The 107,814-nt window shown below is 44.9% G+C and overlaps 2 protein-coding genes across 5 annotated transcripts; both read left to right on the forward strand.

Moving 5' to 3' along the window:
* Positions 1–28,001: 28,001 nt before the first annotated feature.
* Positions 28,002–46,404, forward strand: PSEN2 (presenilin 2). Of its 4 annotated transcripts, none has more exons than XM_080341697.1 (11): positions 28,002–28,068; positions 33,478–33,674; positions 34,341–34,570; positions 35,565–35,706; positions 36,574–36,641; positions 37,439–37,659; positions 38,477–38,575; positions 40,379–40,456; positions 42,078–42,197; positions 42,511–42,629; positions 44,071–46,404. In XM_080341697.1, the coding sequence occupies exons 2-11, from the start codon at positions 33,531–33,533 to the stop codon at positions 44,224–44,226; spliced, it is 1,377 nt and encodes a 458-aa protein (XP_080197823.1). In that variant the 5' UTR covers positions 28,002–28,068; positions 33,478–33,530; the 3' UTR covers positions 44,227–46,404. The 4 variants fall into 4 exon arrangements, with proteins under 4 accessions (XP_080197823.1, XP_080197826.1, XP_080197824.1 ...); XM_080341700.1 differs by having other exon boundaries at positions 34,344–34,570; XM_080341698.1 differs by lacking the exon at positions 28,002–28,068 and adding an exon at positions 28,161–28,244.
* Positions 46,405–59,535: 13,131 nt separating this feature from the next.
* On the forward strand, positions 59,536–106,684 carry COQ8A (coenzyme Q8A). The gene is made up of 15 exons (XM_080342164.1): positions 59,536–59,645; positions 71,390–71,584; positions 73,984–74,394; positions 75,606–75,672; positions 84,750–84,824; positions 92,088–92,210; positions 96,675–96,760; positions 97,818–97,958; positions 99,193–99,274; positions 100,610–100,703; positions 100,939–101,080; positions 102,980–103,087; positions 103,856–103,921; positions 104,696–104,782; positions 105,263–106,684. Exons 2-15 carry the CDS (start codon positions 71,408–71,410, stop codon positions 105,554–105,556), a joined length of 1,953 nt encoding a protein of 650 aa, XP_080198290.1. The 5' UTR covers positions 59,536–59,645; positions 71,390–71,407; the 3' UTR covers positions 105,557–106,684.
* Positions 106,685–107,814: the final 1,130 nt, after the last annotated feature.

Consider the following 107,814-nt stretch of genomic DNA (forward strand, 5'->3'; position numbering starts at 1 on the left):
GGGCTTGTTTATGCATACCTGTGCTAGATCTGGCTGTGGTGTATGTGTCTTTGGAAGCACTTGAGTGTGATACTGTCAGGGGTACCCCTGTGCATCCCTGTGAGGCTCCTGGCAGGTAAATGCCCACAAGTCTAAGCACAGTCCCCAGCGACGGGGTCTCCAAAAGGCTCACCATCCCTCCACGCACTGCTTGGAGGCAGCGTGAGGCTCAGCAGAGCCCAGGCAGTGCGGGCATCCTTTCTGTGCAGGGATCCCCAGCACCCATGCTCTCCCAGTCTGGCCTGGCTGTGAAAGCCAGCACTGGCACAAGGTGCTTGGCCAAATTTTGGGTGCGGGACAGCCTGCCTGAGGCCAGGGCAGGGTGCGGGACAGCCCGCCCTGCCCCAGGGCAGCACCCTGCCCCTCTAGCCGCCCTCCTCCCCGTGGGGCCCGCCTGGCATCGCGCACCACCCGCGGCTGCCCCCAGCGCGGCCGCTCGGGGGTTACCGCCGCTTACCTGGGAGCAGGATCCGCGCCCGCCCTCAGTGCGCGCCGCCCGGCAGCGCCCGCCGGCGCCCGCGGGCGCAGGGCGCTGCAGGAACCATCCCCGCAGGCACGGAGCTCGGCCGGCAGTCCCGCTGTCTCCGCGGATTCAAACGGCTTTCCTCGCCCCGCGGTGGGAGGCGGGGAGCGGAGGGCGCCGGGCTCTTCCCGTCCGCGCTCCGGCGGCGGAGGCTGCGCGGCCGCGGGCGGCTCCGCGCTCCGGGCAGGTCCGCGGCGCGGTCACGGCGCCCGCTCCCGGTGCGGCTGTAACGGCGGAGAGAGGAGGAGGAGAGGGAGCGGAGCGGCGAGGAGGAGGAGGAGGAGGCGAGCGGAGGGAGGGGGTAGGAGAGCAGGAAGGAAGTTGTGAGCCCGTCTGGGGTTGAACTCAGCGGAACAAGTTTATTTTTTTTTTTCGCTCGGCGCTGCTCGGCTGGAGGGAAACACTGAAAAAAAAAGTTTCCATTGTTAACTAAGAAAAAAAAAAAAAACCGCCGCCACCAGCACCGCCGCGTTTTGGCCGCTGTGGGTTAAAGACACACGAGCCATTTTCCACCCGCGGCCGGAGTGTGCGGGGCAGGTCCCGGGACAGCCACATCCCGGCCTCCCCACGCCTGCCGGCCTTCGTGTTCCTGCCCTGGGCACAGCGGGCAAGGCAAGGGGTTGTGCCCGCGCCGCTAGGAACGCGGAGCGAAAGGCCACCCGTGTCCCCATGTGCCCAGCTCGCAGGCACGGGCTACCACGGCCGTTTTGTGCAGCATCCCCTGGCCCCCAGGCTCGGCAGCTCAGGCTTTCTCAGCACATTGGTCACCCACAACAGACCAGCGTTGGTGTGAAACCCACCCTGCCAAGCTGTGTGGCTTTGGGTGAGCGCGTACAATGTGGGGATGTGGCCCCCAGATGCCAAACGCAAGGGCTGTAAACTGTGGCAAGCACGTCCACTTGCGGTGGCACTGCCCCAGCTTTAGGCAGGGCTGTAGCTAACCTGTCCAGGACAACATCTGACCTTCCTGATCCAGGGTTGGCCACAGACAACACCTTCTCCGCTCCTGCAGCCCCCAGGCACGGGTCCTGCTTGGCAGAGGGAGCAGGCTCTTGGCTGTGAGACAGCATGATTTCTGTATCAAGATAACTCATTGGAAATAGTTGTCTGTATGTCAGCACTTCAGGAGAGCAGGCTCTGCGATTCGCTCTCAGAGTAGCAGTCAAGGTCAAACCCAGATGGCAGTTTTGGGGTTGGTCTGGACTGGCCAAGGGAAAAATAAAATAACAGCAATTTGTCTCTGGTAGGATTTTGCAGCTAGGAGTTTCCCCCAGAGAGGGAAATTGATGTCACAGCAGATCAGCTTTTTCTAATTAAAGCATAACCTCTAGAGCGTAAACAGGGGCAGAGAGGTCTCTGAATCTGCAGGAGGTGTGGATTGCCAATCCCACAGGCAGACAGACAGAGACACCCAAAATGAGCTTATGTTTGTTTTTCCAGTAAGAGAAATGCTATTTTGAATTCAGCGCAGGAAAAGAGATTTTTAGACTCTTTCCACTCCAAGCTGTTTCCTCAGTGTCTGTGCTTGGTCAGGAACTGGTATTTCAAGAAATAAAGTATGTGATCAATCTGTCTCAGAAAAGTGACCCCACGGAGTATAATGGCACTATTCATGGGCATAAGCTTCCCCCTGTCTGCAAATATCTGCAGATTCTGGTCATCTGTTTGCTCCAATTCCCTCATGTCTGCATACACACATCAAAAAGTAGGAACTTTGGAAAGAAAGAATAAATTCAGGAATACATGCAGATAAACAGGTATCTTCTCCTTTTAAAACAGCTGCACTACGCTATGCTAACAGCATCTGCATGTGCCTGCAAGCACCACTGCATATCCATGCATGTTTCGACTGTTCTTTGGGGTTGTTTAAGAGTATTTACAACAGCGTAACCACAACGGGTGCTTAAAAGCCCGTTCTTAAAGTCACACAATTTCAAGCACCATCAGATATTCATCCTATCAGAACCACAGAAATGAGCAGGGAATTCACTATGGGACATTTACTGATAAAGAACTCCCTAAAGGAGACCTGGCATTAAAACATGGCAGCATTTTTGTCATGTAACAGAAATACGTGACGTCCAGAGCTAGAGCTGTTCCATGGGCACTTTATACAACAACAAGCTTTTCTTTATGAAGGAAGCAGCTAATAAAAGTGGAAAGAGGAAAAAACAGTCTAGGGATAAATCCTTTTTCAGAATGGGTAGGTACAGGAGGGAAATAATTGTTTCCAGATTGGAGCCAGGCAGCAGTCCACATTGTATAGAGCAGAAAGAGCAGACAGCTCTCAGCACGCTTGTTTCCAGTCAAGTGGAAACTGAGCGTCTGAGGTTAGCCTAAATGGAAAGCACAAACTCAAACAGGTTGCTAGTCCAGTCCAGGGATAAGGATGGAGGCAATAAAGGAGACGAGTTTCTTTCACAGACACAGACAGACGCCTCCAGGTGCCAGCACTGCTGTAGTTGCTTGATGCTGCCGAGGAGCTTTCTCCGTGGCTTTGTGTTAGGTGCTACACAAAGAGAACAAAAAGATGGTCCTGCACCTACTCGCTTGCAAACTCAGTGTACATTCTTCAAGTAGAAGTCCAATGTTTGGTCTCAAAAGATCTTGGTTCTGCTTAAGCCACGTTCCTCATTTGAATTTATACCTCCTGCTTCCAAAGAAAATCATTGCAGTGCTTGAAGATACTGAAGTAGGCCAGGTTACGACAAGCAGTTGATCCGGCCAAATTTTGTGGGGGCAACTTGTCCTTATTCAAGAGAATGAGGCCATTAAAATGAACAAGATCTTCTTAAGAAGGGCATAAATCCACTGCACGATGTATTTAGCCCTGAAACAAGCCAGGACAGGCACCTACAGAAGGGCATGGAACTGTCCTAGCTGTTTAACATCCTTCACTGACGCACTGGCTATAAGCATTTGGCAAAAGAAATACCACAGCTGTCAAAATGAATGCCCTCGCAGCACCTCTGTGCACTTGAAGGGAGATGTACATTAATTATCACATCAGTTAAAAATGGTTGCTCCAAATGTGCTCGCTGTGCCCTGTGAAGGAGCGTGTATGGCTCAGTTGGGCTGTGGCTGCTGCCCACTGTGTGGTGGCTGTTTGGAGGGGCAGCAAGACGGGCCCCATCATGTGTGGATTTGTGGGGGGAAGAGGAGGTTTGGCTGCTGGTGGGAGCCCCAAGACTGAGATGCATTGCAAGTCTCAGCACTTTCCACTCTAAGTGTGTGATATATTCCTTACCCTGACCTGCTTTCCTTAGGGAAAACCAAGAGCAATATGTACTGATTTGAAGAAGAACCCTGTCCCCAATCCAAACCATGATAACAAACAAAAAACCCAAAACACCTTACCAAAATAAGGTCCTCTACTGCAGAAATACCTCCTTCCATGCAGAGGGAAGAACAATTGCACAATAGATAATGGTCATCCTATTCACTTAAAGCTTTGGAGATGTTCAGTTAATATGATGGAGGCAGCATTATAAAGCTAGAAAAGGATAGAATGGACCACAATCTACTTAGTATCAGTTCAATTGTAAAAACAAGATAGGAAAAATCATAACAAGCTAATCATAAAATGACTACAATCCTAAAGTACCCTTGTTCTTCCATTCTTCCTTTATTGTAAGATTCATTTTTTAAATCACTACTCTCAGTCATGTTTTGGATTGGTTGGACAAGACAGCCTTCATTGTGTTTCCAAGATGAATTGTTCAAACTGTCACTGTTAATCCAGTTCAGCATCAGAAGGACGCTCAGCATCTTTGCAGTGGAAGACAGTATTTTATGGCATTTCTTCACCAGTGAGTTGAAACTGACAATAATGTAAAATACAGAAGCAAATGGATAAATGCAGAGTAATTTTATAGTCAGCAGACTATGTTTATGCCAGCATGACAGAGTATAAATCTGGCTAATATTTTACAAGAAAAAGAAACACAGAAGACTTGAGAGGCAACACAACACTGAATTACGTGCTGAGAATTGTGTAGGTTCATGCAGGTGACTGTCACAGGTATGGCACACTTGTGATGTGGCTGGGCTGGCAGGGGAAGCAGAGGCCTGAGAAAAGGGCTCAGGGTGTTTATCTTGCACCAGCCCTTTGACATTGCTTCAGTGGCAAAACAGGCCAGAAAGCTGCTGGTTTTCCCTGTTCTCAGTGACCTCTGAGATGGGTTATCTGGTCGTTTGCTCCCCTCCCGTTATCCCACATATCAAGGCAGAATTAAGCAGTAAGTGATTAATACTTTCTTGTGCAAACTCCTGTTCATGGAGCGAGAACACAGGGCTCTGCAGAGACACCGCTAGCAAGTCTGTGTACTGCACCCGGGTCTGCCTGAGCTCCTACATCCACCCAGAGCACAAAGGAACCAGTTCTGTTCTCTGGGAGCCTCCTCCACACATTCCTGCCTGCACCTCGCCCCGTGCTGCACCAAGTCATACGGCTCAGCGCAGCCAAGAAAGGCAGCCAGAGATCTCGGCGGCCCATTCCTGGCTCTGCCCTGCCGCGCTGCGGGCTGTTTGCCATGCGGCTAATTGCCTCTCTGCCTTGGTCCACCCGCCTGTGAAACAGGCAGTACGTACTGAGATGTCCTTTGTCTCCCACGGTACCGGTGGCTGTCACCTGCCTGAAGGTTCATGTACGCTTGGGGTCCTTGGAGGAAGGGATGCATATATGCTACATACATCCATGCACAGCACACATATGCAGAGCATTAGCTCTGGGCTAAGGATATCAGGTTGGCTCACAGGCTCCAGGTTTTGCAGCAGGACTTCGGAGAACTGTTACAGAGCTCAAGAGATTAAAATGCACGTATGGAAAGTATTATGCATAGAAAAGTACTCTGAAGAGGAATTTTATACGCACCCGACAAGCAAGAAAGTTTAGGAACCCTAGAACAAGCAGAAGATATTACATTCCCTCTTGACGCAATACATATATGCCAGGAGTACCGTTACTTTTCCCTCAGCTGGTGAACTGCCCATGATGAAGATGTGAAGGTCTGATGTGAATGCTCACTGGTTTTATGTCTGGATATGCCCTGCCGTTTCAGTGCCTGGCACCGAAGAGCCCAGCTCTGCAGCAGATGTGTGCCTCAGCGGTGGTGCCCTGACCCGCAGCAGGGCTTTGCATTGGCACGTTGGCCCACGGTTGCTGTTTAATGATAATAAGAATATAAACACTTGTGCCTGTTTGGAGAGAAACCCTTGATTCAGCATTAATGTTTCATATTATTTTTTGGACAGACTGAACTAGAAGCACAAGAAATATGTATTGTTGAGTTTTACTAACGTTCAGTAAAAATAAAATGATAAAGGGAAATCCCTCCTTGTTGGACCTTGAGGCTGCTAAAAGTTGTGCCCAGTTCTGTGTTTGAGGGGATAAAACAATGAGGATCCAAATACTGCTTCATTGTCTGAAGAGGTTTTTCCTATTCATGGGTCACAGTTATTCCACTAGACTGTGACCACATAACCATAATTGGGCAGCTTTGCATTTGTGTGAGACAGATACGATCACGGCGGGAACACAACAAGCTATTTTTTAAGTGTGCAGTGTGTCACATAGACTGTTTTGGGTTTGGTACTATACAATGGGGATATTCAGCCTCCAGAGCTGTGAGATTCCACTGCACCTTTTAGGGAAGAGATTAACGAGGAATCACAAGAAATGCCGTCCAAGTTTCCATTCTGCAATGAGTGATCTCTGTGTTTTGAAAAACTGGAAGAGAGAGGGCACTGAAGAGGACATGATTAATAATTTTAAAGTTCATAGTGGCCTGTGGGCATCTAATTTAAAATAAAGCACATTGGTTCTCTCCAATAATCTGTTTTGGCCTGTGGTATAATAATATATTTTAAGGATTTACCATAGTGTTTCTATGATGGTCAAATATTTACCTTTGTCTGTTCCTATCTGTGAAAGGAAAAAAGCTGAGCTTGGAACGAGTGCAGGACAGTTTATTAAACTGGCAGATCTAGGCTGATTCTTCATAATTTTGAATAGCTAAAGCAATAGAGCTATGAAAATATTCCTAAGTGATGTTGCCAGACAACAGTGTATTATCTGTGCTATTTTCTGTATGTAGCACTGTTCATTGCCATGCAACAAATTGCAGAGGTCAGCAGACCCTGACCCTGACAAGCAGCTGTATTATGGCAGTCACTGGAAAACACCAGTCCTTGCACATAAAATTTTTTTAAGCAAGAACATCATTCCCAGACAGATTGAGATCCACGCACTGGGTCATGCTTTGAACAACTGGCGGTAAGTAAAGCCCTTATGGAAAGAACAGCATACATGTCCACCTAGGAACATTTTCAGCCCTATCACAATTTACATACGTACATATGTGCATTATAAGGGTGCATTTTAATACCTACAGCAGCTTCTCCATCCCCAACTAGCACTAGTCAGAGCCTTATCTGCCTGCTGCCCCCTGCTCTGGAGACATTCACCCTTGGAGCTGTGAACTTCTCTCCGAGCTGCCTCCCCAGTGCGGGATTTGAGCAGCAAATTTGGCAATGCAGAACAGCTTTCCTTGCTGTGCCCTGGACAAGGCTCCCTCTTGCGCTGCCTTTCCTCCTCCCCACGTTCCGAGGTTGCTTCTGGACCAGCAGAGTTATTTATCTCTGAGAGGGCACATGTGTAAGATTTTTAAGCCACCGCTGCAGACTGCAGAGTTTCACACCATTGACATTTCCCACTCTGCTACCATGCGCTGCCTAACCCTGAGCAAGTTCCTACAGCTGGAGTTTTCACCTCTGTGTAACTAAATTGAAGCATTTAAACCCACATTTAGGTGCCCGAGAAATAGGACAGATTTCACAACTCTCTGTGCTCCATGGAAGGGGCTCCCCATTCTTCCTTTGGTTTGGAAAAGGTGAGTGCTATTTCATGGTTTGCCAGGTACTAACAGCTGCTTGAAATTAGGAATCTTAAAAGCCATTACAGCTAGACAAGGTGAAGATCTGGCCCGGAGAGGGGACATTATCCATCCATTTCTAAGCTTGCTGAATGAGAGCTGATGAGCTAGACTGCAGCTCTAATGGGTTCCTAAATGTTATGTGTTTGCTCCCTGCTTCCTGCCGGATGGGGATGGATACCACACAGCTCCAGCTGGCTGCTCTCGTCTTCCCAGGGGAATTCACCTAATTGTCTAAGTAACTTAATGAGATACAAAAGTGAGGGCAGAAGAGGTGTGGGGCCTGCAGGTCCTCAGCAGAATTCCTGTGTTTATTTCCCACTCGCTCTTCAATCCTTTTCCATCCTTTGCACTCCCCGTCTCTGGCTAGTGGAGATGTTGCCTCTTCACCCCTTGTGAGCACAGCCTGCACCCCCAGCTGAAGGCACTGGACAAGTTGTGGTCTCCTCTCCACAGAGAAAAGATTGAAACTGGTTTTCTTCAGGGCTGTTTTAGGATGAGCAGGAAGAGGGCACCCAGACAGAGCGCTAAGGATTAACTTTACACGCACGTCTTCCTTTGACAAAATGTTTGAGGTTTGACAGTTCTCTTACGTTCTTTCCCAGTGGCCGAGGACAGCCTTGTCCCAGATCGGAGAACAGGAACGGTGCAAAAGCTCAGCAATCTGACATCTTCCTGTCTTCTGGCTCAGGGAGAGGTGGATTAATAGAAGCTGCCAGAGAAATGCTTTGCAGTGACCCTGGTCTGATAGGAGAGACAGTATCCTGGAAAAACCCATCATTTGTTGGCAGAGATACTCACTTCATTCTTTAGCTACACAACCAAATTTCTTTTAACTCTCCTCAGGGTCATTTATGAACTAGATTGCAAGTGTGTTTTACATAACATAAATAGGTAGATAGATAACAACAACAAAACACAAACAAAAAAAACCCCACCAACCACTTTGTTTCCTTCTGGTTTACATTTCTGACATTTCCTAAAAGGAAGAAAATATTGGAACAATGAAATATTTTTCTTTATTACAGCCCTATCCGTCATCAAGAGACAGTTTGCTCAACATCTCTTCTTCCCTGTGGAGGTGATGGATGGGGCTGCATAAGGCTTACAGGGTCCAGTAAGTGAGGTGCCATTTGCGTCATCAGGGAACCATCTACCATTTTTATTGTTTCAAAAAGAGATGTGGAGGAAGAATGGAGCAGGCTGAGATTTATTACAGCTGGTGGAACAGACTTTAGACAAATAGAAACTTGGATTCTTTGCAGGAACAGACCCTAGGTGAAGCTGTTGAGATAGGCAGGGCCCTGTTTTTGCAGGGAACAGCACATGAGCATACTCAAGACTTGAAACCTCCAAGAAAGACTCTTGTAAGCTGCCTTAGCAACCAAGAAGGGGGTGCGTCAGTGATGAACCAAGGAATGGAGCTCATCACAGCTGTCCGGCTCAGCAAGTTGGGCCCAGGTGTCCCCTGGATGTCATCCCATTAGAGTTGCCTTAGAGACGCTGGAAGGGACTTCAGAATAACCGGTGAAACTCTGGTCTTCTACAAATCAGCATCCGTTTTGCTGCAGCAAGGTTTCCTTTGTGCACTTGGGACCACTGGAGACTAGGAGATGGACCCTAACAACCAACAAAACACCAGCCATCAGATTTACTGTCTAGCCAGTGATCCCACCTGCAGAGTATTTTAAGCAGCATTTTATACTTTCCAGTCCCTGACACGAAAGCCCCGGAGTTCCTGCACTGCCAAGGAATCAGCTTGGATGGGAGGTGACAAGTATACACAGGTTTTATGAACTCTTAGCAAGACTTCTGAAAGCTGAGATGAGGAGAATGAGAGAGCCACAATGCCCATGTTACCATGAGTGGTAAGTGCCCTAAGAAGCCTCCTCAAAGTTGCTGAGACCCATGCCAGGGACTCTTTCACTGCTCAGCCTCGCTGAAATTCCTAAATTGTCAGTGGTTTTATTTTGCCTCCACACCATTTTCTCACCTCCTCTCCATCAAGCGGATGGGCCAGCTCTGCTCATGGGGAAACCTGCAGTAATTCTATGGGAGCCAAAAGACTGAATCATATAGGAGTGCAATCAGCCCATGAGGATTTAGTAATTACTCTGACAGGGACAGAGAGAATCGTGGACTAGGGCTGTTCTAAAATAAATTATTTAATTTGACCAAACACTTGATAAATTCTTTCCCCCTACTTCCTTTCTGTATGCAGTTATTTGTCCCAGTAGTTAGATTCACACTCTTCCATGTCCAAATTCATTTCTTTCACATGATTAATCAGCAGCCGGACACAGGTGATGTCATGCACTCTGACATTAAATTGTCATCGAATATTACATTTCTCATATTTTTTTTTAACTAAACAACTGCAGCAATGGCTTTGCTGGCAGGTGGCCAGCTGAGTCTCTGCACAGAAATGTAACACTCCTTGCCTGTGTTTTCCCATATTCCCCAGCTTGCTTGCTCTCTGATGGAACCATTGGCTTCCATGGCAAGACTCTGAGTAGCAACTACAGTTGTAGCATATCCGAGAAAAACATATTGCAAGGACCAGGGGAGTTCTTACAGCCCTGGCAAACCAGAGGCTCGTCCCTTTTCCTCCTTCAGAGGAAAAGTAGTGCTGGGGCAGCTTCAGTGTCCCAAGGTGATGTGACAAACAGATTTTCATTCCAGATGAAAGATGGAGTCCCTCAAATGCAAGCTGTCAATATGAACAGCCCTTACAATTGCATGCAGATGGAAACAAAATGTGTCTCAGCTTTTGGCCACTTCGGAAAAAGAAGGATGATGATCTTTGCAGAAACGGTGCAGGACACTTTACTGTTGATGAAATTTGCCTGGTGGTTGTTAACAGAGAACATCTTGTAGGCTGACCAGAAACGGGTAATGAAGTCAATATTGCACTTCATTTTCTGTTAAAAACCCGATTAGTGGCTCTTATCATCTTCTCTGTCAAAACTATGCTCTCCCGTTCTTAATTCTTAAATTATTATCAGAGTATTTTTTCCTCAAATTTGGGATGAATTGGAGGCATTTGCCTGGTACAGTAAGTTGTAAAAGGGGAAGGTGGGGCCTTGCATTCTCTCAAAACTGTGGGGTTTGTCAAGTTCTATCTCCAACAACACATCACTTTAAAAAGCCCACATCTGATCTAACGTGTTCTCAAAGATAAATGCTGTATTTGAGAAGGCAGTCTAGATGGGCTGATTTTGGAATAACTCTGATGGTTTCTTTTCCATTTTAATTTTCAAACATTCCAAAGTGTATATAACACACTGTGAGCATAAATGTTGATGAGTTTTGCTTGATTTTGTTTAGTTGCGACATTGGCTGTGTTGCCAGCAAACAGAATTAGAATAGCTGTTACAGTACTTGATTTTCCAAATCATTACAGAAGGATGAGATGACAGTAAAATATTTTCTGTTACTATGCTTAAGCATTTATAATTATTGAAGCTTCTTCATAAATAAATGTAAAATTTTTTGCAGTGCTTCTGAGTATCAGCAGGGTTTGAAAGCCTTTAATTAGTTTTGGTGACATTTGAAATAACCATAATAATTTGAGAATAAAAAAACCAGATTGGTCCCTGGGAAGACTCCCATAAAGAGGATTACATCACACCTGAAATAAGTTTTGGCTCTTTCTCTGGCATTTAGATAATCCATGAAAAATCCCCAAAAGGCTAACAACTGCAGCAGGAAACAAAAGTTATAGTCTACATATGTTACCCAGTCATGTCCAAAGAAAATTACCCACCAATTCAAATGGGCTATGGACCCAGGCTTTTACTGTACACCTAAATTAGAAATTCAGCTGTTTCTGGGATAGGAACTGATCAGGTTCTCTCTTTCAGAATTGAGTTCAAAATCCCTTCAAGCTCCATCTCTCCAAGGAAATACGTTTTCTCACATTTCCTATTTTCACCTGTACTATTCAAAAATTGAAAGCTAGGATTTACATACAGGATACTAAATCGTCTACTGAATTCAAATCAGTTTCCACTGTTTGGATGTGTTTTTTCCATCCACATTCAAGCTAAGCATACCAGACAGCCTGGGTTTTTCACAAGCTGATGTGATGTAAACAGGATGAATGAATAGGTAACTCTGCAGCTACAAGTGAAAGAGCTCTGAGAATTTTGGCAGCACAAGTCAGAAAATGCCGAGCAACAGCGGCGACAGTGTGGTGCCCAAGACAGTGCAGGGATGCTGTAGCAGAGAGCGATAAGGACTCTCTTGCCCACCTGTCCACACCAGAACCATCCTTAGGTCTCGGGACTGCACTGACAGCCGAGGCTCTGTATTTACAGAGAGGGACGGAGCTAAATAGCTAATAATAGCTAAAGCCTTTTTCCTCATTCCTGTTTTCATATGGTCACGTTTGCATGATGAACTTTAGTAAAGCCAAAACACCAGGTGTGTTACTTGCAGTAGTTCCTGCGAGTAGCTGCTCTTTTGGCACAGTTATTGCAGTGGCTCTTGTTGTAGCTGTTAAAAGCTTGTCTGCAGCTGTCTCTGCTCGGCTTGGCCCAGCCACAGTTTCTCACCCCACGTGGACAGCCCTTGTTTTCCATCGTATCCTCTTGCTGCAGGTCAGTAGCAAAGTCCAGCTGATCTGCTCCGAGTGTCTGTCTGGCCCAGGCCTCCAGTGGTGCTCAGGCAGCTCGATGAGACCCTTCTCGCTCTGCACAAACTCCCAGATTTTATTAGCTCTGCCTTTGTGACTCCGGTGCTTCACAGAATCACGGAATGTCAGGGATTGGAAGTGACCTCAAAAGATCATCCAGTCCAATCCCCCCGCCGGAGCAGGAACACCCAGATGAGGTTACACAGGAAGGTGTCCAGGTGGGTTTTGAATGTCTCCAGAGAAGGAGACTCCACAACCCCCCCGGGCAGCCTGTTTCCAGTGTTCCACCCTCATCGTGAAGAAGTTTCTTCTCAAATTTAAGTGGAACCTCTTGTGTTCCAGTTTGTATCCATTGCCCCTTGTCCTATCACTGGTTGTCACCGAGAGGAGCCTGGCTCCATCCTCGTGACACTCATCCTTTACATATTTATAAGCATTAATGAGGTCACCCCTCAGTCTCCTCCAAGCTAAAGAGACCCAGCTCCCAGTGCTTCTCAGGCTCACACCTATTGTCCTCGTGTTTATTGTCCTCACACTTCTGCTGGTGTTTCATAAAACTCCCAGGACTGGATCCAAATGCTCAAGGGAAGAGAATCACTGACTCCTACAGGCACTCAATCAAATCTTCCCTTTACTGACAAACATGCGGTCCTACAAATAGGGTTGAATTTAAAAGCTCGTTAGACCATCATTGGTTTTGCTGGTTTGCTTTCTGAAGGGTAAATATCAAATAAAGGCATAGGAAGCCAATCCAAGAAAGGGCTGGGATGTGTAGCTCCTGTTCATTTAATTTGAAAATTGTACTTAGGTAGCATTTTACTTACAGTTTATCTTACACAGCAGCCACTGAGACACTATTGAAAGCTGAGAGCATCACCTCAGTACATGGACAGCCCATCACAGAAGCAGTGCTGCTGAAACCACAGAGCATGGGTTATTTTACAGAAGAAATGGGGAGGCACTGGGAACAGATTTCTGTTTTCTTTTAGCAGCACCGCTCAGCCGGAGAACCCCCAGCTAACTACAGGAGGCCAGAAGTGAACTAGTTGGGGCACTGCCTGGAGCAGGGGAAGCCAAGCCCAGAGGAGGAGCAGCCCCATGAGCACAGCAGTTGGGCAACGGCTGCAGCCCCAGCCCTGCTGATCAAAATGCTGTGCCCAGGCATTGAAGCAGGAGCTTCGCATTAAGAACAAGGAGGGCACAGACATTTCTGTATGGGTGAAAGGTGCCCAACTATAAAACTTCAGGTTTGGGCCATTGCTACTCCTAACACTGCAGCCTTCCCTCTTCCTCCTGGGGGACCAACTCCCAGAGTCAACTGGACACAGCACTGACCTTTTAGGACTTACAAAATGTAAATAATTTAATTTGCTGCCTGACCCTGGCCTCAAAACATCTGCAGCTCTACAACTGAAAAGCAACCACTGCTATTTAGCAGCTTCTTCCCCTGTCTCATTCTGCCAGGAGATGGAGGCCATGCTGTGATGTGGCCGTGATGCACCACTGGTGTCATGGAGATGTTTGAGAACTTCTGGTTGTCATCCCCAGGCAGCTGGTGCCATTGCCCTTCGTCTTGCATCTGCTCTAGCAGGACAAAGCCTGGCTGGTCAGGTAAACGGCTACAGCTTGGAAATTGTAGTCAAACCAAGAAAAAATAAATCGCAAATGTAGCCTTCTTCATCAGAAACATCTTAGGTTTCTGTTCCGGATGAGACAGTTGAGTTGGCATTCTCAACTGCTCCCATCTCTCCAGTGTGTGATAGACAAGCCACTGGTGATGCTCCCTTTGCATCTCCACTAGATGAAAAAGCTAATCAAGTTTTGCCTGATGAGCCCTAGGCCATGAGTGTAGGTGCTAATCTTTTTGATTGCTCTGGCAAAGCTTTTCATCTCTCTTCTTCCCAAACAAACTCTGGAAAACTGGTGGAAGCAATTAGTTTCAGTCAATTTAGTGGGCCAATGCTGGAAACTGCACAGTGATTGCTGAAAGATCCTTCAAAAAGGAAGTGCTGGGAAGGAGAGGACCTCTGCAAATCTTTGAAACTGAGTTCATGAAAATGTTGATTCATCAGCTTATTCTTCATAGATTCAGCAAAACAGAAGGGGATTCTCCAGTATCTGCTTCAACCTGACAAACTTCAGGCAGAAGCAGCAGCAGGTTCTGCTTTTGGCCAGGTATGTCAGTCCCTCTGCACACAAAGTAGCTCTCAGGATATTCTGGTGGGATGGATTTATGTTCATATACAGGAAGCCTTTACAAGGTATGAGACAAGGATGGTAGAAAGAATGTCCTGGTTTTTTTCTCAACAATTCTTGACATGGTATTTTTGAGGAGCAGAAATGCTGAAAAAATAGGGTTTGGTCTTTCTGGCTACTTTGAGCCCAGGAAATGGAAAGATAGTCTCATCATATTGTGCTTTTTATTTTTTTTTTTTTTTGTACTTGCTGCATATCTTGCTGTACCAAAAAATTAAATTTTCTTGTGGCATCTGCTGAATGTGGACAAGATATGTGTCAGCATCATGTCATTACCTATATATCCATTCCACACTGAAGTGGCTGAAAACCAGTGAAATTTGGGTTTCTGCATCCATTTTTACGACGTGGAAAATTCTGCGCTTCTCTGCTCCCAAGTGACAAAAACATCCTCATGACCTAACAGAACAGTATTGTAACACTTTATTCACCCTCAACTTGAGGTTTAAAATGCCCCTAAAAGGCCTTTTTAATATCCTTCTTTGTGTTTTTTGCATTATATGATTAGCCATCATAGCTTTGCCTTTCTTGATCTGGAAATGATGGCAACTAACTCCCCTCCTTCAAATTGTTTAGTTTCTCTCCTATTATAACCCCTGTTTCAAGAGAGATTACCCCCATCTGCTACAACCCTGTAAACAAAGTGCTGGTGTAAATAACACAGCACCAGCTGCATTGTCGCTGGACCCAGATTTGAAGGAAGGCTGCCTGAGGAGAAGCCCAGATGTTCAGCCAGCAGCAGGAGCTACTTCTGCAGAGGAGAATGATCCCTTTGAGCAGCTCCACAGATGACACCCAGACATCCGCCCCCAGCACCTCCACACCTACCGAGGCACATGCTGAAGCAACAGCAGTGATCAGAAGTGCCCGTACATCGCTGTCACCACAACTCAACAGCCACACCCTGGTTGGTGTCCAGGATGCAGCTTCTGCTGCATCTGATACTTCACCACACCCCATTCTACCTCATGTACCAATCAGTCCTTTTACCCCAGCACTGGGGTGTCCCACCTTTCCATTTGGGCATCCATACCCAGCGGCTGTGCAGGGTCCCTGGGCTGGCTTGTGTCCCCTGTGGGACCCCTGGGTTTCGATGTCCGTGCTGGCAGCAGCTGCTGTTGCTGTGCCAAGGCCACCTCCCAGCCCAGCTCCAGCGGCCCCTCACTGCCCGGCTTGAACCCGCCACCCAAATTGTGCAGCTGCAGGCAACGGGGTTGGACCCCAGCACAAGAGACAGCACAGACACCAGCTACCAAGTAAACAGAGCTTCATGCGGATAGAAGTAGATTACCATAGAAATAAATAACAGTGAAGTATTTCTTGTTCTCAGTAATAAATCTTTTGCAGTTGTCCTGTCTCTGCAGTCCCACAGTTACTGTCTCTATACCCCGGGGGTTGCCTGCAGGGACATGAACTGGTTTGCTGCAGCCCAGGGAAGCCAAAGGCTCCAGGCACTGATGGTGCACCCAGCAAAACCCAGCTAAAGGGCAGGACATGGGTAAACCAGGAGCTGCACCAGCAGCAAGGACTACTCACACAAAACCAGTCACTCATAGGTCTTGGTGAGTCAATGCCCCTTTCTCCCTTCAGGTTTACTGAGGCGAGAGGGGCTGCAGGGAACAGATTTGGGTTCCCCTGCCCACGCTACATTAGATCTGGGCGTAACAGCAGCACTGCAGCTGGCAAAGTTGCACAGGAGTCACACACTGTCCTTTCTGCCTCCATCATGAGTGAATATGCTTTTATGGCACAATGGAAATGACGCAGTAGAGCCAAGTGCTCAGTGACCACTGGATGCTCAGCGCTGGCATTGACTGGTAACCGTGGGATTCACAAGAAAGAGTACTGTTAGCAAGCAATTCCTTTTCCTTCCCTCCTTCCTTCACTCCTGCCCTCCTTCCCTCCCTCCTCTTTTTCTCTCTCCCTTTGCAGAACAGCTCATGTTACTGTTTATCGCCATATAACATTGCTGACCATCAGGAAGCATTTGGAAAACAAGGAAAACAGAGACCTTGCACAAAACTCAAGTGAACAAGCCTGATGCAAGATGCATCAGGACTCCAAAGGCTTCAAAGACACTCAGTAGCATGAGCGCCAGAGTGAGCACAGCATCGGGCAGGACGGAGCCCGAGTTAGGATGACAAGGAGAAGCAGAAGCACAGAAGAACATTAGAAAAATGTCAAGAAAGAGACATTCATTTCTGGAATGAGATGGGCAATGCAACTGTGCAGTTATTTGATTAGAGCTCCAACTTGCAATATGATCCCTATTCAGAAGTCTGATGTCTTTTATCAGGACTTCTGGCACAAACTGGACTACAGACCTCCAAAACACTCCTGGTTTTGAAGGAGGCAGCGTTAAAGGTTTTTGGATTATCCATTCTTCCTCCCATCTGCTGTTCTTTCTTTCTCTTTTTAGCACTCCTTTCTACTTTGGTGGTGATTGGTCATCTCATGCGGTGTTTAGAGTCAATTTCACAATTTGCAGACACTAATGGAGGTGTTTGAGTTCATTGCTGTGTATGTTCAAGTAGCAATTCTTTATGATTCAGTTTTTCTTCCATGAGTCAACTTATGCTTGTTTCAGACTTCACAAGAAATATTTTACAGCAAAAAGCTTCCCAACACTATAAGGTAAAATTTAGATCAAAGTATTTGGTACATCCCTCAAACATAAGTTTTATTTCATATTTCTTTATGTATGATAAGATGATATATAATAAAGAACGGAGAAGTCCTTCCAGAAAAGTCGCCGGGAGACTGGTATATTTTGTATACTTTTTCCACTCTCTTACGTAATTCAATAAAGATTATATCTTATTTATAGGAGTCCATTGGATAGTTCAAATAAACCAACAAAGAACAATAAGAGTTGCCTCTTTCAGCACATGCTTAGAATGATTAACCTAAGATGCTTAGAATTATTCTAACCATCAATCAACTTTGCAGTATAGTTTGTCTGAACCAAAAATGACATTAATGTAGTTAACATCGAAAGGCACTATTTCAGCATGTCAGAAATGTATTGGCTTTTCAACAAGATCAAAGCCCAAGACAAAACAGATCATGACATCAGGCAAGGTTCCTCCCACTGGCTAAATCTAGTGGATGTAGAACAGCTTTGAGAAGACACTTCTGTGAGAAAGGGGTGATGTGGGTCAGATCCTCTCAGATGGAGAAGGTACTCAGATCTGGGTTTTACACTGCCTACATGAGTGCTGGCATTTGCAGAAAGGTAGCCACTACCATCAGCAATTTTATAAGGTTACCCTGCTGTTGAACTTTTTTCACTATAAGTATTTTAAGAAGGAAAGATCTAATTTTGGCTTGAATAATGTATGTTCCACAACTCAGAGCAACATTTTAGTTTTTCTTGTGAATGCAAATAAAAACCAGATATCTCTACTATGGATTAGTTCAAACTAACTCTGATTTATTTGGCTCAGTCACTAAATGGAAAATTTCTTCAAATGACCTTAAGAGTCAGAATCTCATTGACATAAGTGAAAAACACAAGTATATAATAAGCAGGAGTCATTCTGTCCAAGAGTTTACTCTCTAAAGAACAAGTCAGGCCTCAGAAATGTCCCTGTCTCTGTGTTGTATGAACATTTAGGAAGCTTGTGCAGGAAGCCAGCCTGAAACACCAGTATCTTAAATCAGTGTCCAAGGCACAGGCTCTCTTTCCTTGCTGCTCAAATCTCCCACTTCCTTTCCACAGCAAAACTGCTGTGGTTCTAGCAGTGAAAGGGTCTCCTCACTATCAGGAGAGCCCTTAGTGTGCACAGGGTAATTATTCAGAGACCCTTAGACACATTGGCTCAGCACTGAGATGAGAATCAACAGACGTTCTGTGTTCAGATCCGGGTGCTGTGTCCCTCTACAGTGGAAGCAAGTTCGTTTTTTTAAGGTCTAGGAAAGTTCACCTGTCGAGTGCATTTGCTGGAGCAGACTGTTTTAACCACATATCAGGATGTGAAGGCTAGACTTGATTCAGCTCACAGGGAATCTGCCCTGAATGGGCGGAGTAGGCTTTGAGCTTATAAAAAGTGTCACGCTGCTTGTCTGAGACAAGAAACTACTTTGAGAGGTGAAATGATTTAACTGGCTTTAAAGATAGCTGCACTGTGTGGAAGAATGAAATGAATCTGATGTTGTTATGGAAGCTTCTATGTAAATGTTGAAATAAACAGGAGTGTGAAAAGCTCTGAGAAAGACACAGGAGACAGAAATGTGGTTTAGCGAGGAAAGCAGAGGTGGGTGAGAAATGATCTAAGCGTTGGCATTGTGTGCAGTACAGTGGGCATTGCTCATCCTCATTAACCACACGGCACTTTTCTACCCCCTCCCTGGAGGGAAAGCCTCAAGACTCTTCTCACTTGGGGTAATTATCCTCTTTCCCATGCAGATAGGAAAACTAAGGCAGGGAGAGGTAAAGACCAACATGTTCAAAACTAGCCAGTGAATTTTGGTGGCTCTGTTTTCGTATGTCTAAGAGGAAACCAGCCTGCACTGAGCCACGACTTTCAGGAACCTCATGATTTTCATGAAGAGCGGAATACTGTCTGCTCAGCATGTATAAAATGAGGCCCAAAGTGTCTCATATTCAGCATTTGAAATGAGTACACGCAAAATGTTGGTCTCTTATCTGCTACTCTTGCTCATACAGAAAGTCATCACCATTATTGTTTCCTTTTCTAAAATACAGTGAAGGCATCTTTCTTCTTATTAAATAATATACCTGATTTTGACATTACTTACCACAGCTTTTGTATTCGCATTTGAATACAAGCTGTAAGTCATCCACAAATAACAAGGAGGTATCTGTGGAGTTGCATTTGCTTTTTCCTGACATTTGCATGGGTAGGGAAGATGAGGAAACTGCATCTTCCCTACATGTCATGAAGAACTGTAAATTTTTCTTTTGGATATGGGTATTGCAGCTCTTCTGACAGCACTACACCCACCCTCTGTCTTGCCGAGTTTCATGCTGCCTTCAGTGACAGCACAGATGCTGGAATTGAACCGCTTGGTGACTGTCAGGCAATGTGTCCACAGAGCGGTGGCATTCTTTTACCAAGGGTTTCAAGCATAGAAAAGCTCCTGACCGAACCAAGCAGAAACCAAGCTAACTGCCTGCCCCAGGTCTGGATTGTCACAGGGCTGCTTTGCATATGTGCAGTGTCAAGGAATTCAGACTGCATCCCTGAGCACCGATCCAAATGCTGGTGCAATGCCTCTCTTTGCTCAGGTGCTTGCATTGGCTCTATTACAGTGCACTGTCTTTTCCCTTCCTCCTATTTCTATTTTTCCAAATATCCAGATCCTCATGTGGATTTAGGAAAAAGCAAGTAGACCTCCGCAGATACCACAGATACTTTGGATAACCTGTAGCTTGTATTACAATGAATGTTTGTGATTTTTATTTACTTGCAACATCCTCTCTGTAATTCTCTGTTGAGTAATAACTTTCTGCCAGGCTAACTTCACCTTGACCACATCAGCGCTACATGATGTTCTCTTCCACTTCTCTCTCCTTGACTATTGTATATCGTTATGTGAGCTGTTAAATAGCTGCTGTACTTCAACACAGCATGACTGAAATGATGTTCAGGCTGTGGGAGATAAATACAGGCAGACTCAAATGGATACGAGTTTACGTGCCACCAACAGTCAACTCGGGCCATCTATGAGAGTTGCAGTATGACTGTGTTTCGTGAAGACAGTTTTTGACCAAGGATGAGTGTCACCCGTAAAGCCTGCGAAGTTTTGCTGCTCTGGAAACACATATTACTGTTATGTGAAAACATCTGTGAGATGCATGGGAAAACCAAGGTGATTTGGGTGAAATGTGGCAAAGGAATGGAAAAAGGCAAGCTTAACTGTACTGATGAAAAATTACAGATGAGGAGTATGATTCATTAGCAAAGTGCAAGACCTTACATAATTTAAAAACAATTAACTTCTTGAGTTCTTGAAGCAATTGATGTCTGTCAGATGTGGAAGGGAGACGGGAAATTATAAAGAACATGAGAAAGTACTAGTTACTGTTATTCCCTTAATTTGAGATCTATGCTTGAGCAACCATGATACATAAAAGAAATATCTTTTTTTTTTCTTCAACTTACTTACAGTTTCATTATACAAGAAGAAAAATAAAGCCTGAAGGTTTTGAAAAGCCACAGTGGTTTAACTGCAGACTTGACTTAAACCTGCTTTGTTTGATCTGTAGAAAATCTCTGTATGAACTCTCTTATTTATCTTAACATATAATAAACTCTTCGGTTACTGCCTGATTGAAAATCAAACTGGCCTGAACCAGTTTAACTAAATTGGTTCAAAACCTAATTTAAGGCTTGATTAAATGGTGTTAACACAAAGTTAAATAAACTAAATGCCAGTAAAGGCTATTTTAGGAATGGCCACTCATGCTGAAGGGGAAGGAGTTTAAGAAAAACTTATTTAATTTACTTTAAAAGTTAGTAAGATAAACTATTCTAAGTGCTCCTGTGCAGAGAAGCTTGCAGAAATATGACAATGGATTCTTTGGAAGACTGCTGCTTAATGTGAGTACGAGTGAAGTTCAGAAACAGAAAGTGATAAAACCTTGCTTTAAAAACAAAACAAAACAAAAATCAAAATAGGATGCTTTCACCCTTACCACTTCGGAAAGTGAAAAATATATTTTTGCCTACTTTGACTCAGTTTTCTGGCCATTGCTGTTACAGTTGCAGCTCCAAGAATAGGAACAGTGGTCGTGATACAACCGCGCCAGCAGAGACAAGCTGAGCTGAATCCGAGTGCCTGATCAGTGTTGTGGAATCCAGCAAACAACGTGGCTTTGAAACAATTGCTCTGGTGGTGTCAGGAGCTTTGCAACACAAGCCATTGCCCAAATAAATTCTCCACAGAGGGCCATAGGAGCACCTAATGTATTTTGCAGGAATCTGATTACAATAGAATCCACTCAAAAGAGTATCACACAGTGTAACTGAGCTGAGACTGCAGGTGTATCTCTGTCAAACAGTGAATCCAGGCGCCACGATGTCCACGCATAGAAGGCCTCTGCCCTCTAGTGTATACAGCGAGACTTTATTTTATAGGTTGTGGAGGAGGGAACCTCCTTGAAATGTAAATAGTGAAGAATTTATTTGAATATTAAACAATGTGGTATTTTTGGATTTCAGCACAGCCTTTGATACCGTCTCTCACAGTATCCTCCTGGACAAGATGTCCAGCACACAGCTGGGTAAACACACAATGCAGTGGGTGAGCAATTGACTCACAGGCTGGGCTCAAAGGGTTCTAGTAAATAGGGTTATGTCGGCCTGGTGACCAGTCACTAGTGGGGTTCCGCAGGGATCCATCTTAGGGCTAGCACTCTTCAATGTCTTTATAAATTACTTAGACTCAGGAATTGAGGGGTTGCTTAGTAAGTTTGCCAATGACACAAAACTGGGGGCAGCTGTTGACACTCACGGGGGCAAAGAGGCCCTACAGAGGGATCTGAACAAATTGGAGAACGGGGCAATCACCAACCGCATGAAGTTCAACAAGGGCAAGTGCTGGATTTTGCACCTGTGACGTGGCAACCCTGGCTGTACATACAGACTGGGGGACGAGAGGCTGGAAAGCAGCTCTGTGGAGAAGGATCTGGGGGTTCTGGTCAACGGCAAGTTGAACATGAGCCAACAGTGTCCCTGGCAGCCAAGAGGGCAACTGTGTCCTGGGTGCATCCAGCACAGCATGGCCAGCCGGGCAGGGAGGTGATTGTCCCACTCTGCTCTGCACGGGTGTGGCCTCACCTGGAGCACTGGGTGCAGTTCTGGGTGACACAGGATAAAAAGGATAAAAAGCTACTGGAGAGTGTCCAGGAGAGGGCTACAAAGTTGGTGAAGGGTTTGGAGGGGAAGCTGTATGAGTGGCTATAGTCACTGGGTTTGTTCAGCTTGGAGGAGACATCATCATGGCTACAGCTTCCTCACAAGGGGAGGAGGAAGGGCAGGTGCCAAACTTTTCTCTTTAGTGACCTAATGACAGAACCTAAGGAAATGTCAGGAAGATGTGCCAGGGGAGGTTCAGGTTGGACATTAGGAAAAGGTTCTTCACCCAGAGGGTGCTGGAGCACTGGAACAGGCTCCCCAGGGAGGTGTCACAGCCCCAAGCCTGACAGTGTTCAAAAAGAGACTGGACAACGCCCTCAGACACATGATGTGAACTGTGGGGTTGTCATATGCCAGGATAGGAGTTGGACTTGATGATCCTTGTGGGTCCCTTCCAACTCAGAACATTCTATGATTCTAATGAATAACTGAAATTCTTTACCCATGTCCTACCTATGAGGACTACCAGCAGAGGGCCCAAATAAATGACAGAGGTCGTAGTTACAGGGAACATCTTGTTTTGTCTCTCGTGTGCATTTATAAAAGATGTTAGGCACCTATTTCCCTTTTTCCCAGGATTGACCTCATTTCAGTTAAAGTAATTAATGATTTATCATTTACTTCAGGCAGAGCAGATCAGTGTTAACTCACAGTTTTCCAAGTCACGTGAACAGGTCTGCTGATTATCTGGGATTGTCTGAAGGATTTGTCTCAAGATCTGGAAAGCCAAAGAGATACCAACAACCTCAAAGGCATAATACAGCTTTTCAGGCAGGTGCATTTGTCTCCTAAAGACACGTTTGATTCTTTAGCAAAACTGTACAAAACATGTCATAAGGAGGAAGAAGAAACTGAACACAGTGGTCCAGAGGGCACCATGGCAGCAGCAGCTCTCCTCCTTCTCCCAGGCTGGCACAGGGCACTCCCGTTGGAGCAGTCCTGCTCTGGCCTGATGGGCCTGCAAAGGACCTGTGCCTAAAAGCAAGACTTTGGGGTCATTGCATTGATTTGGATGCATCACTGATTGCCTTATGGTTGCACGCTTAACCAGATTTAATTTCTGCTCCCATCCCACCACCATGCGCTTATCTGTTTGATTTGGGTCTTGTGTTTAGCTCATTTCTACATACATTAGAAAGCAGTCATCTGCACAACAGCTGTGATGCTATAGACCCTGTAATGAATGGACCATGAGATGATATGAAATCTATGCAACACCATGGGAGACGTACTGAATGAACATTCACAGCAGAGCTGGTTGGTATCACCTTACAATGGAGATGTGCTTCCAAGAGTCACATCAGTAGTCTGCAGTTTTGATCCTTATTTTGACTCTGTTTTAGATAGAAGGATATGCCACGCTCCTCAGTGCTGGAGCAGAAGTCTGAACTGTCTGGTTGCATCTGAGGTTTCATGGATACATCAATGTGGGATCACTCTTAAAATGAACACATAAGTGTGACACCAATATATGCTACCCATCCATAGGTGGTACTCAATCATGAGCCCTGGCTGCATCCTAAGTAATCTCACAAATGAGCAAATCTCCTTCAATTATGAGAAAAGGTGTTTACTTTGGTATTGAGTAATTACCTTTCTTTGAGGGACTGCAGATTTACAGATTGCAAAAAACTGAACAAGAATGTTGGGAACCCTAAACCCTATTCTAGCATAAAACCTCAGCTATGTTGGGCCTGACCCTATTCTTATCTTCTGTGTAAGCATAAGAAGTTTTCATATTATTTTGACAGGTGGTGGTGTGTCTGTTTCCATTTGAAAGCCAAGGGAGCATCTCAGTGTTTGAATTTGTGTCAGTAGCCCTATTTCCGGGTATTATTTATACCTCCTGAAATAAAACAGCCACGTTTCCTTGGATATATTTGGAAGATTGTAACAGTTTATGACCAAAATCTCCCTGAGATTTCCTACTGCAAATGTCCAAGTACTAAAATGAAGGACATTAGGGCAATCCCACAGAATGTACCTGTAACAACTACCAGCCTGGTAACAATTGTTTCTGGTGAGAAACACTCATGTCCCCAAAAGCTGCAATGTGGTTTGTCACATGGTTTTCCTACGAACCAGCATACATTACATTATCTCTGAGAGATCCTTCAAGGAAATGACTTCACAGATCTGTTTAAAGAGAAAAAAAGAAGGCAGAAATATTTTTGATGGCCAAAGGAATACAGTGCGAGGCTTTGATCAAAATGTCTTTTAATGTGCTCTCAGGTCAAATGCTTCTCATGTGATGCAGCTATGAAAAAAATATTTGTGAAGGGACATTCTGACTGAAAGCTGTGTGGTAGTAACTCTCAAGGAAGGAGGTACTGAAACAACTCTTTGTCTTCCTATTACCCACTTTAGGGTACAGAGTGGAACATCCAGAGTTAAGATGGATTTTTGCCTCTGAAAACTACAAAGGACGCAAGCAGAATACCAATTCTCAGAAAGACAGCTGGGTTTCACATACCCATAGCCCCAGTGCCACCAGTTCTTGTGCTTTCATGAAGGTTGCAGTACATGTAATTTTTCCTTAAACACTTTTTTAGGTTGCACAAGACCTATATCTCTTTGCACTTGTCCAACAGCATGAGAGCAAAAAGGAAGATTCAGTGTGAATGTGGGAAGCAAGAAGGAATTAATTTGTCTCTAAATTTCAGACCAGAGACCTGAATAGACACCTGTGTAGTTCTATGTTAATGTAATCTTCTCCCAGAGCCCTTCATACTCAAGAGCAGTATTTCTAAGAGAGAAAAAAAGCTGCAAGTTTAGCTTCTAAAGGTGCTGAGAAAAGTCTACTGGGCTTGTAAAACCAGTTCCCGTCCCTTCAGCCCCTAGAAGGAGACAAAGCCCACCCAGCAGTTAAGGAAGAAGGCTTTTAATACAGATGGGACAAGGCCTGACTCATCTCTTTTGTCTTGCAGCCTGAAGATGAGCATGGTTTTCAGTCAACCTTTAAGTGGTATTTACAGCCTCTAAAATCCACACGGCCATGCTGAATGGGTTATCTGTCAGCTGCTGTTGAACCAGAGAGATCTTGTTTAGTAAGAGGCTGCCCAGCTCTGGTGAACATGCCTTGATTTCAGGAGGCTTGGGATTGCAAGGAAGTTTCAGCTTTCATTTGAAAAGGAAATGGAGAACAAACCACTTATCTCTTTGATATTTGAGGGAAAAAATTAGCAAAATAGGTGTTAACAATTCAAATGTCCTAAGAGATTAAAAAAGCAGAAAGCAAATGAAAACCACTCAGTATTATTATTTAAAATGTAATGATTTGGAGGAAAAGGGGAACGTGCATCAGAATTCTGAGGTATGTGGCCTTGGTAATAGAACCAAATTGCTTCCAAGTCCTATGCATCCACCAAGACAAAGGTAAAAACAGATATGATGCTGACTGGAACTAGCCAGAGGAAGGGCAGTGAAATGAACCTAGAATTTGGAAAAACAGTGTAAAAAGGGAAAACGAAGAGTGGACAAGAAAAAGCATTAACTACCAAAGACTGCTGTGCCCATTATATGGTAGAAACAGAGGGAGGTGAGGGAGAAAAGAATAAGGGAGACACTGACAGGTGTTAGTGAAAAATGAAGAAAATTCATCTGTAAAAAAAAAAATTCGCTCCTAACTCAAATCACTCCGTATGGATGAAATCTGCACACAGCCCTGGGGACTTTAATGGGCCTAAGAACAACTTACCTGTTATTGCATAGATTTATGGCAGGCCAGGGTGTTCACTGGAACATGCCTGTTGCCGGCTCCGTGAGAACTCTGGGCAGGCTCAGAGGGACTGGCAGACTGCCAGCGAGGTGAAGAGCCGTGCAGTTCAGACTGTCAATGCTTTGGGTTTGAAGATGTATAATGTTTTAAAACAGATACATATTTTTACCGTTATCCCAAATCTGTGTCAGATACATAAGCTCTACATAAACTAAAGGGGTATGAAACTACTCTCGGTTGTGGAAAACCTAAGTGCAACCAAAATTGATCCTTCTCCTAATATTAAACAAACTTAACAAGCAGCTGAGCGTACAATGTGCAAAGGATTCAATTAATCAGAGAAATTCCCATTTATAATAAACTCCAGCTGGAACAAGAGTCCAGTGAAAAGAAACTCAACAGCTTAGCACACAAAGGACAGACACAGCCTTTGAGAGAAGCCTGTTACACAGAGCTCTGATGCTCTGCTAGTGATGAACACAGCCAAACACACAGTTTATCTGTTTTCCTAGACTGACTTTACGTTGGCAAAAGACAGCTGGCCATGCTTTGATAGGCAGCTGTCTGGGTCTCTGAAGAATTTTACATGTAACTTACCTCTGTGTGCAAAGTGGCTCAAAATAAAGACTACAGGCATAAGGGAGGTGTATCACTTGTCACCAATATTGCACAGAACATTCAAGGAAAATCATGTGATGGCCAACCTGGATTTGGAATCTGCAGAATATTCCATTTTTTCCAATGATATACAGTGGAGAAATTAACTTATTTTGCCTTGCATCTCCTTCATTGCTGTCTTACCCTTCACTTCTTCTGTACGCAAGACCATCACAGATGGCACAAAGCAACAAGGAAGGTAAATCTTTGCTGCCAATACTCCCTGTGTCTGTGCCCGAGATTTTTCTGAAGCAGCAGCAGAGTTTTTACCATGACTGCAGTTTGTGCCTCTGCCCCCACAGATGATGAGCAAGTGCTACAGAGCTGCAAAAACTTAATTTCACTTGACCGTTGCCTGATAAAGCAATGGGAACAACAGAGGCACGGCAACAGTTTGTGTGCTGACTGAAAAACAGTTTCACTTGTCTACAGAATTCTCGTTTACTGTCTTGCTAGATTCTTTTAATTTTAAACAAAAAGACACCTAGAAAATACAAATTTCCCACACTCGTAGCAAATAATGTGAAAATGTTTGTAATTTTCCTTTATTCATCCTTCTGATCCATAAACTGGGCAGAGGTCGGGCGCAACTCCAAAAGAACCATTCTTCGGCCATCTCCTCTGGTTTCCCTGTTTACTCCTCCACTCTTCTCCCTTACCTTTTTATTTCAGTCAGGATTTGCACACTCTCATAGCCTTCCCATTACTGAAGGACGTAGATAAGCATTTAAATGCCTTAAAAAACGCCGGTGGCTTGGCTAGCTACAGGGTCTGTAAGAACGTAAGTCACAGGTGTAAAGCCAGACATCTTCAAGCAATTAGTCTAAAACTGCCTTTTACCGGCATCCTAAGTGTCCCGCGTCCAGCTGTGAGGCCGCAGCCATTAAGCTCTAGGGGAAGCTGTGGTGTTTTACCAGCTCCCTCCTGTCACCGGGCCCCGCACAGCCCGTCCCGCAGCGCCCAGACACTTAACGGCACCCGGCAGGACGGGCCCGCGGCCGAGCGGAGCCGCCCTTCCCTCGCTGAGGGAGAAGCCCACACCTGACACCGCCGCCCAGCTCCGGGAGCCACGGCTCCTCCCAGGCGCTGCTGCTGCCTGCGGCTGGCCCGCCTGCCCCCGGGGCCCAGTGACCCGCCGCTCACACTCGCCCCACTATGGCGGCGCAGCCACCGCCTCACAGGCCGCCTCACAGGCCGCCTCACCGCCGGAGAGAGGCGGCGACGAGAACCGCCTTCCTATTGGCCCTCCTTCTTCTCACCGTTCTCTCCCATTGGAGAAGAGTGGCCAGTAGGCGGAGACACCCATCGAGCGACACCCGCTGTGGCGAATCGGTGGGCGTGCTCGTTTCCCCCGGCCAGCATTGGGGCCAGAGCGTGCCGGAGCCAATGGGCACGGCGAGGAGCCTGTGCGGAGCCGGGAGCAGGTAAACACCGGCGGCCGCGCAGGGTGTCCCGGCCTGGGCTCCGTCCGTGCCGCTGCCGGGCTGCGGGCTCTGGCTGCCCTCCGCACGGGACGGGGCCTGACCGGCGGGGTCCCGGGGCGCCGCGCTGCTGGAGCCGTGCGAAGCCCTTCCGCTGCACGCTGGGGCCCGGGACGGAGGTGGGGGAGGAAGGAGGTCCGGCAGCCTTGCGGGCGCGTTCCGGTGAAACTTTACATCGAGATATATATATATATATATATATATATACAGACGTATAGCTAGCTAGACATAGATATGCGAATATACAAATATATTTCTATATAGGTGCATATTACGTGTATATATAACATATATTTTGTATGTGTACGTATAGGTAAAACACACGTCTATGTGTCTCTCCTGGGCAGTGGTTCCTGCCTGCAGCCCAGGATTTCATTTGCAAACGCTGCCGGCGATTCCGTGGAACCCCGACTTTTGAGGCTGGGGCAGCTGGGGAGAACGCGTGCATGGGCGCAAGGTCTCCTCTGGCCTCCTGAAAAGTCTCTGGCAGGCAGGATTCTTGGGGTTTTTGTTTTTTTTTTCCTTAGTGCCTGTTGTCTGTCTTTCTGTCTGCCAGCTGCTGTGCATGTGGCCGGGCTGGGTGTGCGCTTGGACAGGCAGGGAAGGTGACCTGGCCCCCGTGTGTACACCTGTGTCCTGCTGGGAGCGGGGACAGCGGGGCTCCATGGCTCCGCATGCCCCTGGCTGGCTGCCCCAGGTGCTCGGGTAGGAGATGGGAACCCAGCCCTGACACAGGTGTCCTTGGGTGTCCCTGGTGTGTCACCTCCAGCCCCTGTTGGTGCAGATGCTCCTGGCAGTGTTAGGACCACTGCAAGCAGCTGCTCCTGTGCGTGGGGTCTGACCCTAGCTTTGAGGTTTCCCTGGTGTAAGTAGGTCTGCAGGGCTGTGGTGCCTTTATGCTGTGATAAGGAGTTGGCTGCTAGAGTATTTGATAAGGAGTTGGCTGCTAGAGTATTTGGGCTTAATGCTGGCAAAATAATCCTTCTGATGCTTTTGGGGGGGTTGGACTTCAGCTCTGCCAGCAAAATAACCCTTTGGGGCTCTGTGTTGTGCCTTTCTTGTGGGACAGAAGAAAGCAGTGCTAGTTCAGCTGTGTTGGTGTGCCCTAAAACGGAGAAAGAGAACTACAAAACTCTACAAATTCCTGTAGTATCTTGTATTTCGTTATTTTTGTGTTTTGGGGCTGAAAGCGAATGGCATTTGCAAATTCCTTTTTGACTGCTGAGATGGTGTGTTCCAAGTCCTCTGTCATTTTAGCAGCATGCACATTTTGGCTTTATTGGCAAGAACCTGGAAGTCTTTTTGGCTCCATCACTTAGAATTTCCTAAAGTTTTTTCCTTGTCTCTGTATTTACCAACAGCAGTGATTGTTACAGCTGAAACTTAGGAGAACATCAGGCTGTCAGTGTCAGCCCAAAGCTTTTTCTTGGTCTAAATATAGAAAAGGAAGACAGATTGTCTTCATCTAATTGCCATCTAAGAGAACAGTATGTATGAGCGGGAATTCTAACTCTTAAGTGGATTATTAAGTATTCTGCCAGCCTATAGCAGCTGTTCTATACTGTATATTTTACTGGTATTATTTGTGATGGATGAAATGCAAAGCAAAGGATTTAGCTTTGTTTGTAGCACAGTGATGTTGCAGCATGAAATTAAAAGGCAAACCAAGGCTAGATCCTAGTGTTAGTGTGAAATGGCCCAGTTTTATAAAAATCCATTAATCTGCTGAGGAAAGAGGTCACTTGCACGAAGGTCATCTGGACATCTGCTCTCCTGTGGCCTTCGTAAGACTGATATAAAGCAGGAGTTGTATTCCCACCTCGGCTGCCCCACTATAAGCATTTACTACTGACCTAGATTTGTCTCCTTTCATTTTTGCTGTACAGTTTTGAGAGTTTGGTCTTTTGGCTCTTACCTTGTATGATTTTTGAATGAGACCTAATGGTTTGAATCCATCCATGGGCGAAGAGAACTTTTCCTGATACCCTGCAAGCCTACTGGGTCAGTTTGATAATGGTCTGACACATTTTTTCCATTTCTTTGTTTACTGTATTTGCTAGACCATGCTTTATAACTTTCTGTGAATATAGACAGAGCTTATGTTTCCTTCCAGCCCAAAAGCTCCTCCTGTTGCTATAGCCAGAAAGGAAGCATGCTCATCTCAGCTCTCTGTGCTTTTATCTTCTGAACTGTCCTTCCCCTTTTCAGCCCAGCCTAGGAAAACACAATCAGTATGCATTGATATATTTGGTGTTGTGCACAAGTAGGAAAGAAGGTTCCTGTGCTTTCTGTTATGGGGTATCCAGTGTCCTTGGGAGGCAGAAATCATCTCTGCAAGGCCCCTTCCTTTAGTTTAAGCAGTGAAATGATATCAGAAGACAGTGTGGCTTTATAACACCTCCATCTTGCTTGCCTGGTGCTGTGTGGCTTCCTCTGTGTTCAGCATGCAAGCACCCAGTGCAGAGGCTTTCTCTTCTTTACCCCTGCTCAGCCCAAAGGCTGATGTACTGGGTACGTGGGCATGAGTGACCAGGCTGGTCCTTCCTCCCCTGAAGGACAGGCTGCTTAAACCAAAGCTCCCTCTGGCAGCCAGCTCAGCCTTGGTGACAGTTCAAAGTGCAGCTCTGATCAGTCAATAGTGGCATTAGACGAACTCCCTGGTGGGCCCACTGTGGGGCATAGAGAGGGGACCAGTGGTCCTGCCTCTGTAAACTGTATGTCAAAGACCCCTGCCTGGCTCAGACCCGCACCGTTGCAGATCTGAGGTGAGGGAGGTCTTGTCTGGGAGCGAGCAGGGGGCTTGCCACCATAGGGCTTGACCCTTCTGGAAGGGGGATGGCCCAGCACTCCCCTTCCCTCCTTGTGGACACTGGGGCTGCTCGCATAGCCAGCCTGGGAGCTGGTCCTGCTGGAACCTGGCTCTGTGACAGCAAAGGAAAACAAGTGCCTGTTGTCTTTTCAAAAGAGCTAGGCAGCTGATGAGCACCTGGTGTTGGCTTCAGAGAGGCTGGGGGTGGTGGGACAAGCCCTTTGGCAGGACCACACTTTTAGGTCAGTTTAAGGCAGCTGCAAGTATAATGTCTGTGGATTTGTTGAAGGTTGGTTGCCACAGGAGCTCCTGTAGAATCCCAGATATGCTGGGGCCTGTTTGTGTCAGACTTCAGTGAAACCAAAGCCTTGTAAACAAGGGACAGTAAAGCTGTGTTCAGGTTCGAGTCTGCTTGCTGACCAGAAGTATTGTCGCATCTTTGCATTTGTCCATATCCATTTTGAAGGAGAATAGCAGAAAATGTCCAGCTTAAAACCAGATGTATTACAACGTGGAATTCTTTTTCCATGTAATCGTGGAGGTTAGTAACTAGCACTGTGTTTTTGCTGTTGGTTTAACTCCTCCAGTGGGCACAACTAGGGTGTTCAAAGTAGGCTAATTGGCTGTTCCCTCTAAATCCTCTGCAGAACTGCTCTGTTCATGCACCAAAAATTGTGTGGCAGTTTCTTGAATACTGGGAGAAAAAGTTCTTTAATATTTTAATTGGTTTGTTAAAACCTAAAATATTAGTGCCAAACTATTAGAGAGTAGATATTTATTTCTCGAGCTATTTAACCCATTGGGTCACAGATCCTGTGGCATGCATAATTTAGCCTGTTCACAGATCCAGAAGTATGTCATGAATGAATGACTTTATGTATCTGACTTCTTTAAATGCCTAAATCCTATAACTGAACCAGAATCTAGGCTCCCAGCTGTAAATTGTGAGCTCTTACATGCCCAGTTGGAAGATTGTGTTAAGTACCCAGAGTGGAGATTTTAGGCTCTGTAAGAAATAAGCACACAGGTGCAGGTGTTAGGAAACTCACGCAGTAAGAACACAGTATTACTGTGAAGCTGACAGGCCCAGCTTGAGGGCTGTCCATGCATTTTCTTCCTGTCACTGTACCACTTTTATCACAAAAAGAGGAACAAAATGATATGAAAAAGCTTGAAGAAAAGGCAGGGGAGGAGCAGTCATCTGAAAAATGTTTAGCTTGAATTGACATTTTAAAATTTCTTGAAGGTGCTAGATGTGTTGAGGAGGTTGTGAAAGAAAGGAGAATCTTTCACTCCTCCCTCTTTCCTTCCTCCAGTAAGAATTTCAGTTTCTTTAGTGAGAATCAAGAATATCTGACAGATCTTTGAAGTACCCACTCTGAGCTCTCAAGCTGGTTGGTGGACAGCACAGTGTACTAGTTGGGCTGCCAATGCATGACTCAGATTGAAGTGACTGTGTCCAAGTCACATGGCTTCTTCTGCTTCCTCTTCTGAGATGGATTTATTTCCTGAGACACACTGACTTGGGTAAAATACTGCAGAGGAGAGGTGTTCTTGTAGATATTACAGCTTTACAGTGCATTAGAGATCTTGTTTTGCTTATGGACAGGTGGCTGAAAATCAGAAGGTGACTGAATTATCCTTATTTACTCCAGTTGCTTTTTTAAGCAGACTTAAATGCTAAAAGGAATTTTCCTATTACCTGCTTTTAGACCTTTCTGAAATCCTGGCTTTAAGGCTATTCTATGGTATCCAGGGCAGTGTACCTTGCTTCTCTGGTGTCTAGGAACAAGAGCTGTTCCTTTCCTTTCTGCATTGTGCTTGCTTTGCTGCACAGAAGTAGGTGGAAAGAGGCCAAATGTTTCTAGCCCCCACTTTTATATTCTGAGTTTTTTGCCCATCCAAGTAGTTTTGCTTTTAATCACAAGGCAACATAAGGAAAAGATAAAAGTAGCTCACCTGAGAAGACAGGTCTTTCCCTTTCTACATAAACCTCTCCCTGTCCATGGGCAAATAGAAGAACTGCTAATAAAATTCATCTGGTTAATAAGCAGTTGTAACAGGGAAGACAGCACGTAATGCCTGGTTAGCGGCCTATTTAAGCCAAGGCTCTGGGTTACTAAGAAACTTCTGCTAACTGCTGATGCTTGCAGGGGTTTTTTGTAAGAGCTGCGCTGTCTTAGCTTTCTAGCAGCCAGCATTTGAGGTGAAGCTTAGTTTGGCCTGTGCAAAACAAAAATTACGCACTGAGAAACCTGCTTTGTGAAAGTCAAGGTGTACTAATGGGAGAGGGAAAATAGAAGCAGAAAAGAAAAAGGATTAAATTGCTTCAGTGCTGCATTTTGCTGTTCTCCCTGATGGCAAAAGTCACAGTGAGTTTAACTGAACGGATTGTCATTCCTAAATCAGCTGTTAGGAGGAGACAGAGTTATATAGTGTGCTGTAGCCTTTCTGTTGAAATTGTGCCTCCTCTTCAGACTTCCAGTTGTTTGCATTGTGATGTTTGCTGTTTCTCTTTCCTCTCGCTCTGCTTGTCCCCGCAGCCTTCAGTAGTGCTTGGTGGTGCCCTTCCCGAGTGCTCCCTAGGACAGCCACGATGATCACATTCATGAACAACTCGGACAGCGAGGAGGAGCCCTGCAATGAGAGAACATCCCTGATGTCTGCAGAGAGCCCTCCAGTCCCCTCCTACCAGGATGGCCTGCAAGCCTCACAGGCAGGGGAAGCGCAGGCACACAGGGTAGGTGTGCGTCCTTCCCGGAGAGTGACGAAATGGGATGTGGTGACAGATGTAATCCTGCTGCCCTTCCATTCCTTCCAGCAGACTGGCTTCTATGACTGGCTTTGGCTAGTGCTGTTACTCTGGTGTCAGTCTCTCTGCCAGCAGCAGCAGTGCCTATTCCTATTTCTTCCACTGTTACTGTTCCCTCCTTTTTATCTCCATCTGTACTCCTCCCTTTTCCTTCCTTTTGGTAAAGAGACAGGCTTTGAATCAGCACCTGATGCATGTATGACTCTTGCAGGATATCCTTTTCAGCCTTCTTGTCTTGCCAGAAACCCTTTGTCTGCTCTGGTCAAATGCAAAGCAGTGGGGTAAAGCAAGAATAGCATTGCTGTGGGAGGAGAAACTGATCAAGCTTATGCCATCTCAGATAATATTTCTTCTATCTCAGTTCTGTGCAGCTTGCCCTTTGTGTGCATGTGTCCATCTGTATATTTGCTCTTGAAGAGGCCCTTAAATATTCATGGCTTTGGTTTAAAAGCTTGATTGCGACCTGTTTGTAATGGAATTTCAAATTGTCGTGTTCATTTGGTATCTTCCAATTAGGAACAAGTTGAAGTATGATGGAATGAAGTTTTGAACACAAAGAAGTGTCTTCATATGCTTGCTAATATTTTTTTTCAGAAGAGGCGAACAGGTAGCAGCCGTAGCCCTAACAATATCGCTGATGGGGAAACGTCTGACTCGGGTGTTCCTGTGAGAGAAGGCATCTTGGAAAATGAAGAGGAGGAACTGACTCTGAAATATGGAGCAAAGCATGTAATCATGCTCTTTGTGCCTGTCACCCTTTGTATGATTGTTGTCGTCGCCACCATAAAGTCAGTGCGCTTCTATACGGAGAAAAACGGGCAGCTGTAAGTGAGGTCTTCAAACCAGCCTCTGAGTACGTGGGCTCCCTAGCTTTACACATACGTTCCACGCACGCGTGTCTGTGTACACAGAGTGCTCCCTTGGCAGGTTGGGAGAACCTTTGCACTGCTGAAGGTGGCCATGTAAACATACAGAGATCTTTCTAAATTATGCTGTGCCTATCTGTGTAAGTCTTTCCATACCTGCATTATACTGCTTTGTTAGCACCACTGTCATTAAGGTGCTCCAAGCAAAGCCTGTGAGCAGCATATAATGAATTTGCTTCATACTGCAGCATAAAAGGCTCAGGCTGAACTCCTGATCTGTTCTCTCACTCGCTTGCGGCAGTCAGGGAATAGCATGTTCATTTGGATGAGTGTTTCATTTCCTGATGGCGTTTCTGGTTCCTAAAGACTCATGGTAAAGATACATAATTCCATCCAGCTCTTGCTGACTGTGCCAGAGAGCACTGTTGTGGCTCTAACTGTCCTTTGCACATCGGGAGGAGAAATAGAGACTCTGGTCTCTTGAATGGAACCAAAAGCAGGACCTGGGGGAGGATGTGAATGCTGATGAGAAGGGATAAAAAAGTCCAAGACTCTCCTACCAAGTGTGGAAAGAAAGGAGCCCCTTTGCAGGACAGCACCTGTGATGTATCCTCATAATTATCATGGAGATGATCCAGAGCATGCAGTAAAAATTCATGGCCTGGAGAGAAGTTACTAAACTTAGATGAAGTCATTTATACTGTTGGTCTTTTTGTTTACAGCTCTGCCAGCCACAGCTTCTCTGTAGAAATGTGCTTTTGATAGAGAGCCCTAATCTTTAGTTGATAACTAACTGAAGCCCAGCCTCTTCAGAGGCTACATCTCATGTTTGCTGTCCTTGGCAGTCATACCTTCCTTTCTTTCCCCCACACACAGAGGTCTGGTTTTATCTTGGAGCAGTTAGTTATAAGATAATATATATACTTTATATGGCTTTTGCTTTATGCTGCAGGATCTACACCCCTTTCACTGAGGATACTCCGTCTGTGGGCCAGCGTCTCTTGAACTCTGTGTTGAACACCATCATAATGATCAGTGTCATCGTTGTAATGACAGTGTTCCTAGTCTTGCTCTATAAATACCGCTGCTACAAGGTAAAGTGTTCATGCCAGAGCTTTTTCTACTATGTGTGGTGAACTTGAGATCAGGTGGGGCTGATGTGTCAGTGAGAAATATGGGCACTGCACTGGCTAGTCCACACCTTAGTCACAGCAAGAATCACAATGTACAGAACCTTTGTCGGTGATGGCAGAGCTATGCCCCTGAATGTGCTTTGCTGTTATTTTGTCCGTAGTGGCAGGCTCTTAAAAACAAGGCCTGCTACTTTGTGTTAGTCAGGTCTGAGTCTTCTCCATCTGATCAAAAAGTCTTGCTGTTTGTACTTATGGACTAAGTTGTACCGTTTACTGCAAGTGCCTTCTCTTAAGTTTCAGACAAGCTCTGTGGAAACTGGTGATGTTCTGCTTGTGGAGGCTCTGGCTGAAGGGGACAAGGCTTGGAGGGAAAGGCACATTCACGTTTTGTGGTGCCCAGGGAGTTTTTATATGTGGTACCAGCCCAGCATTTGAACACTGGCCAGTGCTGCTTTTTAAACTTAGCCCTGAGATGGATTTATTGTACAGCCTTGGGCAAAGCCTTCCTCCTCTCCACCAAGCCAAGAAGCTAGGAGTCAGAATGGATACGCATGGAAATGGAAATAGACTGAAAAAACAAAACAAGCCAACACAAACAAACACCAAGAGATCCAATATAAAACTAAAGGGTTTTGGAGAGCTAGGACCACCTGGCTGTTTCTTCCTCCCTTACCAGTAGTGGGGAGGGCAGCATCTTTGCAAACTGGAGGAGGAGTGCAGAAGAAGGCTGTTGGACAATAGGAAGCTCTGTCAGTAGTGCACGCAGCACTGTGACCTGTGTGAGGGGGAACAGCCCCTTCAATCACTGTCTTTTCTTGCCCTTGATAGTTCATCCATGGCTGGCTGATCCTGTCCTCTTTGATGCTGCTCTTCCTTTTTACCTACATATATCTTGGGTAAGTGGGAATGGTGCAGGTAACCTGGCGGTTCAGGGCTCCTTCACCTCTTCACAGAAAATTCCCAACTTGAACAAGGAAAGGAATGTCTCCCTTTCTACAAATGGAGGTTTAAGAATTCTTAGAATGAGAGAGGTTTTTTTTTTTTAATAAAAATGAAAATAAGGTCTTTAATAGGCAATGACCAATTTTACAGTGCCTAGTCTACAAAAATCACCGCGATGTGATAAACAGGCAGAACCTTGTGGTACGTAGGCCCTGAATTATATGTTGAGAAGCAAGTAGAAAGACAGTTTATGTGCTGAGTTGGTTGTCTGATTTGTCTTCCTCTTTCTCAGACTACATTGCTTCAAGCTCATTCCCTTAGCTCCCAGCTCAGGTAGAACCAAGCTTTTAACTTGCAGGTGATCTTGTTAAAACTTTGCATTATTAACTGTGAGCATCCTGCACCTGGTGGGATGACTCTTAGATGACGTCTTTGCTGCAGATGGTCATGTAGCCGCAGGCCTGTGTTAAGACTTGAAATCCTGCCTGCTCAAACCCTGGGCATTGCTGTTGACCTCAGGACTCTGGCAGCGTGGTGACTGTACATACAGAGCAGGTCCAGCTCCTGCAGAAGGAACAGAGAGCTAAGAGCAGCAATTTGGCCACAAGGCAGGTTCTGTTTTCATGATGGGAGCTGCTCCTGTCCTGCTTTCTCCTGGTGTAGTAGGAGGCTTGCTTGTTTAACTACAGCTAGTGGGATGCTTTGCGTGTCAGTTGCTTTTATTGCTCAGCTAAGTTTTCTTGTATTCTAGTGAAGTATTGAAGACATACAACGTGGCCATGGATTACCCCACTCTAATCTTAGTCATCTGGAATTTTGGAGCTGTTGGAATGATTTGCATCCACTGGAAAGGTCCCTTGCAGCTCCAGCAAGCATATCTCATTATGATCAGTGCTCTGATGGCACTGGTCTTCATTAAATATCTACCTGAATGGTCAGCATGGGTGATTCTAGGTGCAATCTCCATCTATGGTAAGTCTGGGTTGTGACTCCCAAGGTGTGGCTGATGGAGAGGCAATCTCAGGACTGCGTATGCTATTCAAAAAATGACTTCATGGTGCTGACAGCTTTAGAAAGAGGCAGATGGGCGATTAAGTGGAATTCCTGGCTTGTCTCTTGCTAACTTGTTCATGTACTCCTACCATATCTTTTGTAGTGGAACACCAAGTCAGGGAAGTACTGAACCACATGTAACTGCATGGTAGGGGTGGTTGGATTTTTATCAGTAGCAACCTGATAGTCTTGCAGGTTTCGTTTATGGTTATCAGGAGATCATGGATTTTGGAATGAGTTACAAGTTTCAAGAGAACCTGCAGAACGAGGTAGCTGGGAGGTAATGTACAGATTGGTGAGGAGCTCTGGTGGAGGAGGGAGGGTGAGCAAAGAGGAATTGGACCAAAAGCCTTCATTCATGGGAAATACAGAGTCAGTGTACGTAGCGATGGATTGTGGAAGGTAAAAAAAGCACCCCCAGTTAAATTTAACACCTCGATGTAATGCTGCCATCTGCTTTCAAAGAAATATGTAGTATTCTCAAGAGGCTTTTTATAGGATTAGCACAATGAAAACTCATTATTACATTAAGGCTTTGGGATGGTATTTTAAGTGAACATCTTTAGGGACCAGAACAGCCAGAATTATGCAAAGTGGCAGAAACTGCCATTCAGGAAATCATCCAGTTAATATTGATAGATGTAATTTTGAGGGGAGAATAGCTTTTTAAAGATAAAGACTGAAAAATATGCATGATAGTTGGAGATGGCAATGTCTGGCCCTTTTCTCTTTGCAGATCTGATGGCTGTTCTCTGTCCCAAGGGGCCACTGAGAATGCTGGTAGAAACTGCACAGGAAAGAAACGAGCCCATTTTTCCTGCATTAATATATTCCTGTGAGTAAGATTAGAATGTTAATGTTTTTAGCCAGATTAAACTCACAACCTGTTTCTGTGTCAAACCAAAGAGCACTATTTTAGTTACTTCCTTGCCCTAAGATTGGCGCACATTTATGTTCTACAACAGACCATTTGTAGAAGGCCTTGTTTATCGGTTACAATGATGCCAACTTTAATTAGATAAAAGGAGCCCACGTTTACCTTGTGAAGCTGATATGTTCAAAAGTAGACTTATCTTTCTGTGAATACAGTGCAGAACTTGCTGCTTTGTTCTGCAAATCAGAACTTGTGCTACATGGACAGTAGTGTTTGCAAAGTTCTGTGATTAGAAGATGCTCACTCAATACACTTATTTCATGTGCATGTGCTTTACAGACACATTTTAAACATGTGATGAGGTTCCATTTTTCCTGTAGCCCCCTCTTGTGCTGTGCACTGTACAGATGGCAATGTGTAGAATATATTTGTTTTCCTGTTCATTGTGTGGTTGCTCACTTTGTAAAGGGCTCTATTCAAGTATTTCTCTGCAAACAAGATCAGTCATCTCTTCCCTGGCTTCTTGGCTTAACTATGATGGTGCCTGGTGCCTTTATCCACAAAGGTACACATGTGCTTAAGATTCAGATAGTTGGAAGGCAGGCGACTTAACACTCGGGGGACCTGGACTCAAGTGCTTCATGGACCTCAGTGACTTTCTCATTATGTCACTTGTAAGATGGAATGGGTATTTCCAAATATTGGGTGTCAAGCTGAGGATGCCCACAACCTGATTGATATATATATATATTTTTTTTTTTTTTTTTTTTTCCCCAAGCATTTAATGTTATATAAATGCTTTTATATGTTCCAAGCAGAGCTGCTGTTGGCTTAAGCTGACTTCTCTTTTACTGGAGATTATGTTATACTGACCTGAGACAATCTAAATGAAGTCTCTCGCATGTTCTAGTCAACAAACAAGAATTTCTCTAAAAGAGAATGCAATTCAACGAATAATAAATACTGAACAAAAAGTTCTTATGCAGAATGTCAGTTTCTCCACTGGAAGGCCCCATTCTGTGGCTCCCCCTAGATGCAAAAACATCACTTTGGATGAGGTTGTAGTGGAAAAGCAGGCACCGTGTTTGCCTTGGCTTATTTTGTTTAGTTTAGCTTCTATAAAAACAGGAGGACTGATGCACACTTACATAAACAGCTGATTTGAGTTCCCTTCCACTGATTTCAGAATAGTTTGTATTCCTTTTTAATTTAGGGATCCATCTCAAGAACAACCCCCAAATGTCCTTCAGTTGTTCTTGGAAACAAAACAGAAATAGCCAATATTTTGATGGGAAAGAACCAAAACAGGCAGAGAAAAAACTGGCATTCTGACAACTGCAGCATATCCCTTGCTTGTGTGCTTTACCTTTAGCAGAACAGGAGTAAGCTGTGTATGGTAACCTCTGGTTACCTTTTGTACTAGCATCATTTCCTGGGCAATTTTTTGGAGAGTCAAGTAGCCAGGAAGAAAACAAAGTCGATGAGGACCCTCATTCTGCATTTTTGCTTTCTTTATCCTACAGAGATGATTATACTGACTCTTAGCTATTTGTGCTCTGGGACCTTCTTAAAAACTGAATGTATGCACTGCCCTAATTTCCTCTCACCTTGCCTTCTAAGTGCTTAGGGAAACCAACTAAGAGTGAGTGTTACAAAAGCATTTACAGAGGCAAGGGTTTATATTTTTAGGGACAAGTGCTTACTTAGCTCCTCTGAGCTATAGTGACTGATGTTTTATGCAGCTACTTTCTCTCTTTCTTTTAGCTGCTATGATATGGACAGTTGGAATGGCAAAGCCAGACACAGCAGCAAGAAGATCAAGTCAACAGGCGTGGGATGCAGGTTTGCTTGCATGTCACTCTCCTATACAGAGCACTATCCCATGGAAATAATGTGTGTGTTTGAGACTGAAAGTAAATGTAAGCCCTTGAATCCTGACAGATGCATTTTTTTTTTCAGTTTTGTTACATTAGTTGCAGAACTTAGTGATGTTCTGAAATGTGCTTTTAGGACTGGCAGCAAAGATGACCAGACAATGTAGGAAGCTCCAGCATTCAGGCTGCCTTTATTTAAAAAAAAAACAACAAACCAAACAAAAAAAACCCCACAAACAAACAAGTGTTGTCCATGACACATTTTCAGATGTACTGAAGTCGAAGCTGAAAGTGGGCTAGTGGGGGTTTATATTTTTAATAGTTGAGGATGGTAAATAACATTGGCTCATAAATATAATGCTGATGAGCTGATGAACTCAAGTGCATTGCAGTGTGTTGCATTTGGGCCAGTGTCACAGAAGAGACCTGCTTTTACTGAGCTGTACGTGCAATGTGGCTTACTCTGCCAAAGAAAATGAACGTCCTTACATTTACCCTTGGATAAGACTTATGTTTGGGCAGTTATTCAACAGTAGCCGATGTGTTCCAAGTTTACATTCTAGCTGGTCCTGTGGTAATTTTTGTGCTTTTGCTTTTATCTTCTTGAAATGCAAATTTTGAAGGTGATTTAATAACATCTGACTTGTGGTGTTGGGAGGATTTCCCATCTGGTCCTGTTGCACTTCAGAGATGACAGTACCTTTTCATGTTGAAGCAATAAATGTATGCTAGGGCTTGATAACCGAACATGCTGCTTATTTCAGGATAAAGCATTTGACATACTAACAAACGGCAGGGGCACAATCCTGCTTTGAAACTGGGCACAGAGCAGAAGCAAATTACATGCTGAGGCATACAGAATGCCACTGTGGAGCTCCGTCCCACATCACAGTCAGCTCACATCTGCAGCATCTTGTCAGACTGACATGGACTGGAAAGTTTGTATGAGCGCTTTTGAAAAATAGGAACTGCCAGATAGAGTACCAGATCACAGACTGGCTGCTTCCAAAAGCACTACCAAGGGCTCTGTTAGATGTGTTTAACAGGCCAAAAAAAATTAAATCTGTGAACAATGAAATGTGGCCACTAACTGCACATGCACACCCAGCCCCAGTGTCAATGTGATTCAGGGCAGAACTTTTCTCATAAATGGCAGTCCTCTTAGTTATCCATTTTTGTCATATGACCAGTTAGGGAATACCTGAGCACCTCCACCCCAAAGATATAACAATGTGGGGATGCATATGAAGTTCACTTGGTTTTACCTGTCATTCTGGCCTGCACCGGGCAATGCTTAGTTCTGCCTATGTACTCACTTGTTCAAGCCGTTGAACTCCGGGGTAGCTGCCAAAGAAGCTGTGAACATGTCCCCTTCTGCCTTAAAGCCACTAAATGTCTCTGCTTGAACTGGTCACGATGATCATACTTTCAAGAAAAAAAGGGCTTACCCATTCTGGAGAAGCTTCACCGAAGTGTGGATTTCATGTGTTAAACCAAGTTATAAACGTAGCTACCTGTTTTGGTGCTGGTTTTATTTTTATTTGTTTTTAATTTGTCTGCTTTTCTTGGCCTGTTTTTGTGGAACCAAGCTGAGGATGGGAGAGAGAACCACAGGAGCCCTTCACACGCAGACTCTCAGATGTCGGAGAGGAGGAGTCCTGTTCCAACCCGCCCCATCACTTCTTTTGAGGAGCTTGAGGAGGAGGAAAGTAAGAGAGGCTTCATACCTTGTTTTCAGCATAGTCAGAGGCAGTGCCTGATGTTTTTAACACTCTGTTACTCAGTTTGGCCTAATTGCAGTTAATTCAAAGAGTGGTGACTTGTTGAGCAACAATGGTCTTGAGTATGACTCTGTATTACTTCTTGCTTGCTGCTGCAGTATCTGTTCTGGGATTGAGCTTCCAGTGACATCTCTTGACAATTTAAGCAGGAAACTTCACCTGCTTCCCAGGGGACAAGAATTTGTTCGTGAGGAAGCTGAACAGGAGCAGAAGTAACACTTGTTTTTTCCACTTCTCTTAGGGGGTGTGAAGCTGGGCCTTGGAGACTTCATCTTTTACAGTGTGCTTGTTGGGAAAGCAGCTGCTACAGCTAGTGGAGACTGGAATACTACACTGGCCTGCTTTGTAGCCATTCTCATAGTAAGTGAGCGAGCTCTTAAAAACTCCGTTATAGCCTGTTTAGCACAGCAGTGTTGCCAGAACTGAGCACTGCTGCATCTCTGCAGTTAATACACTGAGTGTTCTGGAGAAACCACCAGTGGATTTCCCAGGCCAGTCCTCTGTCCATAAAGACAGGCTCTAAGCAGCCCTGGTAGAAGCTGAATTATATGGGCTGGGAGGGAGGATTCCTTGGAGCAGAGCCAAGTGTGGGGATGGTGGAGGTGAAACAGCCCCAGGGGAAAAAAAAAACAGTTACAGCTGAAGTGTTTGTGTATTTGCTTCAGTGCTGAAGACTGGGGACTTTTGTTAGCCACAAAGTCCCTGTTATGAACTCCACATTGGTTAGCAAGCATAGTTGAAAAGGTTAACCCCCTTTTGCTAAGGAGAAAGGCCTTCATCCTCTTATTTAGCCAATCTTGTTCTTGCGTTTGCAGTGGAAAAAAACAGGAAGGAAAGAGACATATATCCATGGAAATTATCAGTAAAAACAGATGACAATCATACTGTAACTGCTAAAGCACTTGGTTCTGCCAGGCCTAATGACCACACACTGTTCAGCTTTCCCTAGGTAGAAAACAATAACTAGGAATTTGCTGTTTACACCAGCACCCTTAAGGAAACCAGCCAGAAGGTAGAAGAAAATTAATTATCCCATCCTTCTTGGGCCTCTCTTTTGCTACTTAGATCCCAAGGACAGTGAAAGACAGTGACTTTGACTTCTGAAGATCATGGATCAAAAAGCATGAGAACTGGAAATGATCTAACTGAAATGAGTTGTGTTGAGTGTAGCCTTCCATCTCCTAGGTCAGAGCAGTCTATAGGATCACCTGGATTCACATCTTGGGGTCCAGCACAAGGCCTCTTTGCTGAGGGGATGCTCGCTCTTGTCTCTCCATGAGGCCCAATGTCCCATTCTGTTTCTTAACAGTGCTGTTAAAGTTTTTGGAGCCTGGTGTCAGAAGTTTTGTCATCATGGAGGAAGTAAAAAGGGCTCAAATGAGAAGGAATCCATACCTAAATGCAGTTAGCCATACTGTGTACCAAAAATGTACAAAAGGTTTCACAGGATTTAAGTGCTTTTATCTGCTGCATCAGTACTTCCATACAGAATGGTGTAGAACAAAATGTAAAATAATCTCTAAATAAATTAACCTCTCGGGGTCAGCTGTATGTCAGCACTAGCTGTTTATATACCTTTCTTGGCAGAGAGCTGTGCTCAGGATTGCTGAAGAAAATACCTGGCCAACTTGTGTGAAAGGTGAAGGTGTAGACAAATGTACTTGGCGCCACTGGTAGCTCAGACAGGCTTCAATTGCTGTATAGTGTATATAGCTTATTATTTGTATATTTGTTTGTTGATGACGGATACATTTCCTGGCTTCTTACTATATCTTCTTGTGTTTTTTATACTCTCTGGCAGGGTTTATGCTTAACTCTTTTGTTACTGGCTGTTTTTAAGAAAGCACTACCTGCTCTTCCCATCTCCATCACCTTTGGCTTGATCTTCTACTTCTCAACAGACAACCTTGTGCGACCATTCATGGACACTCTGGCCTCCCACCAGCTGTATATTTAGAAGACATGGGAGTTAGAGGATTCTTTTTAAAGCTTTGCTGTGAAGTATGGTACAAATTGGAATAAGTCAAAGTTTTACACTTCGTGCCATATATTCTAAGGAAAACACTAAATCTGTTACATGATATGTACTGAAAATCTAATAGTTACATGTTGAACTGAGATTTTTCACAGGGCTCTTGGACTCCAGTGCAAAGCCTGGCTCACTGCTGATGTCAGAGCATTACTTCTGTGTTATGTCATGTGCACATTGGCTGCTGCGAGCACGGAAACCGTATTGAGCATGGGACACTGGAGAGGTGAAGGGTCTGATCTGTGCTTCCAGAAGCTAAAGTGTTCTAGCCCTGGAACTGCACTCAAGTTTAACCGTACTTTAGAATTACTAACACTTCACAGTTTTGAAGTGTTGTGCAAACATGTGGCGCGAGTAAGTCGTAATTACAAGAAGAGAGCAGTGTGTACACCTGTAGAGAAGTGAGGCTGAGCTGCATAAACTGGCCTCTGTACACGCGACTTCTGTTGAAATTGCCCCAAATGCCTATTTATTCTGACCTTAGACACAGCCATGACAGATCTAGACAGGATGTCAGTGGTGGGACGTTTAAATGTCAGGCTTCTGGTTCTGAGTGCATCCACCACTGCTGCTAACAGCTGATGAAGGTAGGGATGCCTGTTCAGGCGCTTCAGATCCTCAGCGTTGGAAAACATACTTTTTCCTGTGTCCTCCCAGCATTGTATCTTTTTGGAAGTCTTTTTCTGGGTCCGTACTACAATCCTCAAATTACCGCAAGGTGGAAATTACTGCACAACTCCAGTAAATCAGTTGACCTGTACCTTCTTGTGTGTTTTTCTGGTCTCATTTCTGCACATTGTTGTAACTACTGCAAAGGAGGATTTACCTTCCCTTTATGAAGAGGTCCTCTTACCCAGATTGAGACTTGGTTTATTAGTTTTTGGTACTTTTTAAAGATTATTTTTTAATTACAAATTTGAAAATAGCTATTTATTGTCAAAGGGACTTTTTAGAAATACCCTGTAATAATTTGTATCAAAATATGGGAGTGCAAACTTTAATCTTCTGTTACGTTACTTTGTGTAAGGTATCATTAATGCTAGGAATATTTACACACCTTCAAGTGAGTTCATTTAAAAAAAATAAAATAAAAATCACAGTGCTTGTTGCCAATAAAAAATACAGGTCTGACTGAACCTCACTGTTTTATCCACCTTTTAAAATAATCTTATTTCTACTCTGAGGGTTAGTTTTTTTAGAAATAGCTGAGCTCTTTTTTTTCTTTTTATTTCAGTGTCTATTACACAAACAAGCTGTGTTTTCTTTGACAGCTGATCAATGTCAGTGTTTGAAAATGTAACATTATGCAAGGTTTTGTGAATAATTCAATGTCATTGAGAGATGCAGAATTTAATCTGTGAAAATACTTTTTAGGTAAAGCTTTGAACCACGCTTTTTTAAGATAGTCCTTTTTTCAACAGACTTGTACAAGCTAATCTACTTTGATATTTAACAAGGACATCACACTGGTGATCTAAACAAATTTTTATGAGTTGTGTGTGTCTCAGTTTGGACAAGCAAGTCATTTTTGTGCTTTGTTTAGTTTCCTGTCCACATTTCTTACATTTACAATGTTTGGATTTAACAGCTGCAGACTGAGTTTTAATTATTTCTAAAAGGTATTTCCTTTGGAAATGTAAATCACTAGATTTTAAAATCTGCTGATATTTAAGGTTTATGTGAGAGTTGTGTTTGTTTGTTTCTTTTTGTTGTTTAACTAAAACAGTTATGGGGCCAAATGAGAATACAATCACTTGCAAGCATGATGTAGAGAGGATGTGAAATATTTATATGTACTAGAAGAAAAATCCTGCTTGGCTTAACAGGGTTGTAGCATGTTGTTAGAAACAGTTTATTTCTGTGAAAGCAGAGTTGATATTTGAAGGAAACTGGGGAGGTACCTTCAAATTCTGAAGGATAACTACTGGTTTGCTGCAGATTTGTGCTTGCCAGATTGGCCTTCCACTGAGCAATTCTGTGTAACTTATAAAAATTGTAATTTAAAAGGTAACTGAGCAGCAGAATCTGTCAGTGTAACAAAATGTATTGTCCTGGTAAGTGATAGGAGTATATAATCTATATACTGGAGTGGTTTAAATTGTTTAAAAGTTCATATGTATTTACTACAAATATATATATATTCACTGTGTGTGTTTATGTGTGTATATACACACATACACACAAATTTTAAAATGATTCTGAGTGATTTCTCATCGCATTGGACATTTTCACCTGTGCATAAAAGTGAAATTTTGTTCATGATGCTGCACCACATTAACATGGCCTAAGATGTGAAAATGGAGAGGGCAGGATTTACTCTGCTCCCTGGTTGGCCTGTACATGATACTGACCCGGTGTCCTGGCAGCTCGAGTGAGCCAAGCATTTGTCTGTCTGCCACGTTCATTCACTGATTTCAATCTGCTGCGTGCTCTGCTGAACTGCAGTCTCTTTCACTCTGAAGAAATCCTAATACTCCCGGTGATGTGCATCCCTGAAAAAGCACAGCTGTTAGGTAGGCTGGGCTGACACCTGTCTTGATGCAGGTGTCACTCAACAGTCTGAAGCTGTACAGGAGGTGCCATGTGTTGGCATTGTCCTACACGATCTCTGTCACACTCACTCCTCCCCTGCAGTTTAAAATGAGTGTCTCATTGCATCTAGTCTCACGTGGCTTGAGCATACACTAACCTCTAACATGTAACACTGATGCTAAGTCCACAAACAAAAATGCAAATCCAAGCTTTTCAGTGGTGGGAGATATGTTGCTTCCTTGCAGCATTTATCGCCTTTGTTAGAAACATGTGCAATTCAACCAGTTTGGCGTCATCACCTTCTGACCATGCTTGTGCTTTTTGCTGTGTTTCCTCTTGCCACTTCATTGTGGCTTTTGGTTTTGATTGTTTTTTTTGGTTGTTTTGTTTCAAGTGTTTACTGTGCATCAAAGACTGGAGATGCATTCTGCCCACAGAGAGCACACAAGCAGCAGCACAGTCAAAAAGTACAAGAAACACTCCTTGCAGAACCGTGCAGTGCTTCCACAGTAGCTCTCATCAGGTGCTCCAAGGTCTCATTCATAAAACGTGACTTCAGGCTCCTAAGGGAAGTCCCTCAGAAAGGACTCCATCTGTGCTAGAAATGTCATCTCCTTCTGGATCATGGAGAGAAAAGGACACATTTGCAATATGAGGTGTCTCAGCAAGAGCTTTATACACACTGCTGAAGTTGGGCCAGTGAGAGTTAGCAGATAAAGCAAGGTCGCAGCACACGTCTACCGCAGTTGGGAAACGGCACACTGGCTGCTCTCCCATACCTTCTTTGTACCAGTTACCAGTAAAGTCTCCTCCGTGAGGCAATTGGATGAAGTTAGATGGACCATGTCTCTGAGTAAATGGCACTTGCTGATGGTACGCTGGTGCAAAATAGCTCAAGGCCCACTGTCCTTGCAAAATAACATATGTAGAGGTCTCCCTGCTAGTCCTAAACCAGTAAATTTCTCCACTTCATTCTTGCCTTCCTGGGTACTTCCAGTTAATCACACAGTCGGTTTGCCTTCCTCTTCCTTGTAACTCAAACTGCATTTTGGTTTAAGTTGAATATGTAGTTATTTTTATTTACCATTTCCCTCAGTTCCTGGGCTTCCTGTTCCTGCATTAGGGATGCTCCCTGGCAGCCACGGGAGGGCAGTAAGTCTATATGGAGAAGTACCAGCCATTTTAAAGTACTCTCGTTTTTCAGTGAGGCTGAATGCCCTGGAGTCTTCCTTGTGGCAGGGAGAAAGCAGGCACCCCACACTCCAGCAGGGCTGCAGTTTTGGCACAGCATGGGAGAGGCTTTGAGTGAGCTCACACTGTACCAGAATCCATTTAAAAACAGCAGGTTTCAATGTGATGCCATGTTCAGCACTGCAGCTCTGGCTGAGGTGCTGCTGTTACATTGCATGCTGCATTTTGTTTGGGTCTCTCCCTATTTTTTTTTTTTTTAGATATTCAGCCCTAGTTTCAGTCCCACAAAGCTCAAGCATAAATCAGGGCATCATTAAATTAGATTTTCTTCAGAGCATCTTCAAGAAGCAAAGGAATTATTATACTTACTGCATTGTCATTTCTCCTCTCACTTGCAGTCTCGTGTCTGAGCAGGTCTTGCTAATCATCTGAGGGAAAAAAAGAGCATGCTGCTGTCATTCCAGCTCTCTGTACTGGGGAATCTGTGGTCTAGCTAGAACATGTTGTCTGTGTCCTCAGGAGCACCAGGGGCTATCTAGTTTTCTTGAAATCAGTTATTTCACAAGAAAGCAGCTTGGACAAATGTGGCATCTTTGCCAGAACTTCTCCTACCCCATTATTCATGCACCCCCTAACACACTGTTGCGTCCTTCATTGAATTTATCCTTGCTTCCCCTGCCTCCAGTAAGGTAGTGATGTGAGCTGTTCCCATTCTACAAATGGGAAACGGAGCAAGAGAGTAAATGCTGGGCTCAAGCTTGGTTACATAAGGAACATCTGCCCACATCAGATCACTGCATCACATGTGATCACACAATCTGCCCACATCAGATCACTGCATCAAATGTGATCACACAAGTCACTACAGCTTCTTTTACATCCTACCTTTGCTGCAGGCTTGTTATCACCCAATCTTTTCGCACTCTAAATTCAATACATTTGCCCTGAGCACTCAAGGACTTAAGTGAATATGAACTGTTATCTTCTCCGTGTGACACATTTTTTTGACAGGTGTCCAAGAGCACAATTTGGGAGGTGTCAGTGCTCAAGCACTATTTACAGCTCAGTATTTAAAAAGATATAAATAAACAGAGACTTTGAAGTGGAACTAGCTAAACTCCTTGATAGAGAAACCTGAGACAGGTACAGGGCCAAGTAGTTGGAGTGGAAGTTTTCCAAAACTGGGAACTGTTTGAGTCCTATCAAATAGAACCTGAGCTAAGTGACAGCTCACAAGGCCAACTCAGGACTAGGTCTGTGCAGAGATAAATGGTGTGAAGCCTGGCACTCCTGAGCTGCATTGCAGGGCCTGAATAATCAGAAGGGGGGCAGAGCAGGAAAAGCATTAGCCCTATTTTCTCCTACATCATTGGTTTATATGATTTCAGGGAGACCTTGCTCATCCCAGTATAAAATGTGAGTAACCCCACAGCTTATTTGCATTTAAGCAGAGTAAGAACAATGTAAAAAGAGTGTGGAAAACTGATCCAACCTCTTAACTTATGCCAAGCCATCCTCAATCTTTACAAAACTAAATAGAAGCAATTACGATTCTCCCTGATTTGGTAGAGCTGCACCTATTTATGAAAGAACCCAAGCCTTCCTTCAAAACTGGTGTAAGGCAAGCAAGATCTCTGAAGCTAAAGGGAGGTATTCAGGATTATTTTTAAAGCTACCTATCCACAGCTTTGATATACCAAACGTCAGTAGCAATAAAATGCCAGTAGCCTTAATAATTATTCCAACAGGAACTTATTGCCGATTCATCATGCCAAACAATATAAGCCATCTCCAAATAAGGCCTTTGTAATATTCCAGGAAGTTCAAATTTGAGCTATTTTTGTCCTCCAGATATTGTTCATAGTCTTCCAGCAGTGTTATGTGCAGTTTCCAAGAGGCATAAAAACTGTTTGACTTTCTTCTTTAATAACAAAAAAGGAATCTGATGTCTGTTCCTATGTGATTTGTGTGGGCAAGGTAAGACCTGAAATGGCAAACACACTGAATGATTTCAGACAACTCATCATGCTGCCAATTCAAACTCCGGGTTGTGCAGAAAACTAATGGGGAACAGAAATGCAGCAAATCCATTTGGCTATAGAGGCTGTGGCCAGTCAGCCTAGGGAAGAATATGAGGTTAGAAAAATTGAAACATACCCGAGGCATGGCTTAGATTTACAAAAGAGGAGTGGGGTGCTACCCATGCAGCTCTAGCTTTAAAGACTTCAACAGGATGGGAAGATGAGAGCTAGCAGGGGACATAAAGCAATACGAAAGGCACTTAGCATGTAAAAGTTTAGGCCACCTTCCTTGCTACTGTTGTGTGCATGCAAGCTTTTCAGTGCCATCATGAAATGTGAGTGCTGCTGCAGAAAACAGGAAGAACACTTGCCTTTCAGGAAAGGAACCATGTTTCCCATGCCTTGAAAGCAGGCCACCAGGTAAACTGAAGTGACAGGTGTCAAAAGTCCATGGAGTGGATGGCTGTCACAGAGGCACCCCAAAAGTCAATTTAGGTGACAAGTTCCAAAACAGGCTTTATTCTAGCTGGAAAAGTATAGCAAATAAACTGACTAAAAACAGGGTTTATACAAATTATTTAGCGCTCTGACAACAATAAAACACAGATTTGGGTACCAGTTCAGGAGATTATTGGGGTATGACCACATAAAAATAATGAGGATCCACAGTGTGCACACATTCACTCACAAGAAACAAAACCAGAGGCCTCTCACTCAAGTGTACCCAGAAGAGAAATAATCACTTGCCTGGGTTAGGCAAGGACTCACTCAAGGATATATCCAACAGAGAAAAAACAACCACTCACCAAACAAGGAGGTGAGGGCACTCAATCCTGGGAAGTCTCCTTAGACAGCGTCCCAATCTAAGGGGAGGGCTCCAGTTCACAGTCCTGCTGCTCTAAGAAGACCACTCAAAGAGGATCTTCAACAGGAACCCTGTTTTACAGCCTGGTGAGATCTGACTGTGGTCATTACGATATGGTCCAGAAGCTTCTCAGCTACTCTGGGCACCTCCTTTGTTGAGGACCCTGTCAACTAATTGAGGGTCCCATCCCTCCTGCCCCCTCCAGCTGGTGGAGGTGAAGTCACCCTGCCCTGGGCTGAGGACGTGACTGTCAGCACCTTGGCAACCACCCTAGGTGTGTACATAGGGGCAGGCACAGTGGGGCACAAAAGGTGCTAAAGAGCCATCAGCTGCCCTATCAAAAACTCCAGATCTCATCAGGGGATATGCAACTGCCACAATGGCACAGGATGTAGTCACTGGCCAGACTTTGTCACCAGATACTATATCTAGTGGGATTTCTATAGGAAAGGGACATCTTTGTGATCACACCTTGGGCTCCTCCAGGCTAGAAATCTTCTCGAAGCATCTGGGAGGTGATGGGAGAGTGAACCTGCACTGCTGTGCCTGAAGGCAAGCTCTTTTCCTTGTGTGCAGCTACAGAGCATGTGGAAATTGCTGTGCTTCCACTGAGGCTTTCCAAGCACTTCTGCAGGAGCCGGGCTTCGAGAGCTCAACCGAGCAGAAGAATGCCATCAGCCCTATTTTACAGATAGGAGTTGAATAATTTGTTTAGGGCCAAATGAAGGGCTTAACATGGATGTCTGGACCATCTCTTGATCAGTCATTCCTTTCAGAGCCTTGTATTAACTGCTGGCGTCTCCCTCTTCACTGCACTCAAATACGTGTCAATTGGGATGTCCTGCCACCCATCGACCTCTCTCTCCAGGTATGCAGACACAGATGTAGATAGCAGAAGTCAGATTACGAAGCCCTTCTCAACTGACCTCAGGAACTGGATTGATAGCCACAGCAAGGCAGAAAAATGGTCAGTCAGCATCCAAAGGCAGCAAAGATTCTGCTTTCTTCCTGACGGCTAGAAGTAAATCGTTGGGACTACCCATGAATTACCTTTAGACAAAGTAGATGGAGCTTATGAGTTTGTCTGTTTGCTACTCAGGCATTCAGAAAAACCCCGCAGCTTTCCCTGTCTCACTCCCACACCTTGCTGTGTGTTGGAATAGTGAAGCAAGACACCAGGAAGCCAGAACAAGGACCGGCTCTCAGGGCAGCGAAAGAAAACACATTGTTTTGGGGACGATTCCAGGCTGAAGCAAGCTGGCTCACTGCTCTCCAGCTAACTAACACATGGCAATGCCGTGCCAAAAGCTGATGGCAGTGGCTGAGTCTGGCAGCACACTTTACCATTTGCCAGCAGAGCAACCTATGATGACTAGTGTCAATTCTTCGTTCCAGTAAAGTGTTCAGAAATAGCTATTTCTCTCATTTTCTCTGGCTCTAGACTGCCTTCCCATTTAGAAAAACTCTGCGCAAACTGTTCCACACAGTCATTCTGTCCTTTGTAAAAAGCTCTTTGGCTAAGTGCAGGCAAAGGACTGGCTTCTGTTTGCCTAGCTCCAAAATTAATTTGCCATGTTTACCCAGGGGGTGAACGGCTTCACTAGTTATCTGTAAAGTGAATCTTGGCTGGAAGATACAAAGAACAGCCTTTCCACTATGTCTGTGCAGGACTGATTGAGGTACATGTAATCAATCAGGTGGCAAGAGGAGAGGGCAAAGCCCTCAACAAACTATGCAAGCAAATGCAATTTACAATAAGCAGAAACAACTGATCTGTGTAGCCTAGAGATAGAGACTGAATAATATTTAACTGAGTCTTACAGATTTGCGGAGAAATAGAAATACTATATTCTCGAGGCACACAGCTGCTAATGAGGCTGCTGCACTATTCCTCTCATCCAAAATGGTTTTCCTCAATACCTGTAAAAAGTGCTGTTGTGCAAGAAGGTTTTAACATGCAAGTGATATTGTGAATTACTTACTGCATTAATTGCTAAGGTGGCAGGGGCAAGGTGCCTGTCCTTGCCCTACACTGTCCCACACACTATCCAAAGACGAGAACTGGTATCACTTGCTTCTATCTGCAGTCTCTCCACCTGGCACTGTCCTTCTCTCAACATACTCCACCCCCATCGGCATGTCTCCAACTTTCCAAAGCAGCCGGTACCCACTTGGCACCCACGTGGCCAAGTCTGGAGGGAGCCGAGTGTGGCGTGGTGGCGTATGCATGGTGAGCTGCACAACTTTTTCCATCTGTCAATGATGAACATGTTTTTAGCTTGGGCTTGTTGTGGCTACAGAGAAGGAGAATAACACCTAGTTTTGTTTTCTTTCATAATTCAAAGAGAGAAAAAAATCCATGTACCTATGTGTAAATTTCCAGTTTGTGAGACTGCACTTGGAACCCTTCTTTTTTCCCAGTGGGAGAGAAAATCACATTATCCAGCCTGCTGAACATGCGTGTGTGGAGGGCACTGGCAAACCCTGGTGAAAGATAATGAGGCTGTGATCTGCCTCACAGCCCTGAGGAGAGGAATCCAGGCAGGTACCCTCTAAAATGCCTGAAGAGTAGACTTGCTACTTTTTCCCCAAGTAGAGATAACCCCAGCACTCATGGGCCTGTGCTCACCTCCCATTAAGAGTTCAGTCCTGTATAGTCAATGTCCTGGAGCTGTACAGTACAAGCCACAAATACCTTGTCAAGAGCCACTGCAATCTCCTCCAGATAGATAACAGCAGGAGACAAGAAATACTCGAGTTTTGAGCTTTGCTGCCAGTGCTGGCCTTCTAGGCCTGTGTTGGTCTGCTCCCTGCAGACCCATAGAGATAATAAATCACCTTTGTGGTTTGACAACCTTTAGCTCTCCTTCTCAAAAGCAGCCCCTCTCTGGGTGACATGGAACAGGTACCTATGAAGGTAGCTTTCTCAGTAAGGCAAAACCTAGAGGGCAAAGGGAAGGTTTTTGTGTCGTCTTCTCCCTTCTTTTTTTCAACCAGGGGACAAGGCAGCCCTTCAGCAGTCCTCTCCCCTGCACAGAACCTGACGGCTATCCCTGCCCACCTTCCCCCAGCCAGAGGGCTTGGGGCCCTCCTGCAGCGCCACTGGTGTCCCCTGCCCTCTCTAGCTCTGTGGAGTGAGGCTGCTCATGGAGTGCCCTGGAAAGAAAATGGGAGGGGAAATCGTGAAATACCCATCCTGCTCCCTGCACTGTGTCTTCCTCTTGGAGAGAAAAAGTTTGTCTTGAGAACAGCCACACTGTCTCCTTCCGACAGCACTCAATCATCTTAAAAATAAAGTGCTCGCTAACTGAAATGAAGCCTTGTCTCTACCCCTTTGCAGTGAGGGGAGAGAAAAAGGAAGGACAAATGCAAAGAATGCCTGAGTGCTTTGGGATGAAAATACACAGTTCAGGAATCAGAGCAGTCCGAGGCATTACAAAAATAGCTCATCATTTGGATCCTATGATGATATTGGACGTGCATCTACCTCCGATTGAGTCAGAGAGATCTCATTTCTTTACAAGGCTGTTGCTCTCATTCTTGGCCATAAAGCCACGTAAATAACATATGGTACAACCAACGTCACTGAAACCTGCCAAAGTTTTGAAATACCTACAAGTTAACTACTAACACCAAGCCACCTGTCCAGTGACTTCTCCTTTAGCTGTTCCAGTTCATCATTCCCTATATTATTATAATAAGTTGATGGAACACCATAAATTTACGTAGTCAGATAAGACATTCCTCCTGCCCCAAATAAATTAACCTCTGAAGAAGATGAGTGAACACAAGGCAAAACCCCTCAAGAGGTAGCTTATCTGAGCCCCAGTGGTTGCTTCGAGAAGAAGGACTGAGGGAAACCTTTCCAGAGCAGCTTTTGTTTTGTGGTTTACTGTGTGAACACAGGAGAAGGATGGTGACGTATATTTTATTGTGGTCAGAGAAACAGCTTGGGCCTGTCCTATGCAAGAGGATTTCTGAGTGTTCTCTGAATAGCCTAGATACTTGTCAACCTAATGACATGACCAATAGCTGCTTAATTGAGACTCCATTAACTCTTTTTTTCTGCAGGTTAGTCGTCTGCCTACTAATTTCCTGTTGCAAAGGTGCCGTTCTTACTGCAGGGCCCGAAGACCCTTCCTTCCAGGCTCTGGTTCTCTAACTCCTTTGGTCTGTCAAAGCTGAGCCACTCTGGCCTGCTCCTCTCTGGGAACTTGGCCCACTTTGTACAAGGCTTTATAGAAGCCAGCTTTCACTGGGTTCTTCACAGCAGGCAGCATCAGAACTGGCAGAGCTTTTCTTGGGTGTTCCCTGGCACCCAGTACGTGGTGAGCTGCTTGGTGGTGAGTGAACAGACACCTCTCAGAAAACAGCCACAGGAGGAGGGAAGCAACCCCCCCAAAGGCTGACAGCGACCCTGCAGAAGTCACAGTCAGAGAGCCCTGGGCTCAGTCTTCCCAGTGCCCTTTGTGCTGCTTCTACCCTAGACGCGCAGCAGAGCTGCTCATGCACCTCATGAAATTGCATCATTAAAGTCCTTCGTTATGTAAATATCAACAAGTAATGTGAGTGAAGATATGATGGCATGGCTAAAGCATCTGTGATGGAGTTGGGACTTCCAGCTGCTACATAAAGCTTTTCCACTGACCTTGGGTAAGGTACTAACTGCTCCTCAACTTGCAAAATCAGGATATTTGGAGAATTAAATAATCATCAGTAGAGAGAAGGCTCCGGGGAAGTGTGACTCATTATTAGTTATAATTTAAATTGATTATAATTTCCATTCTATTTATACAGTATGAGGACATATATCATAGTAGTATTTCTATCTATATTGCAATTTATAATAATTTTTATCATACTTTTATGATAATTTAATAAAAGATTGACTTACATAATCCTCATAGGTGTAAGACTCTTGCTAGAAATCCTTGTATTTCCAGCTAAGTCAGCAAGTATGTTGTAATTTGACTGAATACAACACTACTGGAATAGATGTGAGAAGCAAATGACAGCTGCAGTGCCAAAAATACGTTGTGGCTGATTTCTTAATAATGTTCACTTCTTGTTCTTACAGGTAATCAAGAGACTCCCCAAAATCTGGGAACTTGCTTTTTCATAGGACTGCTCTGACTCGCTCTGTAAATTCTGCCAAAAACTACAGGCATATAGCACAAAAATTATATCAGATTTAAATGCTGAAGTAAAAAGTTTTAACATGCAACAACCTCACTTTGCTGCCACATTATACCGGAGGCCCTAAGGCATCAGGGGATGCCAGCATTTAGGTTTTTATGTACAAGTTTCCCAAGTTCCTTCTCTCTAGCCTGCTTGGAAGGGCTTTATCTGTCAAGTGTTTGCATATCACTTTTAGCAGATCAGCTCCTACACAAACTCTGACAGTTGATCCAAAGCAGGGATGAAGCAGGTGCCTCTGCTGTTTTACCTACAACACTTTGGTGGAGGGCACAAAACCAGAATGGAGTAGCCTGGTCTGATCGCCGCAGGATTCATATCCACGTCTCCTGCCACTGAACAAGGCAGAGTATGCACAAGGCCGGCCTGGAAATTTGGCTGGCATCTGGAAGGGATGGAGGAGTGCTCCATTCCCATTTCCTCTTGGTGAGCTTTCCCATTGTGCAGAGCATAACAACAAATAATAATATGAGTAAGGCTGAAGAGCGGAGAAGACAAGAGCACGCATGACGGTTAAGGGTCTTGATGTGAGGGTGGAGTGCTCTAAGTATTCATAAGCAGAGAGGGAACCTGAATTGGGACCTTCCAAAGAAAAAGATGACTCCCTGGTCTGTTTTTGAAGTTCAGCACTCTGCCCCTTCTTTTTTTTCCAAGGTTCACGGGTGTAAATCTCATAATTGGTAGCACTAAACCAATGCCCAACACTGACAGTATTTTTTTTTCTTTTACCAGTTTTCTCCAGTTTACAGGGAGATCTTGCATGGCTTCTGCCATGGAACAATTCTTCCAGTGCTTTACACACACCATGTTTGACTTTTTGTTTAGGACTGTGGGTGCAGTTAGGCAACCATCGCCACAGAAGTAAGCCTCTGGATTCAGAGTGTCCTGCCCCTATTCCCCTCGAGAACTAAACAGTAACAAAAAAGGACATAAAATATCTGCTCCCAGAAGCTTCAGTTCAGCTTTCAATTCTACCTCTTTGCATTCCAAATCGGGTGGGAAAACAGACACTTCTCTCTTCTTTAGTCTAAGTTTAGAATGAGCTAGCCTTGCACTCAAGTTCAAGGGGTCTTTTAAGGCTGCAGAAAGCCTGGCAACAGAAGGTGTGATGCAAACTGAACAGCAGCGGCAGAAATACCCAATGGTTTACCACAGGGGGAGTGAAAGGAACCAGCCAGGCCTGTCTTTGAAAGATGGGGAGAGCTTTATCCTGTGCTTGTTCTGCCTCAAACTATGACAGCGTGCTCATGCAGAAATCCATGCAGTTCTCCATGCTCAGCACACTGAGTAAAACATATTTCACAATTAATGCCGAGCTGACGCAAGCAAAATGATGTCACACAGAAACTTAGAACTGACACCCAAATTCAGTACAGGAGTAGATAAAAGAGTCTGCTTAGAGAAGACATCTGAGACGTATCTCTTTCAAGATGAGGGTAGAGATTATCTTTCCTTTAAAGAAAATAGTATGGAATTAACCAAAACAGATAACAGTTCATTTGTATGCATTTCTGGTGGTGTCAGTACTGAAATTAAGAAAACTAGGCATTTTTTTGACAAAACTTTTCAAGGCTGGTATAATATCTTATTGCAGCCATATTTTTACATCATCTAAGACATCCAGTCTCCATCCCATTCTCAAACATCAAAGTTTCATGTTTGGCCTCTCCATTTCAGGTATATTGTCTACACATACCCTGTGTGTAGAGAAATAAGTCAACGGTGTGTCTTCCACAGGTAATTGCTTTTTTAACCTTTCAAGTTCAAAACTAGGCTTCCTAGTACGGACTGAGGCTTGCTTCCAATTCAGATAATGTCTGGGATGAGTTTTAATAAATTTTAGTTCTCTCTTCAGTGCTTAGCAGAGCCCTTCTCATCACTTACCTGAGACGCTGAGTGGGGCTTGTGTGGGAAGTCTTATTTTTATGTTAAAAAAACCCCAAACTCTAAAAAAACCCCAACCAAACATGAAGGAATATATGCAATATTTGAACAATATTTTGTGTGTTCATAAGTACCAGACATATAATTTTTGGTATGTGCATCTGGAGATAAGGGATATAATTATTGCCTTCTACAGAGGAGGAGAAGTTTGGCACTAGCAGGTTGGCAGGAATATTCACCAACAAACTGCATAGAGTTAAACCCCTAAACACACTTATAGATAAACACATCTATTTTATGGATAAACACATTTATCTAGTTTCCTTCATCACAAATCCACAGCACCCACAACTCCTACTTACTTTGATATAGGTCCTTCAGTATGGATGTAAGTGCTCAATTCAAGCTACTGCTTATGTGAAAAGGTTGGCCAAAGAAAGCAATTGACAATGCTGAAATTAAAGCTCAGGGCTGTTGGTTGGTCACTCCTATAAGTCTAGAGGAGAAATATTAACGCTGTTTAAGAAAAAATGAATTATATTATCTCCAAACCTCATCCAAATATACTTCCGCACTAATGCAGCCATGTGGCAAATGCACCATAAAGAATGTATTGTTATTTTTCAGACAAGAAAGTTGCTGACGGAGACAGGCGCTTACCAGAACATGTACAAAAGCAGAGCTAGCTGTTCTTATCAGCCCCTTGCAGCACTTGTGAGACACCACACAGCTGGAATCAACCTGTAGGAAACACCATATGATTTTTATTTCCAACAAGCATATGAACACAGGATTTCCAACACACGCATAAGCAACATCAACCGCGACTTTAAGCCAATTCTTTGAAAAAAATCACACTGGCATCCACGTACGAAGGTTTTATGGCCACGGAGTGCCACAAAATGGAGCTGCCCATTTGACTCAGCGTTTGCCTGGAGCACACCGGGCGCGGGGCTCCTCCGCATCTCCTCCTACACATCAAAGTCCCCGGAGAGCCGGCGGCCCTGCTCGAGCCACGGCGCCCCCTCCCCCGGCCCTCCCAAGGCGTGGAGTACGAGCGCTGCCTGCCCGCGTCCTCTGCGGCCGAGGGACCAACCTCCCCGCGCCCGGCCCTGACCGACCCGCCGCCTCCAGCCGGTTGCCCTTCGCTACAGGCGCCCCCGGCCCGGAGGGGGCCGGCCCACCACTGACAGGAGGCAGCGGCGGCGGGGCTGCCAGGCTCCCCCGCGGTGCCGGCGGGTCCCCGAGCGCCGCCCGCCCACAGCACACGCACCTCACGCCTCGCCGCCCCCGCCCCCCGCCCAACGGCCGTCGCCGCCGCACGGACCTCACGGGCCTCACGTCCCCCTGCAGCCGCCACGCGCGCCGTCCCGGCGCTCTCCCCGCCCCCCATTGGCCGGCGCCCCGCCCGAGCCCGCCTGCCATTGGCGGGGACGCGGGGTGCACGGGCTCGGCACGTTCCTCGGCGGCGGTTCTGCCGCGATACGGGGCGGGGCCCGCGGGGCAGCCAATGGGAGCGCGGCGGGGGCGGGGCGCGAGGCCGGGCCTCGGCCGGGGGCGGCAGGGCGGTAAACAGGCGCGCGGGCCCAGGCGGCGGGCGCGGAGCGGAGCAGGAGAGGCGGCGGTGGGGTTGTGCCGGTCCGGGCGCGCAGGCCGGGGTACGGGCAGCGGCCGCGGAGGGGAAGGGGCTGCACCCGGTAGTGCAGCGCCATGCGGCGGAGCGGGAAGGGAGGTGGGCGGTGGCGGTGCGGCCGTGGGGAGGACGCCCGTGCCCGGCGTGGAGAGGGGGCGCGGCCGCTGTCTGGCCCCTTGGTTCAGTGGGTCGGTCTCGGGGGGGAACGTGTGTGGGGTCCGGTGGGCAATGGCGGCGGCGTGCCAGAGGCTGCCCGAGCCTCCGCAGTTGCACCCGGCCGGTGTTGCGGCCTTCTCCGTGCCCTGGCCGGTGACCGGGGAGGCCGCGCCGCCGGGAGCCGTCGCCGCGGGCGCTGAGCAGCGGGACAGCGCCGACGCGGGGCTGGGAGCCGGTCAGCAGGGCCTCCGGGAGCCCGTCAGCCGGGCCTCGGGCTGCCCCGCGGGCTGCCTGAGCGGTGCGGTGCGGGGCGCGCTCGGGCACTTGTCACCGTGCCCGGTTGCCCGGCGCGGGTCCGTGTGACCCGGCGTTGTGCAGAGACGGGGTCCGTCCCGTCAGCCGGGGACGTCCGTGTTCCCGCTGCCTGCGCCGTCCCCTCTCGGCTCGCCCAAGCGAGTGTGCAGAATATTCTAGAAAGTTAAGTGTTTCTGCGGGGCTGTCTATTCAATCTAAAGATGCTTAGGGCGATGGGGGGAATCTCCTTTTCCATTCTGGGATCTGTATGTTATGCCACGGACATGGCAGGGTCTTGTCCTGTGCTCTGTGTGTGCTGGCTTTCCAGGCTGCTCTGGTTCAGAACCTTGCTTCTCTCAGACCCTGGGGCTCTTCCATGTGTCTGGTTGAAGATGGATGTAAAATAAATCAGTTGGCTGTTTTGAGCTTGCTTGCGGCTGAAATGAGGGGGGAAGGAACCACGAGACCCCTGGCTTTGGAATGGCACCCAAGGAAATAATCGTACTTTCCACAAACTAACGGGCTTATAGTCTTTTTAACAAAGTGATCAAGAATTCATAGGATCACAGAATGTCCTGAGTTGGAAGGGACCCACAAGGATCATCGAGTCCAACTCATTATTTAATGTAATTAGTTAATGGGGAGATACTTAGAGGTGCTGAACAAGCTACCTAAAATTACCTACAGATATAAAAATTTGGCTTGCATAGTGTTGCTTTCATAGTTACTGACCATCCTAATCTCTGCAGAACTTATCTTGTGTAATAACACTATTTCTGATACCCCAATACACTCATCCCACCCAACAGGAATGTAGGTGGGGAACGTCTCTGCATTCCCTTCATACAATTAAAATCCTAAGTTTGCAGTCAGTGTTTGAAAAATATAGAAATTATAAAGCTTTTCCCAAGAAAAAAGAAGGCGACTTTTTTTACTTAATGTTTAAGCAAAGAAAAATGTGAGACGAAGTAAAAAGATTATTCTTTCAATAAGCTGAAGCATTGTTTTTCTAAAAAGAATTAACAACTTCTAAACTTTAATTGCTGCATTGCTTATCTTTTAAATTAGATTGCTTCACTGAACTGGGGTGTATTCTTTGAGCATGTGCAAAATAATTCTTTGCACCGGGTGCAGAAGGAGACCGCCCAAAGTCAATAGTAGCTCAATAAAAGACTTCTGAAAGGATTCAGAAGTTGCTCTGAGTGAAAAAACTCAAAGCAGGTTGATGTGTAAACAATTAGTGGGTTTGCATTTCTCTGCCATGCAGTAAGAACTTGCCTTTTTTTGGTGTATCATCAGAAGGAAAAGTTTAGCTGCAGTTCATGTGCTTACCAGTCTGCTTGCTCTGAGAACAGGAGACTTATTTCTGTGTTTTGTAAATACTTTTTCTTTGCTGTTCGTTAGCAGTGACCTTGGTAACCTTGAATAAGATATGCTCAGAATAAACAGTTGCATGTTGTCCAATCTTACTCAAAAGGGGTGGGGGAAATAGGTGACTTGATGCTTTGACAGCGTCTCCTTTTTAAAAATAAAGTGGTGTGATAAGTAGAAGAAAAGGTCAGAAGATGTGGAGAATTCCCTTACGTGTTTACCAACTGAGTGTTGATCACCTTGTTTCATTGCTGTCAAGGAGAATTCTGTGCTATGCAATGCAGCTCTGGTTATTTCATTTGTGATATTTAGAGCAGGTTAATAATAGCTCCTGTTGCATCCACACAGAACTGTTTTTGGCTTCTAGTCCTGCAGTAGTCCTTTTACAGGCAAGTGGTGGTCTGTTCTTGCACACCCTGTTTGTCAGGCTGCATTTTTTTTTAATTTTCTAGAAACTGAGAGGGAAGAGGGACAGCAGCTGAATTCCTGCTTTCTAACTTACCTCACCTTAGACTGGTTGGTTGGTGACAGAGCTTTTTTTTTTTTTGGTAGGTAAAGACTGGTTTGGTTTTGTTGTTTGTTTAATTGTTCTAACAAGGATGATGTGAGGGATGGTGTGTGTCTTGTGGTCTTTTATCTTGTATGTCAGTGTGCATGGTATAGCTCACTTGATCCAGATGGCCTGTGAAACCCATCTCAGGACTCTGCTTTTGATGCATGAATAAGCATTTCTTTTATTCCTTAAATGTGTCTGTACTGATGGGTGAACAGTTCAGTTTAGGATGGAGGTGGTGAGTCTGCAGCAGCATTTAGGTGTCCTACCTCCTGTGTGTATGTAGGTCTCCTGGCTTTCTCCCTCTGAAACTGTTTAAGAAGGGAATCTTGGAAGAGGCTTTTTAACTTGCTGAGCTGTGTATTCTGGGGCAGAGCATCTGTACAAGAGCAGCTTCTCTCTCCGCTTATTTTACAGGAGTGCTTAAAGTGCTGCCTGTTCTGTGAACGTGTGCTTTCCTTCAGTACCTAAAGAAGAAAATAAGTTATTCACATATGGAGCCAAAATGCAAGCTAACTAAACTCTGAGGGAGGGGGTTTGATCGGTGTCTGCTTTCTTACCCAGCAATGAAAGCTCATTTTGACACATGCCTATCTTTAGATTAAAAAATGCTCTCCATTTTTTAGATGCCACCTCCCATTACAGTAGACGGCAAAGTTAAACTAAGCTGGTGAGAAAGACCAGAAAATAACAAGGCACACAAGTTTTACCATTTCTTTGCACCGTTGTGTTTCTGCACCTTATTTTAATGGCTTTTGTGTGTGTGTTGAAGGTTTTTTGTTTGTTTTGTTTTGGCTTTTTTGCCCTTTTTTTTTTTTCAGTCAGTAGCGGTACAAAGCTCAGTGAAGCATCTTACAGTCGCAGTTATTCAGTACCTCAAGTGTTCTATACACTTCCGGCAGCAAAGAAAAAACTAGTTGCTCTGAAAAACTCAGCTGTCAATCCATGGAGTTGGCTTGACAGATTTGTTTGCCTGCTAAAACAATCTAAATACATATACAGAGTTTAAAAAAAAAAGTAAGATTTTGTAGGTGTGTGTGGTTTTTGGTTTTTGTTTTATTTTTTTTTAACCTGCGTAAGGCTGTGTCTTTTTCTTAAAGATTACATAGATTCTGTATGTGGAGACACCACTAGAGATGATCTGCTTGTGGTCTAGGTGGTCCTAGAGCTGTTGTGCAGGTGATAGCTTCCACTTGCAAGTTCTTTTACTGTGTTTTGCCCCTACCAATTGTCCTGGTTTTGTGTGTAAATTAGATCTTTGTCACCCTTTTTTTGCTATTTGTGTCTTCCTTTTAACCACCTGCACACACTGTTTTTTTTTGATGTCCTGAACAAATGTACTATAAAATGGCTTGGTGTAGTATTCTGAAATGTCACAGCTCTTCTGCTGAGTTGTGCCATTTGGGAATGTTAAATCCTCATTTTAGTTTGATATGGTCAAAGTATTATCAAGAGAATAATCAGGACTAGGAAAGAGAAGAAATCAGAAGGACTGGGCAGTACGCTGCAAGTGGATCTAGTGTTTCTTTCAGAGAACTCTTCTAAAATCAGCATGCCCAGAATTTTATATTGCATAGCAAAGCTTTGTGGAGCATGGTCATTCAGAATCTATAAAGAGAGAGAGAGAGCGTAAATGATTGTAGATTGTAGATTCTACATTCTACATCAGGCATGATATCTTGCAGATTGGGTTTAGCAGTAAGTTATGAAAAATATAGAGCTTGTTACTCTTATTTACCCTAGTGTCAAAATTACCTACCTGTGGTAAGTAGGAACTGGCACAAATAACTTGGTTGAGGACTGTGGCAGAGCTGTAATCAGGGATCTATATGTTCTGATAGACTATGTTCCCCTTCAGCAGAGATCAACTTATGTCTTCTTGAGTTATTTTTTTGCCTATGATCCTCTTCTTGCATCCTGTTTTTCCTCTTCTTACAGGGCGTTTTGGCACAGCTAGACACTAGCCACATCCATAGCTAGGATGCCAGTACGCAAGGGGGCTATGAATAGACTAGGATGTGTTGTAAGTTACTATATTTGAACTTAACCTGAGCTGCCAGGGCAAGGGATCTATATCAATGTGTACACGTGCAGGATCGATAGCGGGAGGCTGTGGTGTTTGGCCTGCTGTTCACGGCAGTGATGAGAGGGTAATGTTTGCCATGTGAGCGGTGGATGTTTGTGTGCCACCCAGAGGGACACCCATGGGGTACCTCCTACTGACCTTGCAGAGTAGTGACTCCATGTAGTGTGCATGGTTCTGTCCTGGTGAATAAAAAGGATAATAAGGAAAAGATCCTTTTACTCCTGAGGATGAGAGACGTATAGTACAGTTACAGGGTGTGTCTAGTTTTCCAGAGGTTATAATTAGAAAGGTTCTGACTAGAAACCTATAATTATTAAGATATGACTGTTAATAGTACATTATTAAGAGGGTCAGCAAACTGGCTATAAATCCTTGTTTCTTTTTGCTCTATAGGAGTGGATGTATAAAGGACTTGGGTATAGGCTGTGTGCTGTAAGGACTGATGTACTCCAGAGAGAGCTATCATCCTTTTCCAACTCCATCACTGGCATGCTGTGTAACTTTGGGTGAATGACTTGTTCTCTCTCCTCTTACGTGGAGAACTTTGTTATCAACTCTGTTTCTTTAGCTCTTTGAGATCTAGAAGTTAAGATTGATGTGTGTTTTAAGTGCAGGAGGAAGAGCTGCTATTTTTCTCAAGAATTTTATCTTAAGTCATGGTGTATTTGAGTCTAAAATAATCTGCAGTTGTTTGTGAGGCATAACTTTTTATTGGTTTCCAATTCCCAAATTGGACTTGGTGCGCTTTCAGAAACTTAAAACTTCCAATAAAAACAATTACAACATAAGGCGTATGCCACCAAAAAAAAAAAAAAAAATCAAACGCAAACCGATCACCTCCCTCTTTTATATTTTGTATTTTAGTTCAAAGCATGAGATGGGCTGGGAGCTGTGTTGGTTCCCCACACAACTTAGTGCTGCAGAGCTGGCCATTGGGCAGGGATGGACTGCTGGTGCATCGGAGGAGCTGGGCTTGGGTGGTTGCTTCTACTGTAACTGGTGAAGTGATGCTGAAAGTGTTGAGCTGCCCTGCAAAGCTGGGGGGAGAGGTTTGTAACCTTTAGTTTTTGTTTGAAGCACAACGTTTGAATTTGATCAGCAGAGCTTTAGTGTAACCATTTTATAAATGCTACTGGCCAGACTTACTCCACCTGAATGTGACGATTTGTCTTTTGAAGTGATATGGGATGTTAACAGTGACAGAGGGATGACTTCGAACTAGCGAACTGTGCTTTCCTGTCAGCTTGCTATAAAACCAAATAAAGGTGTAAATTCAACTTGTAGTATTTCTGTTTCTTAAGTACATGCTTCAAATGTGGCATCCGCCTGTATCTTATATTAATATATGTGCTTTGTGGTCATACGCCATTTGATTTTAATACACTGTTGTCCTTGTTGCTGGATGAAAGATCCGCATGTATGAGAAGTAACTTTATCAGAATTACTTATGACTTTTGAGTCACACAGAGGAGGCAATGAAATTGCTTGTTCTAAGCCCTTCCCAATGCATAAACAGAAGAAAACCCTTGGGTTTTCTTTGTCTTCTTTTGGTCTTCCTCCCTTTCTTCTTGGTAACATCGATAACACAAAGGTAGGATGTTAGATATAAATACAACCTTGGATTGTAATGTTGGCCCAATGGCCCAGATCTTTGTTGCCTAAATAATACATTTAAAGGCCTGCAAATAAGGTAAATGGAACTTTTGTTGTTGTTGTTGTCCTCAGACTGCAAATACTTATTTCCCATGAAAAGGCACAAATATCATTCGGGGGGGGAGGAGGGAAGGAAGCACGGAAATGGTAGCCCGAAAATCACAGTAACTGAGTTGGATCTACCTCAGTGTAATGGGAAATAATGTGCACCCAGGACAGAATTCATTAGTGTATTGTGTCAAGTTGTATCAGTAGAGGAAATGGCCTGTAATGAGGGAATGAGCTTTTGCACAAGGATCTTAATTGTGAGTTAATTATTTCTAGATCCATGGCCAGGGTAGAAAGAGGCTCTGTTAATTCCAGGCACATGGACTGTGACAAGGCTTTTGCGAGTCCTCAGACGTTTTCCAGAAAGAAGTAAATAGAGCTGTCAGTCCAGAGCATTCACTTTGCATTGAGGTATCTCTGCCTAAAATAAAGCAGACTCTGCTTACTTTTGAAGTGTCCAAGCATTCTTTTCACTCTTATGTTGTGTGTCAAGCCATCTATGGGGAAAATATCCTGTACTGAGTTTTGAACTCGCTGTCATTTGCCAAAAATGACTGCTAAGCCTTCTGAATTTTGGTGAAAAGATGCATTTGTCTGCCAAGCAGCCCACTTTTATTAGTGCATGTACTGCTATTATAATGATAAGAGAGTACACAAGTTCTGCCTGCCCTTCAAAGGTGTTTGTTTTAAATGGCATTGGCAAGCTGTTTTGTGCAGGGGTAGTTTTAAAGCAGCTTTCAGAGACTTGATGAATTCAGTTTAAGGAGGCTTGAGTCAAAGCCATGGGGCAGGACTCAAACATTAGAAGTCCTTAGTTTGGTTGTAGGTCAGATCTTTGAAGAAGTTTCTTTTGGAGCTGCGATGTGTGGGTGATGTGGGGAGGGGGAAGAATGAAGGATAAGCAAGGTAGGTCTTCAGTTCAAAGGACGAGGGCAACTTTCTCCTTTTAAAATGCAGTTTGTTCTGTGCCCTGCCTGGTTGAAATTTGGGTCAGCTGCAACCCAAGGAATCCAGCTAATGAAAACAGGTCTAGGCAGGGGCCTGGAAATCTGGTATAAAAGGAACTGGTGGGGAGGTGTGTGATGGAACTGAAAAAGGCTATGAATGAAAGGACCACGTGAAAGGGTTGGTATGGCAACACACATAAAAAGAAATGGAAGAATCTCAAAAAGATCAGTTACAGAGCAGTTAAATGAAAGATACTTATTTTGAAGTTAGACAACTGCTGCCTTATAGCCTCAGAAAAAAATATGCTGAATACCTGGTCAACTATATCTTGCTTGCGGTGTTTATTATTTTTATTTCATCCTGTTGCCACACTCGCTCTAGTGGTATGGGCGGCTGTAATGCTGATTCCAGGGTTGTAATCCTTGTTTACATACAACTAAGATAACTGTGATTATGATAACGGCTAACAGGAAGGGAGGGAAGGCATACAGGCTGTTGACTAAATATCACACTTCTGAAGGAAAGGTAATCTGCCTTACTGCTTGTCCAACCTAATATTTTTCATTTTTGTCTCATTTATCTAAAAGAGAAGTTAGGAATAAAGATGGCAGCTAAAACTTCTACAGACCCCAGCGTGGGAATGTGGGTGACTGTGAAACTGCTGCGATTTTGTGGTGTGTTTTTTCTTGTGTGTGTGTTTTGTTGTCGTTGTTTGTTTGTTGTTCTTGGTTTTTTGTTTGTTTTGGGTTTTTGTGTTTTTGTTGTTGTTTTTTGTGGTTTTTTTAAATTATTATTATTACTTTTCAACAGTAGATGAGCTTTTGTCTTGTGTACTTAACAGCTTCCTCCTACTAGAAGGTCCGGGTGTTTTCCAGAGATTCATTCGACTGTGAAAAGCTCCCTGACCAAGAACTGTGACCTTGTCTGTTTTTGAAAAATAGCTCATCACTGACACTTGTCAGCCCCCTTCAGTGCAGGTTAGCAGGCACTCTGGCAGCTCCTGTAGACAGGACTGACTTGTCCTTACTGTATGCAGGGAGTGTCCTGCTTTGCTAGCGCTAGATAGCGAGCCCTCGGGGGCACATCAAGTGTGATGTAGACTTTGTACAATCTGTTTGAAACCACTCCTTAAATCTGTTTTTGATACAGCTTGCTTATGCTATTTATTTATTGCTTTAGTAGTGGCATGAATAGATGAATACCTTGCTGTAGGTGGAGGGGAAAATCCCATGCCTGCTGTCTGCACTGGGCATTAATGCGAGTGTATCATTGGGGATACGTACCAGCCTTCTCCTTGGATGTAAATGTTTCTTCTGTGTTTCGGTATTTGTGTCTTGTCCTTGCTTGTGCTCATTGCTTTTTCATTGGAGGAGAAAGGTAATTTTCCTAATTCTTGTGGGTTTTTTGGGGGTGCAGTCTTTTCCCTTTCTGATTATCTAGCACTTATTTTCTTCCATGCTTTTCTCTTCTGGTTGTGCTAACCTCATTAGTTTCTGTTTTCTTTGTCCTTCCCAGGATAACTAACCGATGTGTCCTGCTAAATGTGGGATCTACAAAACTAGATAACCTAGGAAGATGCCTCCAGTATGAGTTCAGTTCTCATTGCACTTATTCTCTCCCACTTTCATATTGCTTGGTGATGGGTATGGACATTACCGGAATGTTTTCTTGCTCCTGATGCCTATTGCCAAAGGATCAATCATTGAAATATATTTTTATTTCCTCTGATTTTTCCTGACTGTGCTTTGCTAAAGGTGAGGTCTTGATGTACAAAAGATGAAGAACTAGAAGGAGATGGCTTACAGACACAATTCTGTTGAAAAGCAAAAATATGAATATATGTTCCTCCTTCTCAGCCTTTATTTGTTGATGACTCTCCTCTGAAGTCCTTACTGAGACATGCCTTGGTGCTTGTATTGTGCTTTCTGTTTGGGTCTGTGAGCTCCCTGCAGAGAATCTGAAAGATCATTGCCAACAGCAGGGCACTTGTCTGTAGGCTTGGGTTTGCTGCAGAGAGGGCTGTGCTTCAGCAAGGTGCTGGGGTAAATGGCCTGTTAGAATAGCCTGTTCTTTGGCAGCGCTGCACAGGAGCATGTTGCTGATACTTCTGAGCTGACAAACCACTTGCATGGTACCTCAGTGGTTATAGCTGCTGTGCAGAGGAAAGTGGGGACGATAGCATGGAAGTGGGGAGGTTATCGGCAGCTGTGTGCCCAATGCTGTTGTTTATGGCCAAAGCTGTAAAGGGCAATTGGTCCTCTTTGCTTGTTGATATATTTAGCAACGGGGGGCTGAGCATGCATTATGCAATGTGTTTTTTCCATTTGTGGTTGCATTAGTGTCCCTGCGATTTTGTTGGAAGATTTATGTATTTTTTTGAGTGCACAGTTAGTGTATAACAACTATCGTGTCAAGATAAATCCTTCAGCTGCTTTTTGGTGAAAGAAGGATATGGTTTTAGTATCACTGGTTAGAAAGAATCTATGTGAAAAGTGGATGTTTTTGTGTGTTGTCCAAGTGTATATGAATCTACACTGCATTACCTTTAGTTGCCCTTTTTGGGAGGGAGGGTATGAACTTTTGCATTCGAGCTTTCCTGTGCTTCTAATACTTGTGACTACAAAAGCACGTATTTATTAGTAGTGGCAACATTTGAAGCGTCTCAGTTCAGCTAGGACAGTACTGTGGTGTTGGTTTCAGGGACTGCAGGCAAATGCTTTGAGTGAGATCCATGTGGAAATTTCCAGAGTGAAGATGTGGGAGGGCAATAAACACTTCCTGTTGACAAGGTATATTTCCTTACCTGACAGGCAGCTTTCAAGTTTAACGGTGTGTTACACAATGCTAAAATCAACCCTAGTCATTAAACTCTGGAGAGATTCAGAAATAACACAGGTTACAGGTCTGGAACATACGGGCAGGTCTTGCAAAGATAACCACAGAATAATGACTGGGGTAGGCTTGGTTTTTATTTTTACAGCTAACCCATTAAGCCCAGATTTGTTGCCAACACTTGTCTGTCTTTATAACAATCATACTTAAAGCATGTGATGTATAATACTCTCCTCCTGGCTACAGCGGTTGTTCCTCATTTTAATAATTGATTAACAGCTGTTGAACAAATACTCCAGTAACTGGGATTTACCCTGTATTATATAATAATGTGTTTCTGAAATTCAGCTGTAGTAATCCATGCCTCTCCTGTGTGATGGCAGCAAATTTGTGTACTTATCCAGGAATTCGGCTGCAGCAGTCCATACTTCTCCTGTGTGACTGATACAGCAGACATGTTTGAGACAGGCTTTGCATTTCCCGAGAAGGTAACTGGATCCAGTTGCTTGTGGTCTGCAGCAGGATGCAATACCATGGATACTGTTGGCTCAGGACCACTTGTATCAATGTATTGTATTGGTGTATTAATGTTTATAGCTGTTGTGCATATGTGGGTGTTGGGAGGTTAACTTCTAAAAATGAATTGTGCCTGTGTACCTACCTAGGAAATAACTAAAATATCAGGCCTTAGAGTAGTGGTTGGTACCGATCACAGCCAGAAGATTTATTTTCTACAGATCATGACAGAGAATGTTCTGTGGTTAAGGTTGAACCTTAGGCAGCATCTTGTGTCAACTGTGCATCTCCATCTTCTGTGTCAGTAAAGGTGGGAGGATGTGCAGCTGGGCCAGCCCAGGAGCTATGACCCTGGCTGTGCTTTAAAGATGTGTGGGACATGAGTGAAATAAGGTGAAGACCTCTGCAAAATGGTTTGGGCATCCCAGCCATTCCTAATTTCCTTTTACATGAACCACAGGGATTGTAGAAGAGCTGGTGTGGAGTTGGTTCTAGGCTGAGATAAAGGAGTTGGTGAAACTTGCTCTTCTCAGACACTGGCCTGCATCCTACAGTGCCCAGTTTGTATTTGAGGACACTGAAATTGCACAGACTGTTATGAATCTGACATGGAGTGCCTCTTGAACAGGAAGGGGGACTGAGTAAAAAATTTTGTGTAGTAGTGCAGTACTTTGCAAATGCTGTGGTAGGTGTGTGTTCTGAGAGTACTTAAATTTCCAGTTAAAAGTAGGAGAGTGAGCTAGAAGTGGAGGGCTGAGCAGACTGCCCTTGGAGGACAGACTGACAGTCTTCCTAACTGGTGTGGGGGTGAAGAAATTTGGCTGTGTAAAATGAGCAGGCATAGCTCCAGGGCAGGAATGGGATGTGACAGTTGTCAGTGTGCTTCATCCATGCTATCAGGCACTGAGAATATGTTCCAGGGCCTGATAATAATTAAATGTCAAATGCTAATGCTTTTAATCCTTTTTAAACATTTGGAAGAAATCAAGACCATTTTTGCAGTGTTACTGACATTTACGTGTCTTTGCTTCCCCTGGTCAATGGTAACTTGAATATTTGTGTGGAGTCCTGGAACACTATCATAACTCATGAACTGGTGTAAGGAGAGTTCTGGCTTTCCCTGGTAAGGTCAGCTAATGAGCTGTCATTCAGGCTGGCCTGTGTGCTATCTGAGCTGCAAACAAGTTCCCATGGTGGCTGGTTGCCAAAGTGGAAAGGGATTGGGATATGCCACTGGCTCTTAGGTGACTTGAAACTGGTTGCAAACTTGTTCATTGACCTCTTGCCTTTTTCTTTCTTTTTCATTTTTCAGCACAGAAGGAGATCAGTCATGGCGGGTGATGCCATCATGGTGGTGAAGGGCTTGACAAAGCTTAGTAAAGCAGTTGTAGAAACCCAAGCAGGACAGCTTCGGCAGGTGCTCATGGGGGGCGATGCAGTTACCATTGCAAAGACTCTCCAGGCCACCGCTGAAGAACAGTTCAGTTCTGCCTTGGGGAAAATGCAGGTAAGTAAGCAAAGCTCTTTGTGCACAGTCTAGTCTGATGTTTAGCTTTTCCTCCAGGTACTTCTTGGTTTTGTTGTGAGAGTGGCCAGGAACTTGAATCGTGAACTATAACCTAGCACTGAAGTGCTGGATTGATAACACAGATGTTGCAATACTTTGGGAATTCTCCAAGATTTCTGTGGTGTGCTGTAGGTGCTTGGACAGGAGTGGGAGGGGAATGTTACTGTGGAGTGTTTCTGTTTCCATTCCCGAGTGTTTAGGACATGCTGAAAATGAAAAGCACTTGCCTTATCTTGTCAAAGATCAAGCTCTTGCTAAGATTGGCCAGCAGCTTTGTTATTTAAAGTCTCCTTCAAACTTAAGTCATTGATTATCTCTGCTTTGCCTAAGTGAATGAGCTCTGATAGAGTGAATTGGATTTATCGCAGTGCTCTTCCTTTCTTTAAAGAACTGGTGTGTGAGATGTTTTTCAGAATGGTTCAGGGTTGGGTGTTTGCATATTCATTACTTGCAGCCCAGGCTGGATTTTCAGAACTGATTTGCAATTGAGCAACGTAAGAAAAGCTGGACTCTTTTTTTTTAAAAAAAAAAACAAAACAAAACAACCAGCAGCTTCTGATAAGCAGCCATGGGCATGGATTTAGAAAAGCTTTGCATTTGCAGTGTTGCTGTCTCTTGCAAACCTGGGGCTTGTATGAGGAAAAGAACTTCTCTAAATCAAAACCAATCATCCTTTAGAAAACAGTGTAGTTCAGGTCATGATTTTGAAGCAGAAACTAATGAGTAAGGTGTTGACTTTTTTTTTTAAAATGCAATAAGCTTTGACTATCACAGCAGCCTCCTATAGCTTCAGTCCTAGACTCTGGGCCTGTGTTTCCTTGGTTCTATGCAAGCCTGCGATAGAAATACCCTGAGTGTGTTTATGGAGACAATGCTTTGTCTTGCCTTTTTCTTCCTTTTGCATCCAAGAAGAGACAGAGATATGATGTTCCTCTGTTTCTATGCATGTTCCTCTGCACAAGGGAGGCCCCACAAACACACCTGCGAAACATTTACCTGGTGTTGTATGTGAGTTGCAGGAGAAGTTGCTGCTGAAGCAGAGCTCAGTAAGAAATCTGTGGTCTGAAGCTACGATGCTTTTCTGTTTTGAAGAAAGCAAAGCTTTTATGTTAAGTGACTATATTTCACTTTTCTTGATCTGTGGCTGTTTGACATGCTTTTTAAAACTTAAGTATGGAAGCAGAGAGGCATTCGTGCTCAGTGCTGTGGCCACAGTCCCCATCTGTAAACAGGTTTCTCCTTCAGCCCTCGGCCATGATGTTGAGGTTCAGAATAGCACGAGATCTGCTGAATAACAGGAAAGACCATGTTCTGGTTTTTTTCTGTAAGGAGCGGAAATGTAATTAGTGTTTAGGAAAGAGCCTAAAATATGCTGCCTGCTTGCCTGACCACAGAAGGATTTAAAATCCTGTTGGTTTGCCGTAAAAGTTATTAGTTCTTCCATGGTATTCCCGTTGCTGAGATAGGTGAATACAGTTTGATGAGTAGCAAGTAAATTGGCGATAGTGCTCTGGTGCTGGCTGATTATTATTTTTATTAATTTATTTATTTTATTTTTAAAAAAAAATTATTTTTCCTTTATGTTGAAAAGTGGTGGGAAATATCTGGACTTAATGAGGCAACTCTCGCAGGTCATGACAGAACAGAAAAGACTGTCAGGAGAGGCTTTCTTTGAGTGTTGCTGTGTCTGATGCTGCTATCCTTGCTTCAGGCACAGAATTTTATTTACTTTGGGATGACAGCATACTCAGCCATAGCTTAGTGGTTGGGTATTGAAATGTGCTTTGCCATGGGTAATGTCATGGTCATGGAAGGCTGAGCTTACTTTGTCTGTAATCTGGTATTGCTTTGCGTAGCTTTGGGCTTGAAAGTGCTGACATGTCATGATTAAGGACAGCATGGGAAGAAGGAGCAGGGTAGGAGTAAGAATGGAATATTATGAGGTTTAGCCTTTTGTTGTCCCTCCTGAGTATATCTTATGTGATATTGTAGCTCCCATTACCTGTTTCTGAGCAGTGTATTGCTTCTGGTAAACTTTACAAGTGGTGACCCTTCCTGGCAGTGAATGCAGACCAAGGCATCTCCAGTTACGGGTATTTGAGAAGCTGTTAATGAATTTGTCCCATCTGTGGGGTTAAAAGACTGGCAGTGATCCCGGGTGTCCTCAGTGTCTTCCTGTTTCCCATCTCCTACTGTGAATGTCTGCAGTTCAGAGTCTCTAAAAATGACATATTGTGCTGACAGGACAGCCTATCTGCATGCCCATCTCTGAGGACCACAGATGGGTAGGGAGCAGGTTTTAACTTCTTTTCTTAAAGTATTTCTATTATTGTTTGCAGGAACTAGGCAAACGGCAGGAGAATTTAACTGATCTTAGTGAGGATTTTGGGAAAGACTATGACTTCTCAGCCCGAGAGCCCTCAGATGCTTCAATGGACTTCTCCACTGCCCCTGGGAAGCCTCATGAACACAGCAGTGAAGGCCCTGCTCACTCCTACGCTACGAACGGACCTTTTAGAAGTGTTGGTGAGACTGGAGATTCTGGCATGGGTCAGAAGCCTTTCCCTCCCAAAGTGGATGCGAGGTTATTTGGAGGCTTTAGGGACTTTGGAAATCCTTTTGCTGCTGCCTTTGGACAAAATAGGGCTTTTCACCAAGACCATTCCTCTGTTGGTGGATTAACAGCTGAAGATATTGATAAAGCCAGACAGGCCAAAACAGGTTCAGAGCAGAAACCCTACAAACAGATGGTATGTTGTGGGTTGGTTTGTTTGTTTGTTTATAATTAAGCATCCTGAGGACTATGGTTGCTGTACTGGTTTGTCCTTACCTTCTCCTGTGTTCCTCTCATTTCTTCCTCTTTCACTGTTCCTTTTTGTGGAGGCAAAAGAGGGAAGTGTCTGTGCTCCTTAACTGTCAATAGCTTTTCAGGGTCTGCTTTCACACCTGCCTCTTCTATATCAGTTATTCTGGAATGAGAGCATGTTTAACAAGCATACAAAGGGTTAGACTTCAGTTTTATATTAACAGCAGCTCTCCTTTCATTCATTGTATTATGAGGACTCAATGTACTTATTGATGCATGTTACGGTAATGATGGGTCTGTATTTCACCCCAGTTTTTGGGGTGAAATGTTGAATAGGTGGGGACAGCTGTAGGATACGAAGGTTTGAAGACTGACCTAGAGTCTGTCTTCTCCTTGAAGGGCCCTGTTCTGTTTTGGTAGTTGTTCTGCTATGGCTGTGAAGAATGAGTTGAATACAAGTTCCTCTCAGTGAAGGCTGTGGCTTGCTGTACTGTGCATTGCAATTCTCTGGAGTGGAGGGGAATGTTGTCCTGTAGGCTGTAAAGTAGGATAGCTCACAATTGTTACTTTAGGGCTTCATGCCCTTGTGTAAGACAGCACAGAAAGCCCACAGCAGAATTCACAACGCAGACACTATCTGCTCTGACCTTCTGCCTCCTTCCCCAAACCCAGTATCAGATGCTACTGTGGGTTCCCTCATTCAGGATATTGCTTTGATGAAACTGTATGTTTCTGCCACTCCAGCTGTTGTGTGTGGTGGGATTATCTACACTACTCTGAACCTGATAACCTTCCATGTGTGGAACGGAGTTTGAGTTGGCTTTGTGCTGCTCTTCCATGTTCAAAATATAAGGGTTGCTAAGGTGAAGGTAAAAATGGGATTTCTAAACATGGTTATCAGCTCTTCTATCTTTCCAACCCTCTTATCCACTCCTCTGCTTAGTGTATGTTTCAGTTCATGGTGTATCTGTTCTGCAGTGTGTCCACTTGAAAATCTCTCCACATATGTAAGGCTCAGTGTTCAAGAAAAGCTTTCTGTAATGGAGTTGTTCGTCAAGTGCTTTTAAAGTTGTGGTCTGAATTTGCAGATATCTGACCATATGCCCATTTAATTTGTGGATTTCTTGTTTTCCTTTCCCCTTCTTTCTGGTACAGCTCAGTGAGCGGGCCCGGGAGAGGAAGGTTCCTGTCACAAGGATTGGACGGCTCGCCAACTTTGGAGGTCAGTTTGCACACCCAAACTTGCAGAGTCATTAAACTTGCACGTACTGATTACTGGCTATGACGGTGTTCCTGCTGAAGCATTAGTTGGTTCTATTTTCTGGTTAAGCTTGCTTTCCCACAAACAACTGGTTAGCTCAGAGCTTGATATGGGCTGTTTCATTACAATTATGGATCTTGGCCTTGCATCAGAATGAAATTATACTTTAAATTCTATCTTCTGTTATTCTTCTATTGTGTCTGCTACTGTGATATGGCAAGGAAGAAAAGGTCCCCACCTAAACAGACCTTTCAGATGTGTCCAGCAAGCTACCTGTAACTACAGAATTTGCATATGTTTTCATTTGTCGTAAGATGGCAGGCTGACGTATTCCCAGAGCTTAGTTTTCATATACCTGTTCTGAAATGGAAAAAAAAGTTGGTCTTAAGAGCATAGGGCAGATGATTCAGTGGTGCATAGCAGAACTGCACATCTTCATGGTAACACATACTGGACTGTGCTGTTTTAATGAGAGGGAGAGAGTGAGGTGCAGGTTGTTCTCCAGTCTGTACAAATACCCTGGTCCTGCTTATGGTATTTTGCTCTCCTAATCCTTACAGTATACTGTTACTGTCAATCAGAGACAGCTGGAGGAGCTGTTATGTAAAATATTTTTTTCCCAAACTTACCCTTGCTACTTCTCTGAACAGTGGTTAAATATAAAATATATCCTTTTGGTATTGATTTTTGAGGACAGGGAAATGATAATAGTCAAGGTTTGATTTAATTAGCCATTGCTTATAAACCACTTTCTCTGGGGAAGGATGTGAAGTCTGAGCTTATAAGATCAAGCTAGCTGAAACCTATGTGAATTTTATTTGCAGAATGGGACTTACCACGTTAAAAAGCAGCTAAATATATTCAGTAATATTAACAGATGGTGCTTACTAATGTCTTAAATCAAAGCCATCAAAGGACTTAACATGTTCCTGAAGAAAAGGGAACTATCACAGTATTGCAGGTGGAAAAGATGATCACAGCTAGTTGTACTGAACAACAGAGACTACCCATTGAATGATTAGCTTTTTTGTTACCATAGTGTTTTGAGATGATAGTAGCCTGTCTAGGTTGTTAACAGTCTCTCTCAAGTAGCATGTTAGGCCCTTGTGGCTCTGATGTTTCTTTTCCACAAAATTTGATAGAGAAGCACATGTTCAATGCAGACATCCTTGTGTTATGGATCCCAGAAGAAAGAAAAATAGCCTGTCAAATGTAATGCAGATCAACTATTAAATAAAAAAACAATTATTCTTCCTCTGTGTGTCTCTTTGCCAGAGTAAACTGCACACTAGGAGGAGCTGGGGGCAAAGACTGATTCTCTGCAGTGCAGAAGTAAACAGCAAGTGACTTTGTGATAACATAAGGTTCAAATGCTGGTCAGACCTCTCTAACACTGAAGTTCATTGCAGGTGCTCTGGCTTCTCAGCATGCTTGGTATTCCTTAAAGGGAAGCAGAATTCATTATCTGCTTTTTGGAGTAAAAAACTCACTTGACTTCGTTTTTAAGCTCCGCTAGCATACAGGTCTCTGTTCTAATCCAGCTTTGATTTTTATGGAAAGTATCGCAACACTTTTAGCTGTCATCTTCCAAATTTATCTGTGGCTGCTCGCTGACAGCGATGTGAAGTGGCAGATGACCGAATTTTCTGTGCACTTTGAGTTCCAGTGCTGTTGCTGTACGTTCCAGCTCTTGGCACTCAAGGCGTGAGGGAAGGCTGACTCATGCTTCAAGGGGAAATATAACTACCTACCTGTCTTCTCCTAACCTCAGGTTAAAAAACAAAACAAAAAACCCCCACCAAACCAAAACCACGAAGGGAGAGTAAAAAAGAAAGATTGTTTATAAGCAGTGTGTGTGTGTCACCTGTTTTTCAGTCTTGCCCTTCTGCTCCGGATATCTGTTTTATATGATTGAAACTGCTGGCAAGGCAGAGCTCTTGCTTTCAGCCTGCTTTTTGGGGAACGTTGTGTTGCAAAAATGGTGTTCAAATTCTCCAGTCTCTGCAATCTCGTGTTAGCATTCATTGCTTATCTTTCCTTCTGAATTTTTCTTTGCAACAGCAAGGAGAAATACGATTGTCAGTACACTGGCTAACAAACAACAGATGTGACCTGTAGGTAATGGGGGGTTTTTTTGGTTGTGGGTTTTTTTTTTTTTCTGTTTTTGTTTGTTCGTTTGTTTGTTTTGTTTTCTAGTTTAGGAAATCCCTTGGTAATATATTGGTAGGCTGCATAATGCTTGAAGAAGGTTTCTGGAGGTGCGATGTGCCTGAAGTGGTGTGGGCAGCCCCACGTGGTAAGGACTACATGTGAGGAATCCTTTATAGTGGTCAGGTCTTGATCCAGACTGACAGGAGCCTCTAGAACTGCCTGGAAAGAGGGACTCTTTTATAGCAAGGAGCAGCTCCTGCTTTTTCCAACCTGCCTATGGCCTTGAGAGAACCAGTGCAATTATGAAACTCTGTCAGCCAGTTCTAGTATGACTTTTCCTGACTGGCTTGTGTCTGATGAGAAATGTTCTTTTCAAATTGCAGCGATATGAAGCATTTTAAATGCTTAAACTAAGGAACATTATCTGATGGCAACAGCTGTGGTGCACCATTCACTTTTACCCATCTTTGAATTGCTCTGAAGTTGTTGAGCTTTGGCTTATGGTTGACTGTTTCCCTCTCAGACTGTAAGCAGGGGAAGGCAGTACTTGTGTGCTTCTCCCAGCTGGTTACTGTCCTCGCTGTCAGTCCTTTCTGGGAATTAGTCTCAAGAGTGATGCAAGAGGTAATGTGTATACATTCTATAAAAAAAATCTCCAAGCTGAGGAGCGAGGCTGATAAAGGGAGTCTCATGAGGGCATAGAAGGCAGTTTCCAACTGAGATGAGAATTGATATTTGCTTTCCTAAGATCAGCCCCATTTTAATGTATTTGTTTAGAGAAAGCAAGATAAGCTTAAAGCAAATGAAGTGTTTCGAAGTTCAGTGATAGGTGCGTTTGAGGTTCCCTGTGTTCCCTCTCATGCGTTTTCTCATGTCTTGCCTTTTCAACAGAAGTCAGCAACAAGGTGTAGGATGATTTAATGAGTCTCCAGTTACATTATTGGTTTTTGGGAGCACCTGCTGCTGCTGAGGGATGATGGTTAACAGCTGGAAGGAGCCCTTTTGCAGGGGATATCACTGTTAACCTGTGGAATAGGAGTGGCTTGGCTCTCTTCTTGCTTCCCTGGGCATCCAAGTGATCAGGATTAAATGGTGGGTAGCAGGGCTGAGTGTGATAATTTTCAGCTCTGCCACCTGCCTTTTTGCATTGCCTTGAAAATAACTCAAGGCAGGATGCTGCTCCTTGTCTGTGAGGGAGTGTGGCTTACAGCAAGTAAGCTTTTTGTGCACAGTTTTTCTTTTGTGCTCTGGGGTGCCGTCTTCCTTTGAAGACCTTGGGAAGTCATTGTGGGAAATGGTTGAGGTGAATTATTCCCCCACCACCTCCGCACTAGTCAAACCAGAATTTTACTCTGGCCTTTCTTTGTGGGATAAAACCCACTAAAAAAACCAAAACCACTCCAAACACTTATTTTTTAAATTTCCATTTTATAACATCATTTTAGACTCGGAGAAGATGGGAAGATGTTGAGTAGGTCAAAAGTAGGTTTCTCCTAACCATTTCTGGGGTTCAGAGAGCTGCATTTCCATGCTATCGGCACTCAAATCGTTCCTCCTCTTGTCTTTGTGTGGTTTTTTGTTGTCTCCCAGAGTTGTAGGGAATTTAAATCTCTCAGCTGTGGTGACAGGACACTCTGATGGGTGACAGACAAAGTAGGAACAGGAGGCAGAAATACTTGGACTGCAGAGTTTGCCTGGTTTCTCACCTCTTCTGTGAGCAAAGAACACCTCCAAAGCTTCCATGTAATACTGAGCTAATATTTCTCTGTAATCAGCACAAGATCCTCTTACTGAACTTTTGTCCTTCATATGTATTTTTGTATGCTTCTTGCAGCAGCTAGAGTGACTGCTGTTAGCTGTATTTATAGTACTAAATATCATATTTGATTTTTTTTTGTGTGTGTGTTGTATGTTTTTGGGTTGTTTTTTTCTTTTTATTTTTTTCCCCAGGATTGGAATTGGTAAAACAGATCTTTCTGCTTTTTTTTTTTCCATGCTTGTTTTGTAGCTTGATGGGTCATCTGTTCCACCCGCACAGTTCCTCATGTTTTCTGTTTTCCATTCTCCCTTCATTGCATCGTTTGTCTTTTCTAAGCAGTTTCTGTCTCACTTAATCATATTCCTGGTTTGTGAGTTTATTATTTTAATGATATAATAAGATCCGTTTGCAATAAAGAAAATTCAGGAAGCTGGCAGTGAAGTCTAGATCTAATGTGATTATTGTAGCCATTTTGGAAGAAAAAAGAAACTAGCCTCTTGAGGTGTCTTATTAAAGTATATACAGGACTGACAACAGAATTCAGATTGTTACATGAGTGACAAGCAAGTGTGGCCTTATTCTGGTGAGCATTTAATGCTCAGAAAGCAAGTGGAAATCTATGCACAACTGCCTGCAGCGTGCACTGTGTCCTCTGTGGTGTTTGACCTGACCGAAAACAGGGCAGAGGCTGCTGCAGGGGAGTGTCACCCACCCTGTGCCTGGCAGGCACAGCAGAGTGATAACAGCCCATTCAGCCTCCTCTTTGTTTTGTTGTGTCAGTTGCTGAGCAAGAGGATTCTTCTTGAACCAAACTGATTCCAAATCATCTCTTGATGGGCTTGGTTTGAAGTGTAACAAGTGCTGAAGATGCCTGGAAAATTTCTGAAGGGGCGCTTAGTGTAAAAACAAAGTGGCGTTTTCCAGGCCTGAAATAATTTGCATCAAGAGCGAAATGTAGGAGTGTGACTTTCTAGAGGTGCTTGGGGATGTTATTTTCCAAGATACTGAACCGTGGCTGTTCAGTGATGCTGAGAGTTGTCCCAAAGTGATTACTCTTGGAGGAAATACCTTGCAGACAAGGAAAATGAAAGACGTTAGGAGTGACTTGTGCAAGGTCAGTAGACTAGTGGCCCAAAGGAGGAGTGAGCTCTGCTACCCCCGTGGAGGCTCTTTGGAGGGATGACCTGGTCCCAGTAAGAGGTGAGCGGCTGGCAGCCTGTGGTGGGTTGACCTCGGCTGGCAGCTGAGCCCCATGCAGCTGCTCATTCATTTCCACGGCAGGACAGAATAGGAAGAGCAAAAGAGAGGAAACTTAGGGGTTGGGATAAGGACAGTTTAATGGGTGAAGCAAAGCAACAAGAGGAATTCATTTGCTACTCCCTGTCAGCAGGCAGATGTCCAGCTGTGTCCTGGGCAGCGGGGCCTTGACATCTGTAGCAGTTCCTCGGGAAGGCAAACACCATAACCCCAAACATCCTCCTTTCATCCAAGCTTTTACTGCTGGGCATGACGTTATGTGGTATGGATGTCCCTTTGATTGGTTTTGGTCATCTGGCTTGGCTGTGTCCCTTCCCAGCCGACTTGTTGGGGGCAGAGTGGGAAAAAGATAAAGCCTTGATGCTGTGCAAACACACAGCTAAAACATCGGTGTGTTATCAACACTGTGGTCACAAATCCAACACACAGCATGGTACAGGCTGCTATGAAGAAGATGAATTTCTATCTCAGCCAGAGCCAGTATACGGCATTATTTGTGTTCAAATATGTGCCTAGACCACAGCTTTTCCGATGGGTGTGTGTGTAAAAGAGGCCTGGAAAACAAATCAGGTGCCATTTCAGGAAATGAGTGTTGTGGTTCTGAACCCTCCTGTCTAGTACTTGCTTTCTGAAGCCTTCAGTATTAGTCTAGTTTGTAAGATGAGGAAGGGTGAAATTTTCCATGTGTTTTTTTGTTGTGCGAGCTGTGTGTGCTCCAAATGCCATGGGAAATGAAATTCAAGTTAATAAAGGACAAAGCAATGTGTTCTTGAAGACTTAACCCTAGTAGTGATGTTAGTGGATGGAGTTATAGCCATTAGGAATTTAGGCCATTATTTAATTCCCTAATTTATAGAACATCTGATAGTAACTTCTGATAGTAAGGAATAAAGTGAGCCACTGAGGCTTCTGAAAAGTGGCAGCTTTTTCGAAGCCATGGATGTTCAGCGAAAACACCAACTTTTGGTATTGCTTCAATGAGAAATACAACTTTGAATTGTTACCTATTTCTCAGTGATAAAAGGTCACATATACAGCTGAGTTCATTTCTTGCAGGCTTAGCTGCTGAGAAGCAGCAAACACCCAAGATGCACTTGACCCTGCACAGTCCCAAGAATATGATCTGCCCTCCTGTCACCACAGGGCTGTGTGTGCCTCGAGGTGTTTCCAGGTAGTTACTGAAGAGCTGAAGTAGGAATGTTGCATTGTCTTTTTGTGTAATGCCTTGAGCTAAATGTCCTGCTGAGCACTGTGATGATAGTTTGAAGATGCTTGAAGCCTTTGTTTAAACTTAAGGTCTTTAAACCTTAGCAACTGTTTAACAGGAAGCGTATTTATGCCTGGCTTTAGTTCATTTGAAACAAGTCGTTGACTGGTGATTAGAGTTCATTTTCTAGAAAACTGGACAGGGTGGAGCAGTGAGCAGATTCCAAGAGTACCTATTGTAAATCCACAGTGTGGTTTAGTTCACATGCTCAAGTGTGTGCCTCCAGGAGAGGGGAGGTGTGACACTCTCTTGTTTGGAGTCTGATCTTGTCAGCACCCATGTAAATCACAAGCTACTTTGGAGCATGTTAGAACTTCTCCAGTTCTATTTGGGAAGGCAGAGTAGAATCTGGTGCCTGGTCTTTTGTTTGCTTTTGAAGTGATTTGTGTCTTAAGAGAGAAGAGAGATTAGAAACTTCAGATATGTTTTGTTTTAGATGCATACACTAGATCTCTGTAGTGAACACAGTTTTTAGAAGGAGAAGCAATGTATTTAATTTGGAACCAATGACTGCCAGCCCAGTTCAGTCCAGCTCTGATAATGACCAAGCAGATTCCTGATGGGTAGCATTGCTTTAGAGGTGGTGACAGTGGGATCAAGGCCAACAGAAGTGCTTCCTGAGTGGTATTCAATCTACAAACCCACATTTTGTTGATGAGATATCTGTCTTCATTGGCTTCCCATATGCCTCTTCTGCTCCAAGATATTGGCCTTGCATGTGGGATCTGATGGGAGATGACTGTGTATGAGCATTTTAATTGATACTGTTTATGCTGTGTTTGAGAAGTCTCTTTGCTTCTTGGCTGTGGAGTCCAGGAATATTTTTCTCACTTTCAGCTCATTAAACCTGTGTTTTTCTGGTGCAAAAGACTCGCTCAGTGGTCATGCATGGCTTGGCACTATGGAAGGGTCTGCAGAAGTTAGCTGGTGACAGCAGACTTCCCTAGGCTTAAATTTGGCATTTCAGTGCTGCCACCTCCACAGGAAAACATGCAGAAAATATGGAAAACTTTTTTTTTTTTAAAAAAAACAGACAAACTCCACACCAAAAATACCCAAAGAAATAACCCGAGACCCAAAGCAAACAACAAAATTCAGGACTTTTCAGTCTAGCTATAATGTTAAAATCGTGGCATCTTGTAAAAGTTAAATTTTTCTCTGAATGCATATTTCTGTATTATGCCATATGCTCCGAAACATTAATGTGCCATGGAGAATGAAAGGTCTGACAGTTAAATGGCACGGGAGCTGCCATGGAAGCTGTCCTTTTGAAGGCCACAGCACTGATGCCTCCTGCGCTTCACCTGACACCAGACTCTTTGGCCCAATGTATGTAGGCTGCAAGGCTGCAGATGGAGCTATTTCTGAAGCAGACATTCTGTGCAAGTTTGAAGTTTTATTGGTAGAGGTGGGGTTGTAATTACCTGGTGGAAGAGAGGGAAAACTTAGTGCAAGATGAACTTCAACGTGAGACTACAAAATGTGTGCATGCGCTTCCTCCTGCACACATGTGCAAAGTGCCCTTGTGCTGGTCAGCTGTGCTGCCTTCGTTGTACCTGGCGTCCCCCAGTTGTTTGGCCTGGGAAGCTGTCTTGTGGAGCCTCAAGGAGGGCTTGGCGGTGCTTGGAAAACATGCACACCCAGTACTGCACCATTGCTGAGGAGATGTTAAGGAACACCTGCTGTTCTGGTTGCCCAAGTCACTTATTATCCAGCAAAATAAATATTTTCAAATTGGGAAGGCAGCGGGACTTTTGGTAGTATGGATTACTGCATGATTAGATCTGTGTCTCAGGTAATCTTCAGTGGCTTTGGCCAGGGTAGTGGAGGCAGATAGCACTTCTTTTGTAGTTTTATCTGTGGCTGTTGAACGAGCACCCTGCAATTCCCTGTGTGCAGGCGTGAAACAGCACAGGGAGCGCTGGTGTTTGGTTTTAAGGGTTTGCTGTTGCTGTGTGGGGCTACTCGCTGCTCCCCAGCACAGCTCCTTGGAACTGCACGTTACCACACTGCTTGCACAAGGTGGGCCTTGGGAAAAACGTGTTCATCATAGTTAATGAGCACGTGAAAGTCAAAGACAGCTTATGAGCACAAATAAACCTGAATGCATAGACAGTAGGGTCACGAAGCCTTAACCTCTACTGGCAGTGGCTTCATCGAATTACAGATTTGCTTCCCTAGTGTGGTGACACAGTTTGGAGGGCGATGGGGATTCTGTTGTTTCCTGAGAATTGTACTTTGAGAACCATGTTTGTGAGATTTATCTTTTCTTCCCTTCTTTGAAACTCCACGATCTGAGCCCACAGCGGCACCTCAGCCAGAGCACAGAGCTCTGAGTAGCACTTCTTGATGTACTTTATAATAGCTGGACATCCCAGACTGGCTGAGCCTATGATACCTGGCTGGTGTGCTGGGCTGAAGTACAGGAGAAACCCAGTCAGTGTCAAACTTGAAGATGACTCGGTTGCAAGAGCCAGAATGTTCTAATCAAGCTGTTTCGCTGCTGTGCATTTGACTGTATGGCTGAAGGTTAATTACAAAAATGCCTCTTTGTGGCTTAGAAGATTTTTTTGTACTAACCTGGGTCTTTTTCTTGTTTTAAAGGACTAGCTGTTGGTCTTGGCATTGGGGCATTGGCAGAAGTTGCGAAGAAGAGCCTTAGACCCGAGGAACGCGATGGTAAGCCATTTTTATTTTTATTTTTATTTTTATTTTTATTATTTTTATTTTTATTTTATTTTTATTTTATTTTTATTTTATTTTTATTTTATTTTTATTTTATTTTTATTTTATTTTTATTTTATTTTTATTTTATTTTTATTTTATTTTTATTTTTATTTGTTTCCCAGACACATTTTACCTGCACTTGCAAAATTTTATTCTTTTGAATGTGGGATGGTGAGGCAGTCAAAATAATAGGGGGATGTGGTTAGTTCTTTTATTTTTAACATCATCCTTCTCTGTCTCCCAAGTATTTTTTTCCATATGAGTACACCACAGCCCCCATATGTAGACAGAGATCAGGGGTATATGCAAGTGAATAAGTATCTGCAGGCACGATTCCTACAGCTGACTTTTCCACAGCCACCCGTGAATTTGAGTATAATACCTGTGCCTGCTGTTACGTCATCTTGGTGATTTAAAATCTTTTCTCAGTGAGACCATGTAGTTCTGTCCATATAGAAAATATAGCTGACCCCTTTTGTCTGAAAACTTTGTAGTTTGTAGTTGCACTCTGAAAATTAAGGATGTCCTGCTTAGTAGGAACTCCAAGGATGACTGTTTTCTTTGAAGAGAGGCACAATCCTTTCTGTACATGTTAAATGGCAATTCTTTATTTCTAGTATCTTTCTTTCGCCACCATTTGAAGGATTCTCATAACAGGTCAAAGGGCTGTGCTGTGCAAATTGACCTGGCCTTGTTTTCTTCCCACTTCGTTTGGAATTGGAGGTAAAATGTTCCTGAGGTGTACCTGGCCATGCCATGGTGGCTTTCTTGTAAGCTCACATGTTGGTAAAATATGGCGGTACTGAATGGTTCTGTTCATGTGAATGGTTTAGCACATAGAATGGACATGGCATTCTTTCCTAGAAAATATGAGATTGCAACGTACGGGCTTATAGCTCCATGCATTTGTTTCTTATCCATGAAAAGCCTTTTGGTGGTTCCTACAAATGTAGGCAAAATGTAAAGGTTTTTGTTACAATTATTGCAGGTGGGTCTTCAGCTGCCCTGTCTGGTTTGGCTGGCACATTTGTGTGTTTAGATTATTTCCAGTGACTGGAGGGAACTGAGGAAAGGGCCAAGCTCTTGCAGCTGGAGGTAAAAGTTGTTCCTGGTTCAGAAGCGTTACTTTGAAGTAATGACAGCTGCTGCATCCTTGTTGTTTTACTCTGTGGCCAATAGTATTCTGCTACAAGGCCAGTTTGTGTCTTTTTCCTGGTTGTCTTTGGGAGTAGGGAGGAGATGGAGACTGAGAAAGTGTGAACCTCTATTCCAGAAGGTTCTGGAGTGGCTGAAAACTGAAGAAATTTGGAAGGGGAGGGGTAAGAAAAAACCCAACAACCTCAAACAAACAAACAAACAAAACCCCCACAAAACAAACAAAAAACCCCCCCCAAAAAGCAAAACAAAACCTCCTGCTCCCTCAGCCAAAACCCAGCACCCCAGCAGATGAAACACATTGTCTGTGGTGGGGGGACAGGGGTGAAGAGTGGCTGGTGTGTCAGCCAGGACACTCCTAGTTGATGCTTCTATCTTTGTGGTCCCTGTACAACTATGCAACACAAAGCAACCCAGTGAAAAAAAAGGATCCTTGGCTAAGAGTTATTGTTTCTGTTCATGACCTGAGGTGTTTGAGGCTGGGTGGGTTTCTTTGCTTTAAAAGCATGCATTTAGGCAAACCTGGCCCATCCTGTAGAGAATCCTTGAAGGCTTTTGCTTTCAGTGCTTGTGATGTTTTACGGGTCGTTCATACCTGTTAGAAGTTGGCTTTGCTTTTAACAGATTGCACAACTGTTGGTATTTCTCTGCTTGCCAGATTATTTTCTAATTGGGCACACCCCAAAATACAAACATGAGCTTGCAGAGCTATGAAATCTGAGGGAATAACATGAGCTTTTTTTCTCTTCCTCATAGCATGGGAAAGGATTCTTTAGAAGGTAACAGATGCTTTTTCCTTGCAATAAAGCAATTGCACCTTCAGACTTCTTTTTCTTCTTGCTAGAGAAATGCTTATTTTCCCCTATAACAATAACTTGCTGCCAGAAGCCAGCTCTGCAGCCTGAGTTGTGCTTGGGGAGGAGTAATGTTCTTGAACAAACCTTGTTTAATGAATGAGGCCATGAGGGCTGCTGCTAGGCAAGAGAGTTAGAACATGATAGTAGCAAGTGCTGAGGTGGGGCAGAAGTAAAAGACTCTTTCAACCCTTGTGCTGTCTTGGAGTGTCTCACACTAAGAACACATCAGAGTCTCCAGGTGATGCAGCTACAGCCTCTAGCTTGTGCCCTTGGATGTGCTTTTCCCAGGATTTACAGTGGTGAGTAAGGCTCCATGGATGAGAACTCCATCCCTGGGCTCTGCTCCTGCAAAAATGGATGGCAGAGGATATGTACGCAGTCTTGAGTCCAAGATCTTATTTTCTTACTGTTCTTGTGGCAGTACCAGCCTTAGCTGTTCTTGGGGGAAATCTCTTGACATAGGTACCTCTATATTTCTTAAAAAAAAAATAGCTCTGCACGCCTTTAATGAATCCAGCTTGAGGCATTTGTGTACAGATTTTCTGGCTGCAGTGCCATAAGCTCAGGCTGAAACCCATTGCTATTGAAGGTGACATATTGTCCTGTTCCCTGGAAGCTGGTAGGTGATGTCTTTTCTCTCCTCACTGCTGCAATATTAATAGCAACTTCTTGGCACTTCAAACTTAAACAAGCGGGGTGTGTACATGCCTGAAGTCATGCCTAAGAATTTCACACTCTCAGTGGGAGCCAGGATGGGAAGGAGCCTTCTTTTGGTTACCATCCTCTTGTCCAGGCACTACAAATTTAAGTGTCTTCACTCCTTTAAAATGGCGCTAGAAACACTGGTCCTTCAGTGACAAAACCGCAAGCCAGAAACTCCTGAGCTAAAGTGATCTTTGTACTGCTTTCCATTGCTGTAATCAAATGGAGGGACCACAATGTCCTACATGTTCCCTACCAACTGCCTTAGTGCCAGTCTGTCTTTTTCCGCTCAATTTCCCCATCCTGGTTTAGTAGCCACAGGGTCCTTCCTCTCTCTCTCTCTCTGTTTTGAATTGTCTCCGTTTTCATAAACAGTTCACTTTTTAAGGGATTTGTCGTAGAACAAAATCATCTGGTGCAAGAGTTTGTGAAGTTCTCCCTTCTTCATCCAAGCCTGATGTCCTGGACAAATTCTTTCCATTGCCAACCAAATTTTTGTGAGTAGGTGCAGTGTTTTGTGTGTGTGTTTAAGGGCTTGAGGACCTAATTCTGCCCTTTGTAAGTTCTTTATTTAAGTGGTTTGGTTCATCTTCCTTTTTTCTAAAAAAGAAAAAAAAAAAAAAGGCTGTGCTTGTTTTCCAGTGGGAATTTTATTGGTAGGCTGATATAGCTAATTAAAAATAACTTCCTCAGTCACTGGTGACCTTGATGGCAGTCTCAGTATTTAGAGTGTGTATCTAAAGTGAAAGGCTGACATTGGGTGGGAAGGGGAGGGTAGAAGTAAGTTTCCAGGAATAAAAACGAAAGGGTGCCCAGATAAATAGCTGCCATTACTACTAAAGAGACTCTGGATTCAAGGTCAACTTTGTAACTCATTAACTATTTGTACGGGGCTGTTCTAGTGGGCACTGTGCAGATGCCAGGTTGGGCAGAGCCCCCAAGGGCTGGCAGCTGGCCTAGGTTTGAATATAGAGTTGTTTTCTTATGAAAAGGAATAATGTAATCTTGTGTCATCAGTCGCAGTGCTTAGGCTGTTTTCTTGACTCTTCCCTTGCCCCACAGTTTTTGTAGCAGATGGTGTTAAAACCAAATGCACATGCAAAGTCCAGTGGCTAGTTCTCAATTTGACAGTAGCAAAGGAGGCAGAAAAGCTCCGATACAGCTGTGCGATGCACACAGGTTTGGAAGCGTTCATGTCAATTCTGGATTTGGAAAGAGAAGTGTGGGTCAAGACTCCTGAGTGCATCTGCCTGCTGCCTCTGTGGAGGAAGAACTGAGCTCTAGGTACCGTGGCTGCAGGAGCCTTCAGTTCTGAACTCTCCTTGTTGCCACAGCTTGGTTCGATGTGACTTCGCTTTGCCTTTTTTCTTTCCTTATAACAAATAACCAAACCACAACAAACGCCCCAAAAAACCCAAAACAACTTTGTGATCTTGGAATGGGGAGGAAATAGCTTGTAGCATCAGAAGGTGCCAGATATCTTTCGGAAAAATGTTAGCTTACTGTGAACTATAGAATCATATAACTTCCTGAGTTGGAAGGGACCCACAAGAATCACCAAGTCCAGTTCCTGTCCCTGTATATGACAACCCCACAGTTCACACCACGTGTCTGAGGGTGTTGTCCAGTCTCTTCTTGAACACTGTCAGCCTTGGGGCTGTGACACCTCCCTGAGGAGCCTGTTCCAGTGCTCCAGCACCCTCTGGGGGAAGAACCTGTTCCTCATGTCCAGCCTGAACCTCCCCTGGCACATCTTCCTGCCATTCCCTCGGGAAATATTGGTATATTTCTTCATGAGCTTGTGCTGGGTTTTATCCCCTCTTCCTTTCCCTACAGCTTTGGAAGCCTGTGTCTGTTTTCTCTGTATTTTCCTCTTCACTTGCCATTTCCATAATCTTGCTTTTGACTCTTGCTTTCAAGTCGCTTTCTTGCTTTCAAGTCCATGCCTACTGTTAGCAAAGTACCTAAGCCACAGCTGGTGAGGTGCTGTGGGGCTGCCTGGTGAGCATGTAGTGCCCCTGGGGCTTGGCTTCAATGAGCAGCATGCCAGGAGAAGAGGATGGGGAGTGCCTGTGTTTGGCTATTTTTCTGATTAGGCTTTTTAAAAATTGTGAGGGTTTGTTGGCTTCTGGAGGTTATTTTAATCATTAACTAACTGCTTTATCTTGCTACACACTCAAAGGAGGATGTTTTTGTGTGCAGGTAGCGTGAAGGAAAGCAAGGCTTTGACTCAGTACTTTCCCTAGCTTCCGTGTGTCTGATAGAGCTCATACAAGGGATTATTTGCCTCATCATTGCTAAAGACAGAGTTTTCCTGATGGGATCATTGAGAGCCAGAGCTCTGTTAGATGGCTCCGAGCACTCCACTCTCCAGAGCCAGCTTTCCAAGTGGGTAAAGCCACATCCTTCTGCCCTGTGCAGCTCTGCCCGTTCAGTCTCTCAAACTGCTAACATTCAGGATACAGAGTAAAATGTGCTCTGAGGGTTGCCATGTGAGATGCAAATGGTGACTTCTTGGTCTCTCCTGCTTCTCTGCATCTTGCTCTCAAGAGCAGGATAGCTGTCCTGTGTATTCCCTCCTGGTGTTTTTATTTCTCCTTTTCATGTACATTGTTTATTTAGGAGAGAGATTGGTACAGATACATGTCACACATGCAGTGCCATCTCGCTGCTCTCCCACAAACAGGTGGAGGAAAGGAGAGGCTGAAGGACAGGGGAGGGCAGTGCTTGGCACCTCTCTGTGCTGTCAGTGGAGAGTTCAGTGGCATCACATCTCTAGGGAAAGCTTTGTAAGCAAGGCAGCTGCTCAGAGGGGCTGAAGGATGTCTGTCACATCAGCAACATGCTTGGCACCTCAGGGAAGTGGTACTAAGTTGTGTGAGCCACCAGAGTTCAGACAGCAGCTACTTCAGTCTTGGTTCTTTCTCCTGTCCGCTGGCCTGTCTCTGTATACCTCCTGAGAGCTAGCTGGAGGTGGAGAGCAGCTCGTGCTGCTGCAGTTACTACATGACACACGGGTAATTTCCATCTGCCTGAGATCTTTAGGGCCATTTCAGCTGCTGTGCTGTTTTGGGCTCTGCTTGTTATATATGTGGGCTTCAGCTGTTCTGTCCTTAGTACCCTTTCCTCTGATGTGTTGAAAAAAATGATGTGGCTCCAAGATCTGCATACCAGCTGAGGGCCCAGCAGCCTGACTGTAGGACCTGACCTTCCTCCTGCTTGGCTCTCCATAAGCAGGAGCTGAGCTGCAGCCCCAAGAGAAGCGGCTGGTGGGTGCCTGCCTGCCCCTCTAACCCTGCTCTACTGGGCAGCAACGAGAGGAGGAGTTCTGGGTTGTTTCTACCAAAGGGACCAAGAGTCTCCTTCCCTCTCCCTTAAAAAAAAAAAGAAAAGCTTTACCCTTTTTTGGGGACATGTGTTTGAGTGTATATATATTTGGGCTTTGTTCTGTGCAAGCTGATGCTTGTGTGACTGCTGATGAGAATAAGGACAGAAGGGTTTGGCCTCCTCTGTTCATGGCTTGTATGCGCACTCAGAACAAGTGACTGACTACATTGAGATGTTCTCCAGTCTAAAGGCAGCATCTTTCTCAGTAACAAGCTGCCCAGAGGAACATCATGCATGTGTGAGCACAGAGGGAAAAAGGTTTGCAATTTTGACAACAGAGGTTATTTCCCCTTCAGCGCAACTGCCCAAGAAGAGCATGGTATCACAGATGAGAGCTCCTGCTGAGCTTCTCCTGTCAGGACTATCTCCAGCCTCCCTGGATTGATTAACCTCATCACAGATTTAACCATCGACTGCTTTTTCAAAATGCTGTATGCAGCTGTGGTGTTTTGGGGTTATGGTATGAGGAGAGTTTGTTTTGTCAGTATATCAGTAGATTTCAGTTTGATTGGCAAAGAAAATTATTGTGGACTTGAAGATGCGAAAGCTGTTTCTGTTCCCTACAGAGCAGTGCACACTCTGGTTGTGCAATTGCATATGAATGTATGTGTTTCAGGCAAGAATTGGTATGGGAAAAGAGGTTTGGTGCTGGTGTGAATCCCTGCTTCCTCCCTAAGAAGTGCCAGCATGTTCTCAGTCTGTGTCAGTGAGCTGTCAAGGCTTTTGCCAATTCCCCCTTGCTCTTCTGAGGCCATGGCTGTGCTGCAGCCTACGGTGTGGGCCTTGGAGACCTTCACATAGTGTTTTATGTTGAGCTAGCTGATACAGTGAGTTCAAGCACCAACATCTGTCCAGCTTGCACAGCAGCACAGACATCCACGGAGGCTGTGACTTGATGCTGCTGCCCCTCAGGCCAGCGGCGTCAGAGTTGTCACAAGACACGTGTACAACTGCAGCCTGTGCCCCTGCGCTGCAGTGAAGGCACTGAGTGGAGTCCTGGTTTGATTTCTCTGGGGAATGGCAGATCTCCTGTTGAATGTGAGCTAGCACAATGAAGTGAGCTTGCTGAGATAAGGGTGTTTCTCATACATATGCTTTGTTTCCTTGCGCTCAGGAAAGAAAGCGGTGATGGATTCTAGCCCATTCCTGTCGGAAGCCAATGCAGAACGAATTGTGAGAACCTTGTGCAAGGTCCGGGGAGCAGCACTGAAGCTGGGACAGATGTTGAGCATTCAAGGTAAGTGGTAGCAAAGGTCCTCAGCTGTCCTCCGTGGTGCTGCCAGGTGCGACATCTGATGTCTTGTGATCTACTCTCAGCTGTTTAGAAGAGACTAAACAAGTGGCTTTCTCATGTGGTGGAGATAAATCTGATTCAATGCAGTCTAATCCCAGTATAAAACAGCTAGGTGTGTCCACTATACACTATCACTTTGCCAGTGCCTCTGTTGTGTCAGGCACACAACAGGAATCGGTTGAAAATAAGGTGATGCCTTCTGTGAATTTTAATGCCTGTGTTAAAAGCAATTGGTGAGAAGCAGGGGTATATCACACTTTGTACACAAGTGTCCTGCTAGAAGGGAGGAGGATGATGACAAAAAGCGATCCTATTCTTTGTTCACATAAAGTGGTCAAGGTTTTATCCACAGTCTTTTTGACTACAGCATGTTTATGGTTTATATGCTTTGTTGGCACTGAAGCTTTGCTGGAAAGGCTGATAAGATTATCAGCTGTAAAACCCTTGTTTTCATCTTGAGGAGACTTCAAACCGATACTTAGTCCATTGGGCTCTGAAGTCAGTGATTAGGTGAAGGCATGAGTGACATCAGTGTCTGCACTGAACTGTTGGGTTACTCCTGGAAGATAGCAGGTGTGCTAAGTTCCAACCTTATCTGGACCTGTCCACTTTTGCCTTCCTGCACAACTTGATAGGGAAAGAAAGAACCAGCCAAAAATAGCTGTTACACTTGTCTGGAAATAGCTTTCAAGATGTCACTGAAACTGAGTCATTGTCTAAGTGTTTGAAGTACTGTGCTTGCTTGGCTTGTGCTTCTACTTGAATTTTTGTAGGTGTTGACTGATGAGGCTGGATCTAGTATTGTATTAAATAACTCGGGCTAGCCAATAAAGCAAGACCAGCTCACTTTTCCAGAGTGTCCTGACTGTGGCATGTCATAGTTCTTCATTTGCTAATCACTTGGTTTAGGTGCGTGCCAGACTGATGGCAACACTAACCAAGTGAGGTGGGATGCAGCAGCTGCTGTGTCAAAGGCTGCCACCCCATACGCTGTTTCCTCACCCTCCAGAAGCTGCCAGGTGCCAGTGACTGGTGGTTCATGGTGAAGATCCAGGAGGAGCTCTTGTGCGCCTTGCTTTCTGTGGCCAGTGCCTCTGGTTATGTGGGGTCTGGAAATCAGCTATAAAGTTTAACTACCATAGGTGAGATTTAATTTAAAGTTCTTAAGACACTATTTGAGTTGTACCTGATGGGTGCCCAGAGCCTGGTCACATCTGCCCTGGGCTTGGATGTGAGTGAAGAGGCAATAGCTGTGAAAGGCCAGCTCTGAGGACCAGAAATGCTCTGGATTTTTGTCACTTGCCTGCTGTCTCCTAATGTTACCAAGCTCTGGCAGGAGTGTCAAACACTTGCCGATTGACTTCACTTGGGTGTCAAGATTATTTAGGCCTTTAGCAACTCAGAAGTGCTGCCCAGCCCTCATTTGACTCTTGTGACGAGTGTGTGGAGTGCTGCAATGCTTGGCAAGAACACAGGGCCCTGGTAACCTTGCTGAGGGACAGTGGTGGTCAGATAAGTTGGACACTTCCAGCAGTGCAGAGTATCAGGTTCTTGGGCTGGCTGTTTGGACAGGAGGGTTTCACAGAGTTACGGCCACTTTGGGGGCTTCCCTGTGACCTGGTGAGTTTGAATTGGCTTCTTCTGTTAACGAGGATGTGCGCTAATTGAGCACAGGGGCTCTGTGTTGCCTTGTCCAGGTGCAGATGAGCACCTGTGAGCTAAACCACAAAGCAGTGTCCTTACAAACCCTGATGTCTGCTTCTGGGAGTCAGTGGATTTGTTAGGGGGACACATCCCTGAGGGCTGTACACAGAAAAGGTGCCAGGGGCCCAAAATCATCCTGTGCTCCCCTGCGTGTGCTCTGGCCGATGTTGGAAAAGCAGCTGCATTTGCCAGTGGGGAGCGCCCTGCTTAGACTCTTGCTTTGTGTTTTGTTCCAGTAAGGCCTCATCAGTTTACCACAAACACGTATAACCTTGTTCATCAGCATGTTGTCAGCCTTGTTTTGTCAGTGTTTCCTCTGTAGCATGACTGATTTTTTTTTTTAACGTGGCTGCTGAGTTTCTGTACAGTCAACCTGGACATGCAGGTCTCTTGGCTATTGGGCATTGTGCTAATGAACAAGCAGTGGTGGTCAGGCAGCCCCAGTTAAGAACCAGTTAAGAATGCCTGCTGACTAAAGGCTGAAATACCTTGGGGGTTTTTTGGATGTCAGTAATAAGCAAAAGAACAGAAGTTGATCCTAAATGGCTGTGACAGACCCTGATACCTTGGCACAAAAGGCTTCTGGAGAGCAAGAGTCACTTTTAGCAAGGTCCATTCTTTCTGCACAGTCATCCTAGGAAGTGCAGCTGATCATCTTACAGTATGGTGGCTAATATTTTTACATACCCCTGAGAATAGTTTTTATAATATTCAGAGGCTTGGCAGTGATACACCATTGACCATAGAATAGTGTGGGCTGGAAGAGACCTTCAAAGTTCAGCAATGAGTAGGCACATCTTCATCCAGATCAGGTTGCTCAGAGCCCCGTCCAGCCTGGCCTTGAATGCCTCCAGGGATGGGGCATCTACCACCTCTCTGGGCAACTGTTTTACCACTGTCTTTGTAAAAAATGTCTTCCTTGTATCTAGCTTGAATTTTCTTTCATTTTAAAACCATCACCCCTTGTCCTGTCGTAACAGGCCTCCTAAAAAGTCTGTCCTCATCTTTCTTATAGGCCCCTTTTGAGTAGTGAAAGGCCACAATAAGGTCTCTTCTACAGGCTGAACAACCAACTCTCTCAGCATTTCCTCACAAGAGAGGTAACAGATGCCTCTCCTGTCCTAACAAAAGCTTCCCCTATCCCAACTGATGACAGTGCAGAAGTTTCTTTCAGTGTTTGAAATGTGCATGCAAATGCAATATCTGGCAGTCTCGCAGGGTTATAACATCACAACGGGAGTTTCACTTGCTGTTCCTGCAAGGCCTGTTCATCTCTGACGTGCAGTGATGAAACAGGAGCTCCTCTGAAAACCTCCTATTGATTCCACAAGTGGGGTTTTGTTGGTACTTTTAAATGCTGCTCACGGCTTCAGTGGGAATTTCTAAACAATACTGAGTGTTAATGTCATGTCTGCACATTATCTATCATTTTCTCTCCATTCCTTTCCACCTCTCTTGCCAGGACAGTGCTCTTAAGGTAGCTGTTTGTTTCTTGTTTCCTGGGATAGACTTGGTTGTACATGCTTTTGTAAATGCGGAGGAATGATGGATTTTTACTTGAATGTCACAAGCACATGTGCAGGTTGAGTTCTCACTGTGAAGGCTGGTAGCCTGGACTTTTTCCCAGTGTTGGGAGAGCAGTGGATAAAGGCTTAGAGAGGAATTAGATTTATGAAATGAAAAGTTTTCCAGAACTGGTGGCTTTTCTCTGAGCTGTTGTAGAAGCTCAAAGGAGAGGACTAATCTTTCAAGATGCCCCTGCCCTTCCTTTTTATGAGTGTAAATATTTGCTTGCTATATCCTTCTGACTCTTAAAGTAAGTTACTTTTGGCTCAGCTTTGTTTCCTTCTACTCACTTGCAGTTGCTTTGCATTTGGAGAGTGAGTTATGGTAGCAGTTGCTGAATCCTGATTTCTCAGAGTTCAAGACTTGTGTAAGTGGTGGTTTACCATTGCACAGCTTTCTAGAGAAGCTGCTGCCCCTTAAAATGAACTGGATTAAACCACGCCGTGAACCTGGGAGTGCTGGGCTGACTCTCCAGAGGGTTCCTTCTGCGACCTGTGCATCCATGGCCCAGTGGGCTCTCCAAACCTGAATGGTGTACCGCTGTCAGCCAGGAGATGGGCTGGTGGGTGACAGAGGCTTGTGCAGAACACTGCACTCGGGTTTGTGCAACCCGCCGTCTCACCAAAGGCCTCCACGCTGTGCAGAGCTGCCCGCTGCCCTTGGCAGTGCTGCTGGACAAAGCCAGGGAGCACTGTGACAACTGATGCTTGATTCTGAACTGTAAAAAGGCTTCTCAGCATGCTTTCTAGTGTATTCATACATTGTCATTCCCTTTGTAACTGGGAGGGGCTGCACAGACACTTTCTCCTGCAGCAGGAGGGTAGCGTAGGAGATGTTTGGGTAATATGCAGTTGTTTTGCAAGAGTGAAAAGGGAGGAGGAGCTTTTTCCCTTTATTTTACTACTTGTGGGCAAGACTTCCGTTTGGCTCATTTTTAGAGGTGTGATGCCTCAGGAGGGGCACCTCAGGTGCTACTTCTCGGTATGGAGAGATTCTAAACAAGAATTATTTCCAAAATTTCACTGGGGTGTGCCTGGGGGCAGGACAGCCTGGCTGGTCTGGATGCAGGTACATGTTTGTTCATGTGCTGGAGGATGCAAGGCCTGCACTGACTGTTGTGTGCTTTTCCCTTGGCAGATGATGCCTTCATCAACCCCCATCTCCAGAGGATTTTTGAGCGTGTACGTCAGAGTGCTGACTTCATGCCAATAAAGCAGATGATGGTGAGGAAATATTCTTCCTGTGTATTAGGGAAGTAGGGTCAATAACGTAATAAATGTCACCTGTGACATACCTCAGTAAGGGAGGTGGATGGGGATTTTTAAGAGCATTCTTTCAATAACGTTGCACATTTTTAAATTTTGGATAACAACTAATTATTTCTCTTGATCATATACTGCCTTTTCTCTCCAAAACATGAAAGCTTGGCTCTAGAGAGGGAAAAATGTGGGGTTTTTTTATGTCCCAAGACTATGCTGATGGAACAGGATGTTGCATACAAATATGATCATAGGGTCTGGTTTAATGTAGCCTCTGCTTCTGTTTCCTCTCTTGTCTATCTCGTGGATGCTAAGCCAGTGTCTAGAATATCAGCAACTTTGTCCTTACATTTTTGGTTAAATCTAACCCACCACCAAGAGGAGCGACAATGAAGCAAACTTAAGTTTGCTTTATCCAGTGCACATGTTCTCTCTTTCTCTCTCTCTCCCTCTGTAAATTAAGATGTGAAGGGTGATGCAAGAGGAACTGCCAGCACTACTTATCTTCTGCAAGACACTGAGCAGAGCCAGAACTTAAATATGGCACTCTGGCAATGTAGCAAAAAAGCTGTTAAAGCAAGCTGTGATGATTAATTGTCAATATTGCCTTAAAGAGAGTCACTCTTGCATGCTTGAATTGCTTCTGTTCAGCTTGGCAGCATGATGAAGGAGGAGAAATATCTAGCTCTTTGCTCATTTTCTGGAAGATAACAAGTAGCACCAAAAAGGCGACTTTTGTATTGCTAAGGCAACAGTATTTGTGCTCAAGATCTCTGTCCTTCAGGCAGGAGCAACAGAGCTTCACACACATCTCATCAGCATCTGTTGGGTGCTGGGGGAACACTGCTGGCTGGACCACTCCTCACAATGGTCTGCAATGATGGGGAAGGGAGGACAGTCTAGAAAGCAGGGTCTAGGTCCTCAGAACTGCCATAGGCTATGTGAGTCACCTCAGGAGTGCAATTTCCACTAGCAAAAAATCTTTGTTTCACATATCCTGATGCTTGCTTTTTATTTGTAGAAAACTCTGAACAATGATCTTGGCCCCAATTGGAGGGATAAACTGGAGTCCTTTGAAGAACGCCCCTTTGCTGCTGCTTCAATCGGTCAGGTCCACCTGGCACGCTTGAAAAACGGGAAAGAAGTTGCCATGAAAATCCAGGTGGGCTTTACAGACCATCCTTGTCTCTTGTCTGTGCCCCACAGAAGGGCAGGGAAGCTGCATAAATACGTTTACTGCTGGACATATAAGAAACATATTAATGCAAGTGACAACTTGGATGCAGCAATATCTTAGCTAGTGCAGGCGGAAGGAAGGGACAGAAAAGGTTTTGCAGCTTGAGGCAGTTTCTGACTCCAGATGAGCAAGAGACATCTCACAGGTGTATCAGTGAAATGTGCGGATAATGGTGGTGAGGGGCTGCTTGTACTTCTGGAGTTGTGTGTGAGGGTCCTACCTGCTCCATAGGTCAGTCCCCTCTCTGGGACCTGCACATGCCACATGTCCCTTTCTGGCCACAGCCCAAAGGTCAAAGAAGTTTTAAGTGACAAGCAGGCACTGACTGTTGAGCAGTGGCAGTCTGATGATGCAGGAGCATATTCACCAACTCACACTAAAGCTGTCAGTAGCTTCAAGAAGGTATTTTTAACAGAGTTGAGGTCTGGAGCTGAAACCCCCATATACATGGTTTATAATCCAAAGGAGTGAGATCCCTCGCTGACTGAGCAGGGTCCCAGGCAAAGCTGGTTGTCTGGTTGGTGTATTTGGTAAAATGGGGAGATTTCAGAAACAGTATGGATGGGCACTGGTGTCTTCTTCTCAAACCATTTGTCTCCAAACTACTCTCTGAAGTTAGGCCAAGGTAAAAGCAATGGAAAGTTAGCTTTGTGGCACCAGAAAATGTTCTGCTCCACGGCAGGGTAGGCTGGTTCCCTTTTTGCCTGACAAGGTGAGAAAGAACAGGAGGTGCCTTTGTCGGGACTGGGCTGAGGCCTCACCACTTGCCCTCCTGCTGTGGATGAAATGCTCTGTGGCTGTTGGTGGCATGTCCTTTCAGCTGCGGTAGGTGCATGACCGGCTGCCATATCTGTAGTGAGACTTTTGTGTTTGAGAACCTTTCATGTGTTGGAAGAGTCACTGTCAGGGGACCTGACAGGCCATTTTGCTTGCAAGGAGATGCATCTTAGCCTGTCTCTCTGTCCCCCATTTTAGATGCTGGGCTTTAAATGGGCTTTTAGAGGCGGGGTGTGGCTCAGGTGTGCCCTGGTTCATTGCCAGGCTGTAGGTGGCTGTGTTGTGAGGGTCAGTGGATGTTGAGCTGGAAGATGTTTTTATCTTACCCTGTATAACGTGGTCATCTGGTCTCACCACAGACCTCTCCCATTCTGTCCTACAGTACCCTGGAGTTGCCCAGAGCATCAACAGTGATGTTAACAACCTGATGACCGTCCTGAACATGAGCAATATTCTCCCTGAAGGTAAAAAGACACAAACCCTTGGCAGGCTCTGTGTTCCTGCTGGCACACGTTGGGTTCTGCCCACCTCTTCCAAGCAGCGCACTGCAAACTGTTCTCTATAGACTGGAAAGGGAGGAAACAGCTTCAGGGAAACAGTGAAAAGGACCTAAGAATTGCTGAGTCTGCCCAGGAGCAGATCTGCAGAAAGCGGGAGAAGTAGTGGATGTGTAGGCAGTAGGTGCAAGGCCAATTTGGGGAGCCCTGCCATGCTCCCCTCTCCTGCTGCACAGCTGCCAGTGCCTTTGCTGGGCATGTGCCTGACCCGCTGGGGTGGGAAATGCAGCTGTGTTTTTGCTGGCCATGATAATGTGCACTCGTCTCTCTGCGATCTGCAGGGACTCTTGGCACAGTATAGTGTCTGGGTATACTTACTGTTGATGGCTCCCTAGGCATGCAGCATGGGCGCTGTTCACCTCAGGTAGTTTTGCTTTGTCGCTCTTATTTTCTAGTGCATTTGGCAGAACCCATTCTTCTCCATGTTTCCTGCGGCCCTCTGCCTGCCATTCTCTGCTCTTCACAAAGTTGTGGAGAGGTGGAGAACTTCTAGGCATGGAGCTTGCTCAGTGTCCCAGCACACAGATAAGTCCCCTTTCCCCACAGAGAATGCAAGGCTTGCTACTCCTTTTTCCAAATATCTGCCTGCAGCAGCTGTACATCTTAGTGGGACTGTACAAATAAATACCACTTTAAAATCAGGCTGGCTGCTGACAAAACCTGTGACTGTTCTCTGTGGTGGTTGGGTAGGGCCCTCCAGAGGCTTCTGCAGTCCCAGCTTTGTCTGGCCCAAGAAGTGGTTTGGTTTTCCAGCTGCAAACTGAGAAGACAGGATTTGGCAACTCATGCCCTGGCTATGTGCTGCTGCAGTTGCCTGCCTTAGTCACACTGACTGTTTTTGCCTAGTAGTGCCTGTTTGTAGTTGCAGGCAGGCATGGCTTGGAGCCTTTTTAGCTGCTTTTGCCCAGGCTACTGTTTGGGTGCTTCCATTCCTTGGTGTGTGTTTCTGCTCAGGAACGGACAGCTTGGGCTGTGGAGTGGGAGCCAGGGGAGGATGGAGCTCTGCTGTGCAAGAACAGTGTGGATGTGCCTTGCTTTAGGAGCATCTGTGTAGCCTTGACCCAGGATTGCCTGCAGAACCTGTATCTAGTTGGAAATATGCCTTGGCTCTCTGGGGCCTCTTGTACTTACCCCTCAGCTCAGAACTGGCTGGGCAGCAGGTTGCTCCTCAGCTGCAACTCTGGAAAGCTTAGCCTTAGGGGCTCCTTTTTTGCTAAGCCTACTCTCTTTGCTGTTTTTCAGGTTTGTTCCCTGAGCATTTGATTGAAGTCCTGAGCAGAGAGCTGGCCCTGGAGTGTGACTATGAGAGAGAAGCTGCCTGCGCAAGGAAATTCCAGTATGTTCATGCCATTGCCTTCAACCCTTCCTGTCTGTGTGTGTGTATGAAACACAGGAGAGGTTGCTTAACTTCAGGGACAGTGGGGAGATGAAAGCCATGCCCTGGGATGTAGCACAGGGAAAGGATTGGTGTTTGTGCCCTGAGCTGTCCCCTAGAGTTAACACTTTGTTGGGGAGAGGCCTGGCTGCTTTCAGTGTCGCTAACCTTTTCCTCTCCTTTCTGTATCCCCCAGGGAGCTGCTGAAAGACCACCCTTTCTTTTACATCCCGAGAGTAGTGGATGAGCTGTGCAGCAAACACGTCCTGACCACAGAGCTGGTGTCTGGCTTCCCCTTGGATCAAGGTGTAGGGCTGAGCCAGGAGATTCGAAATGAGGTACTGTGGGGTGCTTGGTCTTCTCTCCTCACCAGAGCATCCTGCTCGGCCTGCCTGGGGACTGCTGGGCCAGGGAGCGCTTTGTGGAATGGCATACTCAAGCAGTGCAAAGCAGGGCTGGAGCCGGAGACTGTCTGGAGCTTGTCGGAAGATTTCTGTCTAGGGAATTTGGCAGTGAGGTTGGAGTCTCCTCAGGCTGGTCTAGGACGTGCAGGTGCCAGCGTTCAGCAGGGAGGGGTTGGAGGGGTGAATGGCAAGGGCGGCTGACGGGCAGGTAGCCTTGCTGCATATTTCCTAGATGCCCTGTTTCTCTCTCAGATGACCTTGAGATTGGGAGGGATTGTCAGCTAGGCAAAAGGGGTCTTGTTTTGCAACTGCTCCTTTGGGCAGGAGTGCAGAAGCATCTGCCCTTGTGCAAGGATGTGGACTTTGTCTCCTGTGGGACTGACCTGTGCTGCACAGGGCTGCTGGAAAAGTACCTCTTGGTTAAAAGGAGGGGGGATGTGGTGATGGGTGGGTGTTGATGCTGAATATAGCAAGGGATTGGAGTGCTGTGGTGGGACAAGCAGCTGTTCTAGCAGCAGAAATAACTGTCCTGGTATTTGGATTTTTTGTTGTTGTTGTTTTTGTCTTGGTGTGAGCTGTCAGCTGGTCACTGGAGAAGAGGGCAGAGTTACGTTCCTCTAGATAAACAGATCTTGATGTCACACTGGACACAAAGCTATGGCAGAGCTGGCTGCCTGTGACCCCCGAGCTGTCAGTTTGTAGGATGTGTCCCCTCTGATGAGCTGCTGTATCACCAGAGCTGCTTTCAAAAGGCTGTGAGGTGGGGTGTTGCTGCAGGAGCGGCCTGTCTTTCCTATTAGTGACTGGTCTGGCTCACCCATAGCCGTCTGCTCCAAACAGCAGTGTCCTCTAGTAGGGTCTGGGGGTCTGGCTTGCATTTGGTGCTCTCTTCCCTCCCTCTTAGATATGTTTCACTCAGCTTTGCAGAAATTGAAGAGAGGCAGAATGAGGCTGGCGTTCCTTCTGCTGAACAGGCTCCAGCTTAAATATCCTCACAAAAAAGCTCTGCTGTAGTATGTAATTCAGCAGGGGGTTCTTCTGGGACTGCTACTCTTCCTTCCCCATGCCTGGCAGTCTCCAGGTGTTGCTCTGCTGCTCCTCTCTCAAGCTGGGTCAGTGCTGAGTCCAGCAGAAGACTTGGCTGAGGAGTACACAGTGGGTGTTTGTGTCTAGTAAAGCCCCCTTTCAATAATAGTTTGGACTTAGTTCTGTAGGTTGTTGGGCAGCTTTACAGGAAGAGACTCTCCTCTTTAGCTGCTTTAGTCTTTCAACTTAAAATGCCATGGAACTGCATCTCATTTCTCTTGAGCTGCCTTGGCTTCATTCTGGCCAGGGTCCTGCAGGACTTTCCACCAGAGTAGGCTGTAATTCTCTACTGGCCTCCCCCACCTCTGCTTTTGGATCCCTACTGGCACTGTGAGGATGTTTCTTTGCTTTCAAAGCAACAACCAAGTGGGTAGTCAAAGCTGGGAAGGTGAAAGGCAGGACCGGGACACAGATAACACATGCGGTGGGGTGGCCCCTGGAACCTGCTGTTCTCAGCTGCCACATACAGGGCAGCCTCCTCTCTGGAGGCACATCCAGGGGCTGATAGGAACTACAGCTCAGGCTGATGTCCAACTTGCATGGCATCTGTGCTGTCTGCTAAGGATGGTGTGGGCTGGGAGTTGCTGAGAAGCGCTCTCATCTCTGCAGGAGTTTTGCAGGATGGAGCAGATAGTTCCTGCTAGTGTGGTGATGTGTTCTCTGTTTGCTAATGCCTGCTGTAAATGGTGTATATGAGTAGGGCTTGCTGCCCTCCTGACTTGCTGCTTTCTCTCCTTGCTTTTCAAGATCTGTCACAACATCCTGGTCCTGTGTCTGCGGGAGCTGTTTGAGTTCAGGTACATGCAGACTGACCCAAACTGGTCAAACTTCTTCTATGACCCACAGTTGCATAAGGTAAGCCCAAGAGCTGCTATTCTGCCTGTACAAGAGCTGTTTTTCACCAGCTTTTGATTATCCCCCAGCTCCCAGAATTTAATGAGCCCTTAATGACATTCTCTCAGATTTGTCCTTGAGCCTTGGGGAGATAAGACAGTGAAGCCTGTCCCTTTGCCACTTGTCTTCACTTGGTCTTGGTAGAAGGCAGGGCTTCTGTAAGTCTGGCTGGCTGCCTGTGTTTGGCCTTAGATCCAGGCACAGGTACTGCTGTTGCCTCAGGGTCTGTTTGCAGCTGGTCAGTGGGAAGCTGCAGCTGGCAGTGCTCCACCAGGGCACACCTGAGCCAAGGACTCTCTTGCTGAATGCTCGTGTTGAGTTGTGCTGTAGATAAGGGTGCCTGGGGAAGCAATTGCAGATGTCCTGTTTGTTGGTTTGGCTGCTTGCTTGTGCCCTGCAGGTCAGATGCAATTGCTTGTTCATCCCTGAGGTCTATGCTGGAAAGTGTTGGGAAGAGGTTTGGAACTGCTCTGTCCCCAGGTGGAAAGCCTGAGCAGGGTTACCAGCTGAGCAGATGTGACAATGTGAGCACAGGCCACAGCACCTCTGGCATGAACTCGTGCAAATGTTTGTGCTGCTGTTAGGAAATAAAGGAGTTGGGGGGAGCGGAGCTGCAGTGCAAAGGCTCTCCAGCCAGCTGAGAGGAATGGAGACATCAGGAGTCATCTTAGAGTCAGGCTCTGCTTGAGTGTTTGATGCTGACGTACAAATGGGTTTGTTCATTTCCAGGTGGCCCTGCTGGACTTTGGAGCAACACGAGGGTTTGATGAGAAGTTCACAGATGTCTACATCGAGGTGAGGATTTGCATTGTGCCCTAGACTGCTGCACTGGGGGGTCTTAAAATATTTGCAAAATTCGGCTTATCTCATAGCTGTATCACTTTGTGCTTGAACCCGCTCTGTGTGTGGAGAGAAGCAGGGCAGGAGGCAAGAGAGGTCTCTGTTCCTGTTTCATCGTTACCACAGCTTTCGTACAGATGTTTAAATTGCATGACAAATGTGGAGAGCTGTCCTGTTGCTTACTGGGAGACTCAGGCAGCAGAGCATATCGGAGCGCTTGGAATTCAGTGTTGGTTTTGTTTGTTTGTTTTTTCTCAGTGAGGGCACACAGGAATTGCTTGTCCTGTCCACCATCTCTTCCTGTGATTTCTAGTTTGCTTTACGGGCTTATAAACTTATGTGAAGTCATATACACTGCCTTTGTGGTCACCATGTTCTGCACTTGATAAATCAAGGTGCAGGGGCCAGGAGACATCACCTCAAGCTTCTCACAGTTGGCTCCACTGTTTTGCTGGGTGAAGGGCTGATTGATTAGTGTAACTTCTTTTATGTCTCTTACATTGTCTGGGCTATATGTAGCCATACTGGGAAGAGCTTTGGAGAACCAGCAGCTGTATGTTTTTGCCAGTAGCTCTTAAACTGGCTGATGTGCAGAGGGCACTGAAGCTGAGGGCAGAGGGAATGAAGCGAGCAGGCAGCACGTGCACCCTGTAGCCCACGTAGCAGTCTTGTGCTCAGCACCTTTTCCAGTCATCCCCTCGCTCTCCTGAAAGTGTTCTTCCCGTTCAGGTAATCAAGGCAGCTGCTGACATGGACAGAGAGAGAGTACTGAAGAAGTCCATTGAAATGAAATTCCTCACTGGCTATGAAGTCAAGGTATGGAGCAGAGGGTCTGCTTTTGCAGTGGCTACTGATAAGTTTGTTGTGGGTCTGTGGACTTGCCCGGATTTCTTGATGTGGTAAAAGCCAAAGTTGGTCTGAAAGCCCTGTTGATAAAGGATGAGGGCAAAAAAAGGTTTGGCTTTTGTTCTGTTCTCTCCCTTTTGGGAGCAGGAGCAGTACTGATGATACAGCTACCCCCAAAACCACTGTCCCTCCTTCTCCCCCAGCAAGACCCAGCAGGCGGTCATAACTGCTGAAATGTTGTGACTGGGTGGATGGTCTTTTGGAAGGTTGAATTTCTTGAAACTGTACTGACCAAATGTCCATCAGTCTGCTGGAGGCTGGAGGTTACCTTTGTGGGTATGGTTGGGTGTTTCTCCTGAGCTGCTGTTGTTAGCGTTAGTATTTCTCCTTTTCCTCCCTGGTGGTTAAAATGGCCAGTGATGTTATTTATGCCTCTTTCCTTTTGGGCAGGAAATGGAAGATGCCCACTTAAATGCTGTCCTCATCCTGGGAGAGGCTTTTGCATCTGAGGAACCTTTTGATTTCGGCAACCAAAGCACCACTGAAAAGATCCATGGTTTAATCCCAGTCATGCTGAAGCATCGGCTTGTCCCTCCACCAGAGGAGACCTACTCTCTTCATCGGAAGATGGGGGGTTCCTTCCTTATCTGCACCAAACTGAAGGCCAAAATTCCCTGCAAACACATGTTCCAAGAGGCATATAGCAAATATTGGAGCAGTAGGGGCAAGAAGCCAGAGGATTAGTAAGAATGAACTCACACCTCTTGTTCTGAGGGCGCAGTTCATCTGAGCCTTGCAGAGAGCGTTGTAGCCTCCCATGCGTTGCACCCCAGCTCTCCATCCTCTTGAGATGCAGCAGCCTGTGCCCTGGAAGCCAAGTGTGCATTTCACAAGGACAAAGCTGTTCTTTCTTGCTGTGTTTATCCCACACCGACTGCCGGTACAGTCTGCAGCTTGCAGGAAACTGTCTTCTTGACTGCTTCTGTACTGTTCAAGGCTCCAGCCAACTACCTTGAATGCATTTTTCACTTTGTGATGGTGGCTGCGTATCAGCTGGGTTTATATGAAATAGGGGAAGGAGGAAAAGCTCAGAATTTAATATCAAAACCTGTTTGTAACTCTCCAAAAATTGTTTTTTAAAAACCTGTCCTCTTTGTGCTAAGGTGGAATTCAAGTAGTTTTCATACTGTGAATTTTAGAACAAAATACTAAAGTGTTCCCTACACAGACACATTCAGCACCTTCCCCCCCATTTTTGTAAGTCAAGTGGTGGCAGTCGAAGAACCCTCCTGGATTTTACTGACACTGGTTAACGCAAGGGGAGCGTGTGTGTACATAGGGTGAAGTATTATGCTTTCTGCCTCTTTTTGGCTTGCAAGCTAAACATAGGATATATTTTAAAGAAATCTGAGACTTGAGTGCCAATCTGTTTTAAACATACATGTACACTCACCCAGCCCATCTGGGTTCTGGGAGTCAAATATGTAATCAACAGAGCTATATGTGAGCACAAGTAGTGGGATTCTTCACTGTCTGGTAGGTATCAGCTTCCCTGAGGGCCAGTCAGAGAAGCTACAACTCTGACACCAATCGCTTGCTGGACTCCTAACCAAGAACCTAGTCAGTCAGTCAGTCTGTCTGTCTGCGCTCCCTTCTCCTGTAATGCAGAACTTATGGCAAGGCAGACAACATGTTATTGTCTCTCATGAGCATTTCCAGCTTTTGCTGAAATGTCACACATTTAAAACCAGATGCACACTTTTAAACTATTGGAGTCAAGGTAGGAAATTTACTTACTTAGATTTTTTTTTTGTACAAGTCTGTACCTGTACAACTTCCTGATTTCAATAAAAACGTGCTTGTGCGGTGGGCCTTCTGCCTGCGTTTTTTTTCCTCTTCTGGTGCAGTGATGAATAGCCAAGTGAACTATGTCCTGTTCCATGGGATAAACAGGAGTTGAGCAGCAGTTTCCAAGTCTCTTCTTGCAGTTGTTTGCTCAAAGAATTGCTACCACCCTTCAAAGCCATCATCTCTTTGTGGCCTATTTCTTCCTTCAGCTTTCCTTTGCAGCTCTGTCACTAGTGCTAACAGTGATGGTGACAGTTTTACCAGGAGCCAGAGGGACATCAGCCTGGGCATCTGTCTGGCCATGAAAATCCCTGTTTTTTTCCTTGTCTTCCTTGGCTTTACTGACTCTGGACACAGGTCTTTTTGCCTTTCCTCCACTTGGGAAGGAGGGGCTGTTGGCGTTGATGCTTCCATGGTGCTCATAAGGCAGATGTCCATATTGGGCAGGTGCCAGATATTCAGCAGCAGGCTCAGTTGTGCCTACTGAGTTAACACAGCCCAGGAATACAGAGGTTTTATGATCTTAAACTGCAGTACATAAGAAATCCTGACTGCTGACACTTCCAGAGGTAAAGAACAGGTAAGTAAGTGAATAAATGGTCTCTCTCAGGAGGGACCTTTGTGAAATAGGACAAAGGATTATTTTATTACCTTTCTTCCAAGATCATAAACATACAAGCTGCTTCCTTTAAGACTCAGTTGAGAAATATCCAGTATGGTTTAGTTAAACTGAAAGTACTCATCTGGTTTTTCATTTGACAAGAGTAAACTCTGCTATGCAGTGAATAATTGTTTTGCATTAAGCTGTTTTGTATGCTCAAAGTAAGGTCCCTTGTTCTGTGTTCTGATAGACATTTAGTGTTTTTCTCCTTTGGATTTAGACCTTGCAACTGTAAAAACAAGAACTGTTTGAGATGTTAAATGCTTATGTTAAAATCCAAAGTATAAAAAGCTGACAAGGGAATTGGATTATGATGTGAGCTTCAGAGCAAAATTTCTGAAACTGAAGATTCAGACCTAGTGTGTTCAGAGAACTTGCAAAGTAACTCAAAAGAGCACAACCAGGTGAGAGTGGTATGTGCTTGTCCATGTGACCACAGATCTTTCGTATAATGCTGCTGGGGCATCGGTGTTCAGCTTGGCAAACATCTTCC

Source organism: Nesoenas mayeri (genome assembly GCF_963082525.1).
Source record: "Nesoenas mayeri genome assembly, chromosome: 3".
NCBI classification, from domain to species: domain Eukaryota; kingdom Metazoa; phylum Chordata; class Aves; order Columbiformes; family Columbidae; genus Nesoenas; species Nesoenas mayeri.

Excerpts from the sequence above, each read along its gene's own strand:
- PSEN2 (XM_080341697.1), top strand. The coding sequence starts at position 33,531 with ATGATCACATTCATGAACAACTCGGACAGCGAGGAGGAGCCCTGCAAT. Across the intron at positions 35,707-36,573 it reads ATAAATACCGCTGCTACAAG|TTCATCCATGGCTGGCTGAT; the intron begins GTAAAGTGTTCA and ends TGCCCTTGATAG. Across the intron at positions 40,457-42,077 it reads TCAACAGGCGTGGGATGCAG|CTGAGGATGGGAGAGAGAAC; the intron begins GTTTGCTTGCAT and ends TGTGGAACCAAG.
- COQ8A (XM_080342164.1), top strand. The coding sequence starts at position 71,408 with ATGGCGGGTGATGCCATCATGGTGGTGAAGGGCTTGACAAAGCTTAGT. Across the intron at positions 99,275-100,609 it reads GAGCAATATTCTCCCTGAAG|GTTTGTTCCCTGAGCATTTG; the intron begins GTAAAAAGACAC and ends GCTGTTTTTCAG. Across the intron at positions 104,783-105,262 it reads TCACTGGCTATGAAGTCAAG|GAAATGGAAGATGCCCACTT; the intron begins GTATGGAGCAGA and ends CCTTTTGGGCAG.